Source organism: Gossypium hirsutum, chromosome A02 (assembly GCF_007990345.1).
Source record: "Gossypium hirsutum isolate 1008001.06 chromosome A02, Gossypium_hirsutum_v2.1, whole genome shotgun sequence".
NCBI lineage: Eukaryota > Viridiplantae > Streptophyta > Magnoliopsida > Malvales > Malvaceae > Gossypium > Gossypium hirsutum.
In genome coordinates, this window is record NC_053425.1 from 1,615,356 (window position 1) to 1,758,884 (window position 143,529).

Genomic DNA, 143,529 nt, shown 5'->3' on the forward strand with positions numbered 1-143,529 from the left:
AAAGCTTTACAGACATTGGTGAAGCAAGGCTTATTGAAAGGTGCAAATTCTTGCAAAATGGAATTCTGTGAACATTATGTTCTGGGCAAGCAGAAGAGGGTAAAATTTGGTCCAGCAATTCACAATACGAAAGGAATTCTGGACTACGTTCACAGTGATGTGTGGGGACCTACCAAAGTAGCTTCTTTGGGAGGTATGCACTATTTTGTTACTTTTGTTGATGATTATTCAAGAAAAGTATGGGTGTATCTAATGAAAAGAAAAAGTGAAGTTTTGGATGCATTTCTGAAATGGAAGAAGATGGTGGAGACTCAAACTGGTCGAAAGGTCAAACGACTTCGATCAGATAATGGTACTGAGTACAAAAACGATCCATTTCTACAAGTATGCCAAGATGAGGGCATTGTGCGATACTTCACTGTTCGGGATACACCACAGCAAAATAGGGTGGCAGAACGAATGAATCGAACTATACTGGAGAAAGTTCGATGTATGTTGTCCAATGCTGGATTGGGCAAAAAATTTTGGGCTGAGGCAGTTACATATGCGTGCCATCTAATTAACCGTTTGCCATCAGCTGCAATAAATGGAAAAACTCCTATGGAGATGTGGACTGGTAAATCTGCTACTGATTATGATTCTTTGCATGTATTTGGTTTCACTGCATATTATCATGTAAAAGAATCTAAGTTAGACCCAAGAGCAAAGAAAGCATTATTCTTGGGTATAACTAATGGAGTAAAAGGATATCGTCTCTGGTGTCCTGATACAAGGAAGATTGTTTTCAGTAGAGATGTGACTTTTGATGAATCAACCATGTTGAAGTACAAGGATTCACAAAAGGATGACAAAACCAGTAGTACTTTGCAGCAGGTGGAGCTTGAAAAGGTTAACGATGATCCAGCTAATATTGAAGGGACAAATGATGAAGAGGTTTCTACCCAAGAACCTCTACAGCAACAAGATTCAATTGCATATAGAAGGCCAAGAAGAGAGATTCGTAAGCCTGCTCGCTTTGATGATATAGTGGCCTATGCACTTCCAATTACAGATGATGTTCCTTCTACTTACACAGAAGTAATAAGTAACCCTGATGGTGTAAAGTGGAAGCAAGCAATGAATGAAGAAATGCAGTCTCTTCATAAAAAATAAGACCTGGGAGTTGGTGACACTACCCAAGGGAAAGAAGGCAATTGGATGCAAATGGGTATATGCAAAGAATGAAGGATTTCCTGATAAAAATGAAATTCGATACAAGGCTAGATTAGTAGCAAAGGGTTACGCTCAGAAAGAAGGAATAGACTATAATGAAATGTTTTCTCCAGTTGTGAAGCATTCGTCTATTCGGATTTTGCTAGCCTTGGTTGCGCAATATGATCTTGAACTAGTTCAGCTTGATGTGAAGACCGCGTTTTTACACGGTAATTTGGAAGAGGAAATCTATATGACTCAGCCAGATGGATTCAAGGTTGCTGGAAAATAAAATTGGGTTTGCAAACTGACAAAGTCGCTTTATGGATTGAAGCAATCTCCGAGGCAGTGGTACAAGCGATTTGATCAGTTCATGAAGGGGCAAAGGTACACAAGAAGTAAATTTGATCATTGCGTGTATTTTCAGAAGCTACAAGAAGGAACTTTCATATACTTGCTCTTATATGTTGATGATATGCTAATAGCATCTAAGAGCAAAGTTGAGATTGAAAGATTGAAGACTCAACTCAATCTCGAGTTTGAGATGAAAGATCTAGGAGAAGCTAAAAAGATTCTCGGCATGAAAATGTGGAGAGATAGAGCTCATGATAGAGTTAGCTTGTCTCAGAAGCAGTATTTGAAAAAGGTACTACAGCAGTTTGGCATGAACGAGCAGACAAAACCTGTAAGTACCCCGTTGGCTTCTCATTTCAAGCTTTCTGCATAACTATCTCCTTCAATGAATACGGAACGAGAATACATGTTGCAAGTTCCGTATTCTAATGCAGTGGGTAGCTTGATGTATGCAATGGTGTGTACAAGACCCGACATTTCACAGGCAGTTAGTATAGTGAGCAGATATATGCATAATCCTAGAAAAGGACATTGGCAAGCTGTGAAATGGATTCTACAGTATATTCAGAAGACCGTGGATGTTGGATTACTGTTCAAGCAGGATAATACACTTGGTAAAGGTGTTATTGGGTACGTTGATTCTGACTATGCCGGTGATTTGGACAAGCGAAGATCAACCACCGGTTATGTGTTTACACTTGCTGGAGGACCAATAAGTTGGAAGTCTACACTACAGTCTACAGTTGCATTGTCAACCACAGAAGCCGAGAACAACCCTTTGATATCATCATCACCACAAGCAGCACATTGCCCTCTATATTCGGTGTAGAAAAGAAGAGGGTGTTTATGTCCTAGACATGTGCGAGCACCAGGTGTAAGAGCAATTATACATCGAAGGCATGTATAATCCTTACATTCTTCACATTTATAAGCAAAACAACTAGACCAGCAATGACATTTTACACACCAAAATAGTTTGTTTGAAGTAAGGACCAATGGTGGTTGGCAACGATGATGCCAAACATGTTTTACCTTTGGTAACTCCACACAAAATTTATGGAGAAAGAAATCACACTGTGTACAGTAGTAAAATGAAGCCAAGATTGGCAACAAGCACCCATCACAACATTTATTATCATACTCATCTACTCTGTCACTTAACATTAAGTGGTGACTATGCTTGAAAATGTTCTATTACTGTGGCTTCTCCAGCATCACTCCATTCAAGAACGGTTATGGAGCTAACAGACTCATCAGGAGATTCCTCATCTTCATGTTCTATTTCATATGAATCTTTATCCTTCATTACACACTTCACATGGAATATAACAGTGCACTTTGAACAATAGTAACTACCATGCTCTGTATTGACTTCATCATGGCATATTAAACAATCCAAAACTCTGAACTCTTCAATGTGATGGAAATATGTGTGAAGAATGCGATGGCCATGCCACTTACTTTTGATAATACCAGGCAATGAGATGCAATTTTTATGGATTATAATGTTGCATGTATCACATATATAGGTAACATGATTTCCTTCAGTGCCACACGCATCACAAGTGAATGGAACTTGTCTCAAAAACAAGGTGAATGGATGTTCATGATTTATACTATCAAAAACTTGTAACGATGATTGTGGTGCACATTCAAGGTGAACAACAAACTTACAAGGAGAACAACCATAAATAAATCCGCTACCATTTTGACTGGTTTCTCCGCATATCTTGCAAGAGAGTCGTTCGCTATTAAATTGTAGAACAAGAGGATGCTTACGATGACACCCATGATTCAATTTGAAAGGAAGCTCCGCGCATTTCTCATGTAAATTAAATCCACAGTCAGGAGAAAAGTGTGTATACTTTGCTAATGGTTCCCAACATCCAAAGCACTTAGCAGCATCTTTGAGTTTTTCATCACCATTTTCAGTGGAAATCAATGGATGTTGAAGGGCAACATGGTCAAGCTCTTTCAAATTATTCTCAGCAATATTAAATGTAAACAAAGCACATTTAAGATGAAAGTCCAATTCGCAAGAGCAGTGATAAATGAATTTCTCACATCTTTCGTCACAGAAATCGCAAATGCACTCTCCATCTGAATCTGAATAAGGTGGCTTTTGCATAAGAAGAAGAGGATGATCATGATGAAAAGGGTGATTGAGCTCCAAAGGTGCTTCGGCACATACCTTGTGAAGATAAAAGCCACAGTGCTCCGCACAGCAAAAACATGGAGCAGACACCTTCTCCCCACACCTGGAGCAATCAGTTACAGCACTTTGATTGTGGATCAGCTGGTCTTGATTGAAGATAAGAAGCAGGGGATGTTGGTGGCCATAATTGTTAGACTCCTCCATTTCTCCTTCCCCAAGCAATATAAATAAAGGAAAAGCTTGACTTTGGGAGCAAAGTAGGAATGGGAAAGCAAGATTACAAGTGAAGAAAGATAAAGATTGAGGAAGTGGGAGAGCATTTGATATTTAAAGGCAGAGGCAGAGGGTCGCTTATAGTAAAGATCCCGTATCAAGCTACGCTATGCAAAACCTCTTGATTTATTTGATTGTTTAAAAGTAATAAAAATACATTATATTAAAGTTTATACATATTATAACTAATTTTAAATGAATTTTTATTCTTTAAATTTATATTTGACTTGAATAATCTTTTTCAGAAAAAAACAATATTAGAACTCAAATTGTAATAAAATAGAGCATTGGTTAACGTTAATTTGACTGATTTCATTGTAATTAGTGTTAGTGTTATGCATTAGGGATTGGGTATTGGGTTTTGAGCTGAGTACCATGTGCCACTGCCACTGCCATGTCTTTTTTATACCTAAAACCTACCTCCTTTTTCATAAACTATTCACTTCATTTTTTTTTAAACAACAAAATAATTTTCATTACTCATGCCTTGTATGTTCTTTTTAATTAAGCTTGTGTGGGAATGTTTTTCTGTATTCCCCTTTATTTGAATTTTGCTCATTTATTTTGAAATTATTGTTGTTTTCGTCTGTCTTGAAGTGATGAACACAATTATAATCTTATTATAATTTTATATTAAATTGTAAAATTGTAGTATATTTTAATTTATCATTGAGGTTGTCACATAATCAAAATATTCTCTAGGGTTACTATGTAAATTTTAATTTTCCAATTTATAGCTTAAATTTTTGGTAGATGTAAATGAGCTGTTATGGATTAGCTTCGCTACCTAATGCTTGATGTAGTAATAAACCAGTGGCTAAATTAGGAGATTTGGTAGCAAGTGTGTATGGCCTCTCAAGTTCCAGAATAGGCTGCACAGAGCAGCAATAGGAGCTTCAACTCTCCAACAGGTCCTGCCAGTTCACGCATGGCTGCCTTCTGTTAAAACATGGTTTAAAGATCTTAAACTTAACAAGGCATGCATGCCTACATTTAAAGAAAATAACACACAGAAATCAGGAATTTAGAGTTTGAATAATCAAATGTTCACTCAAATTCCAACTTAAAACATGCCTCCCTTACATTTCAACTTCAAATACGAAAGCCTAGTTTGGATAATAAATACAATCAGCATTACATGTAATAAAATACTGTGTTCCCCGCCAAAGAAAAGTGGTAATTTTGGACTATAGTCACCTTAGTCCTCCCAATATGAAGAAGTGACATTGTCATCGCGGACAGTATTTATTATGGCCAATGAAGTTGCATCCAGTACATTCAATAGCCAAATCTAAACAGGGCTCACCACACTCATTGCTGTTCAGATAGTAATAAATCTTTTTAACTACAGTGACAGGTGCTCCTGAAAGTCCTTACGTATTTCAACAATACTTCGAGTTTGACGAATGGAAGTTTATTAAGGGCACAATTTACATGAGTAGAAGTATCACATGTTGCATAATGATAAAACTAAATATTTGGATCTCGACGTTCTTCACAAACATCATAAAAATTATTTTTTGAATAATTATTATCATCATGATAAGCAAGTGAAAGAATATGTTCATCACTTTTGTGTTAAGATGTAATAAGCAACGAAAAACACTTATGATCTAAAGACAAATCGCAATCCTTACAACGGAACAACTTTTTGAAATCATCACCACCACAAGCAACACATTGCCCTCTATATTCGATGTAGAAAAGAAAAGGTTGTTTATGTCCTAGACATGTGCGAGCACCATGTGTAAGAGCAATTATACATCGACGACATGTATATTTCTTACATTCTTCACATTTATAGGCAAAAGCATTACACAAGCAGTGACATCTTTCACAAAAAAATACTTTTGCACTTGGATATGTTTCATTCACTTCTATTTTCTTTGGTTTTTATTTTTTTAAATTTAGTTCATTTTTTTACTTGAATAATTTTAATTTTGACACTTTTATACATTTCAAAGTTTAATTTAATAACAATATTTAATGTTAGTTGAATTGGACCAGTTAGATCGAGAATTGATCAAGGGATCAATTTGAAAAATGATTTTGAATCGTTAGACCGGGAACTAGTACGAATCAGTTGAACCAACTAAAAATTAATTAATAATACCCTGAAATGACATATTTTTATGCATTAATTACATATTTATTTTGAATATGATCCTACTAATTTGAGCTTTTTTATGATTTTTTTATCTTATAGGGACTAAATTAAAGGCAAAAGAAAATTTAGAGGCAAAAAGTGTGAATTTAAAGATAAAATGGGTCAGCATGCCGAATAGGAAAGAAGTGGTGCCAAAAATATAATGTGTGAAAGACTTGGGGAGCAAAAATTCAAAGAAGAGATTTATAAATCTAAGGCTCTATTTAAATTTGAATTTTATTAGGATTATTGTTAGGATTATTATTTAGATTTAATTTCAACTTTTATCTATTATTTATCTTTTAAAGTTTAAATAGGAACAAATTAAGTTTTTTGTGTACTATAAATAGAAGATGAAGTGACATAAATATTGACTCATCTTTTCTGTAAAAATTCTCTCCCCCAAAAAGCTCTAGCTTTTTGTTCATTTTTAAACTCATTTGTTTTTTTCTCGAAAAGCATGAGTGAGACTTAGAATTTGCACTTAGCCTTCTCAACGAACGAGACTGATGCTTCCGTCCATGTCTTTCCAAAAGTGATCTTTTCATCTTATGCAAAAGTGGCCACTTTGCATGTTTTGGGAAGGTTGAACAATTGGTTCGTTAGCTTACTGTGTCAGTGGTTTTTTAGCCCAAGAGACAAAATGGTATGGCATTCGCTATTGAGAAACAATAATCTAGTGTAAGACAATTCCACGAAAGTGATGGCTAGCTAGAGTCAGGTTCCTCTAAATCGTAAGTCTAAAATCTAAGTAGAGCTGGTGGTTGTAGGTACGTCGTCTTTTCTTGTTTCATAGGAATATTTTTTGTTCTTTCAACGACACACCATTAATTGAATTGACGTTGGACCAATTGAACCGGCTAGAAACCAATTGAATTGGGATTTTTGAATTTTTAATAATTTTCTAATTGAACTGACCAAACCAATGAACCAATTGTCTAATTGATTCGACCACCAATCCAATTTAAAAAACATCAATATTTTCTCTCTTCTAATACAATCTTTTAACTTTTAAGTACAAAATATATTAAACAAAAAACAAACAGGGAAACCTAGAAAAAAAATGATTGATGAACCCATTTAGATATCAACTAAGAAATTTATCCACTACTCCAAATAAATCTTGACAATAAAAAATAATAATTAAACTTTAAAAAATTCATGTAAAATAAAATAGGGTTGTTTTATAGTAAAGAAAAATAATTAAATAATCTTTATCCACTATTAATTATAATGTGATAATAAAAAAGTAACATTAGTTTATGTAATAATTTATTTATATACCATTTATTAATAAAAAATTTAAACTTACAAAACCATTGAATATAATTAATTAATTACAAATAATAAAAATTCAATTTTTTTCTAGATAATCATAAAATTTTAATTTATTTAAAATATATATATTCAAATAACAAAGTTTATCATATGGAAACTTTTTTAATATGAAGAAAATCAAAGAGAAAGAAAATAAAATATGCAAAGAATATTAAAATTTGAGGCTAATCTTTATTTAATTAGTAAAAACATGATTGTAAAAATATATTATTTTAAACGATTAAAAAATAAACACTTAAAAATCACATTTAATGCACTTGGCAATGGAAACAGGTTTGGGGTTGCAAAATGTGTGCCTTAATAATAATTCATCAATGTCCTCAGTTACTTTCATGGCAAGAAAGCTCTGCTCATATGATTGTAAATAGCATAGTTTTGCCCTAATTGTCTAAACAATCATTGCCTTTTGTCTTCACTAGATTTCCAAAACATGCAGCATTCAGAAAAGTAGGTATTTACCCTAAATCTTGTGTTTCCAGCCATTGCTCCAAGTCAGAAATACTTGTATATGACAAATAGTTTTAAAACATGAACATATTTATGCAAACACATACTCGTATTTGCCCAAATCCGAGTAACATAGATTCAAAGTGAAAGAGGAATGGGAAGAGCTACAGTGAAAGCACTGGAATTATAGAATAAAAACCAACAATAAGCAATCCAATCCAAACCACACAAGTTTCAACCCAATCAATTGGTTAAATTACATTATTTCAACTTACAACTGAAAAACCAATTAAAAGTCTGTACCTTTCAAGTATCCATATTCAGAGCCATATGGGTTCATACATTTCCAGTGAACGAGATAGTTGCACTCTGCTTCTGCACATTCAAGAGCAAGCTCCTCACAGGGCTCTCCACATTTGGTGCATGCAGGATAGTGCTTTATCTTCTTTACAAATGTGAGAGGATGCAGATGATCCCCTTCTTTGTAGATGCTCCCGGTTTTGATAAATGGATATTCACCGAGAACACATTTCACATGGGCAGATGTGTCGCAAGTTGTGCAATGATAAAACCAGCGCTTCGGATCTCTTTCTCGCTCACAAATGTCACAGTAATGATGTTTTGAATAATCATTAATGTCGTGGTAAGTGAGTGCAAGAAGATGCTCATCGCATTTGTGACTGACTCTAGTTGGTAGTAGCATACATAAAGGCTCTACAGAATAATCGCAATCCTTGCAGCTAAATGCCCTCATCTTATGCACACCACAAGCACAACACTGCCCGTCAAAATCATAATAGAAAAGAAGGGGATGTTCATGTCCTGGACATGATAGAGCATCAGGAGGTAAAGCTTGACATCGAAGGCATACGTGCCCTCCACATACCCTACATTTGTAGGCCAAACCATTAGAAAGGAAATCACATAGTTCACATCTGAAAATGTTGTCTGAAGTCAGGGCAAGGTTTGCTAATTGGCATCCATGATGCCAAATAGGCTTCATCTTTGGTAATTCGGCGCAAGCTTTATGAAGAAAGAATCCACACTCAGAGCAATAGTAGAATGAATCTGAGATCAGCAACATGCACCCATCACAAAATTTATCACCATACTCCCTGATGTTGTCGCTTAAGGTTACGTAGTGATTATGCTTGAAATGTTCTATTATTGTGGCTTCTCCTGCATCATTCCTCTCAATAACATTAGTGATGGAGCTCAAATGTATATCAAGAGGCTTCTCATCTTCATTTTCTGGAGAAACAACATAAAAAAGAAATGGGTCTCTCGTTGCACAATTCACATGTAATATGACATTGCAATCTGCACAGTAATAACTTCCGTACTCTGTGTTGACCTCATTATGGCACATTATGCAATCCAGTCTTTCAAAATGTTCTTTGTGAAGGAAGTATGTGTGAGAAACACGATGGCGATGCCACCTGCTTTTGATAATGCGTGGCAATGAAATGCATTTTTTATGGACCATAATGTTGCATGTACAACATGCATAGGCAGCATGATTTCCTTCGGTGCCACAAGCATCACAAATGAATGGAGCTTGTCTCAAGATCAAAGAGAATGGATGTTGATGACTTTTATCTTCAATAATAGGCAATGGTGATACACATTTAATGTGAATAAAGAAATTACAAGGTGAACAACCATACACAATTCCAAGATTTCTCTGTCGAGTTTCTTGGCATACCTTGCAAGAGAGTCCTTCCCTATTAAATTGTAGAACAAGAGGATGCTTACGATGGCACACATGATTCAGTTTGAAAGGAAGTTTAGCGCATTTCTCATGTAAATTAAATTCACAGTCAGAAGAAAAGTGTGTATACTTTGCTAATGGTTCCCAACATCCAAAGCACTTGGCAGCATCTTTGAGTTTTTCATCACCATTTTCAGTGGAAATCAAAGGATGTTGAAGGGCAACATGCTCAAGCTCTTTCAAATTATTCTCAGCAATATTAAATGTAAACAAAGCACATTTAATATGAAAGTCCAATTCGCAAGAGCAGTGATAAATGAATTTCTCACATGTGTTACCACAGAAATTGCAAACACATGCTGTGTAAGAAGATGGTGGCTCTTGCAGAAGAAGAAGAGGATGATGAGAATGAAAAGGATGATTAAGCTCCAAAGGTGCCTCGGCACATACCTTGTGAAGATAAAACCCACAGTGCTCCGCACAGCAAAAACATGGAGCAGACACCTTCTCCCCACACCTCGAGCAGTCAGCTACTCCAGTTCCATAGTTGATCAGCTGCTCTTGATTCAACATAAGAAGCAGGGAATGTTGGTGCCCATAATTGTTAAACTCCTCCATTTCTCCTTCCTCTTTGCCTTTTTTTCTGTAACGTAGGAAGAAAAAAAAGTGAAACTCAATAATCAAAGTAAAGCAGAAATATGGAAGAGAGAGACTCCAAAGTATATTTCTTTACATGACTCTTTGCCAATACTTTGCTTGAATGGGTGGGTTTTTATATTTATTTCTATTTTTAACTTTCTAATTTTATTTGTATTTTCTTAATAATAAAGAAGTGATAAATTATCGCTTAACAAATAATTTAATGTAATTTTTCAAGTATTTAACTCTTTGTATAAAAAAATATACTAATTAAATCAATTGGTCCAATTAAGTAAATTAATAAAATAATTATACGTTACAAAGTTGATGCCCTTTTAATCATGATATGAAATTTATGAAATAAAATAAATTATTAGTAAAATAATTTAAAGAAGCTTTTTAGTGTGCTTTGATATTATATTATTTTCATTTAAATTGGTAAAAACTAAAGGAAGATTATACATATATTTAAGTTTACTTTTATTCTTTACTTCGTGGGTTAGATAATAAACATGTTTTGTTCTCATTTGTGTGCTCAGAATTATGTATGGAAATTCATTGAAACTCACTTGCATGAATATTTCTCGAATTAGGTAGTTGGATGAATTGAATTAATAATTAGAAGCTGGTTTAATTTTTTTACCGTGTGTACATTCTTAAAATGATGGTGTTTTTTCAAAATCAAACATTATTGTTTAGCATCTTGTACTAGCTATTCTCTAGAATGTATTGTTAAAAGATCATCAATTCCTAATCAAATGAATGTAACAGTGGCTTGCTGGAAACCCAAAGTTTTTACTTGATCCGGGAGGTGTGATGTATATGCCATTCCGAAGTGATTTATTAATCTGCTAATAAACCATTTAATGGTTCCATCTATCACTTTATTGTGAAATATCATATTGGATCGTTCTGTCATAATTATCCCCTTATTCCGCTAAGTGGATTTCGTCAATAATGGTTTTGAGTCAATGATTAGAAAACTTTCTTTTTTTAATCTTAATTTTAATAAAAAGTTGAGTCCGGAATTAAGATGCTAGTTAAATAGAAAAGACCCAAATTTATGCCAGTATCATAGAATTTTTTAACTTAGATACCATAATATTGAGTATTATATCAGTAAGCCGAAAAAAAGCCCTTGTATGGATAGATACTTGATTTAGGCCCCGTTCGGCTCTGCTTGTGTGATGAGCTTTTGCCCAAAAAAACACTTTTTTGTTAAAAGCACTAAAAAACAACCCCTATTTTTGCCACTTTTTCAACTTAAAAAAATTACTTTTTCAAATAAATCTGCCACTTTTTCTAAGCCGAAAGTACTTTTGGCATTATATTACTTTTTTAACCTTCTTTTTTCTTCTTCCCAACAAAACAGGCCCCTTTTTCTTCCCTATTTCTCTTTTGTTTACTTTTCCTCTGATTGTGTCAATTTCTAATTATAAATAATTAATGATTATATTTAAATATTTAAATATAGTTTATATATTCTAATTAAATTTAATAAATAATTAATGTTAATTACTTAGAATTATTTAAAATTAATATTATATATTAAAATATTAACAATAAGTTATAATAAATTATTTTTTTATATTATTACTAAAATATCATAATATTAACTAATTTGAACATTATTTAAATGCATATTTGTTACTTTGTAATATCATGTCTAAAATGGACATTTTATTTCTCAAAAACACTTTTTGACAGCAATACCAAACACTTAAATTTTAAATTAAACTTTTCAAAAACACTTCTCAAAAACACTCTTTCACAACACTTTTCAAAAGCACTTTTTAAAATTATTGCCAAACTAGCCCTTAATATAACTACTTAATGTCGATTGTTTTCCCTTTTTGATGTACAAAAAAATATTTTTGTCCGAATTAAAGAGTTGTATTTTTTTTATATGTTGTTGGATATGTTTCATTCACTTCTATTTTCTTTGGTTTATTTTTTTAAATTCGTTCAATATTCTTTTCACTTGAATAAATATAATTTCTGTCACTTTTATGCATTCCAAAGTTCATTTTAGAAACAATATTTAATTTTGTTTAAATTGGATTGGTTGGATCGGAAATCGATCAAAGGATCAGTTCGAAAAGTGGTTTTGAACTGTTAGATCCAGAATTAGTATGAACCAATTGAACAAACTAAAAAATCAGTTGAGCCAACAGTTAGACCAATTGAATAAGCTAAAAATCGATTCAACCGAGATTTTTGAACTTTTTAAAATTTTTAAATTCTTAATTATTTTTATTTTAATTGAACCAATTGAACTGATCGGATAATGAACTGATTATCTGACCGATCCCAGTTAGATTTAAAAAAGCCATTGACAATATTTTCTACCATCTAGTACAATCTTTTAACCTTTTAAGTACAAAAAATATTAAAATTTATTGACAAAAAAATTGATATGACTAGATGTCAAACCATTGAATATAATTGAATTAATTACAGATAATAAAATTCTTTTTTCTAAAAAGTGTCATATAGATAATCATAAAATTTTAATTTATTTTTAAAAAATAATATGTATGCTAAATTTATATAACTATATTCAAATATCAAAGTTTATTATATGGAAACTTTTTTAATATGACGAAAATCAAAGAGAAAGAAAATAAAATATGCAAAGAATATTAAAATTTTTGGCTAATCTTAATTTAGTTAGTAAAAAGCATAAGGAGATTGTAATAATATATTATTTTATAATTTAAAAAATAAACACATAAAATCACGTGACAATAGGATCTGATAAATATAAAATGTTATAAACTTAAATAATGCATGACATGAGAAAAAATCATGGATACAACACGAATACACAGAATAACTCCGATGAAGGTGTATTGGCTTTACTCCCCAAAACCTCCTCTATATATTTATAGTGGCCATTGAAGATGAGTAGGAGAGGAAATGATGCCTACCTTTCTAACTCACATTCCTTACCATTGTTAACCAAATTTGCCTATTGCCGCGCTAGAAACAAGTTGCTTTCAAATATGCAGCAATTGCTGAACTTGTTAAACAACTGTTTTGAATCTTAAAACGAACCGAAGGGAAGGGAAGGTTTGGGGTTGCAGAATGTGTGCCTTCAATAATAATTCATCAATGTCCGAGTAACATAGGTTCAAAGTGAAAGTGGGATGAGAAGAGCTGCAGTGAAAGCACTGGAATTAAATGACAATTGCAACACCACATTTATAATTTTCTTTATTTTCAATGCCATTTAGCAACATAATCAACCAAAATTGATGTTTCTTTATCATCTTCATAATCCTTTTTACAAGTACTATAGTAGATAGTTTCTTTTATCTAAAGTAATAAATTCATCATGATTTCTTGCCTTGCATATCTTTTCCCATGCTCGTGTTCTCGATAGTTTCTCTTCCACCGGAGCTAGTCATACAATCATGCCTGCTCATATCCCCCATTTTCGAGCTTCCAACGGTATTTCCTCGACTGAGGTTGTCAAAACCAGCTTCCTCATCAAAATGCTTGCTTCTTTCAGTACCTTGATCGGCAACATCAGCTCGGCTTTGATCATCATCCTTGTCACCTCTAGTGCAAGAGTGATAAAAAATATACAGAAAATATAAATATGCATCAATTTTCTCATGATTCATAGATGAATTTTTAGACACATACAAAGAAACAGACATGGAGAGATCGATGATTTAGATGTATGTAAGCAAAAACATATCCTAATTCCCCTCCGAAAGCTTTATGGAGCTAAACTAGCATTGGCAAAAAGTTGGAAAAGAAAGAGTTGGGACTGTATATTGCTTACCCGGAATAAATGATAAGTCCAACAGCTACTGCAACAAAGGCCAAAAAGTACATCCAATCAACCTGTACAGGATTAACTTGTATCAGAAAACCGATCATTGACCGATCAAACTTAGATTTAAACTTGATCTCATTTTTAAAAATAAAAATATTGTTGAAAATTCCAACCTTTTCATGATAAGCAAAAATTCGGATTACAACAGCCCACATGTCTGAGGTAAGCAACGAGAGGTTGAGCATTGTGGAACCACTCATCTGCAAAGGAAAGAAACCAAAATTAGATTGAAGATGTTCACAGGATTTTAATGCAACCCAACTTTTAAAGCTCCAAAATCAACGTTTAAAGATGTTCATAGGATTTTAATGCAAGTTCGTACCTTAAGTAAGACTGGGACAAACGAGTAGAATAGAAACATAGCCAATGAAAATCCTAAAAATGGAAATGCCTGAAAAGCAAAAAAAATGGTTTACATACATTAATAAAACAAACTCTCGAGCTTATATCAATACCATATCTCTGAAGAAACTTACAGCACCGGCTGTCCAATGAATAGATTTGAGTTCATTGCGTTCAACTATGCTTCTATTGACACCATTAAGGGTAACAGATTGAAAATAAAAATTAAAGCAACAAAACATGTAACCGCTATTGGATTGCACAGGATAGTTTATCATTCTGCAGATGAGTATGCATTTTATTGAGAAATAATCAATTTGAAAACAGTAAATAGACAACTTCATAAAACTATAAATGGTCAGGAGTCAATGAATTAAATGCGATCAAAATCGGAAACCAAGGATACATTTGTATTGCACTGATAATGGCACCGAAGAGACCCAAAAATGACATGAGTTCAACTCTATCGGCATTCTTAACTAGAAATTCCTGCAAAAAAAAAAATCATCAGATGAGGTTGGTGGTGTTCATCAGGTGTTGCATTTACGATAAAAATCATGTGAACAAATATTTCAGGTTTAATTTGCAAATCCAGATAAATTACCTCGCTGACATTGCTAATGGCATAGAGTGTTGCACCAGCAATTACAAGTAAATCTCCTTTACGAGGGTTGCTGCCTCCTAAAACCCACAATAGCAGTTATCGTATCATAATACGCACCATGTATCCCATTTTAATGCCTTAAAATAAAATAGAATGCCAAAGCTTTACCTGATCGATCCCCTGCATGAACATCTGAAAACACAACCATGACAAGACCGGCAACACATACAATCACACCAGCTATCTTTCTGTATCGATACTTTGTTTTCAAGAATATATAGGTAAGAAGCATGACAGAAGGGATAGACCAGCAATCTAGCAGCATGACACTCGTTATAGATGTGTACTGATACGCCTTCACCACTGCACATGAAGTGACAGCCAATTAACTAGAGTAAAGATCAACTGATTTTAAGACAACTATTATTCTGAAATGTGCACGAAAACACCTAAACAGAAAATTTTCCTTGAAGAAAAAGGCAACACAAAGGCTATAGGGTAATAGACACCATTCCAAAGAGGCAGATGCCCTATAAGCTTCTTTACTGATATAATAAACGAAGGAAAGCTATTTCAAAACTAAAGTTAACTCCAGCTTAATCTAATATATATATATAAATATAACGAATTACATCAAATTAGCCAAGTTCATAGGAAGAACATGATGCACTTACCAAGATAATTGGCTTCTACATCTACCAATCCGAGAATTACATAATAATACCATTTTGCCTGCAAAAGTTCCAAGCAAAGCAACCAAATTTAAGGCATCAAATTTGAAGGAGAGGGAAAAGAGATCCATGATATGGAGTAATAATAAAAACAAGACCTTCCTCAAGCCCATTCGAACCTTTTTTTTTTTTCTGCTCCAAGAAACAGAGAAGGGCAGCAAAATAATGAAATTCTAAGCCTATAACAGTTATATTCATCTATATAGGACATAAGTAACTGAAACCAGATTATTCATCTAGCAGCCACTTGCGGAGATATACAGCTCGATCCATCAGATATCTCGAAACCCTTTAACTTCTACCTTATTAGCTGCCCTCTTTGCATTTCTGAGTAGCATTTTGTTTACATGTACTGATTTACAGGAGTTTCATATTGCACGCTATTTATGTCTACAAAGCATTGCTTTGGTGCACAACTGCCTCGGACATGCATCACATATAATCCCTAGGACTAAAACAATTAACCATACAATGAGGCGAGCAATCAAATGGATATCAAAACCACACAAAATGGATATGAGAAGCAGCGATGTCAAATCAAAGAAATACCTTAAGCGCTTGCCTTCTATAAAGCATGACACTTCCATAGACAACAGACAACAGTACATAATTTAGAAAAGACTGGGACGTCGGCGCATTGATTCCTGACATACACAACAAAACAGGGGAATAAATGAACTATGGTGAGAGATCACTTAATTAATAGAAAATTATCTTCATATAAATAACCAAATAATGCTACTTAAGTCAAAAGCCATGTGAATATTCACTTCATTTTTTGATTTATAATTTGAGCTTTGATAATCTACTACAACATAGAACAAGCAGTGGCCCAAGTGCAAATAGACAAAAGACCACTCCTTCCTTGCCAAGAAAGAACCGGTCATTTTTGTCCAAGTATTTATGTATGATACTTGTTTCCTATGCCTATTGAGATATATGACTTGCTCCAAACACATAGGAAATTTAAAAAGCATAGAATAAATCCATCTTAGACATACTTTTATCCGACACTCGCACCCAAGTCCCATTATATAGGCTGTCAAAGCACATAATCTAAACAAGGACAAATATCAGAACCAATACTGCATCAGAACAAGAGATATAGTTGATCATACCACATATTCAGTCATCTTTGACCTAATATCTTGAACCAGAGGCAACTATATAAAAAATAATCTACAAGGCTTATATATATCAGAGAAAAATTTGCTCCATTCTTTGCAATCTACTAGCACAAGAAACACATCTACAAGTTCTAAACAGAGAAATCAATCAAATTAAGTACAGAATTAAAGCTAGAAATAAAATGAAATTAATTGAATTATACTTATTTTTCAATATTTACCAAATTTTCATTAAAGAGTAGATTTACATATCACCACCATTGACAAAACATAAAAGAAAAAACCAAAATTAAAAAGCCAAAATTAAAAAATAAACCTCTTTTAGCTAGTTCAGAGGAAGAGAAGCCAGTAGAAGTAATAAGAAGAGACAAAAATTGACCCAATCCAAGTCCAACCAACGTCTTCTTCGTCCAAAACTGCTTAAAATTCACCATTTTTTTCCTCTCTAACAATCCTCAATACCAAAAAAAAAAAAGTTATCGCCAAATTATTGGAAAAGGAAAAGGTTGCTGCTAAAAACCCAGTGAAGAAACACTAAAATACTAAAAGACCCAGTTGCAGAAACTCCATTAAAAGCTTCCAAAAAGCACCCAAAGAGTCAAATTATCAGATACCCACCCACCAATGGTTTTTGTCAGTTGAGGTAGTGAAATGACTCAAAGTGATAGGCTTTGAAAGTGAAAGGCAGAATTTATTTTTCCCATACTTAATGTGAAAAATATAGAAAAAAAAATTAGCAGTAAATCAATGGCTCTATTGAGTTCCCAAATTCTTCAAGAAAACCATCTCCTCCCGCCGTTAAAATTATTAGTATTTAAAAGCAAAAAGATTAAAAATTAAGTTGAAAATTTTGACCAACAGCCATAGCCATTGAATTTGGCCATTTTCTTTTGTTTTTTTTAATTATAATAAAAATAAATTTAGTATGTGGGTCCAAAAATATATTATTATATAGTAATTTTTTATACCCATTTTAAAAATCATGAAATTTGAAAATATTACAAAATTATTACATCACTGGATTGAATCCTTGATGCCTTAATTTAAGGATAAAAAAATTTAAAATACTATTATTTGACTTCAATTTAATAATATTTGTTTTTAATAGCACTTGTGTTGGATGATGTGTTTAATATATTTAATTTAAGCATTTTTTTAAAATAAAAAAAAGTTGAAACTAATATAAAAATTTAGAATTATATTAGAAAAATATTTTTTATTATTAAATTAATAAAGATAATAATGATTCGTAATACATTAAATTAATAAAAATTTTAATAATAATGATTTAAAAAATAATTATTAAAATATTATATATTATTTTTTTTTAAAAACCTCTCTTATTTGTTTACAACCTTATATATAATAATAATAATAAAAGGTAAGTATAGAAAAGTACTTACTTAGAATAAAATAAATAATTTATAAAAAAAATTAATTAAAATGATCTTACATATTTATTTCATTGTAGTTCAAATAATTTTTTTAAGTCGATTGAGTCTTACCTCGGCTGGCATTAGTATTGTTGCTACTGCAGGAAGACGTGGGTTTGAGTGCATTGAAGCCTATTATACTCCTATTTAAGGGTTGAAGAAGGGCTATAGATAGTTCTAGGCATTATATCAAAAGTATAGATATTATAAGAACCTATAATGAGATTAATGTTCAAAAAAATATTTCTTTTTAAGATATTGTTGCTACTAATAGATGTTATTTATAGATCTAAAATTAAATTTTAATTGATATATAATTCTAACACTAATTAAGTAATGATTAAAAGATAATTTAAAGGCCTAAAGAGGTAATTATACTAAATCGAGGGGACCAAGGCCCCTAACAATCCCCTTGGTGCCACCCTTAAGGTCGACTCTTTCAGATGAAGTTTTTGAAATGTCATCTACTTGAAATTGATGGACCCCTCAATAGGTCAACATTGTCTCTAGTCAAAGTTTTGTCTCTTTTAACTCTGCGGAAAACTCACATACCTGAAGCGATAATTTCAATTGAGTGAAAAGCGCTGGTCAAAGGCCTAAAGAGACGGACCATGCATGATGCACAACCACTATAAGTGTTAATGAGTCAAGCCAATGCCCATTTTCGTGTCGACTTAACCCACCAAAAAAACTCATTTTTACTATTTAAAAAATAATAAAATATTTAAATTATATTTTATAATTAAAATTAAAATATAAAAAAATTATTATTTAAATTAAATTTAGGCCAAGTCAGACTGACCCGAAGTACAAAAGTTAGACCAAGCTTATCGAGTCAGGTAAACTATCCGACCCTTAGACAAGTCCAAAGCTTACTAAAAATGTTAACATTTGTCCTCGATAGAATTTGCCCTAAATCAATATTATTATTGGAACTAATTATTCGTTTTCCCTCCGTTTAAAGTGGGCATATTAAAATAGGGAATAAAAAGTAAAACTTACTAAAAGTTCCACAACTAAAGCGACAGATTACCTCTTTTTTCGGCTGAGTTGGCTGTTGGTTGTATAATTTTTTTTCTTTTTTTTATATATTTTTTTTTTAAAGAAAGTTAGAATTATTTAATAGTTATATCAAATCTCGATTATAATCTAATTTAATTACGAAAAATTTGAAAGTTTCGAAGTTGATATAAAATTTAAAATCATCTATAACTCATCTCAACCCTTAAATAGAAGGGCAAACGCATTTCAATATGCTCGAATTCATGTCTTCCTACACTAACAATAATGTCAGTGTCAACCGAATTAAAACTCAATCGGTAACTCAAGACAAATATTGATTAATAAGAATATAGTTATAGCTTAATTACATGAATAATAATTAAATTTAAAAACCTTTCCCGATCTTTAAATAAATGATAAAATTATGTTCGAGTGCACTCGAATTTATATACTTTTGAACTGGGAACAATATCGATGTCAACGGAATTTAAAATTCAATCAACTATTTAACGTGGTTTTGATTCTTCTATTATTCTTACAATTTAATTTTACATAATTTGATATCTCTATTTTTATAATAAAGATAAAATAATGTCTAGTTGCTAAATTAGGTAAAAATTCTCATTTGATCCTTAAACTTTTTTTGGTCCACCTCAGTCTCGAAATTTGACAATTTGTTTTCTAATTTAATCCATATGCTTCTATCGCATTAAGGTATGATGGTGTGGCACTCCGAATTGCCCACATAATCACCTATTTCATAAAAAAATTTAAAGCTTTTATAATTTTTTAATTATTCTTTGTATTTTTAGATTTTATATAATTTTTTAAAAAATTTTAGGTGATAGCGCGACATAATTTCATAGTATCACATGATCACACTGTAATTGAATCCAAGTTCATGGATCAAAATAGAAAAAAAATGTCAAGTTCCGAGACTAGTGTAGACAAAAAAAAATCAGAGACCATGTGGATAAAAGTTATCGAGTTAGGGACTAAATATTGCTCTATCCCTTTATAACATTATCAATAATTCAAATAGTTAATAATATTAATTATTTCAGTGAAAAAATAAAATAGTTTTTTTTGTTTAAAAACATCTCAAATTATAACCCGTCATGCTAACATGGATTATTTTGTAATAGAATCAGTCATTCTAACCGTTAAGTATTTGAATTAACTAATGATATTACAAAAATAAGATATTCAAATTATGATAAATTACAATACAAGAACTAAATTTCGAATTTGAGCATAATAGACGTCCTAATATCGAAAATTGACCAAAAATTATGTAATAAACAAGAGTCAATTGTACTTTTCCTCCTTCAAATGGTAAAGGCTTATGCTGGCCATGGAATGTGGGTTCCCTTTTGAACTTTCTGGGGACTTTTTTTGTTCTTTTCTTTTCTTTTTTACTTAATTAAATAATAATTTCCATAGATTTCTATGCTAATTTTGACTCTCTGGAAAGGCAAAAGATGTCCAAATGAAATGACTTTCTCACTTGTTAGTGGAATTTTCCTATTTTGAAGCTTTCATTAAATTTCCTTTACACCTCATGTTTAGTTGGTGTTAGTGGATTGTATATTTGTTTTTTTTTTTATTATAGAATTTTAAATTTATTTATTATTTATGTTAAATTCGAGTATTATTATTCAAATTAATTAAATAGCCGTTAAATATTCGAATGTCATAAATATTCGAATTTAGTAAGTATAAAAAATTAGAGTTTAAAATCGTATATGTTATCCAAAAAAAATAAAATAGATTATGATAACGGTTATCTGAATCTATATTTATTATTTACAAATGTAAAACGAATTTAAATAATGAATATCTAAAGGTTAATATATGTATCCGCTCTGAATCTGCTGCAAATAATAATTAAAATATCCAAATTTGCAATATTAAAATCTATGATAAAAACAAAAAAGTTGAATATGATCAAAACAAAATAGGAATGGCAAAATCCGAGTTCCTTCATAGATTTTCATAGATTTTGTATTATTCATTATGGATGGTGAATTGCTTTTTTCTTCTTTTTTCAGTTTTGTTTTGGTGAATTATAAGAGGAGTGCAAAGCCCTATCAGCAACGTGAATAGCGTGACTCGAACGCAAACCACATCTAGGACGGTGAATACCTTGACTATCAAACCAATACACGAGTTTTTTTGTAAATTTTTAAACTTACCATTTTACCCTTTTATGATATTCTATACATTTATTTTATAGTTTTAGTATATAAATAAAATCAAATATATGTAAATATATCATAATATACTTATTTCATAATATAAAATTAACATTTGATTAGTAAAATAAATAAGATGGAGCGGCATGAAATGATTATGAATATAATGGACATGTAGATATTTTCAATATCTACGCAACACATGGGGCAAAGGTCGATGATTCAATCTTCATCCATAATCTCCATTTATTGTCATTTTGAGGAAATTATAATTACAATGTGTGATAAATTAATACGTATCTAATTGCAATGTTCTCTACCTTGAATCCGAGAAAAATTATTTTATGGGCTCGTTATACCGCATCATTTATGGTATATTTTCAATTATTTAATAGTATTTAGAAGTGTTCACAGGTCAGGCCCAATCAAAATTTTAGATCCATTTGCTAGGTTCAGACCCAGCCTGAAAAATAAGCCTAAAATTTTACTTAAATTCGGCCTGCCTATATTAATTTTATTAAACAACATTAAGATATGTGTAACTTAACAAGTAAACGCCTCTAAAATAATAACAAAATTAACAATAAAATATGAATTATATAATAAAAACAAAATAGTAGCAACATAATAGTTAAATGATAGCAAAATAATAATAATAATAATAATAATAAATGAAAATAACTTTTTTTTTTGCATATTTGGGTCAGGCTAGGCCAAAAAAGCTTTACCTAAGGCTTGTCCCATTTTCTAAGCGGGCCTTATTTTTTTGCCCAAACCCATTTTTCGAGCATATTATTTTACCCAAACCCTCCCACTCTTCAGGCAAACATTGGGGCCGAGCTAATGGCATTTTAACAAATTTTTTCATGTTATTAATACATAATTTTAAATATTTTTTACCTTGAATATCTAATCCCAAACCCTGAACCTCAAGCCTCAAACCCAAACCTAAATCCTAAATTCAAAGTTCAATATTTAGGGTTTAAATTCAATGTTCAGGGTCTGGGTTTAACATTCAAATTCGAGATTCAAAGTAACAAATTATCAAAATTATGCATCAATTATATAAAAAATTGATGAAATGTCATTAAATGATTGAAAATGAACTATAGATAATGTGGCGAGTTTGCAGCTAATCGAATACATGAACTCCACGATTTAAATTTTAATGGGACAAGTTAGAATATCTCGATAATACAAGTAAGATTTTTTTTAAATTTTATTCAATAGAAGACCAACAAAATTCAGCAAATTATCTAAGGTTAAGAAATAGGAAAATGAGTTATGCTTTGCAGAATCAGATTTCTCACATTCATGGAAAGAAATGAAAGTAGTTGGTGTTTAGATAAGTTAACACTTTGGTACATACATGATTTAAGTGCAACAAAAAGATGCTGATACTTTATATTTGCTGTCATGAACAACAAAAGCATCAAAGTTTGCATCAATGATACATAGAAATGAGGGATCAACAAAAGTGAACACTTTACCAATACATTCCTTCCAATTTATTCTGCTCATGGTATAATTCCATTTCTAAAATTTTGTTTAAATTCGTCATATTTGTAAGTAGTTAATCCAACCCTATTTTAGGCACGTTTATATTATTTTTTTTAAAAATAATAATATTTTTATATTAATTTTAATTTAATATTTAATAATTATATTTTTTATTTATTAAAATTTTTAAATAGAGTGATCTTAACATATTTTAATGTTTAAATTATAGTAATATTATATACTATTATAGATTTAATTGGTATTTGTTATAAATTACATAATATAAGATAAAATATTTTAAATTAAAAAAAAAATTAAGCTAAGTCAAGTCTTGAATGTTTAAGCCCAAACTTGGCCTATATTTTAAATAGAACTATTTTTTTGCCTAAGCTTATTTTTTATGACTAATATTTTTGTCCAAATCATTTTAAATTTCGAGCAGACTTTTGTGCTTGGATGGATACCTTGGCCACGCGAAATTATTTGATTGCGGTATCAAATTGAATATTGAAGCCAAACTTATATACAAATTGAGAAAAAAACTCAAGTATCAAATTGAACTTTTGAAATCAAATACAAGTAGCAAATGATATATTAACCCAAAAAAACCAGTATGGGTTGAAAAATTGGCAGAAATTTTGGCTCACATCTTCCTCAACCTAGACTGCCAAACTCATAGAACCAAACAAACCCAGTAAAAATCAAAGCAAATGAGGAAAAGATTGTTTAACTCTCTTTTATCTTACTCAAAATCACTGCATTTTCCCCCTCGAAATCCCCAACTTAATCGCATAATCTTCCAATTCATTTCCACCTCTTCCCCTGCCAATCTCGATGGTTTAATCGATCCAGATGACCCATTTCCATTACAAAACAACCCACGGGTCGAACCCGTTTCAGCCCAAGATTTTGCTTTTCTAAGTTCTGATTCTGGGACTTCAACAAAACAAAAAGTTAATGCTCGTAAGTTTTCACTCGATGCTGTTTTGATTGCAAATACCATTTTGAGTGACAATGGGGAATTATGGTACAGAACCCAGATTTTTCTTAGGCAATTTAGAGGAAGTATCAATGAAAAGTTGGTTGTTGAAGTTTTGAACTTGGTGAAAATGAAACCTGATTTGGCTGTTAAGTTTTTCATTTGGGCTGGGAAGCAAAGTGGGTATAGTCATACTGTAAATGTGATTAATTCTTTGCTTGATTTATTAGAGTCTGGTAATGATGATCCTATCCCAGAGAAATTTTTGTTGGAAATTAGGGATGATGATGAAGTGATTCTGAAAAAGTTGCTTAATTTATTGATTGGAAAGTATTGCAAAAATGGGTTGTGGAATATGGCATTAGAGGAATTAGGTAGGCTTAAGGATTTTGGTTACAAGCCATCTAGAGTGACTTATTGTGCTTTGGTTCAAGTGTTTTTGCAAGCTGATAGGTTAGACACTGCTCATTTGGTTTATGGAGAGATGTCGGATGCCGGGTTTCGCATGGATGGTTATACGCTGAGATGTTATGCTTACTCACTTTGTAGAACGGGGCAATGGAGGGAAGCCCTTGCATTGATCGAGAAGGAAGAATTCAAGGTGGATACTGCTCTTTACACGAAAATGATATCCGGGTTGTGTGAAGCTTCGCTTTTTGAAGAAGCGATGGACTTTCTGAACAGAATGCGTGCTGATTCTTGTGTTCCTGATGTTGTGACATACAGGGTTTTGCTTTGTGGTTGTTTGAATAAGGGGCAGCTCGATATGTGTAAGATCATTCTTAACATCATGATTGCCGAAGGTTGTTATCCAAGTCTTGGCATATTTAATTCCCTTGTCCATGCTTATTGCAGATCAGGAGATTATTCTTTTGCGTATAAATTGCTAAAGAAAATGGTAAAATGTGGATGCCAACCAGGCCATGTGGCTTACAACAAATTGATTAGTAGCATTTGTGGCAATGAGGAGTTACCTAGTTCAGATGTGCTAGAATTAGCTGAGAATGCTTATAGCAAAATGCTTGCTGATGGAGTTGTACTAAATAAGATTAACGTCAGCAATTTTTCCAGGTGTCTATGTAGTGTCGGGAAATTTGAGAAAGCATGTAAAATTATCCATGAAATGATGCATAAAGGCTTTATACCTGATACTAGTACATACTCCAAAGTGATTGCTCATCTGTGTAATGCCTCTAAAGTAGAAAACGCTTTTCTTTTGTTTGAAGAAATGAAAAAGAATGGTGTCGTACCTGATGTGCGTACATACACGATTTTAATTGATAGCTTTTGTAAGGTTGGTCTTATAGAGCAGGCTCGTAACTGGTTTGATGAGATGGTAAAGGGTGGTTGTGCCCCTAATGTGGTGACGTACACTGCTCTAATACATGCTTATCTTAAAGCAAGGAAGGTGTCCAAGGCTGATGAACTCTTCGAGATGATGTTGTCTAAAGGTTGCATTCCAAATGTTGTTACATATACAGCTTTGATTGATGGTCATTGTAAAGCTGGGCAGATTGAGAAAGCTTGTCAGATTTTTGCTAGAATGCAAACTAATGCAGAAATCCCGGATGTAGATTTATATTTTAAAGAGGTTGACAATGAGGCCAAAACGCCAAATGTTTATACATACGGAGCTTTAGTGGATGGTTTATGCAAGGTTTACAAAGTCAAAGAGGCCCATGAATTATTGGAAGGCATGTCAGCATCTGGTTGTAAGCCTAACCGTGTTGTGTTCGGTGCTCTTATTGATGGATTTTGCAAGGCCGGGAAGCTAGACGAAGCACAAGAGGTGTTTTCTGAGATGTTGGAGCATGGTTATGATCCAAATACTTTTATATACAGTTCATTAATGAACAGGTTGTTTAAAGATAAACGAATGGATCTTGCTTTAAAAGTCCTATTCAAAATGCTCGAAAATTCTTGCACTCCTGATGTTATTATTTACACTGAAATGATTGATGGCCTATGTAAGTCTGGTAAAACAGATGAGGCCTATAAGCTTATGTTGATGATGGAAGAAAAGGGCAGCTATCCTAATGTGGTGACTTACACTGCAATGATAGATGGCTTCGGCAAAGCAGGTAAAATAGATAAAGGCCTCGAGCTTTTAGAACAAATGGGTTCCAAGGGTTGTGCTCCAGATTCGTGACATATAAGGTTTTGATAAACCACTGTTGTAATGTTGGCCAGTTGGATAAGGCTCATGAACTTTTGGAAGAGATGACACAGACACACTGGCAGAGGCATATCTCAGGCTACCGCAAGATCATAGAAGGTTTCAACAAAGACTTCATAATGTCTCTTGGGCTCTTAGATGAGGTTCGCAAAAGTGAATCTCTGCCAGTTATTCCTCTTTATAGAATGCTTAGTAATAGTTTTATAAAGGCTGGGAGACTAGATGCGGCTTTACAGCTTCATCAGGAGCTAGCATCATTTTCACGAGTTTCTACAGCATACTATAGTACGTGTAATGCTCTTATTGAGAGCCTTTCATTGGCTGGCAAGGTTAATGAGGCTTTTGAATTGTATTCTGACATGACAAGGATGGGCCGAGTTCCTGAGATAAGCACGTTTATCCACCTTATTAAGGGGCTCATCACAGTGAACAAGTGGGACGAGGCACTTCAACTTTCAGATAGCTTCTGTCAAATGGTTTGTCTCTATAACTCCATGTTCTTTTATTTTAAAAATGTCAGTGGCAACTAGGACATTTCCTTGAAAATTGTACCGTACTCGAGAATTTAGACATGTATATTTATTGCAGTTCTGCAGTTGTTTTATGTTTCCTTATATCTTTTGGTTTAAAAATCTTCACTTATGCAGGATATTCAATGGCTTTGAGAAAAAAAAAAAAGACGCCTGATGCGGCTTAGGCTTTGTTGAACATTTGGTTTTCCTGTTTACTGATTGATCACTGAGCGGTCGTGGAAAGTTATACTCTGAGGTTGACTTTATTGGTCGAGGATTTGTTTTGCATGTATAAGAAAGCAGAAGGCAAGGCCAACAATGCTTAACAAACCAAGATAACAGTCTCTCAGAGACCTGGGTGATCATTTGAAATCGCTTAGAATTGGAAGCAAGCCATGCCAGCTCAACCGAGTATCAATCATTTATTTACTCTTCATGTTGCATCATTACTTATTGCATGTGGTACAAGGTGGTACCTCTAAAGCTTAGTTGCAATTCTCAATTATTTGTTTAGTTTATTTTGTCCGGTTATATTGCCTAACTTTTTGCTTTCTTCATGTCATTATGGCTTAGTCGGCATTATTGCTCCGAACCCTACACTGCAAAACAACTCAGCCAGAAGAAACAGGTCTTACTCACCCAACTTGCTGAACTGAAGCGCTTCAAAGTTGAACTAACATAATGAAGATGATGGCAAGAACACTAAACATAATGAAGATGATGGCAATGCAGTATCAAGATGTATCCTGTTTTCTAGGTTTATAAAAGGGTTTATCAAACAATAAATGCATGCCATGAATGAATTATTTTGCTTATTGTACTTGGTCTGATTTTCCTTTCTTTGGTACTTGTGTTTGGTAAGAGGAAAAGTGAAAGAAAAGGAGGAAACTGGAAAGTTAGAAAAAGAGAGTATATTTACAGATTTTTCTTTCTGAACTTTTAAAATATAGAATGAAATCAAACCTATTATCTAATGTGGTAAATGGTAATATTTGTTCTGACAGTAGATTTGTCAATCCATGTATTTTATTGTATTTTTGTTATTTTTCATATGTATTTGTTTTTAAGATGTTAAATTTTCATTATAAAATTGATGATGTATTGATATTATATTCATCATACTTATTCATATTATATTCATCATATAGATTTAGGAGGCACTTAAAAATTTTTATTAAACCAAAATAAAAGGGGAAAATGGACAGCATTATATTATATTTAAGGGAAAAAATCTTTTAATATATTTATATTTTCTAATTTTCATCCATGTAGAGTTGTATAGAGGAAGGTTGGAGGTTCACACGGTGCTACCGAGAGTTTTTGAGCATCTAAGTAACGGTAGGTTGACTATCTTAAGGATGAGAATGGCACGGATGGGTTATTTGTATACATTTTGGTGGGATCTTATACGAGTGAGTTGTCAGATATGTCATAAGTCCTTAGAGTGTGATCGGAAGATATGTTGTCCTTGGAATATATGTTTTCCTATCAACGGGTTTTCGTGTAAATTTCAATGTAATAGAAGAACTTTTAATACGTGCTTTAAGATAAAGCAAGTTATTTTTATTAGGATTTACGCGAATTTGATAAAAGAATCTTTAATACGTATTTTGAGATATGATTGAAAATTTTTTATGTAAGTTTTAATGTGATAAGATTCTTAACACGTACTTTAAGATGTGATTGAGAAATATATTATCTTGTCAATGAATTTTCATACAAATTTCAATACGATAAACTTTTAACACGTGCTTCGAGATGTGATTAACAAAGTATACTATCTTATTGAGAGGTTTTACAATAAGGTTTTTGTGTAAATTTTAATGTGATAAAAAATGTCCAATATTTATGCTTACAGTACCATGCTTCTCCTATTTGATAATTTAGGCAAGCATTCAAATGGTAATTTGAATTTTATATAAATAATTAGGTAATATGATGGTTCGATAATAACGTATTGATTTTAAGGTACAATCTTAACAAATGTGAGATCTTGCTCAAAAAATATTTTAATAATTTATTTAAAATATTTAAATTCTTGATTATGATATTAAAATTCAACATTTTATTGATTTACAGAGATCAATCTTTTAAATTTTGAACAATTTAATTAAATATTTAACGTTATTTTTTAGAAATTAATTCATATTTTTAATGTATAATTCTTTATTATAACAAGAAAACATAAACAAAACATAAATTAAAAATACCTTTTACTAACATTTTCCTTGACTCCCATGGCTAGCAGCTTCATCTTAAACCCTACACTAGAGCCCTCCACTGCTAATTTCTGGTAGAACTAAAAAAAACCCAAATGCAAATGAGAAAAAGATTGCTTAACCCTCTTTTATTTTACTCAAAATCACTGCCTTTTTCCCCTCAAAATCCCCAACTTCCCCATCAATTCTTCTTCTCCCCAATTACTCAATTCATTTCCACTTCTTCCGCTGACAATCTAAATGGTCTAATCGATCCAGATGACCCGTTTCCGATGCAAAACAACCCACGGGTCGAGCCCGTTTCATCCCAAGACTTCGCCTTTTTAAGAGCTGATTCAGTTCCTCCTTCACAGAAAAAAGTTGATGCTGGTAAGTTTTCAAACGATGCTGTTTTGATTGCGAATGCCATTATGAGTGATAACGGGGAGTTTGAGGACAAAACCCAGATAGTTCTTAGGCAATTTAGAGAAAGAATCAATGAAAAATTGGTTGTTGAAGTTTTGAACTTGGTGAAACTGAAACCCGAATTGGGTGTAAAGTTTTTCATTTGGGCTGGGAGGCAAATTGGGTATAGTCATGCTTCTGCTGTGTTTAATTCTTTGCTTGATTTATTAGAATCTAGTAATAATGACCGTGTTCATGAGAAATTTTTGTTGGAAATTAGGAATGATGATAAAGATGTACTGAAAAAGTTGCTTAATTTATTGATTGGAAGGTATTGCAAAAATGGGTTGTGGAATATGGCATTAGAGGAATTAGGTAGACTTAAGGATTTCGGTTACAAGCCATCTAGAGCGACTTATTGTGCATTGGTTCAAGTGTTTTTGCAAGCTGATAGGTTAGATACTGCTTATTTGGTTTATAGAGAGATGTCGGATGCTGGGTTTCACATGGATGGTTATACGCTAAGGTGTTATGCGCATTCCCTTTGTAGGACGGGGCAATGGAGGGAGGCCCTTACGTTGATAGAGGAGGAAGAATTCAAGCCGGATACTGCTTTTTACACAAAAATGATATCCGGTTTGTGTGAAGCTTCGCTTTTTGAAGAAGCTATGGACTTTTTGAATAGAATGCGTGCTAATTCTTGCATTCCTAATGTTGTGACATACAGGGTTTTGCTTTGTGGTTGTTTGAATAAGAGACAACTTGGTAGGTGTAAGAGAGTCCTTAACATGATGATTACGGAAGGTTGTTATCCAAGTCCTAGCATATTTAATTCTCTTGTCTATGCTTATTGCAAATCTGGAGATTATTCTTATGCGTTTAAATTGCTAAAGAAAATGACCAAATGTGGGTGCCAACCAGGCTATGTGGTTTATAACATATTGATTGGTGGCATTTGCGGGAATGAGGAGTTACCAAGCTCAGATGTGCTAGAATTGGCTGAGAACGCTTATGGTGAAATGCTTGCTGCTGGAGTTATACTAAATAAGATCAATGTCAGCAATTTTGCCAGGTGTCTATGTGGTGTTGGGAAATTTGAGAAAGCATGTAACATTATTCATGAAATGATGCGTAAAGGCTTTATACCTGATACTAGTACATACTCCAAAGTGATTGCTCATTTGTGTAATGCCTCTAAAGTAGAAAAGGCTTTTCTATTGTTCGGGGAAATGAAAAAGAATGGTGTCGTACCTGATGTATATACATACACTATTTTAATTGATAGTTTTTGTAAAGCTGATCTTATTGAACAAGCACATAATTGGTTCGATGAGATGGTAAAGGTTGGATGTGCCCCTAATGTGGTGACGTACACTGCTCTAATACATGCTTATCTTAAAGCAAGGAAGGTGTCCAAGGCTGATGAACTCTTTGAGATGATGTTGTCTAAAGGTTGCATTCCAAATGTTGTTACATATACAGCTTTGATTGATGGTCATTGCAAAGCTGGGCAGATTGAGAAAGCTTGTCAGATTTATGCTAGAATGTGCACTAATGCAGAAATCCCGGATGTAGATTTATATTTTAAAGTGATTGACAGTGATGCCAAAACGCCAAATGTTTTCACATATGGAGCTTTAATGGATGGTTTATGCAAGGCTCACAAGGTCAAAGAGGCACATGATTTATTGGAAGCCATGTCAGTAGTTGGTTGTAAGCCAAACCAAGTTGTGTATGATGCTCTTATTGATGGATTTTGCAAGGTCGGAAAGCTAGATGAAGCACAAGAAGTGTTTTCCAAGATGTCTGAGCATGGTTATAGTCCAAATATTTATACGTACAGTTCATTAATTGACAGGTTGTTTAAAGATAAACGGCTAGACCTTGCTTTAAAAGTCTTATCCAAAATGCTTGAAAATTCTTGCGCTCCTAATGTTGTTATATACACAGAAATGATTGATGGCCTATGTAAGTCTGGTAAGACAGATGAGGCCTATAAGCTTATGTTGATGATGGAAGAAAAGGGGTGCTATCCTAATGTGGTGACTTACACTGCAATGATAGATGGCTTCGGCAAAGCAGGTAAAATAGACAAAAGCCTTGAACTTTTAGAACAAATGGGTTCCAAGGGTGTTGCTCCGAATTTCATCACGTATAGTGTTCTGATAAACCACTGTTGTATCGTTGGCCTATTAGATAAGGCTTATGAACTTTTGGAAGAGATGAAACAGACATACTGGCCTAGGCATATCGCAGGCTACCGTAAGGTCATTGAAGGTTTCAACAAAGAGTTCATAATGTCCCTAGGGATTTTAGATGAGGCTGGAAAAAGTGAATCTCTGTCGGTCATTCCTGTTTATAGAGTGCTTATCTATAATTTTATAAAAGCTGGGAGACTAGAGATGGCTTTACAGCTTCATCATGAGATAGCGTCATTTTCACAAGTTCCTGCAGCATATTGTAGTACATATAATGCCCTTATTGAGAGCCTTTCACTTGCGCGTAAGGTTAACAAGGCCTTTGAATTGTATGCGGACATGACAAGGATGGGCGGAGTTCCCGAGCTAAGTACATTTATTCACCTTATTAAGGGCCTCATCACAGTGAACAAGTGGGAAGAAGCACTTCAGCTTTCAGATAGCTTTTGTCAGATGGTTTGTCTCTATAACTTCTCTTTCTTTTACTTTTAAGAAAGTTGTAGCGACAACTAAGACTTTTCAACCACTCAAGTGCTAAGTTCTTGTTTTTGTGAGATCATCCTGGACTTTGTTACAGCAATTTTTTAAGCCGAAATTGCTCTGGTTTCCTGCTTTTTTTTCCTTTATATAATAGCACTTGTTCTACTAGAAACCCGTCATGATACCTGTGTCACTTCCCTCGAAAATTGGACCCTAGTTGAGAATTTAGACAAGTATGATTATCACCTGTTATCTTTTGCTCTTTGTTATGTAGTTGTGTTCTTTCTTTTTTTTTCTCCTTGTATATTTATTTTCTCAAATTATTCAATTGGGCAGGATATTCAATGGCTTCGAGAAAAAGAGACTCCTGATGCAGCTTAGGCATTTTTGAACATTCGGTTTTCCAGTTTACTTGATTGATCACTGAATGATTGGGATAAAGTTAGGCTCAGAGGTCGACTTAATTGGTTGAGGAATGAGGATTTTTTCCTGCATGCATAAGAAAGCAAAAGCCAACCAATAATTGAATGCTTAACAAACTGAAATAACAGTCTCACCAAGACCTCCATCTGTTGTTTAAAGTCACTTGGGTTCGGAAGATAGCCATGCCAGCTTTAACCGAGTATCATTTTCCGATTTTTCAATCTTAATAATGGTGGTTTGGCCTGACAGTGTAACTATTTGCATCACATGGATTGTACACTCTGCGCATTACTTACTGCATGTGATACAAGGCGGTACCTCCAAAGCCCAGGTGCAATTCTCAATCATTAGTTGTGTGTATTTTTTCCTGGCAACTTTTAGGTTTCTTCATATCCTTCAGCTGGTAATGTCTTTTCTCGTTCAGCATGCCGTGGTTGCAATTATAGGTCCAATTCCTACACCACAAAACAACTCTGCTGGAAGATACAACTCATATTCACCCAACTTGCTGACCGAATCTCTTCAAAGTTCAGCTGTAAGGGATGATGACGGGAACAGAAAATCCCACCACCCCTGACTTCCTGATATGGCAACCATTTTCGCACTCGAAACTCAAAGAAGAGGATGGCTACACTCTATGGTGGTACTACCGATATCAAAAAAATAGGTCTGGTAGGTTTTCTAGCAAGATTTCGCACTGTCATTTTAAAGTAAAAAAGCATGTTTTTTACTCTTATTGCAAGTTATCTCTCTGATGTTTATATATGACCCTTTAATAGGATTGATTGTTGGCATAACTTCATGTTTGTCTACCTGTGACTTGTTTTCTAGGTTTATTCAGAAGGTTTATTAAACAATAAATCCATGCCATGAACTAATTCATGTGCTTTGTCAGTTTTCTGTACCTTTCGACCTATTTTCAATAAATAAATTGTCGTTTGATCTGTTTTATTAATTTTTTTTGGTTAACCCTAATCTATGAAGTAATCAGCTAACCTAACCATTTTCTCTCTCTACCAAGTCCAAAGCTTTGGTCTAGCCTGTGAACGGTTGTCTGGCTTCTGTTTTTTCCTTTTCACCTTTTTTTTGTTTTTCGACGAAATAATCTCTAGATCTTGCCTCCCTCGTCTCCACTTGACTATGGTTGACGAGGAGAGGCCAGTCTGGATCTTGGTTGCCCCATGTGTTCCCCCATGGTTTTGATGTTCGTCCCCTCGATCTTTGGAGGGGCTTCCTTCTGGGCAAGTCTTGTTTTGTTTTCCTTTTTGGCAATGCCCCTCTGATCCTCCTTTGATATGGTGTTGGTGCTTTCATAGATCCTCACCAGCATGAACTTTGATGGTTCACTAGAGTCATTGCACCAAAACCTGCATATGGTAGTTGTAGTTGATGAGTTGGCTTTGATTCCCTCACTATTTGCATTTGGCTGGCTCCTTGGTGGCTTCGACATCTTTTTTTGGGACTTTGTTGTGGCATGACCTTTGCCGAAGGCTTGCATGTCAATGGTCGGTTGCGACAGCCTTGCTCTCGTTTCACCCCGATGCTCTCTCCCACTCCTTCCCTAGCTTGGTGACGAAGGTTTAAGCATCTAGGGTTTTGGGGACCTGAACTTGGGAGTTTCTTTGTTATATTTTTTGGGCCCTTTTAGGCCATGTGTTGTGACTTACCTTTTCTTTAATGAAATGATATATTAGGTAATCACCTAACTTGGTGGAGAAGGTACTTAAGGCCAGTTTAGCATTGCTTCTCAAAAATACTTTTGAGTAAAAGTCGAAATTTTCTGCTTTTACTTTTGGCCAAAAAAGTGATTTTTCAAAGCATTTTTTTTTGTCCCGAAAAAACTTTTAACAAGCTCAAAAGCATATTGTTTAGTAATGTTTTTTTATCTCAAAAAGTGCTTTTAAGAAGTATTGCTAAATTGGTTTTTAGGCTTTGCTTGATAAAATGGAAAAAAAAAATTTAAGGAGTAGAATAATATAATAATAGGAAATATAATTTTTCTTTTCATAGGTGTGGTTAGTCGGAAATATTGAAAAATTGAAACAAAAAGTAATTTTCTTTCCTTTCATTGTTTGGAAGAGTTGAAAAATGAGAGGACTGAAAATGAAATTTCTAGAAAAATGCATAATTTTGGAAGTAAGGCACTCTCCTTTCTCATTTTCTCTCTTCTTATAGTTTTATTTTAGAATAGTTTATTTTTATACGTTAGGATAGAAAATTTATCATATCTCTCGTTTTCTTTCCTTTTAGTTTTCTTTCCTAACGAGTACACTCAAAATTGATATTCTTCCCACTTTTTCAATCTTTCAATCTTTTCTTCTCTTCTACTTTTCCACTCAACCAAGTATACCCTTAAGCTTTGCTTGGTGGAGCGGAAAGAAAATTGAACAGATGAAAATTGAATGTGCTATAAAAATATAAATATAGAAAGATGGAAAATATAATTTTTTTTCATAGATGTGCTTGGTATGAAAGATGAAAAATTGAAAGAAAAAATAATTTTCTTTCAATCCATTACTTGGTAAAGTTGAAAAATGAAAAAGAAAGAAAATAAAACATTTGAGCAATGCATAATTTTGAACTAGCATACGTTTCCCTTCTATTTTCTCTTTTCTTTTCTCGTTTTTTTTTCTTACCTAGCACTCCTAAATTTTTGAGTAAACTAGACTGATAGTCACTCAATTATCAAAAAATTTATTTTAGGCACTCAAAATAATAATAATAAAAGTTTGCAATTTGAATACCATGTTACATGGTTTGGTCATTTTGGTCACTCCCATTAAAAGCACTATTGGTAAGTTGATGTAGGAGTTGAAAAATTGATAGAATAACAAATTTAGTTATCAACTTTTACATGTTATATCAATTAAGTCATAATTTAAAAAAAATTAACTTTTAAAATTTTCAAATGTTCTCAATTTCATTCTACTTCTAAAAAATTCAAAAAATATATAAGAATACATAAATATTTTCAAAAAAATATAATAATAAAATTAAAATTAATATAATAAATAATTTGAAATGTTTAAACATAAAATATATGGGTTTTTTTTATAACACCTTATTACAATTAACACCATTTTAATAGTATATATATATAAAGGGTAAAATAATAATTTCATAAGGTGGGATGGGGTGGATTGGTCAATTAATTAACACAATCGTTTCATATTCACTATCCCTTAAAAACCAAACCCTTCCCCGCCTCATTTTCACTTTTTAAAAGAATATATTTTCTCCAATTAGAGTGAAGTGGTTCGAAATTCATTAAGCGGTTCGAATTTTGTCATCAGTAACCATTATGGTTGAATTTGATAATCATTAATTTTTTAAAATCTCAAATCAATCAAATTCGATCTAAATTACTATTAAGAAAATATATAATTTTTAATATAAAAACAAAAAAATATATAAATTTTAATATTTGTTAGAATTGTATTGGATTGAACTAGTCAATTGTATTGGATTTTAATATATATAAAAATCTAGTTTTTTTTTAATAAAAATTTTAAAAAATTTCATTATGTTTTGCTTGTTTTATCTTTAATTTTTTAAAAATAATTTTTCTTAATTTTTAATATTCTATTTTTTAATTTTATTATTAACTTATTTTTAATTTAAAAAAGATTGTACATAAAAGGAATGTCTAGGGTTTCTAAAAGAGAAAAAAGAAAAGTTGAATATCAATATTGAATCTGAAAACAACCACTTGAAGCATTCATTGTCTTGCTTATTTGAAAGCAACCTTTTTGACTGTCATACTTATCTACAAAGCAATGCCACCACCATTGATTTCCTCTCAAGGATTCTCCATTTGCCAAAATAAAAATTGCATACCACTTAATTTTTAATAATATATATTATAATACATGTAACGAATATATTCATAATAATTTGATATAAAATTTAAATGATATTTTGATTGAAATGCTATTGGGATGATAAGTTTAAATCTGATCACGTATATATAAAAATATATTTATAATAATATTTGTTACTTTATAAAATATAAATTTTCAGTATTTTATATTTGTATTTAAATCTGATTAAAAAACGGCGCCGCATATAGATAAATATTAAATTTTCAATAAAAATAATGTTAGAATGCAAGAAAATTGACATTTGGTATTGGTGATTACTTGATTTATATATTTAAAAAGAAAGTGATAGAACTTTCCAAATTAATTAATGTTGTTGATTGCCCCCAAAGAATGGTAGAGTGGATCAATTCTATTTCCATGGTCACCTCAAAAGCATGCAAGCAAACTTTGTCACTCTAACATCATTCTACATCTTTGCCCACATCTCATATACATACATATATATATATATTCGAATCAATAATTATAATCAAGTATTACATAGCACAATTGAACTAATAATTATAAAATATAGAGAGAGAAAATTCACATATAACAAGATTTAAATAAGAATAAATCTGAAAATAACTCGCATATGATTTATGCAAGATTGGAGCAGGGGCATATAGGGGCTTGCTCTCCTCTAAATTTGAAATATTATGTTTTAAACTCTCTAAAATTTATAAATTTATATGTTAATATATAGTGAAATTGTAGTTTGGCCTCTTAAAAATAATAATTTTTTGATTTAGTTCTAAAAACCGTAAAAATATAAGTCAATACAATGGTGAAATTGTATTTTAACTCTCATAAAAACATGGGATATAATCCTGATCCCTCAAAAAAGAATTTTAGCTTCACCCCTAATTGCGAGTCAGACCTAGGACATCAAAATCTCACGATCTTAAATGACCTTATGATTGTTGGAAATATAAGTGTTCACGGGCATAGCTTAAGCATGGTTCCGAATTTTTTTTCTAAACTTAAGCTCAACCCATTAAAATTTTATTTAAATTTAATTATAAAATATATAAATATTAATATATATTTTTATTTTAAACAATAAAACAAGTCAAGTGAATCTAACCCGAATCACTCGGTCCATAGTAAGAGTTAATAAAAAGGTTTTTTTTTTCTTTTTACATTTTTTTGTATTCATATTTATCAAAATAAATTGATATTTTGTTTTCACTCCACTTAAATAATTAAAGTACATTATATTAAATGGACTTTTCGGGGGAAAAAAATAAAGAAAAAGGCCTTCCATAAAAAAAAGTATTTCAATAAAAATAAATAAATATGGAAACTATTAAGAGACATATTATTACATTGCAATGATGAAAAGAGACCAATGGGGATATTAGCTTAGACATCCAACACACTCTTCCCATTCATGTCCTAATCAAGGCCCCCTTATATATTATTTCACAAATAATTACACCCCATTCATAGGTACATCTGTCGACTGTCGAGTGGCTCAATTCGTCGAATTTGTGTTAAATTTAAATAAATATTTTTTAATTTTAAATTTAAAATATTTAAAATAAAATATTTTTAATATTTTAATTATTTTTAAAATATTAATTTTTTGGGGAAATCAAATCGAGTGAAGTTGGGATTTTTTTTATTTGGGCCTTGGCTTCACTCATCCGGCCCATTGATAAAAAAATATGTGGATTAAAGTAGGGTTAAATATGCCCTTAATATTTATACTTTTTGAATTTTTAAATTTTATTTTTTAAGAATTTAGTCTATCTTCCTGTTTGATTTGAAAATTAAAATTCAATTAATAATACTATTAACGGGTTTTCATTAAAATCGAGTACGTGACATTCTCATATTCTATTTAAAAAATTCAAATTCAAATTGATAACATATTTCAAATTTAACAAAAATCAATTAATAATATTTTCTATTTAACTTTAATTTACTAATCAAACAAATGGAGAGACTAAATTCTTAAAATTAAAGCCAGAAACACTAAATTTTAAATGTTCAAAGCGTATACGAACTGTGGTAGAATTAAATCATTAAAATACTTACAAATTCGAATTAAATCGAGTGAAGATTTATAAACAAAACCTTAATTGGTTCAAAAGTTAAAATTATTATTTAATATAAAATAAAAAATATATCTATATAATTAAATTTAAGTATAAAAACAAGAAATAAAAAAGAAAGAAAGAACTGATTATGCTTCCCCCACCACTCATTCATTGTTCCTTCAAAGGCAAAAGCTAAGAAAAAAGAAAGTATGGTAATAAAGGAAATCAATATTCTTATTCTATTTTTGGGAATAAATACAAACAAATATATTAATAAAACCAAATAATAAGAAACAAATCAAAACTATTAAAATATATTTTATAAATTTAAAAAATTCAAAAGTAAAACTAGAAAAATAAAAATCTCTGATCGAGTTGATGTCATGGGTTAACTGGGTACCAACTCAGTTAGTACATGACTAATATACCATTTCGTTATTTTAGTGGCCTTTTTATCTTTTCATATTTTTTTTAAATAATAACAAAAAAGTAACATATCTAAAAGATTGAACTCGTGTGTCGTGTTTAATGAATTTATAAACAAATTTATTACCACTACACCAATAATAATTCTTAAGTAAATTTTTTAAAAAAATAACTTTAAACATAAAATATTTTCCTCTCACTAAATTTGTGTGCCTATTATACTCCTAATTGAATTGATGTCACGGGTTAACTGGATACCAATTTGATTAAGAAATGACTAATATACCCTTTTATTAAATATCTACTACTATTATTTTGGTGATTTTTTTATACTTTTATATAGTTTTTAAATAAAAGAATTAAAAATATACCTTTATTAATCAGTGTTTCACCAATAATAATTCTTAAATAAATTTTTAAAAAATTAACTTTTAATGTAAAATATTATCTCGGGTTAAATTCGTAGTTTTCACATGTATATATGTATGTGATAGAATTGCTAATATGAATAATTGGACTAAGAGCACAATTAACCCATATTTAAAGAAAAATATTCCGTTTCATTATTTTAATTTTTCTTAATCAATTTCCCCCGCGTTGCCTCTCTGTCAATTTTTACTTTATTATTATTATTATTTTATTTTTTTTTGTAATTTTCTCTCATTTTCTTTCAAAACAAACAAACAAAAAGCATAAGAAAGAAAACTGCCTTTAAAAATTAAAATTCTATTCAACTTCTTTGTTTATCTCTCTCTGTTATATTTTTCCTCTCTATTGTCTCTCTTTAGAACAATCCTTTCATCCAAAAACCCAATACAACTGTTAACAAACCCTAGAAAGAGGAAGATAAAGTTTCTTCCAACGATTAAAGAGAGAAAATAGAGGGGAAATCCAGGTATTATTTTTCTTGTTTTTATCCCCCCAATTTTAATCCTTTAATTTCATTAAAGCTGTATTTTTTTCCGCTTGCTTATCTGTCTCTTTGCTTTTTTGTTTTGTATCAAACAATTATTTTTACCTCCTTATTTCCTTTCTCATTTCGAAAAAAAATTTAAGGGTTTCATTTATCTTTTGATTCTTTGACTTCTTTCTTGAAATTGAAGCGGTCCATTTCGGAATTGGGGTTTAATTTTTTTGGGTTGTTGTTTGATTTTTGTTTGGTTTGGTTTTTGATCTTTAATTTCTCTCTGCTTAATGGAAAACGAGTATAATCGGCGTGGTTCAGTGGTAAAGCTTAACGAGTCTCTTTTATCTAACAATTCATCTTTTGACGTTTAATTAATTAATAATTATGATTAATTCAATTGTAATTTTAGCTTCTTTTGTGTGTTAAAATTCAAATTGTATTTCATCTGCTTTTGATCCAACATTGCTGTTGATTCTCTTGATATAAGTAATTGAAATGCAATTTTGTTGTAAATTATGAAATCTTATAACATAATATTATGTTAAAAAGATTTTTTTAGCAATGGTTAATTTGGATCATGAATGGATGTATTGTGGAATTACGCAGGCACATGCACCTAGTAGAGGCTACTTCGATCAACTAGAAAATACAGACGATTTGTATTTGAAGAAACGATCAAGGATGCGTCGTTGGCTTTGCTGTTCCTGTCAAGCAGAGGAGAGTTACCAAGCACACGAAAACGAGCACTTGAAAGCCCCCAAGGATCATACAGATGGTATGCTACTTTGTCACTATCTTGATTCAGTAATTCCAATTTACTGTTAGGAATCTTTTGGCAGTGTGTATGATATCATTATGTTCTTACAAATATAGAAGTTACTAACATTTATGGAAGATCTTAAGCGTATTTACCATCCCCGGTTTAATAGAAATGAGACTCGGGCATATTTGTATTTATTAGTTCTTTGCCTGAAAGTATTAAGTACTAGACATCATTTAGTATATGCCAACTAAGTTCATTATTTTCTTATCGTATGCCTTTTGTTTCATAATTTTGGTTTAGATCTGCCTTGCACACTAATCATTGAATTTCATACCGGAACTTTTACATCTCTAGTCCACCATGAGCATTTAGGCTTTTACTTTTGTTTATATTCATTGCTCGTGCCTTTAGGAGGGAAAGGCATGATAGAAAAAATAGTAACTCCCATGGTATTTCGTTCAGTATTAAAAGTTGGACTCTAATAACTCTTTTTCAGGGTGATTTTAGCTTGTTATGATTTAGGCAAGAATTAGGAATCGATTTAGATTGCTTTAGTCGCTTTATATTTGGCTTTTACTTGCTAAGGTAAGATGATTGTTTTAGCTGTCTTCTTAACAAAAAATAAAATAAAATCTTATGACCATTTAATTGTTCGGCTTCTATCATTTTTCTGTTTGCCTGCTTTGTATTTGGTATAAATTGTCGTTGCTTATGTCACGGTCTTTCAGGAAATCATAGAAACTCAAGGGTGGCAGCTCCTGTCAAACCTGAAGTGCAAAAATCACCACCACCTATCGAAGTTCCTGCACTATCGTTGGAAGAATTGAAAGAGAAAACGGACAATTTTGGATCAAAGGCTTTGATCGGTGAGGGTTCTTACGGAAGAGTTTATTATGCTAGCTTGAACAATGGAAAAGCTGTGGCTGTGAAAAAGCTTGATGTTTCCACTGAGTCCGAGTCGAATGTGGAGTTTTTGACCCAGGTGTGTAAGAAATTTGACTGAAGGGGGTCTCGTATAATTCATTGTAGTTCAAACATTCAGGTTCTTGTTATGTCATGTTTTCCCCTTGTTTCTTGATGCATCCGCTGCTTGAATTTTCTTTGTTTTTAGGTTTCCATGGTTTCAAGACTGAAGCATGACAATTTTGTCGAGTTGCAAGGTTACTGTGTTGAAGGAAATCTCCGTGTGCTTGCTTACGAGTTTGCAACAATGGGTTCACTTCATGACATATTGCATGGTTTGTGAAACCATCACATTTAATATCGATTCCTGATATAGGTTAAGCTCGTTTAGTTTGACATTTTTCGTTTCTTGTTTTGGGAATCACAGGAAGGAAGGGAGTTCAAGGGGCACAACCGGGTCCGGTTCTTGACTGGATGCAGAGGGTAAGAATTGCGGTTGATGCGGCAAGGGGCTTGGAATATTTGCACGAGAAGGTTCAACCTTCGATTATCCACAGAGATATCAGATCTAGCAATGTCCTTCTTTTTGAAGACTTCAAAGCGAAGATTGCAGATTTTAACCTCTCAAACCAGGCTCCCGACATGGCTGCTCGTCTTCATTCTACTCGTGTTTTGGGAACCTTCGGCTATCATGCACCTGAGTATGCTATCTTAAGCTGCTTTATATCATTGTTCATTTCTTTTCCGAACCAACCAGTCGTTTCCAGTTGCTGGATATTCAAGACGGGAACTTATTTTGTGAGGCTATCGTTTTGTAGGTATGCAATGACCGGGCAGTTGACACAGAAGAGTGATGTTTACAGTTTCGGGGTTGTCCTTTTAGAGCTTCTTACGGGGAGGAAACCTGTTGACCACACAATGCCTCGTGGACAGCAGAGTCTCGTTACCTGGGTGCGATTATTGCTTTCTCTTCTTTCTTTTATCTTTTCACTTTAAATTCGACCAACACTTAAAACATTTTGTTTTTTTTCAATTTTAGGCTACTCCAAGACTGAGCGAAGATAAAGTCAAACAATGCGTAGATCCAAAACTGAAGGGAGAGTATCCTCCCAAAGCAGTTGCTAAGGTATATTCTTTTTCCATTTCTGCATAACTTGCATGAGTTTGATTTTCTAGCATAAAAAAGGGGATGGGTTTTCGGTGTTTGACGATTTCGTTATGTTTCTGTTGATGCAGTTGGCAGCTGTGGCGGCATTATGCGTGCAGTATGAATCTGAGTTCCGTCCAAACATGAGCATCGTCGTCAAGGCTCTCCAACCGCTGTTGAAGGCTCCAGTGCCAGCACCAGCACCAGCACCGGAGACTTAAAACAGCAGACGAGATGAATCCAAGGTTCTTCGCCATTTATTGAAATTTCGATGACTTATGATAGTTTGGTTTCGTAATCAAAATACAGATTTTCATCTGATCACTAAATATTAATTATATACGTTTTTCTATTCCTTCCTATATAACATTCAAGTGTAGGATTGGGTTTGGTCTGTTTAGTATCTGTTAGTTGCCGGGTTTTTTCGGACTCGTAATGTCGTGTTTTTTCAGATGTAGTCGTAAAATTGACCGAGGGATTGGGTTGTGACTGAGGGATTGGGTCGTGTCAGTGAGTATCGTTTGGTTTGTACCATTTTTTTTTTGTTTTCTTCGTTGTGGTTCGTAAATTTGTATGAATATTTTCGCTTAGAATGATTGGAACTAATCGAAGTGTTTGTAGCATGTAATTTGTTGACGATGTCTTATCTTCCATGGAGGAAAAGTAAAGGGTTTGGTTTTCTAAATCCGAACCAGCTCGATTTGATTATAAAACATTAATAACTTGAACTCGAAAATAATTTTTAGTGACTCGAACTCGAGAAATAAATTATAATGGTAAATTCAAATGATTGAAACTTAAAATGATTTGAATTTAACATAAAATTTTAAATATTGAATTGATTCAATTCAAATTTAATGCCATTTATTCTAATTTTTAAAGCTTTAAAACATATTTTTTAGTCACAACCACCCAATTATGAATTTTTCTTCGAAAAGAACTTGGATTATTTTATATAAAATCTACGTTTTATTAAATTTTAGCTAAAATTTATAATTTTTCCAATCTTAGTGTTTGAACATTCTTTTTCCATATTAGTCCTAGAACTTTGTAGTTTTTTTATTTAGTCTCTAAACTTGTATTCTATTAAAGATAGAACGATGTCACTCTGAGTTTGTCATGTCATTACTTCAAATTTTTTTAAAAAATAATATTTTAATAATATTTAGTTTATATATTTTTAAAACTTTTAGGTAATTTGGTATAATTTCAAGTGCCATCTTATTATACTTTAACAAAATTCAAATTTATGGTCCAAAATGAGAAAAATTGTTAAAGTTCAACCACCGGAGTTAGTTGAGCTGACTAGGGTCTCTCCTATCTTAATTAGTGGTTGACGGATTAATCTTCACCTGGGTATAGTGTAACTTTAAAACTTGTAATTAGTGTCTATTCCCTTGATGAGCTTACCAAACATGAAAGATTAATCATTGGGCTCGCTCTAATAAATACATTGAAGAACCAAAAAACGAATTTTTTAAAATCTAAAACTAATGTAAACCAAAAAAAAATTAAAGATTAAATTGAAAAATAATTATCAAATTCTTTAATCCGAAAAATCAATCAAGTTTTAAAATCTTCAATCAAATTCAACTTAATTTTACAAGCCAAATCAACGGGATAAGATCTATAATCCGAACCTTTCAAATGTCAACTATGGAAACATGGAACCTTTCAAATCAACACATTCGAATCTACGTTCTCCTACATTGACAACAATTTTCATGTTAATTAAGCTAAAATTTAATCAGCAAAAAGAAAATCTAAAAATAAAAATATAGGAACTAAATTTTAAATTTTAGACGAGTAATGTAAATATAAAATATTTTAATAATATTATTATATTAATATTCAATGTTTCCTAACATAATTGTTATTATATTTTAATATTATATGATTACTTTTACAATTGTGATAGTACAAATTCCAGAGAGGTTACTAATTATGGAGTACAATAGTTGTACTTGACAACATTCAATTGAATTGTTTGGCAATAAAGACTTGTACTGTTGATTTTTTGTGTAGTACATTTCATAACAGATGTACTAATTTTACTGCAAATTTGATGTCTCCAAGTTGTTTATATAAATTCATCTATACTCAACTAAAATATCAACATTTTCCAATGTTTGGGGGAAACAGAGGTGGAGGAATCCAACCGGGTCGACCTTAGAACACATGTGATTGTTTTTCGATTTCGATATGGTTTATTTCATGTGTTCTCAGGTCGCCCCTGTCGGGTTTCCCTTCATCATTTCATCGTAAAGTTTTTAAATTTTACAAGAAATAAGTGAAGGTACGTGTAATGTTATTATTACATTTTTCTTTTGTTTTTGTCGATTTTTTTAATAAAAAGTATTAGTATTTGACATTTATATTTGCGAGTCCGATGTAAAAAAAATAAACAGCGATGAAGTTTGGAAGATGGGCATGGACATTCGATTCTGGGACAAGGAATTCTTGGACTTTTTTTTCGAGATGAGATGGTTTTTTTTTTGCTTGTTTTGATTTTAACTCGGTTTTTATATGTTTTTCTTTCGAGACGAAACGATTTTTTGTTTGTTTTGATTCTGACTCAGATTTTATGTATATATGTTCGAACTTATATTATTTAGTTTTTTCAATAAATATATCTTAATTTTTTTTACCATAACTTGCTGGCTAAATATATATTAATATTGTATAACTTGTATATTAAGGGCCCATTTGGATGGGCCGTGTGTTTCAGTGGAATACGTTTAATTCTTTTTTTGTCTCGTACTATAGTATCTATTTTCTATCGCTGCAGTAACTAATTATACCGCTACCACTATTTTTACCTTAATAGAAGGTAAACGCAGAACTCATCCAAAAGGACTATAAGTGAGCTTAATGCCTTAATAAAAATTGTGGATAACCACGGACTTAGCATACATTGTGTTAATTTTGTTTATTTATGAAATATATAATTATACCTTTTAAAAATGAGGGTTAATTAAACCAATATTTTTAAATTATCACATATGTTTTAACTTGGTCCCTAAATTTTAAAATATTCAATTTATCGAATTTGTATCAACCAATACTTTTCAACAACCTATCTGTTGGACAAAATGCTAATACGGATAAGAATATATAGAATATATTTGAGCTGTCAAGGGCAAATTTAAAGAGCAGATAGGGGGTTTTCAAGGGCGAAACCAGAAAATTTTTTAGGGGTCGAAATTAAATTATAATTTTTACAATAAAAAATGTAATTCCACCATTTTAATAGGTTATATTTTTATAATTTTTAAAGAATTAAATCAATTTTTTATATTTTTAAGGAAGTCAAAGTTTAATTTTACATTTACTAATTTAAAATTTTAAAGATTTTAAAGGAATCATATGAGAAAAATTTCATTTTAGGGGACTGCCCTGCCAGCCCCCTAACTTCGCCACTCCCTCAATGAAAAAATTGTTATGCAATCATTTAATAAATGACTAAAGTAAAAAACTAATAAATAATCAAATTGCAATATGCCTTCAAAATAAAAAATTTTCTGTTAAATCCTTTAAAAAACAATAAAATTATAAATTAATATATGATAAATTACTTGATTGATATAATGTTGATACTTTGATAACTTAAAATTAAAGGCCGACATAAAATTTGGATCAATTTGAAAACTTTTAATAAAATTAACCCTAAAATTAAACGAAACAAAATACTATTTGTATGCGATACAGATAAAAATAAATACTATAAAAAGGGTAAGGGCTTCTATAAAAGTCGAAAGGATATTTTCTTTTTACACTCGTATTCATTTGCATTTTTCTTTAGTTTTTATTTGGTTAAAAGGGGCATAAGTCCCTGTATTCTTCATAAATTTAAAATTTAGTCTTTACATTTTTATTTTCAAGAATTTATCTCTTTGTTTTTTAGAGTTTAAAGTTTAGGTCTATTTGTTAACACTGTAATTTTTTTTGTTAATTTTGTTAGTGTAACAGTTTAAAATAAAAATAATACTCATTTGGTAGCGATAAAACTAAAAAACGACATTGTAATAAACTTGAATTTAATAAAATAATTTTAACTGTGTTAACAATTGGATCTTAATTTTGAAATCTGAAAAAAAAATAAGAACTAAATTCTTAGAAATAAAGTACAATAACTAAACTCCAAATATACGAAGAATACAATGAATTATGGCATATTTTAACATTTTTATTTTACACATATTCTTATAATTTATTATATAGATAAAAAAATCATGTGTAATTGTTGATTGGGTCTTAACTCGATTGGCATGAGCATTGTTGCTAATGTAGGATGACGTGGATTCAGATGCGCTAAAACGCATTATCCTTCTATTTATGAGTTGAAAAAAGGCTATGGGTAATTTTAAGCATTATTATTCTTTGGCAAAATTGTCATCTCTTTGGGCACTTGAGCCTTGACTCAAAAAATGGTAAATATGCTTTTTAGTCCTTTTGAAGTTTATGGAATTACAAATTAGTATAATAATAAAATTATATTTTACACCTCAAAAGATTTATGATTCATCTCTAATCTCCTTAAAGCAAATTTCTAACTTTACCCCTCTTAGAAACAATACCAAACATGTTAAAGAGTCCATCATCTTAAAACATATGATACTTTATATACTTCTCTCGAAAGAATCGAAAATTCTTCTTAAAACTAATATTAAAAATGAGTATTTTAAAATCATCAAATATTCGTTTCCTCTTAAAAAAAACTCTATTTTTTTTATTATTAAAGGGAGACCTTTTTCTTTGTGTATTTTGTCGTATTCCTTGCTTGTCTTTAAAGATGTATACGTGTCACTCATATGTCCTTATTTTATAACATTTACTTCATGTCGAGTTTTTGGTTTGCACGTGTTTATTTTATTTTGGTCAAATTCTATATAAAGTCCATGTACTATAATTTTTTCTGAATTTAATCCTTCTAATATAAAGGAATACGAGTAAATTTCCCAAAAAAAGCCATTTAAAAAAAATTTTACTAGATTAGACCGAAATAGCGAAAATGCTTCTAGCTGAAAACACTTTCTGCCGTATAAATTGAAAAAGTTTTCATCTAGAAGTGTTTTATTAATATAAAATTATAAATACTGATTGAGTCTTATTTTGATTAATATGGACATTGTTGTCAACAAAAAAAGACATAGTCTTGAATGCGCTTCAATACATTATTCTTCTATTTATAGGTTGAAGAGGGATAATGTTTAGTTTTAAGCATTATACTAGAAAAAATATATATGATCAGAATCTATAATAAGATTAAATATATTTAATTATAAGTAAATACAAAAAGTGAAATAATTTTAAAGCATGATTAAAATAAAAATAAATAAAACACGTGTGAGGAAAATGATAGTATTAACTCTACATAATAAATTTATTAATTATAAAATAAAAAAAATATATTTTTTAGTGCTTAAAAAAATTAAACATTGTATTTTAAACGTAAAATATTTGATGTAGTTTGACATTATATTAATTATATTTTAAATATTCATATGATTAATGTTCCATTTGGGAGTTTGGTGAGAGGCATTATTCTATTTACTCAATCCAATTATTTATTTTGTTCAATAAAATAAGTTGGAATTAATTATAATTTGATCTCAGTTTTATTAAAATAATAAAATATTTTAATTGTGAGATATGAAAAATGAGTATTTATTCAATAAATTCGAGTTTTAAAAAATTAATAAATACTGTTTTTATATTTTACCATTCTCTTGCATTAATAGTGCACTTAAATTTTAAATAAAATAAAAATAATATTTTTTTCCCTTAATACTCGTAAAGCTGCACCTTAATTTTAAGCAGGTGGAGTTTCAGATAGATAATGCTGCATCTGTTTAGTTGATTCAAGCGAAGTTAGTTGAGCAGAATTCCTCAGCTTTCTTAACAGCAATTAAAGATGTAATCCAATTTTATTATAATTTAAAAATATTATATTTTAGATGGCAATGATGCATTGCTAGATGCCATTCATTGCTTGTAATGTTAGAAACTTTTTAGTATTATTACCAACCTTACAATAGCCTACAAGGTCACATATTATAGTTGAAACAAACAAAATTTAAATACATTTGGTATTTTATTTAGGGTCAGTTCTGTATTACTTTTCAAAAGCACTTTTAGAAGAAAAGCTGTGCAGAACAAGCTACTTTTGGCTGAAATTTTTAACTTTTCAAAAGTGCTTTTGAAAAGCACTTTTCAAAATGAGAAGCTAAAATTTTTAGCTTTTCCTGTCCCAAAAACAGTTTTAGTGTTTAATTACTTTTTCACCCCTCCAATAACATAGTATTTTCCCTTTTTTTTCTTGCTACTTAATTACAAATGTGTTAAAATAATTAATTAAAAATAAAAAATATTTTTTAAAATACTAATTACAAATATTTAATAGTTATATTTAAATATTAAAAATATAGTTAATATATTCTAATTAAATTTTATAAATAATTAATATTTATTGCTTAAAAATATTTAAAATTTATATTTTATATATTAAAATATTAACAAGAAGTTATAATAATTTTTTATATTATTACTAAAATATAATAATATTAACTAATTTAAATATTATTTAAATGCATATTTGTTACTTGATAATAACATATCTAAAATAGACATTTTATTTCTCAAAAGCACTTTTTAACAGTACTGCTAAACACTTAAATTTTAAACCAAACTTTTCAAAAGTATTGCCAAATTAGCCCTTAGTTGTCATATGAATTAAATTAAATTAACTTGATAGTTAAATATTAAACAAGTTATATTGTACACAAATAGAGAACATATATATAATTAATATATGAATTTGATTCATACAAAATATTAATTGTATATATTTTATCGAATTTATTAATATAAACAACTATATTAATTAATTTCGGTCAAAATATAAAAGATATGAAAATTAATATTATTTTAAAAATAATATAATTAATATATAAATTTGATCCATACAAAATATTAATTGTATAATTTTATTGAATTTATTAATATAAATCGTTATATTAATTAATATCACTCAAAGCATAAAAGATATGAAAAATAATATTCGTTACGAAAAAATATAATTAATATATGAATTTGATTCATGCAAAATGTTAATCGTATATATTTTACTGAATTTATTAATATAAACAATTATATTAATTAATTTCGGTAAAAATATAAAATACATGAAAATTAATGTTCTTTTGAAAAGAATATAATTCTTCTTTTTTTTTCTAATTTCCATTTGTCTTCTCTATTAATAAAAAAATAACTCTGGTTAAGTTCTAGCAATTGTTTTTAATTTTCTCTAGAAAGGTCAAGAGAATGTGATTATTTATTTTTTTTACGGATGGACCACGTAGAGGCTAGGATGTTTTTGTTATGACTTGGAATTGACATCAAATCAGTAACATCCTTTTAACGTTTTTAATAAAGAAAGTATATTTTTAACCCTATTTTAACCCGATTCGTTCCTCGTACATGGATCCTTGGCTGTGGATCGTCGAAATAATTTTTCCATTGCATCATAGGTCGTACCAACATTCCCAACAGCAAATTGTGGCCTTGGTCCAAAAAAATGATAAAATTTCATCGTAACTCCTTCAAAATCTTAAAAATTATACCTTAGTATAATGATAAATTTGCACTTCAATTTCGAAAAAAATTATGATTCATCTCTAATCCCCTAAAACAGTTTTTTTTCTTCGCCCCTACTGAATAACAGAGTCAGATAATACCAAATGTCTTAAAAAACCATCAATTCTCGACAAATAACACTTCACAATTTTCCGAAAGAATCAACGGGCAACACTTCAGAAAATTATAACATTTTTAAAATCAATTCCGAACCGAACCGAACCGAACCGAGCCGAGTCCATTAGTAACTTTATTTACTTTACTGTGTAAACTGTAACATACGTGATATTTACCAAAAAAAGGTAAATAGTAATAAATAAAGTAACCAAATAAATATAAATTGTTTGAGTCTACATCTCTTCCTTTACACCTAATTCAATTAAAACTTTCCTCACAAAATTTTCGTTCTCGTTTTTTCACCTAAGCTTTATATATATATTTTTTCCTTTTTTTCTCTCCATCCAAACAAACCTTTCCGTTTTTAGTTTATTCGAGTGATGGAATCGGAAGACGATATGATTGATGACTCGGTTTCCATGGAAGATGATTTCTACAGCGGCGATTTGAGCTATTGTTACGACGACGACCCCAATGATAACGATAACGATTATTACTTCGACGATGACAATGATTACGGCTTACTTGAAGATGACGACGATGATGATCAAGATGCCATCGTTTCTCGTCGCCCTCAGGTTATCTTTTTTGATCTTCTTCTTCAATTCCAAAAAAAGAAAAGAAAAAGTGCTTTTTTTATAGCTTAGAAAGAAAGAAAGAAAAAGAGGCTCTGTTTTGAGTTCGTTTAATTTTTAGTGTTTTATTGAATTTGAAGCTACTAAATATAAATTCCATGGAATTACGGATATTTTGATTTTGAAAAATAGATAATTTAGAGAAAATAAGAGCGGAAAGGTAGAATTTTTAGTGAAATTAGTTGATAAAGTGGAGGCGGCAACGCCTGGAATTGATATTAGCAAGGAGGGGAATTTAGATAATAGGGCAAGTGGGAAAAAAGGGAAAAAAAGAAGAGGAAAATTCTTGGCAATGTTTGGAAATTTATATCCTTCTGCTGATCAGATCAGTTGTAGAATGATGGAAAAGAGTTTTATTTAGTTTTGCAAGGAATTTGGTAGTTACCATCAATAAAGAGGGATCTATTGGCTTAACATGGTTCTATATGGTGAAATAGTTCTTGGTAAGTTAGTTCTTGGTTACATCTCGATTTTGATCGAACGGTTAAATAGTTTCGAGGTTTGATTTTAGGGTTTGTGTTGTTAATGATGAAGAAAACTGAAAGTGGGCATTAATTACTTGCTCTAAATTCTTTCTAGTTGATAGTAGAATTACTAGGCTTCAAATTCGAAGTTTGGAAGACCAAAAGCATTATGCATTAAATTTGATACAAGTATTTCCAGCTCTATTACCATTATTAACTTGTTTTCATTTGCTGTTTCAGCTAAGTTATACTGTTTTGAAGGAAGCAGATATAAAACAACGACAGGAGGATGATATTTCTAAGGTTTCTACTGTTCTTTCAATATCAAGAGTTGATGCAACCATTTTGCTCCGATACTATAATTGGTAATTTGTTTGTTCTTCATTCTTCTGTTCTTTTGGTGGGAGCTGGTATATTTCTCAAATGCCGAGGTTGCATCTGTCTTTTGTTTTAAGTATTAGTTTTTGTTAGCAAGTGAGCAATTCTGCTTTTTTGGAAAGGTGGATGTGGCTGCTTTAGGTTGCTCTTAGTATTCATGTTACTCTGTTTCTATTACTAGTTTTCAGAAACTTGTTTTCCTGAACATGGTTGGCATAGCAGGAGTGTCAGTAAAGTGCATGATGAATGGTTTGCTGATGAAGGAAGAGTACGGCAATCTGTTGGATTGTTGGAGAGACCAACTGTTCAAGTGTCCAATGCTAAAGAAGTAAGCTTTACAGATCTATGGATTTCCTTATTCTTTTAGAAACTTTTTCTTTTCTAGTTGTTTATCTTTGTGAATTACCTACCTGTGACACATCTTGTTGCTTTCTGATCAGCTTACTTGTGGGATCTGTTTTGAATCTTTCCTGCGTGACAACATTACTTCAGTTGCTTGTGGTCATCCCTTTTGCCTTTCTTGCTGGCGAGGTATCTCTCATATGCTTTGTCTGATAGGTTAATTTTCTACTAATCCAAGTGATAGTTGTAACTGTTTTTCAAATTCTTTGAAATTAACAGTTCTGATGGATATTTCCTTAATAATGTACCATCATTTGGTATTGGTTATCCATGTTTTAATTTTCGTATATTGTGTTGCTAAATACTAAATTCTGCGTGCTTTGTTTTTTCGAAGTATTTTATGATTGTCTTTTATTATGCTTTTTGGCATGGAAACTTATATTGTTGTTGCTATGTTTGATTTATCATCGTAGGTTACATTTCCACGACCATTTATGATGGTCCTGGATGTTTATCACTTAGGTGTCCAGATCCATCTTGTAATGCTGCTGTTGGCAAAGATATGATCAATAAATTGGCAACTTCAGAAGAAAAAGAAAAATATTCTCGTTACCTACTTAGGTCTTATGTTGAAGACAACAGGAAGGTATGCTTTGTAGTTAAAACCCTGAGATATGCCGTTATTATACAATGGATGATTCTTTCCCCCCTTAAAGTAGGCATCTTGAGATATGCTATTATGATATAAAGAATGATTCCCCCCCCCCCCCTCTTTAATTTTAAAGTAGTCATCAGTAATATGAATTTGTGTGCATGCCAACAATGGACAATTGGGTGGATTCCTCTTGGTGCATGTATGCATGCATGCAAGTGTCCAATCTGGTTTGCCACTTGTGCCATGCATGCAATGGATAAATGAGCATGAATTGCTGGTTCCTTTAGGTTTGATGGGGTTTGTCTTTTTGCTTCTTACCATTCTTGTCCTTATTGCTTCTTTTGTTCATGCTCACTGGTAGACCAAGTGGTGTCCTGCTCCGGGGTGTGAATATGCTGTTGATTTTACCGTTGGCAGTGGAAATTTTGATGTCTCCTGCAACTGCGCATTTAGCTTTTGTTGGAATGTAAGTCCTGACTTTTATATTATAATTTGATTCCATGGGCATTACACTCTAATGGGTATCTAAGTTATGCCAAATCCTGGTCTCAGTGTACTGAAGAAGCTCATCGCCCTGTTGACTGCGAGACTGTGGCAAAGTGGATTTTGAAGAATAGTGCAGAGTCAGAAAACATGAACTGGTAAAGATATGGTTCACACCTACAAGATGAATTTTTTATTCTAGATCTATATGCATTAATCTAATTCTAGAATGAAGTGCTACAGCTGTTTTTCTAAGGTTTGACATATGCTATTCATATTGGTTATTTAGAGAAATAAAAAAAGGTTCTATACAAAACATCTTTTCTTCTTTTGTATTGAGTTCCTATATGCCCACATTTTTCCAGTCCTTTATTTTCTTAAGCAAAGGTGAAACGGGAGATGGAGGTATATAAACTAGGTTATCTTCTAGGTTCATTTTCATTTTACTAGCGATACTTTAAATAAACTTTGATGTGACTGAGTGCAACTACTTTTTAATAAATTCATTTCATTACAAAAACAGTCTTCTTAGTTTTACCCTTTTCCACATATAACCCCATTAATTTGTTTAAATAATCTCTTCTCTTGTTAGCTTGGATAGAATATGGTGGAAAATCTTGCTTTCTTGTTTACCATTTTTGTTGGATGTTATGTTCAGGATACTAGCTAACTCCAAGCCTTGCCCCAAATGCAAGCGGCCAATTGAAAAGAACCAAGGGTGTATGCACATGACATGTACACCGCCTTGTAAATTTGAGTTTTGCTGGTAAGCTTCAAATCCTTTGTTGATCCAAGACAAAAGGAACTGCTTCATATGAGACATATTTGGGGTAGTTTTTCACTCTGTCTACTAAGAGTTTATAGCGGGTAGGGTTGGAGCTAGTGGTTTTAAGGTAGGATTAAGGGCTAGGATACAGGGATCAAGCAAGGTTTGATTCAATCATAAGTCTCAAAAGTAGATTGAAATTGAGGGAAAAGATTGCTGGAAATTCTGGATGGTGTGCTGTAAATGGTAAGCCGAGAATACTTGAACAAAAAATAAGTAGGGGGAGGGAGAAAGAGAGAAGAATACAAAATGAGAGGAGAAGAAAAATTTTGGAACCAATGCATTAATAACTTGTAACCAGTTGATTAAAGATTACATTAATTTCTATTTCTGTACCTTTGTTGATTAAGAATCTACCAAAATGTGGAGATTAACAAAGAATCCAAGGCTACCCTTAAATTTTACTGGGACTACGATTCATAATGGGAATCTAGCCCTTCTTCAAAGAAAAAAAGAATCTAACCCGTAATCTAACTAACTAAAATTCCTGGTATTGGATAAAATAGGCTTAAACTTGTAGAATAATATGAAGTTCTTGAAGTAACATTAAATTATTACTGCAGGTGCATTATTTGCTGAAATTTTGATCCTGTTCCTGAAAAATAATCTACTCAAAATTCATTATAAATAACACAAAATTTCTAAGAGCATATTACAGAAAAGATTGGGAAAGAATTAAAGTCTTCATCTGCTGTATCTCTCTTTATGAAACATTAGTAATCTGCGTATGATTTCAATTTATGTAAATGCAGGTTATGCCTTGGTGCATGGGCAGAACATGGTGAGAGAACTGGTGGTTTCTATGCTTGTAATCGTTATGAAGCTGCTAAGCAAGAGGGTGTGGTATGGAGACTAATAATGTGTTATTGGTCGTTGGTTTTTTACAATCTGCTTAAGTGTTGGGCTGGTGACTCATGATTCTATTATTGCTTGCAGTATGATGAGGCTGAAAGAAGGCGAGAAATGGCAAAGAACTCCTTGGAGAAATACACCCATTATTATGAACGTTGGGCAAGCAATCAATTGGTACTTTGAAGTCTTACCCTAAACCCTCAAGAAATTTCTTCTTCTTTAGTATTTTCTTAAATAAAAACCTATAGGATTTTATCTGCTTTAAAATTGTATTACTGACTCAAAATCCTAGATGTTTCATGAGAAACATGAGCCTTTATATGCCTATGTATCTAACAATGGTGTTTGACATGCCAAGAATTTCTTAAGTTTTATATGAGCCAGCAACTTATTACATGTAAAAGATACAGCAGGTGATGAAGAGGGGAAAGTAGGGAAGAAAACAATGTGAATGCTAGGCCTTTGTTATCCTAGATACATAAGAGTCATTATCTGCTTATATTTTCACATAAAAGTGGCACACTTGAGACTTTTGCTCTTTGATGTGCCACCTTTGATATTGCACATGAATAGAAGATCCTATCTTCTGCTTCATTTGGAGTAACTAGTAACTATATTCTATTGGCAGCTTGGCAAGTATATGTAGAGAAAGTTGATAGCTTTAGTAGAAAACAATGAGTTGGCATTTTTTTGAAATATCATTTAGGATGTTATATAATTCTATGTTTGGTTTATCTTAGCTTTCTCTTTTGTTTCCTTTTCCTGATTATTGTGGGTGAAATATTGAATTTTGCTGTCAACAAATTTGCATAACCTGAAAATTCCTATTTGCAGTCAAGACAGAAGGCTCTTGCAGATTTACATCAAATGCAAACCGTGCATGTAAGTTCTTACCACCTCTCTTTTTAATTTTTAGATGTGCATCTTGGTATCCTTCTTTAATTCTTTCTTTAACAGTATTATTTTGCTGTGGTTCTATACCTTCATCATTGTGGCTCAGTTAGCTGGTTCAATTGTCAAGTAAACTTGCTTCTGATGTTTTTTTCTTTGAGTGAAGTTTAAAAACTAATTTTCAACAAAAGCAGCACTTAAAAATGATATTTTGGAGTTTTCACTATAGAATGAAAAACTTTACTTTTTTCTGGAGTTTAGCTTATGCTCTCAAATTATTGTTGTTTGAAATAGTTCCTTGAAGGAATTGTGTTGTAATAACACTTATTGGCTTACTGCTATGTTTTTTGGGGAGGGTGGAAAAGAGGAGTAATATTACAGTTGAGATTTGTAACAACGTGTGCTATTATTTTACTTCAATTGTTAGATTAAAAGTTTTTCTTCCGATTCTTTCCTTCCAAATGAACTATTAGAATCATCTATAACAATGATGATGCTCCTACGAATTATTTGAAGCATCTTTCCAGATGGTTGGTTGTGCTTGGAAGTTCTGCAGCGGGGGTTCAATTTGTTTGAAATCAGCTTTAAGATGGTTCCATATTGTCATCAAAACTGATATGACCTCATAGCTACATCAGTACCATCTGACATAGCTTTTTGTTGTCTTCTTTTAATATGTATTAATTTCTGAGAAAATTTCTTTAATTTTATCAGCTTGAGAAGCTTAGTGACTTGCAATGCACTCCCGAGTCTCAACTTAAGTTTATAACAGAAGCATGGCTTCAGGTAAATGATAGTCATTCAAGCATCATCTGCTATCCTTTTCTCAGAAAAATAGGCAATTCACGTTTTGTGATGTGTCAAATGTTGCAGATAGTTGAATGTAGACGAGTTCTCAAATGGACTTATGCATATGGATATTACCTTCCAGAGCATGAGCATGCTAAGAGACAGTTTTTTGAGTACCTTCAAGGTATATGCAGATTTCAAAAGAATTCTTGGACGAAATACATATGTTCAGAAATTTATTTTTTTAAATGGATTGTTATACTATGACCTATATTGCATTTTGTTTAGGGGAGGCGGAGTCAGGCTTGGAAAGGCTTCATCAGTGTGCTGAGAAGGAATTAAATAAATTTGTTACCGGTGATGGCCCATCAAAGGAGTTTGATGACTTTCGTGCAAAGTTAGCTGGGCTAACTAGGTATGTTTATGTTTACTTGTGAACCACTGACTTGGTGTTTGTATTGAACAAAATTGTTGGGCAATTTTGCTACTATTCATTTTTTTTGAGCACTTGTGTGGCTGTGTCACACATTTAGACATCAGTATGAGGATATGACCCTTCAAGAATATTCCAAATACACGGAAAAATAAAAAAAAAAAAATTTAACAGTCCTGCATGCATACCAGTATTCGGCATTCACACCCGTATCCAGCTATCCAAGTAACATAGTTCTTGGTTAATCTGGGTCTCTATTTTTCCAATCTTGAATCAGTAGGGAATAAAAATGAAACCTATCTTGTTTACATTCGGAGGGGCTCATGAATTATTCATTATTTATTTTCTCTCTTGCTTTTGAATTTTTACACTTGTTTGTCTGTCTTACTCCATTTGTTTATCTTCTTTGCACTACTCTCGACATTGAGCTTTTTTCTTGTACATTTAACCACGTTTAGTCAAATTGTTCCTCGAGTAACTGGATCTGGAATGATTGTGAACGTGTTTTCTGATTCAAATTCTGCTGCATTTCTCTTTTACAGTGTGACAAAAAATTACTTTGAGAATTTGGTTAGAGCACTTGAGAATGGCCTGGCAGATGTCGATTCCCAGGCTGCAGCTGCCTGCAGTAAGACAACGAGCTCGAAAAATACGGGTGGGACTAGCAAGACAAGAGGGGGCAGGGGAAAAGGGAGTTCTAAATCTGGTGGTTCCGGCAGAAATGTAGATGATACAAGTAATTAGTCTTGTAACCCTGCTCTCCCTTCTAGTTTCCACATTCCATAAATTGTTGGTGTGCGAAAAATACAAGTCTATTTGTCGGTGGAGCCTACTGTATAACGCAAGTGTGCTCTTTTGATGTATATATCGATATCTATATCTATATCTATATCTATATAATATATGTACACATACATATACACGACATATTACCATATATATAACCTGCCAACTTGCTTTTCTTCTTGACTTATGGTATTATGTTCCATGGTTTATCAGCTTTGAATGCAAACATATATGTTAGTATATATATATATATGAAAAATAATACATTTACCTTGTTTCTTGTACAATTTGTAGTATTAAGATTCACTTTAGAGCTCATGGTAGGACAAATTTTAGAATAAAAATAAAGCTGAAACATATGATCAGTTAAAAGAATCGGGGGTTCAAACAATAATTTACAGATGAAGAAATCAATTGAAAATTTTGGAAATTTGGGGCCTAGATCTGTCATTTTAGTTGGCCAGACTGTCTTAATATTTTGATACTCACTGCATTTATCAATGCTCTAGAATATTGGCGAGAAGCCATTTTCCAGTCCATGCCTGTTAGCATCATTGCCTTGAACTCTTGGTAACTGATTCGACCATCCTACAAAAAATTGGAAAGAGCCAATTCAACCAAATATCTTAAAGTCATAAAACAATCAAACATTGTATGAATCTTAGGACTCATGTTTAGCTTAGTGGGTTTGGAAAATTGAGCTTAAGTTGGAATCTTTAGGCATTCAAAGTTAGTTGTTTTTAAAACTCAGGTGTAATCAGGTTTTTAGTTGGTTCAACATCTATTATTGGGGGTGTAACTAAGTTAAGCTAACTCGAGGCTAGATTCATCTTGCTCATTTTGTAAAAGGTGAACTAATTCTCATATTCGATTCCAAACTTGGTTATCTATGCTCAAGTTAAAGAATTAAGACACTTAATTTTGGCTTTTATTTAATATCACGACTTTGACAATGATTAAATCAAATTAGAGTTTTGTTTTTTTTGCCAAGTTCAACCTAAAGTAGTTTGAGAGCATAATATCTTACTTTTTCCTCCATTTTTTAATAATATTCTTTGCATAGAAAAAGTTGAGTTGAAAAGGAGAACCTTATCCTTGTCAACATCTTGCATGATATCCTTAATGAGCTGTTCATTGTTGGGACCAGGGTCATCTTGCATTAAAGTTTCTTTCAATTCTTCAAATTCGATATAACCACTTTGGTTCTTGTCAAAGTGATTGAAAGCTTGTGCTAGATGCTCGTCGTTCCCTATCCTTTTCAAATGAACCACCATTATCACAAATTCCTCACAGCTCAGTGTCCCATTCCCATCGATGTCTGCCTTTTTCCACAGAAAACTCGAGTTTCAGTTGATATTCTTTTACTATTGATTATGTCCGCAACTGTAATAATAATTAAAAAAAAAGCAACTTACTGCTTCCATTAACATCCGGACAGCGGGATCACCAACAGAGTGACCCATTTTCTGAAGTCCGTCTCTTAATTCCTCGAACGACAAGTATCCATTCTCGTCGGTGTCCATCATGTTGAACATTTCGATAATCACATCGATTTGTTCGTTCGGCAAGTTGTCGGCAACCACCTGGAAGAGTAGTACAAAATGAACGTTTTGTTAGCGCTTTTGGATATTACCGATTCAAACACTTAGGGAAGGTGTTATTTTGAGAGGCTTACCCTTAGAACTTTCTTCTTGAACTTGCCCATTAGTGAGAACTGCTTAATCCTTGCTCCCACATTTTCTCCTAGATTGAAGTTTGGAGCATTTTGCAAGTTTTGTATCCATGGATGTTCTTCATAAAACAAATAAAGGAATCATGTTAGCTACTCGGATTTCAAGTATGAGTGTCGGATATGGGTAAATTTGTTAGTTTTAATCTGAATTTGATTTGATCATAAAAATAAACAATTGAACTCAAATGGACTCGAATTCCACTTATCTTGAATTCAAAACTAATCCGAACCTAAAATAATCTTAACATGAAACAACCCTAACCCAAAATGACTTGAACTAGTGACTCATAAAAACATGAACTCGAAATTATCCAAACACATAATGGTCCGAAATAAAAATCATGATCCTTAAATCCAAATGTCTTGAACCCCCAAAAGCCAAACTTACTCATGACCAAATAGATGTTAGACACAAGTGTCGGTTACGACCTACTTCAAGAAAAATAAAGAATCGAAACAAAATAGGGTTCAGATGTACTGAAACTTGTTCATTTCAACTCTTACAATGAAGTGTATCACATTGCACTAAAGAATAAACAACGGTTCACCTTTGAATCATAGTAAAAATAATGACCATGATATTAGATTATCCTCGCATGCAATAAAGAATAAACGTACCAAGCACCTCTTGAAGGGATATGCGAGTGTAGGGATTAGGATCAAGCATGCTTCTAACAAGGTCCTTTACTTCAGCTGAAACTTTAGGCCATGGATCCCTTTCAAAATCTATCACCCCTCTTATTATTGCACGGGCAATTCCTTCTTCAGTATCTGCACCAATTCAATTTATTGTTTTTTCAATACGCATACATCTATTTATATCGAGCGAAGGCCGATTCTATTAGGAGAATAAGTGTTGTCCGTCGAAAGTTGATGGATTTTTCAATGGGTCGGTATTATTTTCAGGGTTGTAGATTTTTATTGACGGAATCGACTTTCCGTCACTAATATTAACAAAAAAAAGGAAATAGAAATACCAGCCCAAAAGGGAGGAACGCCACAGAGGAGGATATAAAGGATGACACCAGTGCTCCAAATATCAATTTCTTTCCCATAATTTCGCCTTAGAACCTCTGGAGCCATGTAATATGGACTTCCCACTATGTCACTGAAACGTTCACCTGCCATCCATTGCCATATCAATTATCTTAATATTAAATTTTTTTTTATGAAAGGTCAATGTCTTTCCCGATTTAAATTGAAATTGAAATCGATGTGAATTGAATATTTTCTTATAATTTTTACAATAATACTGATTAACTAAGTCTTTTCTTAGACTCGAAGTTTTACTTAGTCGAACTTAACAAATAGATTCACATTTCATGAGTTTAGATTCAGAAAAACTTGAATCTCAACATATATAACCGATTTCTTGAAAAAATAAACTTTTCTTTTTTGAAGGGTTAGAATTGAAATTTAAAATTTAAGGGATCAAATGAAATTTTATCTATTAAATTCACTTAAAATTTTGAACCTTATAGAATATTTTTTTTCCATTCTGGAGAGCCAAAGTCCTTGTCTACCCCTTTAGCGCTAACATATGTAGGAGTTCGATATGTAATTAATACAAGTGTAAATTAAAAAAAATCATACAAGTTCGTACCCTCACAATAGACATGTTTAAAGGTCGGAAAGAACAATCTTAACCTGTATTGAATTGGGTTTGAATAAGAATTTTCAACAAGGTTAACTTGAATTTCCATTTATGGATAAACATATATTTTTAAATTTAAATAATAAAGCATAGATCGTAAATAAATCTATCTATATATATATAACACATAAATATCGAAGACAAATAAAAAAATTTACCAGGTTCATAGAAAATGGAGAGACCAAAATCAATTACTTTAATTGGTGCAGTCTCGCTTTCATCAGCCAGCAAGAAATTCTCTGGTTTTAAATCCCTATGTATAACTCCATGTTCATGGCACACCTGCCACAATTTATTATCACTAATTTTTTAAATTTATATTAATTAATCTATTTTATTATTACATGTCCTTCAAATTAATTAATTTCCACATTGGAACATAATTAAAAAAGATTAGTTTATAATTTTAAAAACTCAGGCCAAAATTTTGCATATTTCTTTTGATTTTCATATAAATTTACTATTCTCTTAATCAATCTGGGCAACGAGTATGATTAGAATTTATTAAAATATTAAAAAAATAATAAAAAAATGTAAAATTATACAAATTGATACTTCCTCTGTATGTAATGAAAAATGTTGGTATTTTTAATTATATCTATAATATCTGATTAATTTATTTTTAAATATCAACAATAAAAGAAAAAAGAGTTAGCGACGAAACAAAAGATTTGGTGACGGAGAAAATGATTTAGTGACGAATGATATTACCTTAACAATCTCCAAAATAGTTTTAATAACTTTAGCAGCTGCTCGCTCCGTATAATGACCTTTAGCGACGATTCTATCAAAAAGTTCACCTCCACGGCAAAGCTCCATTACAAGATAAACAGCTTCATCATCTTCAAAAGCATCCTTATAACTCACCAAATTCGGATGCTTAGGCAAAAGCCTTAAGATCTCGACTTCTCTTTGTACGTCTTCGATGTCAATATCCGTCTTTAGCTTCGCCTTCGATATCTTCTTGCACGCATAGGCTTCCCCAGTTTCAAGCTCAAAGCATTGATAAGTTATCCCAAACTCACCCCTCCCCAATTCATTCCCGATCTCGTATTTATGCAAGATGTTCTCTTCTAATGGATTTTTCAGAACCTTGTTGTTACTCGTCCGCAAGCTCTTCGATTTCCGTGAACATTTCGAGTTGAAATATGGTCGACTAGATTTTGATTTTGGGTAGTCACCTTTTCTTACTCCTATAAGTTTCGACGGTCTAGCGACGCAACTTCCCATGGGATGGAAAAGATTATTATTATTATTATTATTATGATAATTATAATGAAAATTGAGTGGATTAGGGTTGATTTTTTAATGATGTTTTAGGTTATAAAATATCCCATAGGAAACAAGGAGAAAGATTTTTTTTTTGTTTGGATGGAAAGAAAATGTAAACCCTAGCAAAGAAACTGAGGGAGAGAAAAAAAGAGAGACCAAATTTGGTTTATTTTGAATTATATTTTAGAAGAAAATTGAGTTAATTGGTTTTTGTTAGATTTGTCTCCTCATTTTCTTAAGACAGTTTAAATACAGATTCTATTTATCATTAATTACACTTAATTTTTGAGATTTTAATGCTTTATTACTAGAACCTCTAAAATCTAGGATTTTTCCCTTTTTGTAATATATATTTTTATTAATGGTGCCAATCTAAATTAATATTTAAGTATTTTTTTGAATAATCTCATTATAAATTTGTATCATATATATCTGCTCTTTTTGGGAGCATGCCTAGAGTTATCCATAACCCATAAATAAGAGGATAATATGCTACAGTGTATTTGAACCCACGTCCTCCTGCATTAGCGATAATGCCCATGTCAATTGAGCTATAAATGATAATTAAGGTTTTATTAAAAAGATAAAAAAAATCATATACAATTTTTTATCCTTTCAAAAAAAGATGTATTTTAACCAAAGGGTAAGAAAATTAACTCTAATTAAATGTGAATAAATAACACATAAGCACAATTTTTTGAAGGTTAAAAATAATAAATAACATATAAGTATAATTAACTCTACTTGAATACTAATGGTTCTGTAATGTTTGATGATGACTCTGCTTCACTAAGAGGAAGTGTGTGAGACCAAGTTGGGAATTGGATCTTTGGCTTTAACAAATTCTTAGGGAGTTATTCAGTGTTCGATGTTTAATTGTGGGGCATCTTAGATGGTTTAGACATCTTGATTGACTGAGGCTACTGGTTAAGACGAATAGTCTTGACACTACAAGAAAACAGACTTTTAGCCCTTTTTTTGCCTTTAGCGGCGCTTTTCCAAGCGCCGCAAAAAATGTCGCTATATGCAAAGCCGCAAAAATTAGTGGCGTTTTTTTAAAAAAAACGCCACTAAAAACCAGGACCTTTAGCGGCATTTTTCTTAGACTCGCCGCTAAAGACCATGACTTTTAGTGGCACTTTTTTCACAAACGCCGCTATAGAACAGACCGTTAGCGACGCTTTTCACATAAACGCCACTAAAAAATATAACCTTTAAACAATATATTTTAATTAAACAATATTTATTTTCTATGATTAATATTATATTATGTTTTATTTTTGAAATTTAAACTTTAAACTATATACTTTTAAGGATAAATAAAAAAATATTAATTAAATTAAATTTTCTATTAAAATTTTAACTTTAAAACTAAATATAAAAATTAATGAATTTAAATATTATGTTTAAATAAATGGGCATTCTACCTCACAGCTCATCTAATCTATATTAACTCAGCCAATTATAAAAGAAGCTACAAAACTCGTAATAATTAACCATCATGGTTAAAGAAGCTAGTACACAAACCCTGTTTTCATAACACAAAATTCAAGTTCCGACTAAGATGAATGACCAAGGAATGCAACATTAAATAACGTTCCACTTGAAGAAGTGCTAAGCCTTGGCTTTTCCAGCTTGAAGGGATTGAATCCTTGCCGCACCTTCAATATCTAAAGGATGCAAAACCAAATGATCAGATTCATTGTCACTTTGGCAGATAAATCTAGTTACAATCTATTATCCACACCGAGGTGCCTAGATTCTAGACTCTAAAGTTTGATATTAAGAGGACACAAACATTTCCCGGTGGTTTTACAATATAATTCAACACAATTTGATTTCATATCTAGAGCACATTAATAGAAACTCATACTGATGGTTGTTATTCCAGTTTAAGAGATACAAACTTCCATAAAACCCAAAAACCATACGGATTCATGTAAAAAGCATATGATAAATGCTAATAGTATTAGTTAAAATATTGCATGATGTCTGCTAATGAAAAAAAGGATATCCTTAACATCATTTTAAAGATCAGCCAGCATGCAATAGAGCACATAATTAAAAAATTTTAACTAGAGGGGCAAATTTAAAGGTAAGCAGGGACTTGACTCTTCAAAAATGAAACCAAATTTGATGTCTTCAAATAAAGAACTAAACATTGCATTCACGATTTTGCAGTCTAACAAACATAGACAAAGACAACGAAATTAAAAAATTAACAAGCTGAAGTAAGTACTTAATTATCAACTAGTAATCTTACTTTAACAATTTCAGCTTGTGTAAGAGCACCTTTTATGTCTTGTTTGTTTGCTAGTATCAACAAGGATGCTCCTGATAACCTCTGCAACACAAAGAAAGCATAAGCCACAGTTTACATTGCACGGCATTAGCTTGCAAGGTTTCGTTTTCTAATATTTATTGCAGCAACCTAAAACTGTTATAGTAAGATGGATAGCTTCACTGTAATGAATATAAGACGTGCATTTGATGGGGAAAAAAACAAGTCAAATTAACATCTTACCTCTTCCTTTAGAAGATTATCCAGTTCCATTTTGCAATCATCTAATCTTCTAAGATCTGAGCTATCAACAACCCAAACCAAACCATCTGTTTGCTCAAAATAGTTCCTCCAATATGATCTTATAGTTCTTTGACCACCTACATCCCATATATTCAGAGTATATCTGCCGAAACCCAAAATCAAATCTAATTCAACATTACAAATCATAAATATAATGAAGAAAACTACAAAAAGAAACAACCCAAAAATTTTTATTTTCAAACACTTGGTGAGCTCAGGTAGTTAATGATTAGAAATTGTTAAAAAATGCGAAAGTTTTACTTCTGGTATGTGATGGTTTTGATGTTGAAGCCAAGAGTAGGACTAATTACGCTTGCATCCTCTCCGTTAATCTTCAAAACAATTGTGGTCTTCCCTGAATTATCAAGCCCACTGCGCCAACAATTCGGTATAATTATGAATACAAATTATCGAATGAACAAAAAGAAGAAAAAAATTGAAGGGAGAGAAAAATGTGAAACTTACACCATAAGGATTCGCATTTCCTTTTCTTTTCTCTTGATTTTCATGAAATATTATGCTTAATTTAATATAATTATATATGAAATATAAATTAATTAATATAAATTGTTAAAATTAATGATACATAAAATATTACAAAATTATAAATATAATGATAAATACCAAACGGCATATTAATCCCAAACTTTGTTGAGGGCAAGTCAATCTTGGACCTTCAAACGGTGGATGAATTGAGCTTAGGGTGTTTATACCTAATTTTATTTTCGGAGTTGGCTATAATAAGTATGATGAACTTGAAATTAGATCTAACATCATAGTACAAAACTGACTTTTCCATAAATACAGAAAGAAAGGCTACTAATTTGATCCAAACACAAGATTTACAATCTCACATTCTCTAAACACACAGTTTATCCTAATTAACCAAGCAGGCACATACTATTATAGCATCACAGCAAAAATAGAGAAACCTTAACCTATGTAGGTTGGCACTGTTTAAGGTGAGATAAATATAAAAACACATATATAGATATATGATGCTTAAGTTATGCTTATGCAATCCCTGACATATTTTACAGATAGCATGCGTTTTCACCAACCAAAACCATATTCCACTGCCAGGAAATGGATCCACAGATCAATACTGGATCATCACCATATTCTAGTAACTATATTTATATTTTTACAAGCAGCATATCATAACTCAATATGATAGAAGATGCAAATAATGAGTGTTCAAGGACAAATGGAAGTACTATAATGGGATGAATGATGAATAAAAACAACTGCAGTCTGCAAGTAAAAAAGGGCTCATGCTCAAAAAGTATCATGCAATGCTTGTTCACAATAATACAAACATGTTATTTTTGGGCCAGTTAAATTCAATAGAGAGGCCAATTATTATATATGTTTGAATTCAAATGCAACTAAATAAGGATGAAAAATTATTGTTAAGGACATTAAGCTAAAATTAGCATATAATAAAATTTTTAAGTTATATCATTTTTTAAAAATTATTAAAAATATGTTACTTTATAATTTTTAATTAAGTAATAATGTGTAATATGAATTTTTATTAGTGATGTAATTATTTATTTACATAATATTTTTCATTGATCCAAGTCCATTAGACTATTATTTTACAAGTATTTTTTTAATAATATTTAACATACAAAATATTAAGAATATCTAGCATATTTAAATAACATATATTAGGTATAAAAAATATTTTATGATATAATAGGTTAGAAAGAAATGGATAAAAGAGAGTACATTTGATAAGAATAAACACTAGTTGCTGCAACAGGTGCTTAACCCTCCAGTGAAAATATTGCCGTCAGTTGGGAAATCTCACCTCAATGGAGGAGATCCAAGATTTGGGCATCACTTCAGCTTACTCCAATTTTTGCACTACAAATTCAAACGCCCTGGCCCCTGTTACATCCAAAGGGGGACTATTTTTTTTTTCAATTTTAGGTTTTGTTGAGAAAATTTAAGTGCTTCTGACCCTCTTTTATAAAATTGGGCTTCTTGACTTTCTGTAATTTGCAGGATTTCTCAAACTCATAATTTCTCTATGAAAAAAGTGCGTATCAAACAAGCTTAATCAAGTCACTGTCAATTTTTCCGCACTTCGACTTACATTATTTTAATTTATTTTTTATAAAAATATTTTAAAAACTAAAATTTCAAAGTTCTGAAAACATATTTTTACACCGAAAAAATAAATTTATAAAATCAACGTGAAACAAATTTGACCACTAAAAGACATAATATGACAACTTGGACATAGAAAGCTTCTACTCAAAACTTCTCACTCTGCTCGGCTCGATTTCAGTCCTAACTCACCCAATCCAATATTTTTCATCACAGGGTGAAACATGTGGAATTTTTTAAAAAATGGGGCCTAGACAGATTTTGTAAAGCCTGTTCCAACCAGTCTTGGATCATTCGATAAGATGAAACAATACAAAAAGGAGGAAAAGGGTTACAGACAACATTGATTCACAGACCAAAATCATGCAGCTCAGTTACAAACACCCCATAAAAAAAAGCAATAAGGGATTGGAAAAAGGAAATGACCTTTAAACTGATCTTTACTAACAATGAATTTGTTCCTGGTGAAAAAGAAAGCCTTATCTGCAAAGGAAACACTTCTTGTGATTGACCCTCAGCAACACAATAGTACCTCTCATTTTCCTCTGACGTTTTGGAGTCATTATGCCTATAAAAGACGAGCACACGAATACTCAAAAAGGATTGTAGAATCAACATCTCCTTAGAAAACAAAAGGTAAGTACTATAAGTTGTCACTAAACCATATTCCCCATCATAACACATTCAAGAAAATGCTTTCCATGAAACAAAGGCAGCCATACTAAGACATTCATAGAAAATGGTCAAAACTATTTCAGCTAGATAAGATTTTAGTTTATTTCAAAACCTATACTACATCAAACGGAGGGAGGGTGTAGTACGGAAGTATTAGACTAAATAAATATAAAAAAAGCTGAAACATAAATCTCTCTATTACAGTCTAGCAAATTTCCTAGCAGGAGCATTCCAGTAAGTCTTACTAGACTAGATAATGAAACAGTAAAAGCATTGTGAAACAAACTTGCCTCACCATTTAAGAGTACGCAGCCACAATGCTTCCTTAACCAAGGCATATTCACGGCTTGAAACCCCTTCGTCCATCTTAACCCTAGTCCCTTAACTCTCTTCCTTCCTCAAGTCCAGTACAATTTCAGAATCGGCATTGTCATAGTTGGATAACACATTGTACAAAATGCCTACTATTTCATCAGCAACGCTTCTTTGAGCCTCTTTCCACCATCTGAAATTAAAAGGAATTTATAATTGCAAAAAAAATATATATACAAATAAGGGGGGCAAAAACCCTATGAATCGGATTTTTTATAGCAAGCAAGTGAAAAACAGAACCATGCAACTGATTAAAACTTAATTCAAGATAAAAATAATAACAATAATAAGCTATCAAATCATTCCAGCAAAGAAGATAAGAAAAAGGATAATTTCTTTATTCCAACATTTTTCTAAACCCAAAATCCAGTTCACATTGTGTCTCTTGTTCTTCCGGCCGCCAACCAGAAGAGGTAAAAAACAAAATTAAAGACGCACCTATACGGAGCTAGGTAGAGTTTCTGGCGATTAGCCTCCTCCTCATCGGTTTCATCATAATCGTCGTGATCGAGGCGTGAGGAGAGAGGGCGCTTTCAAGCGTAAGGGTTGTAATCGAGGTCGAAGAGGTGATCGTCGTCCTCGGAGGAGATTTCATAACAGCTTCAACATACAACTTAGACGCAATGTTTGCACCTTTTTCCATCAAATCCCCCATTTTTTAACTTTCTCAGCATTATCATCAACACCACTGAGTTCAGCTTTTGCCTCACGTTCCATTTCTTCCTCGAATCGCCTGAACTCATCCACGGCGGTTCCCATGACTGAGTCAAAATAATCCTCTGCTTGTTGTATGACCAAATTTAGGGGGAAATTAGAGGTTTCAGGGGGAAAATTTGGGGATAAAAGGGCGCCACTTTTTTTATTGCATTTTTTTGTGGCGATTTTATAAAAAAACGCTGCTATTGCATATTTTTTGCAGCGTTTTTCATAAAACGCCACTAATCTCTATTTTATATTTTATTTTTATTTTTGTATGTCATTTTTATTTGTTATCAATGTTGTTATTTATTTGTTAATGTTTTTTTAAATCTAATATTTAAATATATCAAATGGTTTAGATTAAATATTTTTTAAAATAAAAGTATTAATTAGTTGTATAAAATTTTATCATTTAACAAATATCAAGTAGACCTTAAATCCTAAATCATTTAATATATATAAAGTTTATCTATTATCTCTTAAATAATTTAAACTATAATCATAATTTTAAGATATTAAAATTAAAATTATCTCTTTTACAATCATATAATAAATTATTTAATATATAAATTAAAAACACTAATTAATCTAAACCCTTAATCCCTAAACTCTAAACTCTAAACTCTAAAATCCTAAAATATAAACCATTAACCCTGAACCCATAACCCATAACCCTTAACCCTTAAACTTTAAACCCCAACCCTTAAACCATAATACATGAACCTTAAAATAGTAACTCATAAACCTTAAACCCTTAATCATATACCCTAAATCGTAAACCCTAAACTATAATGATTAATTGATTCAATATTTTTAAATTAATATTATCTTTTTTTACAATTATATAAGAAAATATTTATCATATAAATTAAAAACATTAATTAATTAAACCCTAAATCCCAAAGTATAAACTCTTAATCCTAGACCCCTAACCCTTAAATCATAATCCCTAAGCCCATAATCTATAAAACTTAAAATAGTAACCCGTAAACCTTAAACCCTTAACCATATGCCCTAAATCATAAACCTTAAACTATAATGATAATTAATTCAATATTTTAAAATTAATACTATCTCTTTTACAATTATATAAGAAAATATTTAACATATGATGTACATCAACATCCACGTGATGTTTTTTGGGGTTTAGTATTTTAGGGGTTATAGTTTACGGTTTAAGATTTTTTAAGGTTTAGGAGTTTAGTGTTTTAAGGATTATAGATTAGTGTTTATGATTTTTTTGGGGGTTTAGACTTTTAGCGGCGTTTTACCAAAAGCGCCGCTAATGCTCTGGTTTTTAGTGGCGTTTTACCAAAAGCGTCGCTAATGCTCTGGTTTTTAGCGGCGTTTTACCAAAAACGCCGCTATTGCTCTTTGTTTTGCAATTTTTGTGGTGTTTTTTGATAAAATGCCGCTAAAGCCCTGTTTTACTGTAGTGTGAAGTAGCTACTGCCATACAGGAGGGGCTCATATATGGATCTAACTCTACTTTGATTAGGAGAATTCTTAAGCGGTTTTCTCGGTTTCAATATTGGAGAATCTACCATATCCCTAGAGAAGAGAATCAGGAAGATGATAGATTGGTTAAATTGGCTTATTTCCCCATTTGGGGAAATGGATTATATATATGATGTAATTTGTCCTTTTATTTTTCTTTGTCACAAAAAAAAATCAAATTTTATTGTTTTTGGGTTAATAAATTATGACAATTTCATTCAAATTTTATAAATCACTAATATCATTCTCAACATAATATTATTGTACATTTACATATTGCATATCTAGATAATTATATTTATTTAATATAAAATGAATGGATATATTTATTTTTTAAAATAATTAAATTGAACCCAAACCAAAGTTTTATGTGTACATTTTAGTAGGTCAAATTCAAGATGTCAATACAATAGGTACACATCTGTTTACTATTAGATCCATATGTTTTAAATATGTTCTATGTCATATTTGAATTGGTGTTTTAACACCCAAGCTAATGCCTAAATTTATAAAATGACTATTGATATGATATTTTTGCAGGGCGAAGTCAGGAATTTCATCTTAAGGGTTGAGTTAAATTTATAAAAATTTAAGGAGCTATTGTGGTAAATTTTATGTTAAAATGATTTAAATTGAATTATTAATTATTAAGAGGGGTACAAAATTGTAAATGTTTCGTTTAACTAAGTGCTAAAATGAACTTCTATTGAAGACTTTTTTAAGAATCTGACCCTATAAATTTTAAAAATTATGAAAATAACCCAACTTCAAGATTAATTATGGAAATGACCTGATTTCTACAATAGAGTTGGGTGTCACCACTTTTCCAGGCGACACCACCTTAATAATCCCCAATCATGTTTCAATCATTAAAAAACATTTTTTTATGCCGCCTAACAAATTAGTGGCATTGGACTAAAGTGTGTAGGGGCAAAACATTCAAGGACTTGAAGTAATTACTCTTTTTAGATTGGCTGAAAAAAGAGTGTCGCATGATAGTATGACGACACCAAATTAAATTTTTAGTCTATTTGCATGTTAAGTCTGTCCCCTTTTAAAATTAAATTTAAATATCTCTTAAAAGATATAAGAATAACAAAAATAAACCCTTCTCATATTTTCTCAAAACAATAAACTTAAAAAACTATATAAAATTCTTATTTAAATTACCAAAATATATCTCTCAAAATTTTTTCTCAAGTTTATCTAAATGTAAATATTTTCAATTTATTCCCTAGCATATTTGAATTTAGACAAACTTGAGGAAATTTTGTGAGGGACATAGTGGGTAATTTAAATAAAAATTTTATATAATTTGAAAAAAATTAAAAAGTAAGAAGAGTTTTTTTTTAATTCTTATATTTTTTAAGGTTATTTAAGTTTAATTTCAAAAGGGGATAGATTTAACATAAAAATAGACCAAAAGTTTAATTTGGTGTCGTCATTCTCTCATGTGACAGCCCTTTTTTTTAGCTAATCTGAAAAGGGTAATTACTTCATCAGGTCCCTGAACGTTTTGCCCCTGCACTTTTCAGTCCAATGTCGCCAATTTATTATGGGGCACCAAAAAATTTTTTTTTTTTTGTAATGGTTAAAGCATGATTGCGGGAATTTTTAGGGTGGTGCCCCAGCTCTACTGTAAAAATTAGGTCATTCCCATAATTAATTTTGAAGTTAGGTAATTTTCATAATTTTCTAAACTTATAGGGTCAGATTCTTAAAAAAACCTATATTGAATTATTAATTTTTGGAGGGCGGAAGGGCTAAAATAAACTTATATTGAATTATTAAATTTTGGATGGCAAACAGTGCAATTTCTCCATTTTACCACAAGGTCAAGGCCTTACCCTTCATACTTTGAGGATTCAATTATAATGTTTTGAAGTTTTAAAGACCATTATAACTTGATAAAATGTGTTTACAGTCTAAAAGATTAATCTTTTAAACATGATTGACATGTTTATCTAAGCCTTTCAAGCATGCTAATCTTTTTTACTATTGCAGTGGCGGAATTTGGCATTAAGTTTTGAGGGATCTAATTAAAATTTTCAAAAAAATTGAGGATCTAATTAAAATTTTAAGAAAAATTAGTGAGTATAATTTTAGACGGTTTAATTAAACATTTCAATTTTTTTAGATTTAATTAGAATTTTTAAAAATTTTTGGGAGGCCTAAATAATTTTTTTTGAAAGGCATGGATTCTCTTACGTGTCGCCTTTTTGTAAAATCTCACTAACCGTAATCCCCGCATTTATTTCAAAAAAATCTTGACAAGTGGACTTTCTTAATATGTAAAATGCATGCATCTTTCTCAAAAATCAACCCAAAAAATCCCTCCAAAACCTTCATTCCCTTCTCTATTTAAACAACTCATCAGTCACTCCATTCAAAAGTAAACCCTAAAATTATCTTCTTTCGTATATCCTTCATTGAAATTAGGGTTTTTGTCGAATCCTAAAACAATGAGAGGAAAAAAGGTCACACTGGCATGGATATCAAATGATAGTGCTAGAAGAGCTAGTCTCAAGATAAGGAGTTAGGGCTAATGAAAAAGATGAGTGAGTTGACCACTCTTTGTGGTAGTAAGGCTTGTCTTATAATTTATAGCCCTGATGAAAGTGAGCCGATGGTGTGGCCGTCATGCTGAGGCAATGACAACTTGAGGAGTACTGGAAGACGCCCAAGTTAAATCGGTTGAAGAAGATGAAAAGCTAGGAAACCTACCTCAAAGAAAGGATCACCAAAGCCAAAGAGCAGCGATCGCATGCGCACAGGCACAGAAAAACAACCAATTTTATAAAACAATTTAAAGATACAATTTTGAATGATTGTCAGTAGATGTGTCAATTGTAAGCGAACAGTGTCAATTGTAATATTTGTAGTGCCAATTAAACACTAGAGCATTTGAAGAATCGAACCTAAATGATTGTCAATAGATGTGTTTATCAAGTTAATTACAAATTAAATAATTACTAATCTAATTGAATTGAAAATTATTATTGCAAATTCCTAAATGCGTTGTTTATAAACTAAATTTAAACTATCGAATAAACAAAAAGATTTGTCGACTGAGAAAATGATTTAGTGATGAAAGATATTACCTTAACAATCTCGAAAATAGTTTTAATAACTTTAGCAGCGGCTCGTTCCATATAATGACCTTTAGCAACGATTCTATCAAAAAGTTCACCTCCACGACAAAGCTCCATTACAAGATAAACAACTTTATCATCTTCAAAAGCATCCTTATAACTCACCAAACTCGAATGCCTAGGCAAATTCCATAAGATCTCGACTTCTCTCTGTACGTCTTCGATGTCAATGTCTGTCTTTAGCTTCGCCTTTGTTATCTCCTTGCATGCATAGGCTTCCCCAATTTCTAGCTCAAAGTATTGATAAGTTATCCCGAACTCAGCCCTCCCTAACTTATTTTCAATGTCGTATTTATGCAAGATGTTCTCTTCTAATGGATCTTTTAGAACCTTGTTGTTACTCATCCATGAGCTCTTCGATTTCAGTGAACATTTCCAGTTGAAATACGGTCGGCCAGATTTTGATTTTGGGTAATCACCTTTTCTTGCTCCTATTAGTTTCGACGGTCTAGCGACGCAACTTCCAATGGGATGGCAAAGATTATTTGTTATGTGGCACCAAAAAAGTTATTTTTTTTTGTAATGATTAAAGCATGATTGGAGGAATTTTAGGGCGGTGCCGCCTGGGAAAGTGGCGACACCCAACTCTATTATAGAAATTAGGTCATTCTTATAATTAATTTTGAAGTTGGGTCATTTTCATAATTTTTTAAACTTATAGGGTTGGATTCTTAAAAAAGGCTATATTGAATTATTAATTTTTGGATGGAAAAAAGTGCAATTCCTCCAATTTACCACAAGGCCAAAGCCTTACCTTTCAAACTTTGAGGATTCAATTATAATGTTTTGAAGTTTAAAGACCATTCTAACTTGATAAAATGTGTTTATAGTCTAAAAGATTAATCTTTTAAACATGGTCGACATGTTTATCTAAGCCTTTCAAGCATGGTAATCCTTTTTACTATTATAGTGGCGGAACTTGACATTAAGTTTTGAGGGGTTTAATTAAAATTTTAAGAAAAATTAATGAGTATAATTTTAGAGGGTTTAATTAAATTTTTAATTTTTTTAGAATTAATTAGAATTTTTTTAAAAAAATTTGGGGGCTTAAATAAAATTTTGAAAGGCATGGATTCTCTTATGTGTCAACCCTTTGTAAAATCTCACCAACCGTAATCCCGTATTTATTTCAAAAAAATCTTGACAAGTGGACTTTCTTAATATGTAAAATGCATGCATCTTTCTAAAAAATTAACCCAAAAATCCCTCCAAAACCTTTATACCCTTCTCTATTTAAACAACTCATTAGTCACTTCATTCAAAAGTAAACCCTAAAATTATCTTCTTCCGTATATCCTTCATTGAAATTAAGGTTTTTGCCAAATCCTAAAACAATGAGAAGAAAAAAGGTCACACTTGCATGGATATCAAATGATAGTGCTAGAAGAGCTAGTCTTAAGAAAAGGAGATTAGGGCTAATGAAAAAGATGAGTGAGTTGACAACTCTTTGTGGTAGTAAGGCTTGTCTTATAATTTATAGCCTTGATGAAAGTGAGCTGATGGCGTGGTCGTCACGTTGAGGCAACGACAACTTGATGAGTACTAGAAGACACCCGAGTTAGATCAGTTGAGGAAGATGAAAAGCTAGGGAACCTACCTCAAAGAAAGGATCACCAAAGCCAAAGAGCAGTGGCCACATACGCGCATGCACAGAAAAACAACCAATTTTATAAAACAATTTAAAGATACAATTTTAATTGCAAGTGGACTGTGTTAGTTGTAACATTTGTAGTGCCAATTGAACACTAGAGCATTCTAAGGATCAAATTCAAATGATTGTCGGTAGATGTATTTATCAAGTTAATTAAAAATTGTTTAATCGAGTCGAAAATTATTATTGCAAATTCCAAAATGAATTGTTTATAAACTAAATTTAAACTAACTAATCTAGCTTTCTTCCTTATTGTTATATACTAAATTTAAACTAACTAATCTAACTTTCTTCCTTATTGCTTTGGACAATGTAAATGATAAAACAATGGTTGGTTGATTTATTAATTGCTATCTAAGCTAATAAACCTATACCAATTATATTGATTGTCACTGTTAGCTAGAAATCTCCTTTAGGTCTCATCCTAAATTAAAAGATACGACCTAAGCTCTCATCTCGGTCTTACCTAGGCATATAGATTTCCTTTTGATCTCACTGTTCGGCAAAATTATTTCAAACTATCTAATAATAAACTCTCATTTCGGTCTTGTTTATCTAGAATTTTCACTAGAGGCATCAATTCTAGTGTATTAAGTATTTTGACATAATCGAACAACCAACTAATCCAGCATAAACATTAACTTAAATTAACAAATAATCAATCAACCAACCATCAAATAATTTAGCACATGATAAAGCTTAACATCAAAATAGATATTTCATCGAACAATTAATATGAACAATATAAAGAGAAAGGTAAGAAATACACATTTAGATGTGGAACCAATGGCACTCAAAAGCTTGATTTATCTTCATTTACAAGAGCTTTTAACAAGAAAGAAGAAAAAAATTAACAAAAATAAAATTTAACCTAAAAGGAAAAGAGAAAATCTAATCTAAAAATGAAAAGAAAAAAAAAGAAAACCTAAGCCTAAAACAATACAAAACTAAAGGAAACTAACACACAACCTAATATCTAAATTTATAAGATGACTAATGATATGATATTTTGTTGAGTGAAGTTAGAATTTTGTCTTGAGGGTCGAGTTAAAATTATAAAATGTTGAAGGAGCTATTGTAAAATTTTTTATATCAAAATATTTAAATTGAATTGTTAATTATTAAAAGGGGTAAAAAATGTAAATGTTTCATTTAAGTAAGGGCTAAAATAAACTTATATTGAATTATTAATTGAATGGCAAAAAGTGCAATTCCTCCATTTTACCATGAGGCCAAGGCCTTACCCTTCACACTTTGAAGATTAAATTATAATGTTTTGAACTTTAGAGACCATTCTAACTTGACAAAATGTGTTTACAGGCTAAGGCCTCCTTTGGATGGGTGGTGGTTGTAATACGGTGAAATCTTTTACCTTACAGTTATAGTAATCAATTTCACCCTTAGTGCTGTTTTGAGCCTAATCAAAGGTACATGCACCACCCATCCAAACTAAGCCTAAGTCAGGTTGGGCATATATAGTATCAATATTATATATAATATCAAATTTCTTAAACTATATTCAATGTTACTAAAATATTAGTAAGCTTATGTTTTGTGAACTCAATTTCAAGAAGTTACAAAATTATCACTGAACTATTAGAAAATTTTCATTTAAGTCACTGGATTATTAAAATCACTGTTGTATAACATTCTTTGTTCGCATCGCGTGCACCAATCGAAAGCTCTAATTTCTCTTCTCTTTTATAGTTTAGTTTTTTTAATGAAACAACTATGAACGTCTCGAATCTACAAACCAAAATCCAAACAACTTTATTCTCCAATCTCCGAAATTAATCATCAAATCAATTAGGATCTATGGTATATTATTCTGTTTGCTATGGATACTGATCCACCATACTGATACTCAAATCGTCATTTGGAGCTCACTAGTCTGATTTAAAAAAAATAAAACTTAACAATCCAATGACTTAAATGAAAACTTCTGAATAGTTCAGTGACTTAATGAAAACTTTAAAATAGTTTGATGACTATTTTGTAACATTTTAAAATTAAATGACCAAAATATAAACTTACTAATAGTTTAGTAACCATAACTACAGTTTACCCTAAAATATCTAATGGCCGTCAATTTCATTTTTAAGGCGGCCGTCACTTTTGGCACCTCGTAACCAAGTAATATTCAGCAATAATATGATATTAAAAAAAAAAAAGAAAAAGGACAGTTGATCATATGAAAACAGAAAGCAAACAGGGAAAATTTGGGTAAGAAAAAGGGGTTCTTGTTTGATGATTGATGGAGAAGGGAGTTCAAAGATGGATAATAGACATATCAAAGTGGAACCCATCTTCCAATGATTTCTCTTTTGCTCTTTCTCTTCTTCCTCAAACCTATCATTCCTCCATTACCAGGTTTTTGCCTCTGCTTCAACTTTTTTTAATTATGTTCAGTTTTTTGGAAAAAAAATAATACCCAATTCGTTTGTTTGATCAGCTAGGCCACTTTGAAGCTATTATCATGTCGTGTTGATGTATATTCACACAATTGTTCATTGTGTTTATTCAGATACACCACAAAAACATGAACTTGAATCTGGGTTTATTTCATTTGGTTCATATGAAGTAGCCTTTTAAGAGATGACATTGTGTTGGATTGTGAAATATTTGTAAGGCAATATTATCGAAGTAAATACATAAAAAAGAAACACTTGCGTTCTATGTTGCTCGGATTCGAGTGTTTGTAAAATAGAGTCTGTGCTGACATCGGTATATTCAATTGTTTCTATATTTTTCCATATATTTGGAGGATCTTGGAGTATCATATCCCATACTCATATTATGTGTCGGACATGAGTACTTCGAGTAAAATGAAGAGTTTGAGTAATGTATCTTGCCTTAGTGAAGTGAGGCACAAATTTTTGAGAGAGTTATATATGCGCCTTGGCACCTAGACTTGCTTAGGTGAATGCCTTGACAATGCTTGCTTTGAATGGAATATGATTAGAAGTGCTCCGGTTCTTGGAAAACTAAGATTTTTAGTACTAAATTTATGATTAAATTCAAGTTTTGTTTCAATTCAAATGTGTCAGCGGTGACCGAGTGTTAGCTGATAATAACTTAATTATGCTGCTTTGGCTTAGTCTATATGATTAAGTTATAATATATTTCCAAATGTAGTACAGTGCTTGGACAATGGATATCTACAAGCAAAATCTGTAAAAACTAATGAATTTTCACCTTTGTAGATTTGTGAAAATGGAGGATAGAAAAAGGGCTCTAGTTAGCTTGTTGCTCCAATATACCCTTATACATGAGGTGCTGGGAATCCCATATCCAGATATTGTTATAAACCGCACGTTGGAAGGCAAACCCTTTTTGGTATGATAGCAGCCAGTCAATTTATTTGCTAACTTTGATCGATTGCCAGTTTTCTTTCGTTGATTACATTGTTAAATGAAGATTTTACTAGAACCTGGATGACAAGTTTTCTGCATTTTTTTATTGTTTAGAATATAAGAGAAAATTTGATCGAATCCATTTGAGTTTTTTCGGGTGTATTTACATAGGTTGACCAAGTCCGTCAACATTTTCATATAAATTATGTCACTCAGTCTTCGGATTTCTTGATGATGATAATATTTTGGTTTCTATTAACTTGTTCTGTTCTAAAATTTGACTGCTCATTCACATTGTTACTTGCAATGGACACATCGATAAAGGATTGTCATAGATTGTTGAAATGGTAGATTTCTGATTTTTTTATATCGATAATCAGGTAAATCATTTTGATGCGTCCATTGCATGATGTAAATATTATGTTGATAATATCTCTTGATCATTTCTTGGCTGTAATGTAATTCCATATCTATAGCAATGCATAACATTCCATGAACATTCTGTCTCTCCAGGAATGTGGTAGATTTTGCTTTGACTTTCCCAATTTTAATTTCAATGTTTCTCATCATGGTGACTATGTGGCAATAGCATCTGAACCTCTATGCCTTGTCGGGTTAGACATTGTTAATTTTATGATTCCCGAGAAAGAGACTGTTCCAGAATACATTCAAAACTGCTCATCGTACTTTTCAAGTTCAGAATGGGATCGAATAATAAGTGTTGGAAACAATGAGGAAGTTTTGGCTGAGTTTTACAGGTATGTTTGTACAAAATCTATTAAAATTACTAGAAAAAGTTCGAAGAGTAGCCCACAGTCGTTAGGAGCTTGGTTTACATTCGGGTTCATTTGTTTAAGGTGAAAACAGATAGAGAAAAAGATGTATTTTATGAACTATTCAACTTCGGCCCATTGGATTATCTATCATAATGAAACTACCTAAACTCAGGATTAATACTAGTCGAGTTGTCGCTGCAGTAATTAATAGGACATTGATTTGATTTCTCTGCACGATTAAATATAGGGTATTCCTCGTACTTCAATTTGGTGCTTTTAGTGGATATTGATCTTTATAATTTAAGTTGATCATTATCAAGGGAATCATTTTGATCCATTATGCTTCAAACTGTTTTTTAACTTGTGTAGTCATACAACCATAGTTAAAAGCTGTTTAACTTGCATAACTCTTCTAGTTTAGAGTCGCTGGTAAATTGTTTAGATGTATTTTGTAGATACTGGTGTTTGAAAGAAGCATATGTCAAAGCTATAGGGAGTGGATTAGCATATGGATTGCATAAAGTGGAGTTTCATCACACTAACTGGGCGAGCATATCTGTTAAAGTTGATGGAGTTACAAATCAGCAATGGAGATTTTGGCTTTTCAATTTGGATAAAGGACACTCGGTGAGTCCTACATTGAATTTCCTCTGGTATTTTTACTCTCTTTTTTTTCTTCTTTAATGTTTCATGGAACTGCATCATGTAGATTTTAAAAACGAGCATTGCAGAGTTTTGTTTGAGATATGCCCATTTAACATGATATGCTGTAATACATAAAATCCCTCAAGGGAGCGATGTTTCTTTAGTCTTAAAGATGAGATCTTAATAACCAACCTGTTGCATAAGAAAAGTTTGTATTTGGTAGCAACCTCCCTTTGGAATTGTGCTTGTGTTACTCTAACTCAGGTGTAAATGTCGGATACAAATATGTGTTGGACACAGGTGCGTGTTGTTTCTTTTTCTTTTTATTCTTTCAAGATTTTCGTATATTTGGAGGATCCTCAAAGGATAATATCTCCATACCGATGTAGGGATATGTTAATAACTTCTTCAATACAAGTTTTAAGTTTTCAATAAGCTAGCCTATCGAGCATAGTTTTCCGTTTTTTCTTTAGTCCATGATAAGTTACTCCAGTTTATCACTGTAAATAGAAGCTTTTGTTGAATTTCAGGTATCAATTGCAAGAGGGCACCCGAGATTGGCCATTGAGAGTTATAAGAGATCATTAAAACGAACAAAGTTCAATGAAGAAGAGTACAATGTGGGTCTTCATCTTCCCAATCCAAGGTTTGTCTTGAGAACTGTAGAAGAGCTCATTTCAGTTATACACAAGGCAAAGCGTTCTTGTTAATGGGAAAACAGTAGAACAGGATACAATGAAACATCCCCTAGTTGGACATTGAATTTTGTTGGAACTGGAGTCTGTGATTACTAGAACCTGACTTCGAATCTTTAGAGTCAAAAGGTGGAATGTATGTTACTTAGGCGTGAATATCAGATATGGATATATATGTGTTAATTTCAAAACCGAATACATTGAACCAAATTAATCAAATTCGATATGTTGGATTGATTGTTCGGTTCAAATTGATTATTGCTCGCCTCTAAATGAAAATCAACACAAAATTTTCTTTTGCCAATACACCTGACTCTGTTGATATTTTAGTATTGGATTGGTATCATTATCTTTGTATACATTTTACATTTTCATCATCTAATTCATAGGAAGTTATTAAGAAATTTCATTGTTGAAATATTCTAGCTTTTCCTTTATTTTTGTGTGGCACTTGTCTTTTCTCATTTAATTCAATTATTTTATTTTCCTTATTTTGCATTAATTATTGACTAATTCTACCTACCATACAACTATGGTGACTATTCTATTCTATTATATTTTAAACATCAATATCAACGATACATAAAATTCTTTTAAATCTCTAAATCTCTTTTAATTTCAACAACTTTTCAACCTCAGATAATACATTTCATATGTATTATGAATTGACTACCACTTTTCTGTATTTATATAGATAATATATATAAATTGACTACTACTTATAAACTTATGGGGACTTTGACATTGATGTTTTTTATGTCATGATCGTGCTTATATAATTTTTTTTTCATATTTAATATTTTATTAATGTAAAATTTGACGCATTCATGTTGCTTTTTAGTATGCTAATGCTTTATGTCGTATTACTGGGTTAGTTCTTTGTTTGTCATGCATTAGATCTTTGTTTTATCTGCTTGGAATTCTTGATGAGTGCCTGTCATTGCAGGCTTATAAATCTATACTTCCCTTTTCTTTGTATATATATATATACACATATATGTTTGTGTATCAACTGGTTAGCCCTATGTAAGGTGTTGAATTGTCCATTAATGGAAAGAAACAAGAACTGTTTCAGATATTTCAAAGAGATTCATTCACTTTCAATGAAGAAGCTGAAGCATCTCGATGTTCGAACAGAAGATGAGCTTCCGGGATCAGTATCACCTTCTTCTGATGAAACTGATTCCATTAGATCACATATTAAAAAGATGGGTCCTATCTGTAAATCCAGGAAGAAATTTGTTCATGTTTCTCCATTGTCGTCAATGGCGGAAGATGATAATTTTGATGAACAAATACTTAGTAATGGAAGCTTTATCTCAACAGCTGATGATGAAACTATGTGGCTGTCTTCAGGTTGTTTTTCACCTTCATCTTTTTTTAAAGAACGTAACGGAAGTGATGAATGGTTAGTTTCATGGCTGTCAACAATGGCATCTGCAAGTACTGATCTCGATTCTTCATCTCAGGTATGAATAACCTGTTGCATATAATATATATTATAAAGTATTTACATAGAAATTAAGCTTGAAAATTTTCATGTTCCCTCTATTTTTTTGAAATTGATGGAAAAATTAGATTTTTCCACCAGTCCTGCATTAAGTTTTAAGCATTTTTAGGTTCATTTTTTTTCATCTAGGAGTAAGCTTCTCACTATTTTTTTCAAGCTTTTAAGGAGTTTCTTTCGTTGAAAAAGAGAAAGGAAAGGGAAGGAAGATGCGGTTTGGAAGCCGAAAGTAGATGTTGGTTTCCGGCCCTTTATTTTCCATCTGACTGGTTCTAACTATTCGATAACCTTTCTTTACTGAAAGGTTGTTACCTCTCGGAGGGCATCTAAGCACTGATTGATGCTCTATACACAATGTTTTAAGAACCGGAACGGTGTTCGAACTGGTCAGACCATTGGTTTTAAGTTCAACTAGTTCAACCATTACAAAATAAAAATTTAAGAAAATTCTAAAAAATTCACAAAATTGAAATATTTAAACCAGCTTAAAATCTTATTCAAACGGTTTTCTAACCTGTTTTTTTTACTTGGTTTGATCAGTTTTTTATTGGTTCTGCCTGTTTTTTCTGGTTCAATCCTTCACTAGTTTTATGGTACCGATTGAACCAGTTAGACTATCGATTCCTGGTTCAACCAATACAATCCAGTTCTGACAACCATTTCTATATATAAGCTCATCAATTCGAACAATAATTTCTTGCTTTCTTTCACTCTAGTTTGATCTTGACTTTGTCAAGTTCGGTTATTTTAATGTATAGATCAATGTTGTTTAAACTGGACTGCCGGGATACCGGTCCAGAGAAAACCATTAAGCCGGTTGACCCGTGAATTAGTATGGACATGTTGAACCAGGCAGTCGAACAAAATTGATGGATAAAGATATTTCCAACAATCCTACATTTAAGTTTTAGGAATTTTTAGGTTCATTTCTCTTATCTAGGAGTGAGTTTTTTAAACCCTGTTTGATTGGTTTTTTATTGGTTCTGGTTTTTTCTGTCCTTCACCTGTTTTATGGTACCAATTGAATCAATTGGACCATTGATTCCTAGTTCAACCGATATTAGTCCAATTCTGACAACCATGTCTATATATAAGCTCATCAATTCAAACAATAATTTCTTACTTTTCTTTCACTATACTTGGTTATCTAGCTTTCACACTGATTCAATAACAATTCAAAGTGCATTATACCGATTAGTCTGTTCGATTAAAAGCATTGTATCATGGAAATAGAAGCTTCTTGAAATCGCCTTGCTTAACTTTTTTTGTTTTTCTGGATCCTACAATACCAGAATCTAATCTGTTCTTGAAACAGGCTTCTGAAGCAGAAAACATTGAAGATCTCAATGGTGACGAGCCGATTTTCTGGCCATTCGAGAGGAAAATCGATTGGAAATCCGAGGAAACTTGGAAACACTTCACCATGTCTCCTCGAAAAGACATTATAAAGGTTACAGCTCTTGAGGAAACCGTCAACACGAATAAAAATCTCCAGAAACCAAAACAAGGAAGCAAAGATTGTCACAACGGTGGCCACAAAATCAGAGAGGGGAACACGATGCCTTCAAGATTGAGAGAATCGACAAAAGTTTCGGCGAAAATAGTGCCATTAAACATTGAAAACCAAATTCTGGCATTAAAAGTTGAAGAAGATGACATCATGGGATCAATTTCAACTTGTAGAAACTTGTGGAAAGATGATTTTACATCAAATGGGGATGTTCCAATTGAAAAAGTTGTAGGGCTTGGTGAGTTTGATGGGCATGAAGGGATTGATTCAGATTTCAATGAAGGTGTATTTTTGCTTGATGAAGCTCTATGATTATTTGTCTAAATATTGAATTAGGTTCATTATTTGTTAAGTTTGATCTTGAGTTTGTCAAATTCAGGTATTTTAATGTACAAATCAATGTTGTTTGAACCGGATTAGCTGGGGTATTGGTCCAGAAAAAGTCATTAAATTGGTTGATTCGAGAGTCGATTTAACCGAGCAGAACATTGGTTAAACTAGGCAGTTGAATCAAATTTTTTTAAATTTTTAATAATTTATTTAATGAAACCAGACATATTAATTGGAGCAATAAATAAGTGATTTGATCGATTTAACCACCAATCTGTTTTTAAAAATCTTCGTACAAATTAAAATGATTTTTTGTTGATTGAATTATTGATATTTTGATAAAGAATTTACCTTGAAATCTTTGGTTAATAGTTTTGGATTCTATTTTTAGACAATATAATAAAAAAAATTAGGTCTAATTTAAAAGTTAAAAGTTAATGTTTTCAAAATTAGATTTGACTGCATAATTGGATTGAAAATTGAAAGATATACCTATTTGAAATAAGATAAAAATTGATTGATTTTAAATTAAAATAAACTGATTGAATTAAACTAAAAATTAATTAAATCGAATGAATGAAAAATTATAGTCTAACCGGTTCAACCACAGTAAAATTTCAAAAATATTAAATTAAAGTCAAATTGATGAGTTTATTAGGAATTTCAATTCTTTTTATAAAAAATAATTTTTAAAATTAAGCAAGTAAAAAGAGAAATTTGATGAAATTTAAAGTAGAGTACAAACAGAACCGCCCTTGTATTTAGTCATTATTTACTAAAATGTCGCTACTAATTTTGGCATTTTCATTAGTGACAAAATTTGCAGTTAAATCTATTTCAAAAAAAACAATAATTGTGCTTAAGAAAAGAAAAACAGTCCTTCCAATCAAATATTTTCATACCTCAGATTATAAAATAATGCTTCAAGTTATTTTGTACCAATTTAAAGAAAAATAAATAAAAATATCTATAAAAAATTGAACTTTAAATGTAAAAAAATTCATTTTTATTTATTATTCTCATCTAAAACATAAATTTTAAATCTAGAAATTATTTTTATTTCAGAAAATCAATAACATGACATAATATATATATATTTTTTGGAAGGAATTAAATGGTCAGTTGAGACATATTCAATAATGAAAATAATAATAATAGTAACATTAGGGGTAAAACACGAATTTCACTGTTTCAGTGAAACAAAGTCAGAAATGGAAGCTTCTTTTCCTCCTGCATCTCCTCTCTGTCTAAATGAGTCATCTGGTTTTTTTTTTCCTAAATTAAAATTTAATTTTTGACTTTCCAATGTGATAAATCTCTGTTCTCACAAATTATAAAGCTTTGATCTTTACTTCTAAATCCCCAAAACAATTAGATTTTTTTATTGACAAAATTATTTGCTGATCATTTCTCTTTTCTGGGTAAGTTTCTTTTCAATTTTTGGCTTCTGGGTTTTTGTTTTCTTATTTAATTTTGATATGGGTTGGTTTTAATTACCCCAAATTTACTTTTTTTAGAAAGTTTTTGGTTAATCTGACTTTTGGATCTTTTCAGGTTCAATGCTATGAACTTTCCCTTTTCTAGTTTGCTTTAGTTAAGTTGATCTTGTTTTTGTTTGAGTTGATTTTGACTCTGTTGATTAGAATTAAGACTTGGATTCATCTTGACTTTACTTAATTATTCATAATTTAGCATTTTCTTAATTATATATATGAAATTTCTTTATATATTAAATATTTGGGTTTGTTTTGTAGCTGAAGAATTGCTTCTAACATTAATCTATTAGGTCATTTATAAATAAAAAACCAAACTTGAAGGTTTTGTTTTAATTGAAGAACAATTTTGATGTTATCTGTGTTTAATTCTGTAATGTATTAGCTTTCATGATCATATACTTGGATTTTCTTTGATGTCATGTATTGTGGTTAGCTGAATCAAGCCCAGTTTCAATCTCGTTTAATTTTGTTATTTACTGGTTTGATCAAGTGTAACTACAATCTACTCATGATGAATTATGTATGTATGTATATATATGTCTTTTCCCCCTTATTAGTTTTGATTTCGTGTTTGTGATCCACCTTCGAAATGGTTGTTATTAATGGAAATGTTGATATTTTCAGATTCTTCTTTCTTAATAACTATTCCCTACCATCAACCGAGATGCGTGCACCGTCACTTCTTGCACAATGCTTGCCGGGTTTAGTGCCTCAAGACCGAGGAAGCCAAAGCATGTCTACTATATCAGAGAGAGATGTCCATCTCTCGTCCCCGGCCGTGGAGATTCTCCCCTCAAAGGTGCTTTTCATCTCCCTAGCAGGATAAATTTGTGGAATTTAAATGTGTTACTAATGCATAGATGGTCGACTACCATCCGCATAGATGTTTTCTTTTATGCGAGTGACTTGGTGGAGATTAAATTTACTTTCGAAATTAAAGACATTCGAATTTTGTGCAGACAGCTCATCCTTATAAGTATGCTGGGGATAATGTAGACCTGCAAGGACTCAATGTGTTCAAGGTGAGTTGCCTCATTGTTTTATCCGTGTATCTTCCTTATCTTTTCTCGCTCAGATATTGTGTTCATATGCATAGTAGTGGCGGTCGTCTAAAAAACAAGCTTAGGATATGCTTACTAATGTGTTTCCAACCTTCTACAGGGAAGAATTAGTGTTGCTGATATTATTGGTTTCACCGGTTCCGAAACGATATTGTCAAAACCTGAGGGTAAGCTAGTTATGCACTACATTTTATCGAACCATACATTTTATTTAATATTTTATTGTTACAAAGTATGATGACAGTTAAAGTGTTTACTTGCCAAATTGATCAGTTGTATAAAATAATTTTGTTTTTCAGGGTTTCTGAAATCTTGGGACAGCTCTATCGATCTTGTTAACATCCTTAAGCATGAGATTCGTGATGGACAATTGAGCTTTAGAGGGAAAAGGGTGCTTGAGGTAATTTAATCATAGAAAAATCCGAATACGTTAGCAATCACTGCATGTAGCGTTTGTTTTTATTTCTTTTGAATCCCTTTTAACTATTAAACACAATATATCACTGCTTTCATTTTCTTTATAGAAAAATATGTTTTAAGTGGCCGTGCTCTTGTGCTTCTCCGAAAGTTATTGTTTCGTTTATAAAATAAAATCTTAAGGAATTAATTTGTTGGTTTTGTAGCTTTTGATGTAGAATGTGAGCTAATCATCTTATTCAATAATTTTTACAGTTGGGTTGTGGCTATGGACTTCCCGGGATTTTTGCTTGTTTGAAGGTATACTTCTTCATTGATCCTAGATTGTTCCACCTATGTACCGTGTCTCTTTCTTTTTACTAATTCTATAAGATCTCAATTCTATCAACTATTAATAGATTGTGAATTGTATACGTATGTGTATGTCACTCGGGTTCGGGTATATCCAAGATTTCCATCCATTCGGAGGGTCTTTGGAGGATTATATCCCCATAGCCATGTCTAGATATATCTTGGGCAAGAATACTTCAAGAAAAATGAAAAGTCGTAAAGGGCTGGTGGGTGGGTTGGGGAGGGAGTCCGATATATGAGAGCAACCGGCTTGTACCATACTCTGGAAAATAGTTGAGCAATTTTATTTTTATGAAGGATCTACTTGAACAACATTTCTTCATTCCTGGTACAGGGTGCTTGTACAATGCACTTTCAAGACCTCAGTGCAGAGACTATTCGTTGTGCTACCATACCCAATGTTCTTGCAAACCTTGAGCAAGCCAGGGACAGGCAAAGCCGACAGCCGGAGAGTCCTTTGACTCCATCTAGACAAACTCTTGCCCCAACGGTGCGCTTCTATGCTGGGGATTGGGAAGAACTCCCCTCTGTATTATCCGTTGTTCGAAATGATGTATCTGAAATGACTCCAGGATTGAGCTTTAGCTTCTCCGAGGAGGATTTCTTGGATGGATGCAGCAGCCAAGATGGTAGCATTTTAGCACAAGAACTTTCGTTGAGGAGATCGAGAAGACTTTCAAGAAGTCGTGCATGGGAAAGAGCTAGTGAAACAGATCAAGGAGAAGGCGGTTATGATGTTATTTTGATGACTGAAATTCCATACCCAATGTCATCATTGAAGAAATTATACGCACTGATTAAGAAGGTTAGTTTCTTAATTTCGCATAAGGAAAGAAGAAAACCTTTGTATTTATCATGTCCTTGTTAGTAAAAGTATCATGGAGGCCGTTATACTAGGAGTCGGATTGCATTTTGCCCCCTTTACTCAAAAAATAGGCAAATTTATCTCTATACGATAGATGAAAGAGCAAATTGGTCATTTCTATTAAATATTTCATCTATTTCTATTGTTAAAAACTAGTGTGGCTGATGAAATTTCTAGACAGTTACGTGTACCCCATGCTAACGTACAAAAACCAGGTTTTAATAGTAGAAATGGATGAAATTTATAACAAAATGATTAATTTGCTCTTCAATCCCGCGTCAAAGACTAAATTTGCCAATTTTTGAATAAGGGGACAAAATGTAATCCGACTTCTAGGACAATGGCATCCATAGTACTTTTACTGTCCTTGTCTGTTTTATAAACAATGCAACTGAAGGGACATTGGCATCCTGAAAAACACATGATTTGAAGTAAGGGTGTATATGCATCGAGTTGTATATCACACCCGAAGCCTTGATGCCATTGCATTGATCGACTTCCCCTCTTTACAATGTCTTTAAACTCCACATTTTGACATAATTTATCATTTTCAATCATGATTACGAACAACCAGTGTCTGAGGCCACCGTACGGAGTAGTATACTTAGCAACAAAGAAGAACTATGTCGGCTTCAACACGGCAGCGAGACATCTCAGAAGCCTAGTCGATGAAGAAGGCATTTTCGGAGCACATTTGATCAAAGAAGTGAGTGATAGAGATATCTGGAAGTTTTTTCTCAAGTGAGTGACGAAGTTTCAGTACCATGGAAAGAACAAAAATGGCAGCTGAAGTGATTGCAAACATTGTATTTTAGTTTTTCTATGGTAATTGGTGTTAGCAAAATACAAATATAAGAAAATTGTTTCAATTCTTTTAGTAGCAATAATGAGGTCGGGACATTTGAGAAGAATTAGTGCAGGCTAATTTTGCTACGTGTTTCTTTTTTTGGTCATATTTTGTTTCATTTTAATTGTAAATCAAATTTTAGTTAATTTTAAGTCTTAAATTTAATGTTCATTTTCATATATATAACCTATCACACGACAACCTCATATATATATATAATAAACAATGAAATGTATCTTTGAAATTAATTAATTACAATAACACAAAAAATATGTAAAGTATTAAAAACATAAGTACGTCAAATAAACAAAATACTAAATTCACTATAATTATATATCATGATTTTGCTTTAATTGTTGTCGAAACCATTTTCAAATCGAGTTTTGAAAAAATGGGAACTGATTTTAAAAAACGAAAACGGGAGTCGCCACCAATCTTTTTAGGTGTGATTGGATCACCTTTAAAACATTTTATTCTAAAATAATTATTTTTGGTCCACGAAATAAAAGAACGGGTTCGGGAGTCGGTTACGTACGAGGAAGGATTAGCACCCTCGTAACGCCCAAAAAATTGATATCTAATTGATTATCTAATGTCTTTAATGACGGAAATTTAAAAAAGAAAAAAAAATTAAGTTGTAGTCCCCTTTAAAATATTTTAACTTTGAAAATTGGGATTCACTCGCGTCAAAGTATTGACATTAAGTTAACCTTTTTTGAAATTCCTATCTCGAAACAGCAAAACGCTATATCCAATAAGTTAGGACATATTGCTTTGAAATTCCAAGATACTGGCTTGCATTTAGAAAACCTTTAAAAAACTTAGAAGGGTGCTTAATTATTCGAATTCAACGAGAAAAGTGGCAACCCAATAAGTTAGGGTACTACTTTCTCGAAATTTCCAAACACAAAGCATCGCCTTATTTGCAAAAAAAAATCTTATCTCGAGGTAATAAGATGTCATATCCAGTAAGTTAGGACACAACACTTCAAATATCAGAGAGTAAATATTTTATTTAACACTCGTATTATGATTTAAAAGAATATGCCGTTATTTAGGTTAAACGTGAGAAAAAAAAATCGAAATCCAGTAAGTTAGGGCACGATTGTCTCGGATTACCAAATACGAAATATTTACTTCAGTGAAAAATCACTATCTGGTTGGATAAAACCTAAATTCGTAATGAAACAAGATAATAAAGAATGCAAAACAAATAAAAATTGATAACTATAACAGGATAAACATAAACACAAATATGAATATTAACGATAAATACGAAGGTAAGATAAATGGGTCGAATAAATAATAAGAAAGGGAAATAACGAATAAGCTAAATGTTTGAAATTATTTAAAAAAAACTATAAATAGAATAGATGATGAAATAATAATAAAAGTAATGATATGTAAATAAAATAAATATGCTAAAAAATATACAGTTATCAAATTAGTTAATATAAAATAATAACGTATAAGTAAATACAAAAATAAAGGAAAATATAATAACAATAATAGAAAAATACAACAATAATAATAGTAAAAGATATAATAACCTAATAATATAATAGTAATAGTAACAATATGACGATAATAGTAAAAATAATATATTAAATAATAGTAATAATAATAATAATAATTTATTAAGTTATAATGAAAATAATGATAATGATGATATATTAGATAATAATAGTAAAATAATAAGTAACAATGATAAATTATAATAATAGTGATGAGGATAACAAGTGATGATAATAACAGTAACAATAGTAGTAATAATATATTAGTAATACATAATAGAGTAGTAAAAAAAATATAGTAGTTATAGTAATAATAATATAAACAGTAGCATATATACGTATGAAAAATAATGATAGTAAAATATAATAATAGTAATAATAATAATGGAATGAAGGTAATAATAATATTAAAGTAAAGTAAACAAAAATAATACTATATATCAATATATATACATATAATGCAAATACACACTACCATATTATAATAATAATAATAATAATATTATTAAAATGCAGAAAGTAAATATGATATAATAGTAATATTAAAATGACGTAATAAAAATAATACTTATATATAGAAATGTACATACGTACATATATAATAAACATACATTAATTAATAGTAAAAACAATAACAGTGCTAATAATACTAGTATTAGAATGAAATAAGAGATAAATGCAAACATAATAATATAAATAAGGTAAACAGAAACAATAAAAAAAAAATAGGAAGGACATAATCGAATCTAAGAGCAATATTTTGGGGCAAATCCGTAATAAATAAAAGAAGAGGGGATTAATTTGCACACGCAAATAACCGGGAAGGACTAAAACGGACAATAGCCCTTTGACCCAAAACGCGCAGCTTTGATTCTATCCCTTATTTCTTACTATGATTGGAGTGAATATGATGAAACCCTTTGAACCTTTTTGATTGCTATTGATATACTGATTTTTTGTTCTTGAATCTCAAAAAAAAAAAAAATCCCTCTTGAATCTCAAAAAAAAAATCTCTTCTTGAATCTCAAAAAAAATCTCCTCTCCAAAATACAATAGATTCCTCTTTCCAATCCCCCTCCTTTGTTACAATGAACATAGGGCTCTTTTATAGCCCAAAATCCAAAGAAAAAAAATACAAAGAATTTTATTTTCTATTGTTTTTCTTTGTTGCCTTTTTTTGTCTTCTTTTGCAGGTATGGAGTGGTGGAGAAGTGCTATTTGCACTTATCAATGCAACTAAAGTAGTGGGATTAGGTGATTTAGGGTTTTTTTTTGTTTTTTGTTTTGGGTATTGGGCTAGAGTTAGGTATTAGGTTTGGGTTTAGTATTTATTTATTTGGTTTATTGAGCCCCGAGCAAAATTTGGGCCATATAATTGTAAGTTAGTATTAAGTTGACTTACGACACTAATTCAATTAACATTATTAATACTGAAAATCCTATCACACGCGCATGCATATAAAAACTGTGAATTTAAAGTAAAAATGTGCTTAAAAGTAATATACAATTGATGTAAATAATAAATTGTGTATATTAAAACAAAATTGTATAAAATATATCGATATAAAACTTTGATTGAGTTATAAATTTAAGATTCTAGTAATCTAATTGATGCGAATTTACATCTTATCGTATGTATATTTTAATTAATTTTTCTTAAAAAGAAAAAAATTAAAATACCATTGAATAATATAAAATTTTTAATTACAAAAAAGTATTTCCATAATTTTAATTTTTTATCGAGTGAACCGATTGAAAGTGAAACTAACTCAGTTAAAGATTTAATAAATAGGTAGTATATATATGTATGTGTGTGTGTGTGATTTTGTTGTTGGGTTGCTTAAGGACCTTCCATGGGGTTAATCAACGGATTGTACTCTCATATTCGTATCTATATATCTGAATATTTCGTGAAAAATGAAAAAAAAAAAAGGAGAGTAAGAATCGAGATAATATGTGTTAAATTACTTTTTGAGACCTGAGCTTGTCAACTATTTCCATATTGGAACATAATTTTTTTATCTAAGTTAAACATTGATTTTGACAATTGTTCTTACATTAGAGTTTGAACTTTTCTTTTTTCCAAGTTAGTATCTAATATTTCCTTGAAAACTCTAAAATTCAAGCCTTAATGTAGGAACAATTACCAAGCTTAGGCCCCGATATGAGAATATTTATCAAGTTCAAAGACTAACTTGGACAAAACTTCAAGCCTTGATGGGGAAAATTATCAAGTGGGCTTAACTTGAACCAAAAATAGTTCAAGTCATAATATGAGAATAGTTGTCAAATTCAAACCCCAAATAATGATTTAACCCATAAAAAAACATAATCCAAGCTTTCACAATATGATCAAATTGATTATTGAAAGAAGCCTCCCAAGTAAAATAGACCATCAAATTATAAACATCCATTGAACTAAGCAAAGCTAAACACATGCCTCTATGTTTAAAGGAACTTGTCAATGTTGTCTTTTGCTAAATGAAATAGTAAGAATTACAGATCAGTGCAAGAAGACACCAAAACTATACAACTACGATAGGCATCGCAAACATACTAATGTAATAAGCCGCTAGACGCGGGTTTGAAAGAATGGTCTTAGTTGTTGCAAACTTTCATTCATTGAAAAGGAGGTTTACTGGATTTAGATGTTCTAACACCTTCACGGTAGGAACTGTGTAGTTGCAAATAAACAAAGGGAGAAATTGTAGAAGTAGGTGGTTGTTATGAATTAACCTGTGTTTGGTTTTCACTTAATCTTCTCCAAACCATACTCCCGCAGTGCATCACGGTCAAGGTTGCCATTAAGAAGAGAAGAGGAATCCCGATAACGCAGCCACCGTATGCAAAATTTATCAAAGTCTGGGGGAAAGATGTTAGTAAGAATCATTCACAACTTGCAAAAGTTGGTAAAAATATCATAGAGGCCCCCTGTATTAGGAGTTAGATTGTATTTTGCCACCTCTACTCTAAAGATGGGTAAATTAGTCCTTTCTATAAAAAATTCATCTACTTGCATTGTTAAAAACTAGGATGCCTGCTGAAATAACCAAACAATGACATCGTGTGCCGTGTGTACGGCATGCTAATGTATAGAGACCGGTTTTTAATAGTAGAAATGGATGAAATTTTTAATAGGACCAGTTTGCTTTTTGATCTAAGTACAAGGGCTAAATTGCCCTTTTTTTTTAGTAGAGGGAGCAAAATACAATCTGATTACTACAGGGGCCTCCTTGGTATTTTTACCGCAAAAGTTCAAAGTATAGCTCAAGTTATATGATAGAAGTGAGCTAATTTTGACAGTACAAGAGGGCAAATTACAAACAATCATAGTAAATCATCTACTGTGAAATCGTTCAACAGGCATGGAATAAGTATAAACTCATGAAGCTACTTCACCAAATTCATTTTTCCCTAAAACTCAACACATTTAAGTAATACTAATGTGACAAAGGTATTTATAACAAACTGAACCGACAAAAAAATCCACTGGCCTTAAAATTCAAATCCAAAACTGTATATTCCAAAATTTCCTTCACGCATTTCAACAAGAAGATAGATTATAGATATTATGCTGTTCAACGATTTGCAAATTATTGGACATAGTAAGGTTCCGAAACCAAACATGAAGGCGAGGCATAAACATGTGAACAAAAGTAGAATATTACCATCATTCCAGCAGCAAGATGAACCGAGGGAACAAAGAGTTGGTCCACTTTATTCCCTTCAGCATAGCCATTAAAAGCAATAACCATTGAGAAAGTGTGGACCGTTACGAACGCGAGAGCAATGATTGCTGCAATGTTAGATAGAAGCTATTAGACAACATAAATTTAGCTTCAAATCCAATTTTTTACATAGTTCTTAATAGTAGCCAATCCACAAAGAAAATTTAGACCAACTACGCGTTCCATGAAAAGAACAGTGTCTCTATACTGCAGATAGAGGTATGCTTGATGCAATAATGCCAATTAGAAATACATGAACATGCATGTGACAAATTATAAAAAGAAAAGGGATAACTCACCAGAAACAAGGAAAAATGGTATCTGTGAACACCTATCAACAAAATAAGTTGCTGGACCAAATGCTGGTGTTAAGAGGCTAAGACAAAAGAATACTGCATGTGCCACACCGTGACCTAACCCACCAGCTGATGCAGTTAACGGAAACTTGATATCAGTGCATATATCAAATTAGCAAGAAATAATGTTACAAAAAGAAAATAAAAAGGGCATAAATACAATCTATTATTTCCAAAAAAGCCAACAAGAACAATGGAAAAGAGGGATCATAGTATGACTAGAGTTACGCTTCTGATCTATATTGCCATTGAACATGCTTTTGTACAACATGATGCTTCTCTAGAATTAAAACTTACTATGAGTTAGCTCACAAAAGGTCTGATAGAATAACTAAGAAGAGATATTTTACAAAATAAGGTAAAAGTTAACCTTTACTCCGTCCTACAACTCGGCACAGTCAATTCCTAAGCTACTGAAAAATAGTAATTTAGACAATGTGAAAGATATACGAGAGCCTCTTCTGATCTTACCAAGAGCAATTTGCATCTTATCAGTTAGATACAAGCGTGGCTTTGAGACCCTATCAGCAAAAGCATCCAATATGTCTTCTAACCTCCTGAGAAATATCAAAATGCAAGCATATATCGAACCGTGCAAAACATAATGTCATATTCAAGCAGTCAAGTACACAGACACCATACAACTAATCAAAGACCCCATTTATACATTTGGCTCATTGGAAGGCGCATATAACCCCTACTCATGAACCACAGTTCCAAGCATTTTACTACTTGAGCTTAGCATTCAATATTTTTTTTCCTCTTCTAAACATTACTATGATTGATTATGAAAGAAATTAAGAACACAAAAAGGGGAGTGGTAATAGCAATTGGCTTACTTATAAACTTTCCAGAAAAGAAGGCGAAGACCTTCTTGAAAAGCAATTGATGTGAATATAAGTATTGCAAAAGGCCACCATGTTGTTGAATTCAAAGGAAGGAAAGCTCTCCAAATTCCAGATAATATTATCAAACTTATAAGCCAAACCAATGTACTGCATTATCAATAAACAAAAAATTTTAAGTTTCACTTTTGAAGTGACTAACAAATTGAGAATTGAAAAATAGATGAAACCCAGAGTTGGGTTCTGTTTGGTAAGTGAGAAAATGAGGGAAACCTGGAGAGGAGAGTGAGGATCAAGAAGGGCTTTTTGGAGATAACGGCGATGAAAAGGGAGAGAGACGGTCCTAACGCTACCAAAGCGTACCCGATCCCAGCCGCTACCGTCATTGGTTTTCTCTGATTCTTCTAGTTTTCTATGTTTTGATGATTTTACTTGACATGGAATTGGGGATTTGGGAAGGTTTTAATATTTAAGCTTTGTTCAATGGAAAGAAAAATCAGAGATGTGGTCATTTTGCCTTTTTTTTTTCTGAAAATTTCCTTAGGGGTAATAAAAGTTCTTGAAGATTTCAATATAGTCCTTCCAATTTCCTTTGTAGGACCAAATTTCTGCCCAGGCCCAATCAAACCAGCCCAAATTAAACACCCCACTAAACCGACCACTAACTCCATCACCCTACTAAACCATCCACTACCTCCATCACCCCCACACCCTACTAAATTGTCTACCACCTCCATCATCCCCACTACCTCCATCACCCTACTTGTTATAAGTTGTAAAATTTGGTTATAAAAGCCAGGGAAAAACTATTGTATGAGGGAGATTTTGGAGAGGATTTTTAGAGGATTTTTGGAGGAATTTTTTAGAGAATACACATACGAAATCAAAGAGAATACAAATTAGATTTTTAAGGTAACTTTTTATATTATTCAATTTTGTTTACTTTGACGTTTACATTTTTCTTTACACAAATGAAAGAAGGAAAAAGAGAGGGAGTTTACCTCTGATTTTATTTCCTTTCTGATTTAGCCCCAAATTTTTCATTTTTAATTCAATTTAATCCCTTTTTTATTTTGTTATTTTACTGTTAAATTAATTAATTTGAGCTTTATTCTTATTATTTCTATATTTGTTTTTTTATTTTCTATTAATTTAATTAATTTGAGTTATGTTTCATATTATTATATTATTTATTTATTATTATATATTTATTATGTAAATATATATATTTTTAAGCAGTTAATATTTTAAATATAAATTTCTATTATACATAGACTTATTATATTATTTTTTTATACCATTGTTTATTATCGGTTATCATTTTTATATCAAATTATTATTATTTACTATTTCTCACTATTATTAATTTAACATTGTTATTCCAATTTTTTTTTTACTATTATCCCCCATATTTAATGTTATCGTCAACATATTTTTTGTTATTATCATCATGTTTTTAATATTATTATTAATACTATTAGCACAATGTTTATTACATTATTGTATTTACTATTACTGTTGTTTTATTAATTATTTCTATTAATTACTATTATTATTATATTTTATTATTTATATATGGTTGGCATTATTCTCATATTATTATTTTCATGTTGTCTATTATCATTATTTTTAAAAAAATCTATCTCCTTAATTCATTTATCCATTTATCTTCTCTCAAAATTTTTCAAAATAAAGGTAATGTTCGGTATTTAAAGAATTCGAAGAATCGTTCCCTAACGTACTGGGTTTCACTTTCTTTGTTTGTCTTGAATATTCGAATATCCTCTTACCAGTTCACTCTTAAAAAAAATTCAAAATAAGGGCAATGTTCGGTATTTAAAGAATTCGAAGAATCGTGCCCTAACGTACTGGGTTTCGCTTTCTTTGTTTGTCTTGAATATTCGAATATCCTCTTAAGGCTAAAACGCACGTTTTAAAGGCAAGCTCACAATTGAGGGTAAAAAATATTGTGTCCTAACGTACTGAATGTAATGTTTTACCTTGAGGTGAGATGGTCTTTAATACACATTTGACTTACCTAAATGTTTTAAAAGCCAATAAAAGGAGGATCGCGTTTTGAACTCTGTCCAAATCTTTAATTTTCGACGTTAAGACACTAAATAATCAATCAAGTACCAATTTTGGGCATGTCGAGGGTGCTAATCGTTCCTCGTACGTAACTGACTCCCGAACTGGTTTTCTATTTTCGCAGACCAAAATCGTTGTTTTGAAAAATTTATTTATTTATTAAAAACGACCGTGTTTTGAGGTGATCCAATCACACCCTATTAAAAACGATTGGTGGTGACTCCCAACTTTTCGTTTTCAAAAGTCGATTTCCCGTTTTTAAAAAAATGGTTTCGACATCCTTTACTACAAAATTTTATCGTAGGCATAAAAGAATTTGGTAAACTGCATCCAATGTCACTAAGCTATTAGTAAGTTTACATTTTGGTGACTCAACTTCAAAAAGTTATAAAATAGTCACTAAGTTATTTGAAAATTTTTATTAAAGTCATTGGATTGTTAATTATTTTTTTTCTTTTTTTAAAATCTTACTAGCGAGCTCTAAGTAATGATTTGGCAATTGGTACGGTGGATTAGTACCCATTGATAAGTAGAAAAATATATCTTAGATCCAAGTCAATTTGATGGTGAATGGTGGAGATCGGAGAAGAAAATTGTTTAGATTTTGGTTCATGGATTCATGACATTCAACAACAATTTTAATAGTACAACGACTTGAATGAAAACTTTCGAATAGTTTAGTGGTCATTTTAGATCTTTTTGAAATTGAATAACCAAAACGTAAAGTTACCAATAGTTTAGTGATCTTGAATGTAGTTTGCCTGAAAGAAAATTTGGGAAAAATTGAATACTAAACCTTTGAGACAGTAAAATAAGATATAACCCAATAATAATATTTTAATAGGAAACACAACCGCCACAATGAGTGTATAGGAAGGGACGGCATCAACACGACGGGAGACCCTTCTGGAACTAGAGTTTGTCGCCTCCCGCTTTTAAACTAGGTCTATTGAGCCTTATCCTGTATCGAGTCAATTATATGTATTATTTAATCTCTAAATCAACTCATATAATTTCTCCAATCTAATAAATATATTTCTTATGCCCAAAAATATCATTTGTTCATTTAATTAACTAACTAATTAATTAAACTAATTAAATTAGTTTCTCAATTCAATTCTAATTCCATTAAAGTTATGATAACTTTACCATACTAGAATCTATTAACAAATATGAAACTATGCCAATTAGACCAATTATTTAATTACAAATTGATTAAATAATAATTCAAATAAATTAATTTAATTACCAAGTCATCTCTTGTTCATAGCAAGAAAACACATTCATTACAGATAGTGATACATGTGATCTATGTCTCTAATTTATCATTTCATATTTTCTATCATTGATTAATACAAACCATCAATCTTCTACTGACCTAGCAAAGGGATTGATTGAACATATATAATTAGGGCTTAAATAATTTTTAATTAAGTTTTGACTCTTCATCCATTACAATATTTTTTAGTTATGGAGTCATTCCATTAAAGTATCATGATTGAGCTCCACCTATTATATACCATTACGAAAATTATTTATCAAAGTGCTTGTCCAAAGACATTGTCATATGTGTATTACCCTCGTGGAATATTCTTAATTTCTTTGGGATAAAATTTGTTCTTCCAATATGATCCTATTTATCTCATGGTAACTATCACAACTTCCTTCATGAAAAATTAATTACTAATGAATAGTAATTAAATCGTTCGTCTTAGGCCAAATAAGCCATGACCGTGTTACTTTTCATCTATATATAATGCCAATGAGAGAATATTATTTACACTTTATTATGCTATGAATTTCACTATTGTAAGTGAAACTATGTCATGTAAAATTTATATGCCCAACATACCAACTTTTGACCCTATTTTCAATTGAACTCAGGCTATCAATACGTACATCAAAGCATTTGAGCCACACCATGAACGCCACAAGTGAATAAATTCAAAAACGAATCTAAGATTTATTTTACTTGAGTCTTATTCGATGTACTATTAGTCTAAGCAGTCACACCTCTAGACCACCCACCATGATAAAATTGTGGGGTAAATAAACGAGTTAGATGATGAAATTAAAATTAAAATTTAAAACTAAATATTTTATTAATTAAATATTTACTTTAATTGATTGAATCATATGGACTTTTCCTTTACTTTTTGGGTACATTAGATCTAAAAATTTAACAAAAAAATCATAAATTTAATCCAAGGCCAAATTCAAGGATAGATAAATTTTTTGGATCCTTGAACAAGTATATTTTAGATGCCTTCCTCGAATAGTTGTAAAAAGTATATGCATGCATTCGTCCATTCGTCAATTAGGGTTATGATGAAACCTAAAGATTAGCATCCTCCCAAAAGCCAAAAACTCTTTAACTAAGTAATTTCCTAATGATTATCCAATATTTGTTGTTTCGTGGCTCTCATTTTTCTCCATTATGATCAGAAACATTTTTTTCTACTCATATTTGAATATTAGAAAATTATATTAATTTTTTATTAATATATAGACTATTTTCTTAGTTTACATTTGTTTTAGTCAAGCGTGAGTGTAGTTAAATATTATTACAAACGGACAGTCTGAGTAATCACAATACAGAATTAAACTATCATATCATAAATGGATTAAGAATTGATACAATCTAGATTAAAATTAAGAAATTGATTGAACTAATTGGACTAAAACCCACGCATAACAACTGCACATGAATGAGCTCAGAGACCTACACATAAATACGTAAGTCTTAAACCTAGATACTCAAGACCCAAGGCCAATTATGGTAATTTTTCAATGTGAAAGACTTTCAAATTCCAACAAGTGACACCTCTCTCTGCTTTAACACATCAGCAAGTAGTGGCTTATTTATATTCTGGGTCCTTACGTTGTCATCAGAAAAGAAAGATTAAATAAATTATTTCATTATTGCATATAAAAACAAAAACAAGCCATTAAACTTAAAAAAAATAAGTGACTAAAATAAAAATTTATAAAAGTTTGGTGATGAAATATAATGGGCTTTTAACAACAGTGCCTAAAATATAAATATTTTAATTTTCGATGCCCAAATGAAAACTTAATGAAGTTGGATGATCATGAATTATATAGTTTATCCCGAAAATAATTAATTAAAGTCATTAATTTCTATGATAATGTTTATATAATATTAAAGAATTTCTAAAATCTCTCCTTAACACAATTACTTTTACTAACAAAGCGTTGGGTGCAATGGTAAGATACATTGTATTATTTAGGAGAAATATATATTCAAATCTTAGAAACGGTATTACAAGGAGAGGCAGCCACTACCTCGAACATGGACAGTAAAAGTGTATTCCTTACTGTTTCTTTGGATATTATCTTTAAACCTATGAAAAGTTAAAAGGTCTTTTATAACCCATCACTTCTCCATTTGGTGAAGTCTCTACTAATCACATCTCTTGAATCACACTCCCTTTTGCAATAGTAATCTCTCTCGTTCTTGTTTAATCCCACTGTGCTTTCATCTTATTATATGTCACCTATACTCATAGCTTCTGATTTTTTATATGCTGAAAAACCCTAGTTTCAGACATGCAAACTGATGAATAAAACATAGAAAAAAAACCAGAGAAAGGGGGGAAAGAAGTCGGACGATGAAGCTCTTGCGGCTCGAAATCATAGATATTTCTTTGGATGATGAAATCGAAAGCCGCCATGACTGTGTTTCCCGACCCTTTCTGGCCTAAGAATTCGATGATTTCTTCGTCTGTGGGAGAAAATCTGAAGCCTGTAAGAACCATCTTTTGACCTTTTGAAACTTTTTTTTTTACCAAAAAGACGAATTTATCATTCAATAATACCAACCAGATTTATGAAACATATCTTATACGTATGAAAATGGTATATTTCTAATTCAATTTCATACCAATTGTATATTCCAATCAAGACATAAAATTTTCTAATTTATTCAATTCAGTCTCTTGTTCGGGATTCAAATCCAATTCTTATCAATTCAGCTAAAGAGGCCATTAATACTTACCTCTAATTCCATGTAATGCAAAATGATATAAACATGCAACAATTAAAAGGTTCTTGAATCATAGCATTACAAATCGGAAATTCCGAACTATTCGTCGTGGGCTTCAGCTTTTTCTTTCCCTCTCGAGGAATTCAGGTTGACGTTAGCTACGGGTTAACATAAGCATACAAAATTATCAATAATCAGCCAATTCACACTCAATTATCAATTTATACAATTTTTGTAATTTAATCAATTTAGTCTCTAAAACCAGGACTAACATAAATTTCAAATTAAAACATAAATTTCAAATTAAAACACTAATTTGTACTCTAATTTCACCATTTTCCATTAGTGACCTTCTATTTCTTATTTTTACAATATTTTTTACAATTTATTTAGTTTAATCCCTAGTGTATAAAACTATCAATTAATTTCATAATTTAGTCCTTTTTACCTCTAAGATTAAAACCTATCAATTTAACACCTAAAACTTCAAGAAATCAACAATGAAAACTTCTTAAAAATTTAACAGTTTTTCAATTTGGTACATGAGCTAGTTAAATCAAACTCCCATAACTTCGAAAATATAAAAATTACTAGAAAATGATTAAATTGAACTAAACAATTGATGATTTAAAATTTAAAATCCTAAGGCCGATTCTTCTCCACCATGAATTTCGGTTTGGATGGATGAAGACAAGAAATATTCTCTTTCCATCCACTTTATTTAGTTTTTATAGTTAGATTAGTTTTTTTTATTAATGTTTAATCATAGTTTAAGCTTTAATTAACTTTTATAAATTATTTCATCCACCAACATCTAACCGTCCATTATTAGTATGAAAAAATGGTCTATTTGCTGTTTTAGGCCTTATATTAATTGCAATTTTAAGTCCTCAATTCATTTTCTAATTAAAAATTTATAGCGATTAAACTTTATGATTTGGCCCCTAAATCTTAATTAATCACTAAATTGAAAAAAAAATACAGACTCAATTTACGAAAACGAGGTTTCAAAATCACATTTTTCGACACCACTAACTTTCATATTGTTACAAATCTTCACTTATAAAATGAAGACTAAATTTATATTGGTTTAATTGGATTCAATTGATTCACCAGAAATCCATTTCCTTGAATTAATCAAAAATGGCTATGGATAAGCCTTTAATTAATTTGTTCATTCACTAAGTCATACTTCTGAAATTGTCTAATTAATTAGTTGGAGGACTTTTCTGCTTAATTTTGTATTGTTGTGGTCTTTGGTTACATTGGGGGGACAAAAAGAACATATTTTAACTTAAAAGAATTACTAATAATACTCTTTAATTTCTCTTTTTTAATTTGCTACTTCTTCTTACTAAACTTTATTTACCATAAAAAGTTAAATTGATTTGGGTTGGAATCATTTAACTTAAAATAATATATTTTAAAATTTTAATAATTAAAGGTAATATATGACTAGTTGATTTGTGCCTTTTCATCATAGACACTTCCAAAAAGTTGCATGTGTGAGCTTAATTATATGTATACATTGAGATGTACTTCCACTATATGGCATGCACATGATCAAACTAGGAATCACTTTAATTTAGTGGCAATTAGTTTATATATATTATCTTATATCAAACTAGCAATCACTTTCATTTAGTTGCAATTACCTTTTATATTATATTATAAGTGTTTGAAATCAATTTGGTTCAAGTTTGGATTTTATTTTTAAACGAATATATATATTTTTTTAAAATTATTGTTTTCGCTTAATATTTTTATATAAATATTTTTGTATATTAAACAAACCTTCAAACTTGAATATATTTTATTTATATTATATATAAAACTCTAACAACAGTATTATTATAGATATCAATTCAATAAAAATAGACACGCAAAAAAAAATATTCACTTAAAAAAGTACATATCTTTTTAATAGAAATTATACAATATTTTTAAAACACGATTATGTTTTCTATTTGATAAATTTTCTTTTTCTATTTGATTACTACTTCGGGTTATAATTATATGGTTAAATTAGTTGAATATGTTGAAAAATATTAATTGGTCAAATAGTTTTTTTTTTAAATTTAGGAAAATAGGTTGGTTTTAGAAAGAGTGTGTGAAACCGCATTCAGCTGGACGAGCTTTCCCGCTGACATGTCATGGAAAATGTGCCCAGCTGGATACATTTTCCAATAGTTACAAAAAAAAACTTGTCCAATTGGGCATGCTTTCACACTACTGTAAAGAAAGCACACCCAGTTAGACGTGTTTTTACACACTCTCTTCAAAAACGACCAATTAATTTTTTTCCCTTTCGTTTAATTTTATTTTTGGTTTAATGCTTAACTATGATTAGAATATAATAATAAAAGAGAATTAATAATAGTTGCAATGATACTTAAGGTTCAAAAAGATTTGGAAATCACATCTAATGGTTGTTAGGATGAGTATTGTTTTTTTTTTTGGTTCTGGTATTAACTTTTCTTATTATACAATCACATTAATAATATATATATGACGCATTATATTTGTATTATTTTTTTGTCATGTCATATTAGATTTCAATTATTTTTATTGTGTCGTATAACTATTGTTAATACAAAGTACAATAAGGCAGGAAGGAGATAGTGGTGGTCCAAAAAAACTCGGTTCACCTTAATAAGCTGAGAGTCGAAGAAAGACAAGAGGACAAGGAGAAGGAGTAAATGATTAGTGCTTAAAGGGAAAATGATCTCTTTCTCATCGTTTGGGGTATTTATAAGAGAGGACCTCTTGTTTGTTAGTATGACATGATAGGTCGTTACAAAGGAGGTTACCATCATGGAGTACATGAATGACGTGCATAATGGGCCCCATTTTGTGATTCCTTCAGGCAGTACAAGATTGTTACGTTCAGATGGATTCCAGTGATCCTTAAAGGAAGTATTCATACTGAAAAGCAGGTGGCTAAACGAAAGGAGGATGTTTCTTCTATATATCAACGAGCAACTCCACTATAGGTGACTAATCTGGGAGACTGGATAATTGAGGACATCTCGACGGATGGAACGTAAAAATCTTCCCTCATATCTGTAATTGGAATTTTCAAAAGGCGACGTGTCTAACTCGAAGGGTGGTAAAACAAATATATTTTACCCCAAATTTAAGAGACAACATGGCTTGTAAGCACAGGACCAAGTCCCCCATACATTGTTTAGGTCTTTGAAAACTGTTTTCTACTACGTAATTATCAGCACGCCACCATTTGTTTTTTTTCTTCTCTTTGGATTCCTCTAATTTCAAATTCACAAGATCTTTAGAAAAAGTTTACAGTCAATATATTTAATTAAGAAAAAAAAAAGGAATTAGTAGCCTCTTAATTCTTGTTGCTATATACTTTTCTTTATGTTTTTTTCCAAGAGTTAGGTTAACGTCAGATTCATTATCGGACTGAGCTTAACTGATTTAGGTTTAATATAATATTTTGTACTTTAATTTGACACTTTTTTTTTTAATTTGTACTTAAATTTCTTTTGGTCCAATTTGATATCTAAATTTAATTAACACTTTTTCTTAATTTAGTACCTAAACTTGACACCTTTTTTAAGTTGGTACTTAATCTTTTTGATAATTCAATTTGGTACCTGAACTTGACTCTTTTTCCTAATTTGGTACCTAATCTTTTTTTTTTGTTCTGTTTGGTACTTGTCAAATGTTTTACAAATTACTCCAATATACTAAAAATGTTTTTTTATGAGGTAGCAAAATAATCAACGTATGACCGACATGTGATAGATGATATGATTTTTTTGTATTTTATATATTAAATTACTTTTAATTTTATTTATTTAAGTCATTATTTTATTAATTAAAAGTAATGAATTAAATTGGGGTTTTAAAAATTTTTCTTATTTAATATTAATTCGTTAAGCATAATTCAATACATTTTTTAACACGAAGTTTTTCTAATACTGACAATATTTTTGTAGCATAACAATTTTTTTAACACTGATAGCATTATGTGTAATTTGTATAACATGTAATAAATTTAGGTACCAAATTAGAAAAAAAATGTCAAGTTCATGTACCCAATTTGTCTCAAAAAATTTTAGGTACCATATTAAAAAAAAATGTCAAGTTCAGATACCAAATTTGGCCAAAAAATGTTTAAATACCCAATTAAAAAAATATCAAATTCAAATACTAAATATTATATTAAGCCATTGATTTAGCTTCAAATTTTTATTTGAATTTAATTACAAAATATTATTTAAATAGATATACAGAATTGCAAGTCAAATTTTGACAAATCCAACTCAAAATTAAATTTAAAAACTGAAAAGTTTGACTTTATAATGCAATTCTTGCCCCTAAAATATTTTTCCTACCTATATTATATATATTCTTCACTTTTTTATTTTATTTCTTAAGATATTTACCGAAGCGAGTCCAGTAATAATTTTCCGCATTTTGTAAATTTATTAAAGGGGTAGATACTGGTCACGAGTTTTAAAGCTACTCTATACTTAAGACGAGGATCTAGCTCTCGACCACTTATTAAGGTAGGAGAGACCCTTACTATCTTACTTAACTCTCGTAATTTAAAAGAAGTCTTGAACTACCTAAAAAAGCTCATTGATCTTTCATTTCACCAATTAAATTTAATTAAGTTATGATGAGAATTTCTAAATTGCAAATTAGAATCTCATAAATGATATTATATTCAAAACTGAATCATCATTTAGTAACAAGTTATTGAAGTTTAAGGTCAAGCATGCATAAATGCAGACAACCTAAGCAAATGTTAGGCAATGCAGCTGTAAATATATAAGAAGCTGAGTTTAAAAGTAAAATTTGTATCTCAAAGTTACATCAATGGAGATTTGTTCCATGTCCTTTTCTCGGCTGTTGGGTTTTTATTCCACATACATCATTGCATGGGACAATGAATTTATTAAATGCCCCCATATAATCCAAGAATCTAGAATTGATTCTCAAAATCAATTAGTATCTTCAGTAAATCTAAATATTTTGTCCATTGAAGACAAATACGTGTGAAATTTTGAGATTTGGGTTTTTTTTTTAAGGTAATAATGTTATGGTCACTGTTTGGACCAGTTGTTATAACGTTGTAAGGTCAAGTAATGTTCCTTTTTTTCTAAAGTTCAAAGATTTTATTCAACATTAAATAAGATGGTTGATGATCTCTTCGAAATTTGGTGATATTTTGTTTCACATTAATTCAGAAGAATCTTATATTTTTTGATGATATATGCAAATATACTTTGGTTTACTTTTACTATTCAAATTATCAACTCCTTTAACTTAGAAAGGGTTCAAAATGTGAGTAGAGGACACAAATTCATTGTATCAATATTTATTGTAAAATCTTTGATTGAAGTTAGGTTAAAAATAGTAAAATTATTTTATAAATTCTTTTCATCACATTATTTATCGTCTATTTTTAATTATTTAATGATATTTTAGAAAAAAATTTTATGACATTGACTAATAATTTTGATTTTTTTTATCTTTGTAGAAGCCCAAATTGCTCGGGCCCGATTATATCAAAACCCAACCAAACCTCTAAACCTACTAAAACCCTTAACCCATGACCCATTTACATCTACCCAAACCCATTACAAAACCCAAATATTAAACCCAATTCAAAAGCCCATTAAGCCCTCCCAAAAAAAAACCTAACCAAAAAAAAAAGAAAAAACCTAACCCCAAAAAAAAAAAGAAAAACCTAACCCCCCTAAAAAAAACTAAGAAACCCTAGCCACCTAACCACTTTCCCACTTGCCCCATTTTTCCTCCCATTTTTGATATCCATTGTCTACCACCACCACCTACAAAATAGAAAAAGAAATAATAGAAAATCATGTAAAAGATGGCTATAAAAAGCCATTCAAAAATCATGTAAGGGGGGATTTTACAAAGATTGAAAAAAAAACACAAAAATCCCTTCAAATTTTGAACACAAAAGAAACATCAATAAAAAGGTTGCATCTTTTTCTTTTTTCCTCTTCTTTCGAATCTTTTTTTTTCTTTTTTTTTGTATTGTTTTTTTATTTCTTTATATATACATATATTGTTAAAAAAATTTTACCTTTTCCGGCCACCGTGGGAGGTGCCCGGCGTGGCCGACGACGGGCGGGGACCGACGATCGACCGGTGACCGGCCCCCCTTGGCCAGATTTCCTTTCCCCCCTCCCTTCTCTCTTCTTTCCCCCTTCTTTTTTTTAGGTATTTTATATATATTATGTATATATTTTTTAATGCCATTAGTTATATATTTCTTATGTATATATTCTTAAATACTATTATATACATATATATATATTTTAAATACCATATATTATTATTACAAATTATTACTATTGCTAGTATTATTATAACTATTATTATATTAGTGTATATTTTATGTACATATGTATATATATATTTTTGCACATATCATTATTTTATATTATTGTTGTAAATTTTTTATGTATATATTTTTTATGTACGTTTCCTAATATTTTCTTTTATTGTAGATATTATTATTATTATTACATACTTTTATTATATGCATATATATATGTATTTTTACGTACATATTATTATTTTATATTATTATTACCAAATATATCATTTTTCCTATTTTATTATTAGTACATGATTTGTTTTTATTTTGTAAATATCATTATTATTGTTATTCTAATATTCTAGTATTCCATGTTAATATTTTTTATTAATGATATTATTTTTTTGCGTCCTTTATCTATTTTTAATTTCTCACTTTAGGAATATTTTTTCTCATGTTTTAATTAATTTCAAAAATAAGGCAATGTACCTATTTAATATTAAGCCATCGATTTCATCGCTATGTTGGGTGAAATTCGTCGGCTTGTGTTAAAAAACGGGACACCCTTTCTAAAAAAAAATCGAAAACTAAAAATTCTCATTTTTCAATCGGATCACGATTAAATATTATATTGAACTCGTATTTTTGAAAATCAAGTCAACAAATGTTTATGAGATACCAATTTGGGCGTCGCGAGGGTGCTAATACCTTCCTCGCGCGTAACTGACTCCCGAACCCCAATTTTTCTCTAAACTTTCACGTAGACCTAAATTTGGCCTTCTTTTTGTTTTAAAATAATTTTATTAGGTGTCCGATCACACCTATAAAAAAGGATCAGTGACGACTCCCTTTGTTAATAAAATCAAAAGTTGGTTTTCAAATGTTTAATAAATCGCCACAATTAGCGACCAAGCGAAACTAAAATTTTTTTTACGTCGCTACAGCTGGCGACTCCGCTGGGGACCTCCATTTTTGAGAGTCGAGTTGAATTAAACGCGTGTTGTCAAAATTTTCAAATTTTCGTGTTCAAATTAATATTTAATCATGATCCTTAAGTTTTGTTTTCGAAAAAATCATACATACGTATCTCCTAATTTGTTTTATCTTTCGTTTTAGTTTTGTAGTTTTAAAATAAATGGAAGGATTGCAAGTTTCTCCCACACACCGTGCACTTGCATTTTGCATAACATAAGCTCTCTACCCAGGCTCTGTCCGTTTAAGTGAAAGTAAACGCTATGCCTTCGTGAGTTAACTCGTCCCTCCGTACAGGCTAGTGAATACTTTCGGGTTACATATGACTTATGCTTTCGTGAGTTAACTTGTCCCTCCGCATAGGCATAAGTAAATGTAATCCCTCGAATTTAACTCGTGAGCCTGTGATGGGTTATGACCGAGGCTTCGTGCTAATCTTAGCAGATGATAGTACGAGCAATTCGAGTACCTGTCTAGAACCAAAACCGCATATAGTGAACCATACGAGCCACCCAACTAGAGCCATGCCGAACCTCCGCTCGTTTAGTAGTCACCGAAATAAATACACGGGAAAAGCACATCTTACCTTCTATTTCTTTTACATTTGTGCTTTCTAAGCAAGGGAATCGAGTCCACTGGACCAAGTAGCTTAATTTGTTAGATTTTCCATAGTTTTTCTCTGTTTATATGTGTTGCGCTAACCAAGGTCGTTTGTCTGTATTTTTATTTTTCATCATGCATCGAAGGCATCTTGTTAGGAAGGTGTTGATTAGAGATTGGTTGCCAAAAACGAGTTTCTAATGGATGAGCCAATTATACGAGTGACTGAAACATTGTGTAATACTCATTTGATTAAGGAAATGCCTAAATAGGGGCTATCTTGAAATTAACACCAAATTTTTGCATATTCATTCATGACTGACATTCATTTGACATTCATGCATTCATTCATACATTGCATATCCGATACTCGGTCAATGAAGATAAAATATATAATTCGCAGTTGTAATACCATAAGACTGGAACCACGTCATCCGTATAAAACGCGCCGACAAGCTAGAGTAATGGAGGCTGAATTCAATGAGAGAATTGAAAGGATGGAAAGGGCTCAAAAGGAATTATAAGAGCAACTGGCCAAATCGCAACAAGAAACGAGAGACCTAATGGTGAGATCTCGAGAGGAATCACTCGAGCCAAGAGATCAGATGGCCAAAATGATGGAGATGATGACAACTTTGGTCAAAGGAAAAAGACCCGTGCAGAACCCCAATGTTATGGAACCTCAGTCAAGAATTCACCACGATCAGGATCCACTCTATCCCCCGGGATTCACTCCACCACTCGCATATACAACACAAAGAGGGTATACTTAAGGGGAACCCACAGTCTTGGAACAACGACCTATGCCACCTGCTCCACCCACTAATCTGGGGCAAGGAATATTCGTGTTGAACCAAGGGGCAAGCCTTGCTGATCCACTAGTTCCAGATCTGGACAACCCAGCAGAGGTAGCCAAGTTGAAATTGGATAATCATGATGCAAAATATAGAAGTCTAGAGGAAAGACTCAAAGCAATAGAAGGCACTGAAGTCTTCTCCGCACTAGGTGCCAAAGAACTCAATTTGGTACCTGATCTAATCTTGCCTCCGAAATTCAAGGCGCCTGATTTTGAAAAGTATGATGGGACAAGGTGCCCAAAAGCACATCTCATCATGTTCTGTCGAAAAATGACCGGTTATGTGAACAAGGATAAGCTACTTATACATTGCTTTCAAGATAGTCTAATAGGGTCAGCTCTTCGGTGGTACAACCAACTCAGTAGAGAAAAGATTCGATCCTGGAAGGACTTGGCGTCAGCATTTTGCGAGCAGTACAAGCATGTGTCGGATATGGTGCCAGACCGGATGACCTTGCAAATGATGGAGAAAAAGCCATCAGAAACCTTCAGACAGTATGTGCAGAGATGGAGAGAAGTCTCGGCCCAAGTGGAACCCCCACTAACAAAACAGAGATAACCGTTCTCTTTATCAACACCTTAAATGCGCCATTTTATGACAAATTAGTGGGAAGTGCCACGAAAGAGTTTGCGGATATTGTAATATCTGGTGAGCTCATTGAGAATGCCGTCAAGAGCGGTAGAATGGAAGGTCAAGAAAGTTCAAGAAGGGCAGCGCCCACGAAGAAGAAAGAACCAGAAGCCCACATGGTGAGAATGGGAAGCCGTTATGCCCCTAACCCATATCCAAACCAACCCCGACCTCGAAATTATCCACCTCTGAATTTCTATTACCCTCCTCAAACCCCTTACTACCAAACACCGCCTCCTTACTCTTCTTACCCCGTTTGCGCCACAAGTAACTCGAGACCAACCGCCACATTCCCATAAAATACAATACCCGTCCAAGGTCAACCCAAAAACGAGTAGAGGCCAGCAAAACCCAATTCTGAGAGACCATAATTTACCCCTATTCCTGTGTCATATGGGGAACTGTACCCAAAATTTTTGGAGAAGCAATTGATATCCCCGCATTATATAGTACCATTGAGGCCCCCATACCCGAAATGGTACGACCCAAACGCTAGTTGTGCATACCATGCGGGAAACCAGGGGCACTCTACGGAAAACTGCCTGGCCTTCAAAAAGAGAGTTCAAGGACTTATCGATGCGGGTATACTGCGATTTGATGACACTGGCGGTACATCCGGGAACCCATTCCCAAACCACACCGAAAGGAATGTGAGCGCAGTAGGAGAGGAGGACAAACGACAAAGTAGAAGACGGGTTTCTGAAATAAGAACACCTCTGTAGAAAATCTTGGAGGTGCTAGTTGAAAAGGGTTCGCTTTGTCATCTTAACAGAGTATTCGAGGGAAGGAATACAAAAGATCCAAGTTTTTGCGAATTCCATAGTATTGAGGGGCACGACATTCAATCCTGCAAAGAGTTCAGGAGATTACTGCAAAATATGATGGACAATAAGGAGATTGGGATTTTTTATAAAGGCGAAAAGGCCAATGAGAAAGAAGTATGTACCTCCGACAATCAATCTCAGGTTGTCCGTATAGCGCCGACCGACCGTTAATAATTTATTATGACGCGAAGAAGGAACCAGTGAAACCAAAAGTGATAATCGAGGTACCATCTCCTTTCCCCTATAAGGATAATAAAGCAGTACCATGAAAATATGACGTTAATATCGTCACACCTGAAGATGAAAAACCCAAAGCCATGACTGGAAGCGTTGGGGAAGTAGGTCATTTCACTCGTAGCGGAAGATGTTATTCAAAAGAGGTCGAATCAGTAAAGAATAGTGACTTGAAACAGAAAGGAAAAGCACCGATGCATGTGACCGAAGAGGAGCATGAAACTGTGCCTGAACAAGAAGCTAAAAAGCCTGTGGACGAGGAGGAAGCACAAGAATTCTTAAAATTTATCAAGCACAGTGAGTACAACGTGGTAGAACAATTGAGTAAGCAGTCAGCGCAAATCTCGGTATTATATTTACTGTTGAATTTAGAGCCACACCGGAACGCTCTGCTGAAAGTGTTAAATCAAGCTTATGTGGCAAACAATATATCCGTTGAAAAACTAAATAGGTGGGTGAACAAACTGAATGCTGATAATTTCATTTCTTTTAATGATGATGAAATACCGCCCAATGGTAGAGGCTCAGTGAAAGCATTGCATATCACAACCCGTTGTAAGGGCTATATAATACCGAATGTACTCATCGACAATGGATCGGCACTCAATGTCATGCCTTTAGCCACACTTTCCAAGATTCCGATGGATTTGTCCTATCTAAGGCATTGCCATTCTACAGTAAGGGCATTCGATGGAACAAGACGAGAAGTTATGAGAAAAATTGAGATCCCTTTAGAAGTGGGTCCCTACATATACGATGTTGAGTTTCAAGTCATGGACATTACACCATCATACAATTGTCTCTTGGGAAGACCTTGGATTCATTTTGCTGGAGCGGTCCCATCATCCCTTCATCAAAAGGTGAAATTCATCATGGATGGCTGTTTGGTCACTTTCGAGGGAAAAGAAGACATTGTAGCATCTATTTCTGTCGACGCACCATATATTGAAGTGAGTAAAGATGCTATGGAATGTTCCTTCCGATCTCTTGAATTTGTCAATGCCACATTTGTCGCTGAGGGAAACAGAATTCCCGAGCCAAAACTGTCGAGAAATACCAAGATGGGTGTCAAGTTGACTGTAGGAAAGGGAGCTCGAGCAAGGAAAGGTTTGGGAAGGTACCTGCAAGGAATAGTCAGGGCCCTAAAGCCAGTGCACCACAAGGCCCGATACGGTTTGGGGTTCCAGCCGGACATGCGTCAAAGAAGAAAACAGTGGAAGAAGGATCAGGAGAGAAGGATCGCAAAAACTTTGGGCCGAGAAATAAAATGGGAGCCCATAACGTACCCTCCTTTGTCAAAAACATTTACATCTGCAGGAATAATATACCCCAGACAAGATAATATACAAAGCACACTGTTATTAATTGAAAGGGGTCTTCAGAATGTCAGTATAAATGTCATTGACAAAGAAGCTAACGCAAGTAAAGACGTCTCAAGGATACGCCCTTGTCCCCCGGGTTTCATGTTGAACAATTGGACTGCCGAGGATCTTCTTGTAGTTTATAAGTCTTCAGAGTAATGCTCAAACGTTAACATTCTGTTATGTCCTTAGATATAATAAAATTCTTTTGTAAGAGTTTGCATTCGCTCTTTATCATTTAAATAAATATCAATAAAGATGCATTTTGTCACGATTTTTTTCGCATTATCGCTAATTTCATAATCATTTTCTCATTTCATAGCCTATACTCACATTTGCCTCATTGCCATGACATGACATTTCTTTGTTGATTCCAATACTTGGATGCCCCTCTATAGCTTCCTTTTCCATTCAACTTTCAGGTGCTTAGATATTGACGACATGAATAAGCCCGTTACGAATCTTGAAATTGATTTTGAGAAGGCTGTTTGCTTAGGAGAATTTGAAGCCGAAGAAAATGCTGAAGATTATGTCTCGTCTCCTAAATTTTTAAGAATGGTGGAACAAGAGAATAAACAGATTTTGCCTCATGAAGAATCTGTGGAAACAATAAATTTGGGCACTGAAGAGAGGAAACAAGAAGTGAAGATTGGGACTTCTATTTTAGAGAGTACCAGACATAGTTTGATCATTTTACTCCGCGAATACAAAGATGTTTTCGCATGGTCATACCAGGATATGCCAGGGCTAGATGAAGATTTAGTGGTCCATAAGCTCCCATTAAAGCCAGAATGCAAGCCCATCCAGCAAAAATTAAGACGGATGAGACCCAAAATGCTGTTGAAAATAAAAGAGGAAGTCAAGAAGCAATTTGATGCTGGCTTCCTACAAGCCTCCAAATATCCAGAATGGGTGGCTAACATAGTCCCCGTACCAAAGAAAGATGGCAAAGTACGAATGTGCGTGGATTACCGTAACCTGAATCGAGCAAGCCCAAAAGATAATTTTCCCTTGCCACATATTGACACGTTGGTGGACAACACAGCAAAACATTCATTGTTTTCTTTCATGGATGGATTCTCAGGGTACAATCAGATCAAAATGGCCCCGGAAGATATGGAGAAAACTACCTTCATAACGATGTGGGGAACATTCTGCTACAAGGTGATGCCTTTTGGGTTAAAGAATGCAGGGGCAACATATAAGAGGGCTATGGTGACGTTATTCCATGATATGATGCATAAAGAAATAGAGGTCTATGTCGACGATATGATTGCTAAATCCTGAGGGGAAGAAAAGCATGTAGTGAACCTCAAGAAGTTGTTCGAAAGGCTGAGAAAGTTTCAGCTAAAGCTTAATCCAGCCAAATGTACATTTGGGGCTACCTCGGGAAAGTTGCTAGGCTTCATTGTCAGTGAAAGAGGTATCAAAGTTGATCCAGAAAAAATAAAAGCCATCCAAGAATTACCACCTCCGCGCACGCAAAAGGAAGTTAGAGGATTTTTAGGGAGATTAAACTACATCGCCCGATTTATCGCTCAACTTACCAACCAATGCGACCTAATCTTTCGGCTTCTTCGAAAACATAACCCGGGAGAATGGAACGAGGAATGCCAGATGGCCTTTGATAAGATAAAACAATATTTGTCCAGTCCTCCAGTGCTAGTACCGCCAACTCCTGGAAGACCATTGATATTGTATTTGACTGTGTTCAAAAGTTCAATGGGTTACGTACTGGGGCAACACGACGAGTCAGGAAAGAAAGAAAAAGCGATCTACTACCTCAGCAAAAAGTTCTCTGAATATGAGGCAAAATATTCGTCTATTGAGAAATATTGTTGCGCTCTGGTTTGGGTAGCTCGGAGACTCAGACAATATATGTTGTATCACACGACATGGCTAATTTCAAAGCTGGACCCAATAAAATACATGATGGAATCGTCGGCACTATCAGGAAGAATAGCACGATGGCAGATCCTCCTTTCGGAATATGATATTGCCTATGTAAGTCAGAAGTCGATAAAAGGGAGCGCAATAGCTGACTTCTTAGCAACTCGAACGACAGAGGAATATGAGCCTTTAAGATTCGATTTCCCAGACGAAGACTTAATGTGCATCACAGAAATAGAATCTGAGTTATCAAAAGAGAAGTCATGGAAGATGTGCTTTGATGGTGCGTCAAATGCTTTAAGGCATGGAATTGGAGCAATCCTGGTATCACCAGACGGGAATCATTATCCGTTCACTGCAAGACTGAACTTCTTCTGTACCAATAATATCGTAGAATATGAGGCCTGTATCATGGGGCTTCGTGCAGCTATCGAACGAAACATCAAGATCTTAGAGGTGTACGGGGACTCAGCCCTAGTGATTTACCAAATCCGTGGAGAGTGGGAAGTGAGAGACTCAAAATTGATTAAGTACAGCGATTTAGTGGCTGGGTTGATCAAGGAATTCAAAGAAATAACTTTTCATTACTTCCCACAAGAAGAGAACCAACTGGCTGATGCCCTGGCCACTTTGGCTTCAATGTTCAAAGTAAGTAGAGAAGCAGAAATAATGCCCCTCAAAATGAGCATATACGAGGTCCCTACACACTGTTGTAGCATTGAGAAAGAAGTAGACGGACGGCCTTGGTTCTATGATATCCTAGAATATATCAAGAATCAAAGGTATCTCGAACAAGCGAATGAGAACGATAAAAGAACAATTAGAAGAATGGCAGCGGGATTTGTTCTTGATGGGGATATCCTGTATAAAAGAGGAAAGGATCAGATGCTTTTGAGATGTGTGGATGATGTTGAAGCCAGAAAAATACTTGAAGAGGTCCATGAGGGAATTTGCGGAACGCATGCCAATGGTTTCAATATGGCCAGAAAGATCATGAGACTCGGTTATTATTGGCTGACAATGGAAAGTGACTGCATCAATTTTGCCAGAAAATGCCACAAATGTCAAATCTACGGCGATAAAATTCATGTAGCCCATTCACCCCTTCATGTCATGACTTCTCCGTGGCCTTTTTCTATGTGGGGCATGGATGTTATAGGGCCAATTTCCCCAAAAGCTTCTAATGGACACCGGTTCATTTTTGTGGTTATTGATTACTTCACAAAATGGATAGAAGCTGCTTCGTTTACCAATGTGACAAAGACTGCAGTTTGCAGATTTTTGAAAAAGGAAATCATTTGTCGATATGGTTTGCCTGAAAGAATCATTTCAGATAATGCCATGAATCTGAACAATAAGATGATGGAAGAAGTATGCGAGCAAAATGGGCACCAAATTGGGAAGGACCATATTTCGTAAAGAAGGCATTCTCAGGAGGAGCTTTGATCCTTACCGAGATGGATGGGAAAGAGTTGTCAAATCCAGTGAACTCAGATGCTGTGAAGAAATATTATGCTTAAGATGAAAACCCGAAAAGGGCATCTTAAAAAAAAGGGGGATCAAGGCGAAAACCCGAAAAGGGCGTCCTGATTAGTACAAAAAGATTAGGATGAAAATCTGAGAGGGCGTCCTAATGAAACAAACCTGGCGGTCGAACGATCAGTCAAGTAGTGAGGCTACAGTATTTGAAGCATTTCTGAAAGCTCAAAATCTTCTACGCAAGAAGCCGCGCTCGAAAAGATTTTTGATTGAGGAACGAGGAAGAGTTCATGTGTTGAATATCTAGAGCATTTGTATCCGTTGAATACGATCCTTTCTTTCTTTTTGACATTTTTTACTCTTATTGGTTAACTTGCTTTATTTGCCACATTTGAAATAGATGAATATGAAATATCATTTTTGTCCCTATCTGACCTTTTTCATGCATCTCATTATGTGTTTATTTACATGATAAATGGTGAAATGACATACTCTAAACAAAAGAAATTTTAAGCATTACCTGGATGAAAATTTGATAAGCACAAGAGTCTCAAAGTAAGAACAAAGTTCAATCGGGGGCAGAAGAGTGATATCTGAGAAACGTCGATTGCTCGTGAAGCTTGAAGACAGGTATAAGGCCTGAAGAGAAAGTCGAGAATCAAAGCAATGAACACAGATCCTCAACAATCGTGGCTAAATGGACATACGACAAACATGCTTAAGGAGCACTGCATAATCATGTAGGCATAAAAGCATTTAAGACAAACATGTGCACATCATGATAACATCATACATGGCATATACAGGTACTCCAACAGAGCAAGAAATCTTGAATGAGAGTCGCACTAAATCAAAGGAAAAGACACCCGAATTCTACCAAAGGACAGGTTTTGGTATTTTGATGTTTTTAATTCATGCTTTTCAAGGGAAATAAACTCATATTGCGAGAGATGAGTTGAGCCTCAAGACACGTTGAGGTATTTTTAATTGTTGTTTTCAAAATCAACTCATATTGCGAGAAGTGAGTTAAGCATCGGGGCACGCTGAGGTATTTTTAGTTTTAAATTGACTCATATTGTGAGAGGTGAGTTAAGCCTTTTAATTTTTGTTTTTCAAAATCAACTCATATTGCTAGAGGTGAGTTGAGCCTCGGGGCATGCTGAGGTATTTTCAATTTTTGTGTTTTAATTTCAACTCATATTGCGAGAGGTGAGTTGAGCCACAGGACACGATGAGGTAATCTCAATTTTTGTTTGTCAAGAATCAACTCATATTGCGAGAGGTGGGTTGAACCTTTTAATTTCTACTTTTTCAAAATCAGCTCATATTGCGAGGGGTGAGTTGAGCCTCAGGTCACGCCAATGTATTTTCAATTTCTGTCTTTATTATTATGTTTTTGAAAGAACCAGCTCATATTGCGAGAGGTGAGTTGAGCCTCAGGTCACGCCGAGGTATTTTCAATTTTTGTTTTCATTATTATGTTTTTGAAAGAATCAACTCGTATTGCGAGAGGCGAGTTGAGCCTCAGGTCACACGCCGAGGTATTTTCAATTTCTGTTTTTCAATTTCTGTCTTTCAAAAAAAATCAACTCATATTGCGAGAGGTGAGTTGAGCCTCAGGACACGCTGAGGTAATTTCAATTTCTGTTGTCAAAAAAATCAACTCGTATTGCGAGTGGCAAGTTGAGCCTCAGGTCACACGCCGAGGTATTTTCAATTTCCGTTTTTCAATTTCTGCCTTAAAAAAAATCAACTCATATTGCGATAGATGAGTTGAGCCTCAAGACACGTTGAGGTATTTTTAATTGTTGTTTTCAAAATCAACTCATATTGCAAGAAGTGAGTTGAGCCTCGGGGCACGCTGAGGTATTTTTAGTTTGACTCATATTGCGAGAGGTGAGTTAAGCCTTTTAATTTTTATTTTTCAAAATCAACTCATATTGCTAGAGGTGAGTTGAGCCTCGGGGCACGCTGAGGTATTTTCAATTTTTGTGTTTTAATTTCAACTCATATTGCGAGAGGTGAGTTGAGCCTCAAGACACGATGAGGTAATCTCAATTTCTGTTTGTCAAGAATCAACTCATATTGCGAGAGGTGGGTTGAACCTTTTAATTATTACTTTTTCAAAATCAGCTCATATTGCGAGAGGTGAGTTGAGCCTCAGGTCACGCCGAGGTATTTTCAATTTCTGTCTTCATTATTATGTTTTTGAAAGAATCAGCTCGTATTGCGAGAGGTGAGTTGAGCCTCAGGTTACGCCGAGGTATTTTCAATTTCTGTTTTCATTATTATGTTTTTGAAAGAATCAACTCGTATTGCGAGAGGCGAGTTGAGCCTCAAGTCACACGTCAAGGTATTTTCAATTTCCGTTTTTCAATTTCTTTCTTTCAAAAAAAATCAACTCATATTGCGAGAGGTGAGTTGAGCCTCAGGACACGCTGAGGTAATTTCAATTTCTGTTGTCAAAAAAATCAACTCGTATTGCGAGTGGCGAGTTGAGCCTCAGGTCACACGCCGAGGTATTTCAATTTCCGTTTTTCAATTTCTGCCTTTCAAAAAAATTGACTCATATTGTGAGAGGTGAGTTGAGCCTCAGGACACACTGAGGTAATTTCAATTTCTGTTGTCAAAAAAATCAACTCGTATTGCGAGCGGCGAGTTGAGCCTTAGGTCACACGCCGAGGTATTTTCAATTTCTATTTTTCAAAAAAAAATCAACTCATATTGTGAGAAATGAGTTGAGCCTCAAAACATGCTGAGGTATTTTCAATTTCTGTTTTTCAAAAAAATCAACTCATATTGCGAGAGGTGAGTTGAGCCTCAGGACACGCTGGGGTAATTTCAATTTCTGTTGTCAAAAAAATCAACTCGTATTGTGAGAGGCGAGTTGAGCCTCAGGTCACACGCCAAGGTATTTTCAATTTCTGTTTTTCAATTTCTGCCTTTCAAAAAAAATCAACTCATATTGCGAGAGGTGAGTTGAGCCTTGGCTCACGCGCTGAGCTATTTTCAATTTCTGTCTTTCAAAAAAATCAACTCATATTGCGAGAGGTGAGTTGAGCTTTAGATCACACATTGAGGTATTTTTTCAATTTATATTTTTCAAAAAAATTAACTTACATTGCGAGATGTGAGTTGAGCCTCGGCTCACATGTTGAGGTATTTTCAAAATCTGTTTTTCAGATTCTGTTTTCAAAAATTAACTCATATTGCGAGAAGTGAGTTGAGCCTTAGCTCACGTGCTGAGCTATTTTCAATTTCTTTTTTTTTCAAAAAATTCAACTCATATTGCGAGAGGTGAGTTGAGCTTTTTAATTTCTGCGAGAGTTGAGTTGAGTCTTTTAATTTCTATTTTTCAAAAATCAACTCATATTGCGAGAGGTGAGTTGAACCTCCAGTCACATATCGAGGTATTTTCAAAATCTGCTTTTCAAGTTAAGTTTCAAAAAATCAACTCATATTGCGAGAGGTGAGTTGAGCCTTGGCTCACGCGCTGAGCTATTTTCAATTTCTGTTTTTAATGTCTGTTTTTAGAGAGTCAATTCATATTGCGAAAAATGAGTTGAGCTCAGGATCACATGCAGAGTAGAGAATAAAGATTGAAGCTGATTGAAGACGTCAGATTCTGTCTCCTTAAAGTTGCAGTGGAGTTGATCGAGGGCACCAGATCTTGCCTTTCTGGAGTCGCAGAAGAGAAGACCAAAGCCTTATCTCACTGAAGCGATAGAAGAGCATATTGAAGTTGTAGATCTTATCTTTCTGAAGTTACAGTGAAGCGGATTGAAGCCACAAATCGCATATCCTTGAAGTTACATTGGAACAGATTGAAGCTACAAGGCATATCTCTGAATTTGCAGTGGATTGAACCAAAGCTACAAGATGCGGAGGACTGAAAAGGGACTAACTAAACAAGAAGAGTTCCAAAGCAAGTCAAGACCTAGCAAGACCGGGCAAGTTTGGTCTTCCTTGAAAGTCTTTGCTATATTATCGTTGCACGACAATGAGCAAAGAGGGGCAGCTGTAGAAGCCCAAATTACCCGGGCCCGATTATATCAAAACCCAACCAAACCTCTAAACCCACTAAAACCCTTAACCCATGACCCATTTACATCTACCCAAACCCATTACAAAACCCAAATATTAAACCCAATTCAAAAGCCCATTAAGCCCTCCCAAAAAAAAAACCTAACCAAAAAAAAAAAGAAAAAACCTAACCCAAAAAGAAAAAGAAAAACCTAACCCCAAAAAAAAAACCAAGAAACCCTAGCCACCTAACCACTTTCCCACTTGCCCCATTTTCCTCCCATTTTTGATATCCATTGTCTACCACCACCACCTATAAAATAGAAAAGGAAATAATAGAAAATCATGTAAAAGATGGCTATAAAAAGCCATTCAAAAATCATGTAAAGGGGGATTTTACAAAGATTGAAAAAAAAACACAAAAATCCCTTCAAATTTTGAACACAAAAAAAACATCAATAAAAAGGTTGCATCTTTTTTTTCCTCTTCTTTCGAATCTTTTTTTTCTTTTTTTTTTGTGTTGTTTTTTTTCTTTCTTTATATATACATATATTGTTAAAAAAAATTTACCTTTTCCGGCCACCGTGGGAGGTGCCCGGCGGTGGCCGACGACGGGCGGGGACCGACGATCGACCGGTGACCGGCCCCCCTTGGCCGGATTTCCTTTCCCCCTCCCTTCTCTCTTCTTTCCCCCTTCTTTTTTTTAGGTATTTTATATATATTATGTATATATTTTTTAATGCCATTAGTTATATATTTCTTATGTATATATTCTTAAATACTATTATATACATATATATATATTTTAAATACCATATTGTGTATATATTATTATTACAAATTATTACTATTGCTAGTATTATTATAACTATTATTATATTAGTGTATATTTTATGTACATATGTATATATGTATATTTTTGCACATATCATTATTTTATATTATTGTTGTAAATTTTTTATGTATATATTTTTTATGTACGTTTCCTAATATTTTCTTTTATTGTAGATATTATTATTATTACATACTTTTATTACATGCATATATATATGTATTTTTATGTACATATTATTATTTTATATTATTATTACCAAATATATCATTTTTCCTATTTTATTATTAGTACATGATTTGTTTTTATTTTGTAAATATCATTATTATTGTTATTCTAATATTCTAGTATTCCATGTTAATATTTTTCATTAATGATATCATTTTTTTGCGTCTTTTATCTATTTTTAATTTCTCACTTTAGGAATATTTTTTCTCATGTTTTAATTAATTTCAAAAATAAGGCAATGTACCGATTTAATATAAGCCATCGATTTCATCGCTATGTTGGGTGAAATTCGTCGGCTTGTGTTAAAAAACGGGACACCCTTTCTAAAAAAAAATCGAAAACTAAAAATTCTCATTTTTTAATCGGATCACGATTAAATATTATATTGAACTCGTATTTTTGAAAATCAAGTCAACAAATGTTTATGAGATACCAATTTTGGGAGTCGCGAGGGTGCTAATACCTTCCTCGCGCGTAACTGACTCCCGAACCCCAATTTTTCTCTAAACTTTCACGTAGACCTAAATTTGGCCTTCTTTTTGTTTTAAAATAATTTTATTAGGTGTCGGATCACACCTATAAAAAAGGATCGGTGGCGACTCCCTTTGCTAATAAAATCAAAAGTTGGTTTTCAAATGTTTAATAAATCGCCACAATTAGCAACCAAGCGAAACTAAAATTTTTTTTACGTCGCTACAATCTTGAACTGTAAACATTGAACTTTGAGCCCCAAACTCAAATCTCCAACTTGAACCCTGAATTTGAACCATAAACCCAAACATTGATCCTTGAGTTCGAGGTTTAAGTTCAAGCTTCAAGGTTTGGGTTCGGGTTAAGGTTCTAAATTCAAGGTTTTGGATTTGAGTTCCATGGTTTAGGATAAAAAAACTTACCAAAATTATGTGTTAATGACATGAAAAAATTGTTGAAATATCATTAAATAATTAGAAATTAAAGGGGCCATGAATGATGTGGTGGGAAGATAATAATTTCTCGTTAAAAAATGTTCTTAGTCTTGTATTTTTGGAGAAATTGAGATTTATTTTTTGTACCTAAAAATTTAAAATTTAAGTCTTTTTACATTTTTTATTTAAAAATCTCACTCCAATTGTTAAAATGGTAAGTAAATCCCATTAAAATTTGTTAATTTGGCATGTTGATTAAGTTGCCCTCTTGTGACGTGACATATGATTGATAGAAAATAAACATGTTAAGTTGACAAATTTTAATGAAAACTACCGACGTCAATAATAATTAGACTAAAAATTTTAAATTAAAAAGGTAAAGTAATTGAATTTTTAACTTTCAAAGTATAACAACTATATGTCAAATTCTCAAAAAATACTAGCATTTTTAACCTTTAATTACTACTAAACTTTTGATCCACGATCATGCTTTTGTATTATTTAGACTTTTTTTGATCCACTGAGTTAATTATCATGTTTTTGTATGATACATACTTGTTTTAATATTTTAAATGTGATTGCAATTATTTGGTTGCATGTTATATATGTTTAGATGCATTATTGATGCATCTTTAGGTACATGTCTTAAGACATGGTGTCTTTGTTTTAAGACATAAAATTTAGAAATTAAATTTATGAAATTGAGATGAAGTCTCGAAACATGGTGTCACTGTTTTGAGGCATAATGATCGAAATCTTGAAACATGACTTACATTTTGTTAGTTTTAACCAAGATTTATAAATTGGCTCCGTGTTTGATTGCCTTGGACCCCATATTGTTGTATGTGAACTTGTTTGAGTTCATTTATGTTCATTTAACACTTGTATGATTTGTTAAATGTGTGTGCTACGCTTGTCTTGTTTTTAGCTTCAGTGATTGATTTTAATAATTGTTTGAGTTGCTTTGACAATGGATGAAATGTCTTGCATCCAATCGACTTCTAAATCAGGTATAGGGTGTTATAGTTTAAGTCCCACATTGTTCAAGTGTTGGGTTACTTACCTAAATACGAAGACTTGTCAGACATTCAAGAGGGTTTGAGTAAAAATATTAAGTCAGGAAAATGGAATTGAACAAAAATAATAAACTCGTTTAAAATATAAAATTTATATCATATGAAAATTAAAAATACCATACGATTAAAAAGTATGTAAATTGTTTATGTTTAAAATTTTAATAAAAAAATTAAAACTCATATTTCAGACCACACTTGGTAAAAATATCTGTCGAACTACAACCATTTTTCTACTACATTGCTGGGGGTTGGGGTCATGGGCACACACCATTTCTAGCCCTAAGTTGAAATCGGAGGCAGATAAAGAAGAATGTGTCTCCATAAACCTTGATGAATCATTAGACAACCAACTTGTTGGCCGTTCTATTTAATTTTGTGGACCAACATAAGGGAACATATAAATAGGAAATTAGGAGCAACTTGGACAAATCGCTTCGATATTGTCAAACTTGGCATATTATTTTCGATTGAGCAATGTGCGTCAATCATTGTCATTAAGATTAATTACAGTGTATCTGACTAAGATCAAATGACGTTGGAAATTTATATTCCATAGTGGATAATATTCTTTAACTTCTAACACGGAGTTTTTTACTAATTTTTCTACAAGTCCATCTAATTTGACGTTATTCAAATATGATCCAATTTTAATGTTACAAATTTGCTAATCGTGATAAACAATAGAGAAAAATCTATTACTCATTCTAGTCAAGTTGTATAGTATCACATCCAAGCAAGCATTTGGTCAAAATTTTGATACGATTTACAAGTAAAATTTAGATTGAGTCTAATAGTAACACACATTACACTCCCAAGAGGAGAATGTAGGTTTCTTGAATCTTGGAGATCACAACATTGTTGGGATGGACAACCACGAACCTTGAACTTGAACCGTAAAATGAATATGCATAATATTAAAAAAACAACAACATATACACGTTTATTTATTACAAGTAGGTTGAATTAATAAATTGCCCTCACAAACTATATTCACATTTGCATCTTGATGCCTAAACTATTTTTTTTTATCAGAAGCACTTATATTACCCAAACTATTCTTCCTTTTAGAAAAAAAATTCAACGAATTAAATGTTATTATACACTCACTTTAGTCACGTACTTCAACAAGTTTTCGTTTTAATCACCTAACTTATAATATTTCCATTCTAATGAATTGCTTCTTCTTTTTTGTATGCAACAATGTATCCCATTTTATGACAATGTAAGTACATAGAATATAAGTCACTAATTGCTAATGTGTTAATCCATAGGAGTGAGCAAAACTCGATTCGACTCAAAAAAATTGATAAATTTTTGAATTTCGAGTTAATCTAATCGAGGTATTCGGTTTTTTTGAGACAACTTGAATAAGTAATTCAGTTTATCAAGTACAAGTTCAGTTAAATTTTATAATTCGAATAACAAATTGGTGTAAATACTCCTTTGATCCCTGTAAATTTTGAAAATGAGCAAATTATTCTCTCTCAACAAAAATTACAAACAAAATCAAAATAAATTTCAAATTTTCAAAATATTTATAAAAAAATACAAAATTTCATAAAACTTTTTTAACTATAAAAATAAAAAAATAAAAATTCTAATGAATATATAAATGAGTTTAAAAATTTTCAATATAATAATTTTGAACACCTAAACAAGTAAATTATCGATTCAAGTTTATAATACTAAAGTATCTCATTAACTTGTCACTAGATTTTACTTTGACATATTTAATTTTTTAATTTAACTTAAACAATTTCACTTTATTCGACTCGACTCAAATTTCATTTCATCTTATTCGAATAAAAAATTTCAAATCGAATTAAGATAATAAAGTGAGACTCTTAACTCAATTAATTTAATATTTTTTTAACTCTATTTATAAGTAAATCATTGAATCACTAAAATAGAATAATTTGGAAATTACATTAAGTGTGTAACTCGATTACTTGTTTTTATAAATTTAATAATAAAAATAAATTCAACAAATCAAATTTGTGTGATTCATGTGTGAATCATTGAATCGAGTCCATTGGAATAGTCAAAGAGTTTTGGCTTGTGGGAGATATGGAAAGTTGCTAGTCTATAGGTCTCATCATAACCCTAATTGATGAATGGACGAATGCATGCTTATACTATTCGAGCATGCTTCCCCCTATTTAAGGATCGGACAGAATTATTTATTGTTGAATTTAATTTAATTTGGATGTTTAGATTTCATTAGGTTCATGTACCCAAAAAAAGAAAAGGGTAATTTGCTCCAATCAATTGAATTACTTATTTAATTAATAAAATTTTTTAAAACTTTTTGTGTTACCAAAAGTTTAAATTTAATTTAAACAATTTTAAATAATTTTTTTTATAAGTGAATAGTATTTAAAAAGGTAGGCCATATAATACATGAAATTGTTGGCAAAATTAATTGAATTTGGTCCGGTTTGAATAGCCTTTTTTTCTATAAAAAAACGCAATTCAATAAATGAGTTGTCAATCATTAGAGTAAAATATTGTTTTTGTGGATTAAGCCTTAATTTGATTGGCAATAGCAATGTTGTGAATATAGGAGGACATAGATTTGAGCGTCCTGAAAAGTATTATCCTTCTATTTATAAGTTATGGAGGAACTATGATAATTTTAGATATTGTGTTAAAAAAACAAATATAATCCAAACCTATAATAATATTGTTAAAAAATAACTTTTTATAAATTTAAAATAATTAATTATCTGGCGTAGAATTACTGTGCCAAAAAGGAATCTAAAACAAGCCAACCTTCAATGAAAAAGGCAAAAAAGCAAATTAGGAAAGGAAAAAGAGAGCATAAATTAAGGTTTTTTTCTTTCTTCTAAGATGGAAAATGATAGCATGAGACAGATTATCAAAGAAAATGAAGATGTCTTAGAACAATAATAATTTAGCCTCAGAGCATTATGGGGTAAGATAGGAGCTTGAGTTGGATCGCAATCAATTTCATTCTCTTCCTCTAATTATATATAAGGAAAAAAGAAAGAATAAATTACATTCTCCCAACAAATGGGAGACTTATAACATCCATCACCACTTAATTGCAACTATTAATTTAAATTTTATAATGTAAGTCGTTTATTTGTCATGGTGAGTGGTCGATAGGTTTCCTTATCAAGTTAGGGATAAATATTGATTTATATATATGTTGTGAAGAATTAAGAATATTTTGGATTTGATTGGGAAAGATTAAGACTTAATTTCTTTTGGTTAAAATATATTTTTCTATTTTTTTATATTTAAATTTAGTCATTAGTCTCTCTAATTTTTGAAATTAAAATTTAAAATGTCACGAGTTCAATCCATATTTTAAGTACATTTATTTTTTTATTTTTAGCTCATATTTCAAACTTAATACTTTTTTCAAAACCCTCCCAAATTTGGTGCATGCACAACCCTACTTTTAAAAATGTCTTTCATTATACGACTATAAAGGCTTTCTTTGTCCTTGGATCCGTTCGTTTTTGTAATAGTTTCTTGCTGGTTGGCATCACCCAAAATGGATTCACCCTTCTCACAGTCTATCTCCTTTACCTCTTCTATTGAATTTGTGGCTTGGGATTTGTCTTCTGTTGCAGCTCGGATTAACAAATAACTTCGTTAAGTGATGATGATTGAAAATACTTATAACTAATAGTTTACTAAATGTTACAAAAGATGCTAAAATCTCTAGGATGATTAATAAAAACTAAAAAGCAATGGTAATTTGATTCTTTCTCAGCGAGGATACCACACAGTGGGTAGAGGGGATACCACGGTTCCATATGACTGTATTGATTGGTTTGACCACCAAATTGATTTGACATTCTTTCAATCAGAGTTCAAAAAGAAATATGTCGACGAACTATATCTGGAAGATCAAAAATAAGAATTTATGATGTTGAAACAGGGAAATATACTGGTAGACAGCTACGAATGAGAGTTCTTGCGAGTTAGCAAGTATGCCCTCAAGTTAGTGCCAATTGAAAAAGAAAGTTGCAAACAATTCCTCCGGGGAATGAGAGATGAGCTTCGAGTTCAGCTAGTTTTGCACAAACTTAAGATATTTGTTGATCTAACAGAACGAGTAAAGGTGGTTGACCAAGCCATGAGCTTAGATAACATAGTTGAGAATTCCCTAGCTTTCGAAAAAAGAGTCGACTATTAGTTCTCAACCTCTGCTTAAGTGAGTTAGGGAGTCTCAAAGGTCTTGGGGGTCGAATGTCAAGTCAAAGAAAGATCGGGCTAAACAACCATCAATATCTATGGGCAATACTAGGGGTCCAACGGGAGATGCGAGCATCTCAAATTGCGAGCATAGTGGGAGGAGACACAAAAGTGAATGCTAGAAAAACATGAGAACATGTTTTTCATGTGTATCTTTAGAACATTTTAGCTCGTGATTTCCCAAGGAATGTTAATGATGTTATTGTTGCTACTCAAAGATCTGCTCTTGTAGTTAGAGGTCAGGGAACTTCTCATTGTGACTTAGTTATAAGGGGTAGTCAGAGAAAAAAACTGATGTTACATCACAACATTCTAAAACTAGAGCTCCTACTCGAGCCTATGTGATTAAAACCGGAGATAAGGGTGATGCTATCGATATTGTAGTAGGTATATTTCTTTTATGTTATGCACTCGTGCATGCTTTAATTGACCCCGACTCTACGTATTCATATGTTAATCTAACTTTATGAAATCAAGAAATTTGAAATCTAAATTGTCAAGCATGGCAATAGTTGTCACAAGTCCTTTAGGACAATCTGCGCTCGTTAACCAAGTCTATAGGCATTGTCCATTAGAGATACAGAATAAGTCATTCCCGGTTGATCATGCCATTTGGCGATTTTGGTTTTTGTTTTGTTTTTTTTCAAGCTAAGGTAATTATGTTATGGTCATTCTCTGGACACCATTTAATGTTGTTATAATGTTGTAAGGTCAAGTTATGTTCCTTTTTTTCTAAAGTTCAAATCAAATATGAGGGTGATACTACCGATGTTGTAGCATGTATATTTATTTTATATTTTGCACCCGTTCATGCTTTAATTGACATTGGTTATATGTATCCATATGTTAATTCTAGCTTTATGAAATCAAGAAAATCGAAATATGAATTATCAAGCATGACAATAATTCTCACAAGTCCCTTAGGACAATTTCTGTTTGTTAACCAAGTGTGTAGGTGTTATCCATTAGAGATTCAGAATAAATCTTTCCCAATTGATCATGCCATTTGGAGATTTGGGTTTTTTTCTTTCTTTCAAGCTAAGGTAATGATGTTATGGTCATAGTTTAGACCACATTTAATGTTGTAAGGTCAAGTTATGTTCCTTTTTTCTTTAAAGTTCAAAAACTTTATTGAACATTAGATTCATGATGATCTCTTTTGGTGATATTTTTTGTTTCAAAATTCAAATGATGAATCTATATATGCAAATATATTCTTTTATTATTTAAATTATCAACTCTTATGAGTTAGAAACAGTTAAAGATGTGAGTACAGGAAACAGATTCATTGAATCAATATTTATTGTAAAATATTTGATTGAAGTAAGGTTAAAAATATGTTGATAGTCTTGTGTTTTTTAGTCGAAAGTTGATTACACCTCAGTATGCGTGCACCGAGATTGAGAGTCAACATTATAACAATTATAATAAAGCAGTTTTACTGCAAGTGTGAGAGGTCAATTGTAATATTTGTAGTGTTACAATGGAACACTCAAGTATTCCTACCTTTACTCTTATCCCTAACTTTATGTCTATAGAATCAGAGGCTTCACCAATAATACCCAACACTTCACTCAATTCTCCGGTTTCTCTCTTGTTGGAAACCAACCTTCAACTCTTCATGTTCCAGAATTGTATAGGGGACCTCCTTTTCAAGTTCAAAATTATCTGGCTCCACACACTCTTCCACCAAAACATGCTCCCTATCTTGATGTTGGACGACTTCTAATAGTAACTCTAACTGATTTTTCATGGGTTTCAGAGTTTCGTGACATATAAACATACCATCTTCAACTATACTAACTAGAGTGGTTAAATAATGATCTTCACTAGACTTTTCACAACATATACCCATATCCTAATAAGAATACGAGGAATACAGATTATCCTTATCTCTTATAGTCGCTATCATACCCCAAGCTAGACATTGAAATACCATTTGCACCATCACAAATTGATCTTCTGGCCACCTATAGTTATTATTAAATATGACTATCAACCAATTATCAACAAGAAAAAAAATAAGGAAAACATTAAAATAAAATGAAACTTTGAATCTATAAACCTAGCTTTCACTAATTATCTTCCTAGCAAAGCATGCGAAAATCATAACAATACAACTCATCACACACACACACACACATATCTCCCGACAATGGTGCCAACAACTTGACCATGCCACAACATACGAACGTCGAGTGGAGAATCAACATAAAATAACAAGAATTAAAGCGGCTTAACTGCAAGTGTGATAGGTCAGTTGTAATATTAATAAGTGTTACAATGAAACATTTAGAGTATTCTAAGGGTTGAACTCAAGAGAGATCAAATGATAAGGTGAATGGAAGTTATAATGCATACAATGAAGAAGTCTAACTAGCTAATCACTAAGTATTATATTACAGCAAGTCATCATTAAAGGTTAAATACACTAAACTACACTTTGGATAACTAAATTGAATAATAGAAAAAAGTGCACAAATATCAATTCAATAAGCTAAAGTGTTCAATTGATATCCACGTTGCTAGTTAATTCTTGAATTAGAGATCTAAATTGCTCAAACTCCTAGTTGGTCCAATTTTACCTTTCAGTCACTATTTTACCCAATTAGACCATTTAGTATGGTTTATCTCTCGACCTCACTAAACCGAATCGGCACAATAAAATTGGTTTGAAATAGATTCTTCTTTTGACCTCACCTGTTTAAATATTCATCTAGAGGCGCCAGCTCTAGGTTTTGAAGTCGATTCAATTTAGTTCAATTTGTACAATTCCGTCCCTAACCCAAAAATTAATCATGCAACATTTCAATCAACCAACAATCTAAGATTTAATGCCTATTCATCATCAACATACAAATATCAACCAGTTTTATGCTTAAGTGATCCATCAAAGAAAATATAAAAAAAAGGGCAAAGTTGAGAAGTTCTTAGTGATTCTTGAGAGAGTCTTTGTTGAAGATGATAGCAGCAACAAACGTGATGAAAGTATAACCCAAATATGATATTTTTATACTTTTGAAAGTACAAAAAAAGAAAATTTATTAGGTATACTTTAAAGAGAAATCAAAATAACAAGAGAAAATTTTGTATCTAATTGTAAGAAAGTCAAAGTTACAATAAAAATGAAAAAACTAACCACTACTAACTAACTAAGCTAAGAAAGGAAAACCTAACAATGGTGAAAAGAATAAAAGAGAGAACTAAAAAGATGATAAAAAGAGGCTCATTTATGTTTGGCATAAGGATGCCTTTAAGACATCCAATTTTTCAACCCTAACATTTGATAAAAATGCCCTTGGAGTGCATGAGTTGACTTGAGTTGATGTCGGATACAAAATTTCCCTTATAATATTTTTCACCATGTCAAACTTCAACGTCGTGACACCCAAGCTTCAATGTTGTGACATCCTCGATTGTAGGCACGATCTTGGCTTGAGGGTTCTTGGTGTCGTGACACAGCCTGGATAGTGTTACGAAATCCTCAACAGTGGCCCTAGGCTCCTTCACTTCAACCATCAGCTTGGAGTTGTAACCTTGGAGGCTTGTAGTCAAGACATTGGGGCTCAATGTCACGACATAGCACACCTAGTGGTGCAACATCCTTGGTAGACAGCTCCAGTTAGCTTTTCGTTAAAGTTTTTTCTCTCATGAAGTGATGGGGGGTCAGTGTCATGACAGACATGCAATAGTGTCGCAACACCAACAGCAGTTGATGTTTTCCTCGAGGTTTAGGCATTGTCGTCTCCCTACACAAACTCAAATTAACCATTGGACTCCCAATAGCATAATTTTGTCAAATTGGATCTCAAAAGGATTAAAACAGAAGAAAAACTATTATTAACACTAAAAACTAAAAATAAACAAAAAATATTTAAAAGACTCATAAATTACTTGAGAACAAACTCATCAAGTATCTAAGAGATCCAAATTTGGGATATCAAATTACAGTAAATCAACTAAATAACTTACACATCGAATAAGTCTACACGTAATGAGACTTAAACCAAAATAAATCTAAATTGAAAACTCAAATATGTTTTACACCGAGTGGGAATATGAGATCTCAAAAGTCTCAAACTTCAACCTTATCATAAGTCAATATCCCATTTGAGTACACATAGAGTGTTTTTAGAATAGTAAAAGAGAAAGAGTGGTTTAATAAATCAACAATTTTTAAAATATCAATAATAAAACTTTTTAAATATATATAACAAAGATCACCTTGTAAATCTATAATCTATTTTTTTTTATCAATTGCTTAATTACATTATTTCAATCAAGTCCTCCACTCACACATTTAGCCCTTTCTAAGTCAAAGGAGTTGATAATTTAAATCATTTTTTTTATCAATTGCCTAATTACATTATTTCAATCAAGTCCTCCACTCACAAATTTAGCCCTTTCTAAGTCAAAGGAGTTGATAATTTAAATCATAAAAGTAAACAAAAATATTGGAATATATCATCAAGAATAAGATTCATGATTTGAATTGAGATCACCAAATTTTGGAAGAGATCATCGACCAATCTAATGTTGCAGAAAATCTTTGAACTTGACCTTACAACATTAAAAACAGAAAAAGTGGTCCAAACATGGACCAAAACATCATTACCTTACGCTAACCATATCTCATTTTTCACACGTATTTGTCTTAAACGGTCAAAATATTTAGATTTATTGAAGATACTCCTTGATTTTTCAGAATCTATTTTAGATTTTAGTAAATACTTTTTATCAGATTATATCTTGGCATTTAATAAATTCGCTGTCGAATGCAATGATGTATGTGGTATAAAACCCTAACAACTGGCTAAAGACATGGAAAAAAATCACCATTGATGTAACTTTGAGATACAAATTTTACTTTTGAAGTCAGCTTCTGATTTATGGGTGCATTGCCTAACATTTGTTTAGGTTGTCCCCATTTATGCATGCATATTGCCTAACATTTGTTCAGTTTTGAATATATATAATTTATGAGTTGAAAGATTATTTTTTAAGTTTTTATGATTATAATAGAATCAATGAGAACATTTCACACATTTTACGTAGGTGGAATAACATCTCAAATTTTCTATTGAACTCAAACTTTATTGGCAAAATGAAAGATTGATGAACCTCTTTTATGTGATATTTTAAAAATAAAAAAAGCATAGGCCTATAGAAGGGCAAAGCCAGAAAAGATTCTTTGGAGGGTGAGAAATGCATTGTGAATTTTTTATAAGTAAAAATATAATTTTACAATTATATTATAAATTTAAAAAAAATAAATTTAATAAGCTACTTGTTATGATATTTGTTATCATTGATTTAAGATCCAAATAGGTTCGGGTCGGATAGGCCAGTTTCCATCGAGTTCGTTCATCAATCTCGTAGAAGTATCTATGTTCTCATGCAAGGTCACCCATAAAACTACATAAATACTTGTTAAGTTTAGAGTAAAATGAATGTTGTTGTACATAAAACCTATCTAGTATATCAAATCAATAAAAAATAAATAGGCGAATACTACCATGCAAGAGACATAGAGAACAACACTCAATACTGCTAATTACTTATTTTTCTTAGTCAAATTTATTAAATGTAATTTTTTTTTTGGTAAAATATTTTGAATCTGAAATCAGAAGAATCCAAAGAAGACGAAATAACATGGTGGCTTGTTGATATGATTAGGTCGATCGAGGAAAACATTTTTCATAGACCAAAACCGTGTATGGGGGGGACCTGGTCTTGTCCTTACAATGCATGTTGTCTGTTAAATTTGCGGCATAATATCCACATAGGATTATGTATACGTAGATTCTTTTGACTCATTCTACAACACGACAAAAATAATTTAACTATGATATGATATAAAAAATTAATACGAATATAATATAAATTTATTAATTTGTCATATATACATATTATTGACGTGTTAATATTTTAAAATATATAATAATAGAACTAAGATTTGTCATCTCAAGAACCATCAAATTTGATTTTCAAATCTCTTTAAAATTCTACTACCATTAATTCTCTTTAATTATCATATCATAATCATAATTAAGCATTAAAACAAAAGACAATCACATAATTAGAAAAAAGTACATCAAACAGGAAAAAAAACAATAATGTTCTAAAAATATTATATAATTTCTAAAAAAAATTATAGGTGGTATGGGTAAATATAAAAATTTAAAAAATTTATTTTTATTGAATTGATATCTATAATAATACGTAAAGTATAATAATACGTAAAGCTTTACATATAATATAAACCAGATATATTCAAACTCGAAAGTTAATTTATTTTACATAGGAGAACTTTTGTAAAAAAAAATTTTTTACTCAGTCGAGATAAAATAATGTAAACCAAGAAAAATGTTGGAGCCACCAACCTGTTTCAAGGACAACAAGATTATAACAACCACTAAAGACAAAAATCCTCCACTTAAATAGTACTAGAATACATTTAACAAAATTCATCACTAGGCCTTAAAAAAAGGTGTAACACCCTAACCCGAATTCGTCGCCGGAATAGGGTTACGAAGCATTACCGGAGTTTACAAATTAAACAGACAGATTATGCAAACATTCCATATCATATAGCATTAATGTCAATAACCAATCAAAATCATACATATACGAGCCCTCGGGGCCCAAAATATGCATTAGAAACAAGTCGGGACTAGATCGGATACTCATAGAATTTTTCGAAAAACATTGAAATTTTTGAAAGCTGCAGGGGACACACAACCGTGTCACTTGGCCGTGTGTCACACATGGCTGAGACACATGCCTGTGTCTCTGCCCGTGTAGACGAAAATAGGCCAATTTCCAAGTCACATTTCTCACCCAATTTAACATCAACCTAATTCAACATTTTTGAACATCAACAAGCCATTCAAATCAAGCTAAAATCAGTCTTAAGCATGTATTATCACAACATACAACCAATATGCCCTTAGGCACTTCAATTGACAACTTAAAAACATGTCAACCAAATATTCAAATTTACCTAGATAACCAAATACTTATATGCATATCCAAACACATATCAAATATGATAAGGCCACATATATACACATCAAAATATACAAAACATAAGCCATTCAAATGGCTAGTCTTAACAAAACCCTTATATGCCAACATTAGCCAAATTAACCTATACATGCCATTATAACAGGAATTAATTTACTAAAAGTAACAAAAGGACTAATGGGTAGTGTGAAATAGCTCCGACCAGCTTCCAACCCAAACGAGCTTCTGAATTACTATAAAACATGGAAAATAACACAGAGTAAGCATTTAAGCTTAGTAAGTTCGTATAACACGGAATTTAACTTACCATATATTCATACAATAGGTAAGTAAACATAGCATATCTCAACCAATTTGGCCAAAAGCCTAAACACATGATCACCGACATGTTAGCCGTGAAAATCACATATAAGATCCAACACACATGGTTCAATTCATCAATAATCATATTTCATGTTTTTCATATAAATACCAATAATAGTTCATATCGAACTTATATAATCTCATAAAAGAATTGTGCCCGTTGAACCATTTAGAATATCATTGGATACACAGGTAGTACACACGAGGTGTACTGAACTGTAATTCGTCAATTCATATACATGTAAGCTCATACGAGTTGTAAACAGTAAGCTCTTTTGAGCTGAATAATGGGAAGCTCGTGCGAGCTGAGTGTCGAGAAGCTCATAAGAGCTAAGAATCGGGAAGCTCATAAAAGTTGTGGTGTGTCTACAACACATGCAAGACCCTAACCAAATCGATAACCTTAATGACATGTCATTTGTATCCTATGAATTCCTACGGTTCAAACGGGACTCGGTAATTGTCGGATATACAACCAATATTTATTCATGAAAATTGTACAATTCACAAAAAATAATTCAATTTAACACATATAAATGCACAATTTAATTAAACGAACTTACCTCGACGAATTTACATAGATTCGAAGACGACTAATCCGATATTTTTCTTTTACCTCAATCTAACTCCATCCTAGGTCTAACCGGATCTATATGAATGAATTTAACTCAATTCAACATAGTTCATATTCAATTTAGTCCAACACACGTTTTTGGAAAATTACTATTTTTACCCTATACTTTTAATTCATTGCAATTTAGTCCCTACGCTCAGAAAATGAAATTCATGCAATTTAATCCTTACTCAAGCCTAATCAATTATTATACATACTAATAACAGCCCACATAATTCACAATTTCACAATCTTACCATAAATTTATCATCTTTTCAATTTAATCCCTAATTAATAATTTCATCAAAATTTTCTTTACAAAAGTTGTTTATCTAACAACAACCTTTCATTTTCTATCATAAAACTTCAAAATTCAAGCATACTCATCCATGGCAAAACTCTAATACTTTAACGATTTTTCAAATTAATCCCCGAGTTAGCTAGATTAAGCTACTACAATATCGGAAACATAGAAATCATTAAAAACAAGACAAGAATACATACCTAATTGAGCAAAATAAGTTTGCTAATATTTCAAGCTTCCATGGCTAGGTTTTTCTCTTCTTTTTTTCTTTTTTTTTTTTGGTGATAGATGATGATAATAGATGATATTTGTTTATTTTATTAATTTATTATAACTTTAATCATTAATTTCCAAAATTGACCTTAATATTTCATGAAATTTCCTATGATGATTATTCATGCTTATCCACTAAGCATTTTAATGGTCTATTTACTATATAAGGACCTCCAATTTAAAATTTTATAGCTATTTAATACTTTTAGCTATTAGAATTCAATCTTTGCACTTAATGCAATTTAGTCCTTTTTATCAAATTAGGAATGTAAACAGTAAAATTTCTTAACGAAATTTCTATACAGTATTTCTATCATATTGTAGACCATATAATAATAATAATAATAATAATAAAATTTTCCGACTTCAAATTTATGGTCCCGAAATTATTATTCCGATTTCACTAAAAACGGTCTATTACAAAAGGTCTCGATATACTTTCGCCAAAGCATCTGTCATACCATCACCTTGTCGACGAATAACTGTGAACTAAAATTGAGCCAATTGGTTAGTTTTAAATAAATATATATTCATTCATTTAAAAATAAATTAAATCGTAACTCTAACAATTTCGAGCTTGATTCAATCTGGTTTGAACACTTATAATATAATATATAGATTAGTTGAAGTCAAATTAAAGTGATTGGTAGTTTCCTCATGTGAATGGGATCTTTAGTTTTTATTTAGGTGGTGACATATTAGTGGAAGACAAATGTAACTTTTGGAAGTGTCTTTGATAAATAGGCACGAACTATCTACTCATAAATTACCTTTAATTATTAAAATATTAAAATAAAGTTTAGTAAGAAGTAGCAAATTGAAGGGAATTATTAGTAAAATTTCCAGTAGAAATAAGTTCTTTTTGCACGCACAAATGGAATCAAGCACAGCAACAATGTAAAATTAAGCAAAAAGGAATTTGAGAGGTATGACTTAATAATGAACAAATTAACTAAAGGCTTATCTGAAATTAATTATTAATTCAACGAAATGGAGTGAATCAATAGATTTTTTTAAATTATAATAAAATTATAAATGTATAATTAAATTAAAACAAAATTGATCCATCGATCTAAATTTAACATAAAGTGGCAACACTTAACAACACCTGACAAAACTAACCCATCGAGCTTGCAAGGAGATGTCTTTGCTGCAAAGGGTGTCTAGGTAGGTGTTTGGACTTTTCGATCAACCCAAACTGAAATTTGAATGTTTTATGTTTTCAATCAATTGAATTTTTTTGCTATTCTCAAACTCATAGTTATTAAGAATGTAAGCTCTAACTTAAAGAACCAAACACACGAAAAAATCAAGATTCCAGTGGGAAGAGCCTTGCACAAACCTCTATGTAAACCAAAACCAAAATTTCAAACTTCAACATCCGAATTATAGTTGTTGGATGATTGCAATTATAATTATTCCTAATCTAGAATCCAATCTCAAGAAAAATAGAATTTATTTGAATAAAAAAAAAATTACTCAAATAAAATATCACTAAGTTCTGCAGAATTTCCCCTTAGTATTTTTTACCATATGATTTTTTATTAACATTAAGTATTTATAAAAAAAAATTATGCAAGAGTTCAGTTCTCATTATGAGTTCTTAATTAATTAAACTAACAAGATTTTAGTCTAAGAATGATAACTAAATTTCAGTGACACACTAAGGAAGGGCACTCCCTATCAGGGGCGAAGCGAGAAAAAAATTTTGGGGGCCGAAGGAAATTTTAATTTTTTATAGTCTATATATTTATAATTTTTAAAAGATTAAATTGAATTTTTATAATTTTAGGGGGAGGCAAAGTAAAATTTTACCTTTACTAATTTAAAATTTTAAAAAAATCTAAAGGGCCTAAATGAAAATTTCCCATTTTAGGGGGGGCCGGGGCCATGCCTGTCCCCCTGGTTTCGCCCCTGCTACCTATGCTATGACATCCAACCTTTTCCAATTGGGCTGATACGAGATCAATCTAATTTTTTTAGCTTACCTCTAACTTTACTATATTAGAATTTATATATTAACTTATTTTGTTATTCAAGTGAAATTAAATTACAATGGCTACATAATTTAATTTTCACTTTGAATTTAATTTTTTAATTTATCCATCCAATTAAATAATAAGCTCAAAAAAATTAAATTAATACTAAGTAATCTCTTGCTTTATCGAGAAAACACTTTTAATATGGATAATAATTTATACAATCTATTTTCATTCAATGTGGGAATTCTTTTTTGTATCCAATCTGCTCAAAGATATAATGAGCTAGTAAGGGTTAACTAGGGTTAAATATGCTTGTCCATGACTGAACTCCCCATATGCCCTTGTCGTATATTTGACGTAGGGTTTGTAATATTATCAGTATTTTGAGTGGTTTTAAGGAAAAAAAGAAAGGTTTGCATTGACAAGACATCCCTAAAATTTCATGAATGAATGTGAATACAGCCTAAAAGTTCTTCTTTTTTGTCATTTAAACTTGTTTTGGGCTCATAATTCTATTGGTTTCATGGGTGTCGACGACTTGAGTCAACCTGTATAATAAATTATTTCACAATAATATTTTCTAAATTTTACGAATAAAATTAAACCTAAAAAATATTAAAATTATATATCTTTAGAGTATAATAAAAAAATAATTAGAAAATAGTGATGAAAGAAAATATATTCAAACTTTAGAAAAGTCATTATTAAATGTGTAGTTACGAATGTAGAATAAAATAATTTTGTGAATCATAAAATTAACATCAAACATACTTTCATAAAGAAAATTATTAATTTTAAAAAAATCAATTTTTAATAATTTAATTCAAAAATGGTATCTATCCTGCAGGCATATTAGTCTTCTCTAAACGTGAGTCAATTTGTCTTCTTCCAGTTTTTTCAGCATTTCCTTGATCTCTCTCACTCCATATATATATATATATATAGAATTATACACCAATGTCATACATATCAGATATGTTTTATAATCTGATTGGTATTATTGAATGATACATTTGTCTTTTTGGTTAAAAAAAAAACCACCACCAAAAAAAAGTACAGGTTTCAAAAGATAGGAAGATGGTTCTTACAGGCTTCAGATTTTCTCCCACAGACGAAGAGATCATCGAAATCTTGAGCCAGAAAGTGTCTGGAAACACTTCCATGGAGGCTTTCGATTTCATCATCCAAAAAAATATCTATGATTTCGAGCCGCAAGAGCTTCATGGTCCGATATCTTTCCCTCCTTTTTCTGGTTTTTCTTATGTTATCTTCATCAGTTTTGCATGTCTGAAACTAGGGTTTTCGACATTAATATTTAGTACTCACAAGCTATGAGTTTAGGTGTCGTGTGATAAGATCATGCATGTTTCATGGAACATGCACTCATCAGATCAGACCAATAAAATACATTCATATGCATTACATAACGAAAACGTGTTGAATATATAATATTATATGAATTTATGTGGTTAATTTTGTTGCAGGGAGTGAAAGAACTATAGGATTAAACAAGAACGAGAGATATTACTATTGCAGAAGGGAGAGTGATTCAAGAGAAGTAATGGGAAAAGGATGGTGGAAGGCTACAAGTCATTTAAAGGCTGTTTCTTCACCAAATGGAGAAGTGATGGGTTATAAAAGACCTTTAACTTTTCATAGGTTTAAAGATAATATCCAAAGAAACCGAAAGGAAGCCATCAAAACAGATTGGATAATGCATGAATACGGCCTTCAATCAATTCATACGGTTCCTTTCTTCTTCTTCTTCTTCTTCTTCTTCTTCTTCTTTATATATCTGCCTTCTAATTCCTTGCTTTCTCCTTCTTTTTTCCCTTTCCGGATTATAATACTATACGTGAACTAAATGGATTAAGTTTCCTTTCTGGGAATACATGAGCAATTGACCTAGGAATAAGAAAAGGGTTTGTAGATGCTATAATTGGTAACCTGAATTTATTAATAAGAGAAAGAAATTGGAAAATGTTAACCTCTTTTCTAAATAAAGTGATTACAAAAACTCCAAGAAAATAACCGACCTTAAACCACCAACTCTTACACAAACAAACAAATAGTTGAAAGACAAAACTCAATCATCACCTCTCGAAACAGCAAATACATAATCATAAGAGTGAAACAGAATAGGAAAAACACTCATTACCAATCAAAAATCATTTCACCACCAAGCTTTAAGTAGCGCAGGCCTCCTCAGAAGCATCAACCATTTCATTACCTTGCCTGAGAACAAATGCAAAGTGAAATCAAACCAATTGATTAATACTACAACTGAAACCAATGAAGAGATTCCACAAACACCACGACCTAGAATTCCTCTCCAGCATCTACTCCAAAACAACCCATGAAGCAGATTCAATAATAAAAGGGACTTTCAAATTCCATCCAATGCCAAAAAAACACCTTCAAGTCAGTTTTAATAGCCATAACTTCTGTCATTTTCGGTTCTTATTAATCTTCTATATCGAATAATGGGAGATTCAAACTTACTTTTTAAGCAACAGAATATAGGAAATGAATATTAAAATTGAACACGAAATTATTACTTATAGTTGAGTTAAATATTAGGATGCCATACGATGTTCCTCCATTAATTTTATGTGAAATTTATTTTGTTAATGAGGATTTTAAGGACATTTTTTTAATGTTAACGTTACATTAAATGTAGTTGCATTAGCTATATATACATAAACCTTAAGTAATACTATTCACAGTATATAAAACCTTGCATGGATCATAATGATATTAATTTAGTTATATTTCGACTACTATGTTCTACTATATCCTTCAATTTTATTTGTTTGTGGTTTGGGAAATTTAAAAAAACTGTTTTTATTTATTATTTAAATCCGGTTAGAAACATATTTAATTTCGTTTTTTTAAACAATTCATTTGATTTTATTAATAAGGGTCCGAGAATAAGTGTCCATCAAATACATCTGAAACTGATAATTAAAAAAAAAATAATTCTCAAAAGGAATTAAAAGGAAAACTAAAACTCTTCCAAAAAACCCTTTAAGTTACTAGAGCGAGTCAAGATAGGAGAATGAGGTTATTCTTCGGTAAATAAATAAAGTCCTCAATTCAAAGAACATGGCCCAGATACGTAGAAACTCATGGCAGCTCTATGAAACGGTGTTCTGATGCTGTGAAATCGATGACCTCTAAAATTTATTTAATTGTTTAATTGTTTAGACACTTGAAAAATATTTAAAATTTATATCTTTTATTCATTAAATAATAGACCAAATATCCTACTTGATACTAACGGGGCCCCAAAATATTCTGCCTTGCCTTTAATAGCTGGTGGAAAGCTTAATAGGGTAACTAAGATTCGGTTGTCTATGGTAAAACCTTTTAATAGGTTCAAAAAAGATTCGGTTTTGGAAAATGGTATCATTTGTGTTTTATTAAATTCTAGTTTTACTTTGTTTATTCATTTAAGTACATCTTCCTATATAAAGCATATAGTGTTAGTAGGTCAAAATTGAATTGCAAATTTTGAAGGGTCAAAATGTAAGTTCCTCATGATATTACTTTATTTTTAGATAGACAATTTTTTTGGGTAAATTACAATGGTAGTCGTCCAACTATTACTATTTTTTAAATGATCGCTCGCCTATTCAATTTTGTCTTTTTTGGTCACCAATTAGCTAAAATGTGACAATTTTTAAAATTGGCATAATAGCTACTTTAACACTCAACATTTACACATTATGTAACTTGGTCTCTCTTTTTCTTTTCTTTGTGATGTTGAGGGTTAATTTTAAAAGAATGAGAAAAAAATGAAAATTATTATCTTGTATTTTTTTGGTGTTTTCTTTTTTATATATATTTTCAATCAAATTTATTTATTATTTAGCTTTTTAGGTGAAAAGTTCATAAAGAAAATCAAAATTGCAAAAAAAAAATCAAATTACACAATATGCAAATGTTGAGGGTTGGATTTTTTAGAACAAAACTAAATTGACATAATGTATAAATGTTGAGAGTTAAAGTTCCTATTATACAAATTTTAAAAGTTGCCACAATTAGCCAGCTCATGACAAAAAAAACAAATTCGATTAATTAAGTGATCATTTTGTAATTTTTCTTAGTTTAATGACAAAAAAAATATTAATAATTGGGTGAAAGAAATATTTACTAATAATTAAATAATTACTAATATAATTTACCTTTTTTTAAAATTTTTGAAAGACCAAAATCACTATCTTCCCTAGCGCCACCCTTCATCAAGGGTGAAGCCAAGAATTACATCATGGGGTGCCAAAGATAAAACAATTTATTTTCATTTTAAATAGCTATAAAAGGGTTTAAATTGAACTATTTACATTTTTGGCACTAAAATTGTGATTATACCATTCAACCGAATCCCTTACCTGCCCTACCTGGCTACGCAATTGTACATCAAACATTAACCCTTCATAGGTGAAAATCTCACTTTTTTCATATTGATATTTCATGTAGGAATGGAGACTGTGTAAGATTAAGTACAAAGGGAAAGAAAAGGTTGAAGAAGACATGACACCAACGGAGAAAACATTCAGACATAGTACTAATAAGACTCTATTAACGAGTTTCGAAGCTAAAGATTGCAGCAGCGGCAGCAGCAATTCCATAGCTCCCATGCAGTTGGAGCTTGCTTTCGAACAGCCGCCATTGACGCAGCCCATATTACCTGTAAACAACGACATTAATTATTATTATGACAATTATTGTTGGTCCAACTCCAACATGATGCTTTATGAAGATCATCAGCTGGCTGATCAACTAGACACCCTATCAGAGCAGCCATTTTCAGACCTTTGGTCATGGGATGATTACCATTAGTTGCCCCTTTCTACTAGTAATAATAAGCACCCATGTTATATATATATATATGAGGAGCGATTCACTTAAACCTTGTAAAAATTAAATGTAGTATGGACGTATGTTATTAGTCATCAAACTGATC

General features: G+C 31.8%; 12 protein-coding genes, 1 long non-coding RNA gene and 1 pseudogene across 20 annotated transcripts; 8 read left to right on the plus strand and 6 right to left on the minus strand.

The window, feature by feature from the left end:
* Positions 1-2,255: 2,255 nt before the first annotated feature.
* Positions 2,256-3,971, minus strand: LOC107927427 (uncharacterized). Of its 2 annotated transcripts, XM_016858474.2 has the most exons (2): positions 3,737-3,942; positions 2,256-3,651 (listed from the first exon to the last, which is right to left on the minus strand). In XM_016858474.2, the coding sequence occupies exons 1-2, from the start codon at positions 3,777-3,779 to the stop codon at positions 2,720-2,722; spliced, it is 975 nt and encodes a 324-aa protein (XP_016713963.2). In that variant the 5' UTR covers positions 3,780-3,942; the 3' UTR covers positions 2,256-2,719. The 2 variants fall into 2 exon arrangements, with proteins under 2 accessions (XP_016713963.2, XP_016713962.2); XM_016858473.2 differs by having other exon boundaries at positions 2,261-3,971.
* A 4,103-nt stretch (positions 3,972-8,074) lies between these two features.
* LOC107927349 (uncharacterized) lies at positions 8,075-10,343 on the minus strand. Its single transcript, XM_016858413.2, has one exon. The coding sequence runs from the start codon at positions 10,231-10,233 to the stop codon at positions 8,194-8,196; it is 2,040 nt and encodes a 679-aa protein (XP_016713902.2). The 5' UTR covers positions 10,234-10,343; the 3' UTR covers positions 8,075-8,193.
* Positions 10,344-13,009: 2,666 nt separating this feature from the next.
* Positions 13,010-17,691, minus strand: LOC107927499 (solute carrier family 35 member F1). Of its 2 annotated transcripts, XM_041088197.1 has the most exons (13): positions 17,524-17,691; positions 17,222-17,350; positions 16,328-16,422; positions 15,722-15,779; positions 15,216-15,410; positions 15,048-15,124; positions 14,850-14,932; positions 14,578-14,629; positions 14,424-14,492; positions 14,215-14,301; positions 14,048-14,109; positions 13,604-13,818; positions 13,010-13,413 (listed from the first exon to the last, which is right to left on the minus strand). In XM_041088197.1, exons 2-13 carry the CDS (start codon positions 17,337-17,339, stop codon positions 13,388-13,390), a joined length of 1,137 nt encoding a protein of 378 aa, XP_040944131.1. In that variant the 5' UTR covers positions 17,340-17,350; positions 17,524-17,691; the 3' UTR covers positions 13,010-13,387. The 2 variants fall into 2 exon arrangements, with proteins under 2 accessions (XP_040944131.1, XP_016714067.2); XM_016858578.2 differs by having other exon boundaries at positions 17,222-17,691.
* Positions 17,692-23,658: 5,967 nt separating this feature from the next.
* Positions 23,659-27,779, plus strand: LOC107927501 (pentatricopeptide repeat-containing protein At1g06710, mitochondrial-like; annotated as a pseudogene).
* Positions 27,780-28,905: 1,126 nt separating this feature from the next.
* On the plus strand, positions 28,906-34,143 carry LOC107927500 (pentatricopeptide repeat-containing protein At1g06710, mitochondrial). Of its 2 annotated transcripts, XM_016858581.2 has the most exons (4): positions 28,906-31,959; positions 32,320-32,737; positions 32,831-33,078; positions 33,723-34,143. In XM_016858581.2, exons 1-2 carry the CDS (start codon positions 29,017-29,019, stop codon positions 32,362-32,364), a joined length of 2,988 nt encoding a protein of 995 aa, XP_016714070.2. In that variant the 5' UTR covers positions 28,906-29,016; the 3' UTR covers positions 32,365-32,737; positions 32,831-33,078; positions 33,723-34,143. The 2 variants fall into 2 exon arrangements, with proteins under 2 accessions (XP_016714070.2, XP_016714069.2); XM_016858580.2 differs by having other exon boundaries at positions 32,831-34,104.
* A 5,190-nt stretch (positions 34,144-39,333) lies between these two features.
* LOC107927478 (PTI1-like tyrosine-protein kinase 3) lies at positions 39,334-43,080 on the plus strand. The gene is made up of 8 exons (XM_016858544.2): positions 39,334-39,632; positions 40,251-40,419; positions 41,136-41,389; positions 41,519-41,645; positions 41,738-42,011; positions 42,129-42,261; positions 42,350-42,436; positions 42,547-43,080. The coding sequence occupies exons 2-8, from the start codon at positions 40,326-40,328 to the stop codon at positions 42,676-42,678; spliced, it is 1,101 nt and encodes a 366-aa protein (XP_016714033.1). The 5' UTR covers positions 39,334-39,632; positions 40,251-40,325; the 3' UTR covers positions 42,679-43,080.
* A 1,387-nt stretch (positions 43,081-44,467) lies between these two features.
* LOC107927429 (uncharacterized) lies at positions 44,468-45,217 on the plus strand. Its single transcript, XR_001692434.2, has 2 exons — positions 44,468-44,753; positions 44,866-45,217. It is a non-coding gene; the product is annotated as an uncharacterized lncRNA (long non-coding RNA).
* A 5,241-nt stretch (positions 45,218-50,458) lies between these two features.
* LOC107927453 (probable E3 ubiquitin-protein ligase ARI7) lies at positions 50,459-57,926 on the plus strand. Its single transcript, XM_016858506.2, has 15 exons — positions 50,459-50,787; positions 51,549-51,673; positions 51,909-52,014; positions 52,127-52,217; positions 52,502-52,674; positions 53,045-53,149; positions 53,236-53,324; positions 53,825-53,932; positions 54,745-54,835; positions 54,929-55,018; positions 55,679-55,726; positions 56,450-56,521; positions 56,609-56,708; positions 56,813-56,939; positions 57,500-57,926. Exons 1-15 carry the CDS (start codon positions 50,590-50,592, stop codon positions 57,699-57,701), a joined length of 1,725 nt encoding a protein of 574 aa, XP_016713995.2. The 5' UTR covers positions 50,459-50,589; the 3' UTR covers positions 57,702-57,926.
* A 39-nt stretch (positions 57,927-57,965) lies between these two features.
* Positions 57,966-62,468, minus strand: LOC107927387 (calcium-dependent protein kinase 24). Its single transcript, XM_016858437.2, has 8 exons — positions 61,841-62,468; positions 61,288-61,411; positions 60,453-60,596; positions 60,094-60,246; positions 59,419-59,534; positions 59,159-59,326; positions 58,832-59,065; positions 57,966-58,331 (listed from the first exon to the last, which is right to left on the minus strand). Exons 1-8 carry the CDS (start codon positions 62,357-62,359, stop codon positions 58,191-58,193), a joined length of 1,599 nt encoding a protein of 532 aa, XP_016713926.2. The 5' UTR covers positions 62,360-62,468; the 3' UTR covers positions 57,966-58,190.
* A 1,311-nt stretch (positions 62,469-63,779) lies between these two features.
* On the minus strand, positions 63,780-69,065 carry LOC121214490 (ADP-ribosylation factor-like protein 2). 5 transcript variants are annotated; one of them, XM_041088214.1, is made up of 8 exons: positions 68,589-69,065; positions 68,074-68,283; positions 65,610-67,671; positions 65,451-65,505; positions 65,247-65,357; positions 64,926-65,088; positions 64,665-64,745; positions 63,780-64,071 (listed from the first exon to the last, which is right to left on the minus strand). In XM_041088214.1, exons 4-8 carry the CDS (start codon positions 65,492-65,494, stop codon positions 63,961-63,963), a joined length of 510 nt encoding a protein of 169 aa, XP_040944148.1. In that variant the 5' UTR covers positions 65,495-65,505; positions 65,610-67,671; positions 68,074-68,283; positions 68,589-69,065; the 3' UTR covers positions 63,780-63,960. The 5 variants fall into 5 exon arrangements, 2 of the variants coding, with proteins under 2 accessions (XP_040944148.1, XP_040944152.1); XR_005910104.1 differs by lacking the exon at positions 65,451-65,505 and having other exon boundaries at positions 67,530-67,671; XR_005910105.1 differs by lacking the exon at positions 65,451-65,505 and having other exon boundaries at positions 66,802-67,671.
* An 8,202-nt stretch (positions 69,066-77,267) lies between these two features.
* LOC107927324 (uncharacterized) lies at positions 77,268-84,046 on the plus strand. Its single transcript, XM_016858388.2, has 7 exons — positions 77,268-77,519; positions 78,353-78,485; positions 79,016-79,260; positions 79,734-79,905; positions 80,454-80,569; positions 81,694-82,087; positions 83,441-84,046. Exons 1-7 carry the CDS (start codon positions 77,404-77,406, stop codon positions 83,945-83,947), a joined length of 1,683 nt encoding a protein of 560 aa, XP_016713877.2. The 5' UTR covers positions 77,268-77,403; the 3' UTR covers positions 83,948-84,046.
* Positions 84,047-85,088: 1,042 nt separating this feature from the next.
* LOC107927321 (uncharacterized) lies at positions 85,089-89,173 on the plus strand. Its single transcript, XM_016858384.2, has 8 exons — positions 85,089-85,386; positions 86,086-86,260; positions 86,421-86,483; positions 86,623-86,689; positions 86,822-86,922; positions 87,195-87,239; positions 87,625-88,095; positions 88,730-89,173. The coding sequence occupies exons 2-8, from the start codon at positions 86,126-86,128 to the stop codon at positions 88,898-88,900; spliced, it is 1,053 nt and encodes a 350-aa protein (XP_016713873.2). The 5' UTR covers positions 85,089-85,386; positions 86,086-86,125; the 3' UTR covers positions 88,901-89,173.
* Positions 89,174-92,906: 3,733 nt separating this feature from the next.
* LOC107927326 (gamma-secretase subunit APH1-like) lies at positions 92,907-95,990 on the minus strand. The gene is made up of 6 exons (XM_016858390.2): positions 95,719-95,990; positions 95,440-95,595; positions 95,072-95,157; positions 94,544-94,669; positions 94,185-94,312; positions 92,907-93,378 (listed from the first exon to the last, which is right to left on the minus strand). Exons 1-6 carry the CDS (start codon positions 95,829-95,831, stop codon positions 93,241-93,243), a joined length of 747 nt encoding a protein of 248 aa, XP_016713879.1. The 5' UTR covers positions 95,832-95,990; the 3' UTR covers positions 92,907-93,240.
* Positions 95,991-139,640: 43,650 nt separating this feature from the next.
* On the plus strand, positions 139,641-143,405 carry LOC107927436 (uncharacterized). The gene is made up of 3 exons (XM_041091641.1): positions 139,641-139,815; positions 140,048-140,187; positions 143,043-143,405. The coding sequence occupies exons 1-3, from the start codon at positions 139,641-139,643 to the stop codon at positions 143,403-143,405; spliced, it is 678 nt and encodes a 225-aa protein (XP_040947575.1).
* The last annotated feature ends 124 nt before the right edge of the window (positions 143,406-143,529 follow it).

What these genes read in the sequence shown, in the direction of transcription:
- LOC121214490 (XM_041088214.1), bottom strand. Translation starts at nt 65,494, where the DNA reads ATGAAAATCAAGAGAAAAGAAAAGGAAATGCGAATCCTTATGGT. An exon ending in GAAATGCGAATCCTTATGGT is followed by an intron (nt 65,358 to 65,450) that starts GTAAGTTTCACA and finishes TTGTTGGCGCAG; the next exon opens with TGGGCTTGATAATTCAGGGA. An exon ending in ATAATCTTCTAAAGGAAGAG is followed by an intron (nt 64,746 to 64,925) that starts GTAAGATGTTAA and finishes TTTGTGTTGCAG; the next exon opens with AGGTTATCAGGAGCATCCTT.
- LOC107927324 (XM_016858388.2), top strand. Translation starts at nt 77,404, where the DNA reads ATGGAGAAGGGAGTTCAAAGATGGATAATAGACATATCAAAGTGGAAC. An exon ending in TATCATTCCTCCATTACCAG is followed by an intron (nt 77,520 to 78,352) that starts GTTTTTGCCTCT and finishes TCACCTTTGTAG; the next exon opens with ATTTGTGAAAATGGAGGATA. An exon ending in GTTTTGGCTGAGTTTTACAG is followed by an intron (nt 79,261 to 79,733) that starts GTATGTTTGTAC and finishes TGTATTTTGTAG; the next exon opens with ATACTGGTGTTTGAAAGAAG.
- LOC107927500 (XM_016858581.2), top strand. Translation starts at nt 29,017, where the DNA reads ATGCAAATGAGAAAAAGATTGCTTAACCCTCTTTTATTTTACTCAAAA. An exon ending in CAGATAGCTTTTGTCAGATG is followed by an intron (nt 31,960 to 32,319) that starts GTTTGTCTCTAT and finishes TCAATTGGGCAG; the next exon opens with GATATTCAATGGCTTCGAGA.
- LOC107927499 (XM_041088197.1), bottom strand. Translation starts at nt 17,339, where the DNA reads ATGGTGAATTTTAAGCAGTTTTGGACGAAGAAGACGTTGGTTGGACTT. An exon ending in ATTATCAGTGCAATACAAAT is followed by an intron (nt 14,630 to 14,849) that starts GTATCCTTGGTT and finishes TGGTGTCAATAG; the next exon opens with AAGCATAGTTGAACGCAATG. An exon ending in GGACTTATCATTTATTCCGG is followed by an intron (nt 13,819 to 14,047) that starts GTAAGCAATATA and finishes CTCTTGCACTAG; the next exon opens with AGGTGACAAGGATGATGATC.
- LOC107927321 (XM_016858384.2), top strand. Translation starts at nt 86,126, where the DNA reads ATGCGTGCACCGTCACTTCTTGCACAATGCTTGCCGGGTTTAGTGCCT. An exon ending in AAGGACTCAATGTGTTCAAG is followed by an intron (nt 86,484 to 86,622) that starts GTGAGTTGCCTC and finishes AACCTTCTACAG; the next exon opens with GGAAGAATTAGTGTTGCTGA. An exon ending in GGATTTTTGCTTGTTTGAAG is followed by an intron (nt 87,240 to 87,624) that starts GTATACTTCTTC and finishes TTCCTGGTACAG; the next exon opens with GGTGCTTGTACAATGCACTT.
- LOC107927349 (XM_016858413.2), bottom strand. Translation starts at nt 10,233, where the DNA reads ATGGAGGAGTTTAACAATTATGGGCACCAACATTCCCTGCTTCTTATG.
- LOC107927478 (XM_016858544.2), top strand. Translation starts at nt 40,326, where the DNA reads ATGCGTCGTTGGCTTTGCTGTTCCTGTCAAGCAGAGGAGAGTTACCAA. An exon ending in TTCGGCTATCATGCACCTGA is followed by an intron (nt 42,012 to 42,128) that starts GTATGCTATCTT and finishes ATCGTTTTGTAG; the next exon opens with GTATGCAATGACCGGGCAGT. An exon ending in CTCCCAAAGCAGTTGCTAAG is followed by an intron (nt 42,437 to 42,546) that starts GTATATTCTTTT and finishes CTGTTGATGCAG; the next exon opens with TTGGCAGCTGTGGCGGCATT.
- LOC107927453 (XM_016858506.2), top strand. Translation starts at nt 50,590, where the DNA reads ATGGAATCGGAAGACGATATGATTGATGACTCGGTTTCCATGGAAGAT. An exon ending in GAGTCAGAAAACATGAACTG is followed by an intron (nt 53,325 to 53,824) that starts GTAAAGATATGG and finishes TGTTATGTTCAG; the next exon opens with GATACTAGCTAACTCCAAGC. An exon ending in GTTTTTTGAGTACCTTCAAG is followed by an intron (nt 56,709 to 56,812) that starts GTATATGCAGAT and finishes CATTTTGTTTAG; the next exon opens with GGGAGGCGGAGTCAGGCTTG.
- LOC107927387 (XM_016858437.2), bottom strand. Translation starts at nt 62,359, where the DNA reads ATGGGAAGTTGCGTCGCTAGACCGTCGAAACTTATAGGAGTAAGAAAA. An exon ending in TCAAGAAGAAAGTTCTAAGG is followed by an intron (nt 59,327 to 59,418) that starts GTAAGCCTCTCA and finishes CTACTCTTCCAG; the next exon opens with GTGGTTGCCGACAACTTGCC. An exon ending in TCCGGATGTTAATGGAAGCA is followed by an intron (nt 59,066 to 59,158) that starts GTAAGTTGCTTT and finishes CTGTGGAAAAAG; the next exon opens with GCAGACATCGATGGGAATGG.
- LOC107927436 (XM_041091641.1), top strand. Translation starts at nt 139,641, where the DNA reads ATGGTTCTTACAGGCTTCAGATTTTCTCCCACAGACGAAGAGATCATC. An exon ending in ATCTTTCCCTCCTTTTTCTG is followed by an intron (nt 139,816 to 140,047) that starts GTTTTTCTTATG and finishes ATTTTGTTGCAG; the next exon opens with GGAGTGAAAGAACTATAGGA. An exon ending in TTTCTTCACCAAATGGAGAA is followed by an intron (nt 140,188 to 143,042) that starts GTGATGGGTTAT and finishes TATTTCATGTAG; the next exon opens with GAATGGAGACTGTGTAAGAT.
- LOC107927326 (XM_016858390.2), bottom strand. Translation starts at nt 95,831, where the DNA reads ATGACGGTAGCGGCTGGGATCGGGTACGCTTTGGTAGCGTTAGGACCG. An exon ending in ATCCTCACTCTCCTCTCCAG is followed by an intron (nt 95,596 to 95,718) that starts GTTTCCCTCATT and finishes TTGATAATGCAG; the next exon opens with TACATTGGTTTGGCTTATAA. An exon ending in ATCTTGCTGCTGGAATGATG is followed by an intron (nt 93,379 to 94,184) that starts GTAATATTCTAC and finishes TCTTTCCCCCAG; the next exon opens with ACTTTGATAAATTTTGCATA.
- LOC107927427 (XM_016858473.2), bottom strand. Translation starts at nt 3,904, where the DNA reads ATGGAGGAGTCTAACAATTATGGCCACCAACATCCCCTGCTTCTTATC.